Source organism: Spermophilus citellus (assembly GCF_964194105.1).
Source record: "Spermophilus citellus genome assembly, chromosome: 9".
NCBI lineage: Eukaryota > Metazoa > Chordata > Mammalia > Rodentia > Sciuridae > Spermophilus > Spermophilus citellus.
Window position 1 is genome coordinate 67,704,464 of NC_138191.1, and position 144,179 is coordinate 67,848,642.

General features: G+C 35.7%; 4 protein-coding genes across 4 annotated transcripts; 2 read left to right on the plus strand and 2 right to left on the minus strand.

The window, feature by feature from the left end:
• The first annotated feature begins 17,246 nt into the window (after positions 1 to 17,246).
• Positions 17,247 to 32,517, plus strand: CTBS (chitobiase). Its single transcript, XM_081305668.1, has 7 exons — positions 17,247 to 17,677; positions 21,216 to 21,354; positions 22,197 to 22,405; positions 26,396 to 26,567; positions 28,118 to 28,215; positions 28,493 to 28,654; positions 31,439 to 32,517. Exons 1-7 carry the CDS (start codon positions 17,504 to 17,506, stop codon positions 31,628 to 31,630), a joined length of 1,146 nt encoding a protein of 381 aa, XP_081161794.1. The 5' UTR covers positions 17,247 to 17,503; the 3' UTR covers positions 31,631 to 32,517.
• SPATA1 (spermatogenesis associated 1) lies at positions 26,413 to 66,253 on the minus strand. The gene is made up of 14 exons (XM_081305667.1): positions 66,095 to 66,253; positions 61,721 to 61,827; positions 60,074 to 60,191; positions 55,958 to 56,011; positions 55,639 to 55,870; positions 53,080 to 53,188; positions 52,142 to 52,199; positions 41,325 to 41,436; positions 40,631 to 40,756; positions 37,444 to 37,622; positions 35,783 to 35,881; positions 33,368 to 33,455; positions 30,760 to 30,830; positions 26,413 to 26,547 (listed from the first exon to the last, which is right to left on the minus strand). Exons 1-13 carry the CDS (start codon positions 66,182 to 66,184, stop codon positions 30,808 to 30,810), a joined length of 1,395 nt encoding a protein of 464 aa, XP_081161793.1. The 5' UTR covers positions 66,185 to 66,253; the 3' UTR covers positions 26,413 to 26,547; positions 30,760 to 30,807.
• A 4,577-nt stretch (positions 66,254 to 70,830) lies between these two features.
• On the plus strand, positions 70,831 to 79,207 carry GNG5 (G protein subunit gamma 5). Its single transcript, XM_081307475.1, has 3 exons — positions 70,831 to 71,770; positions 75,307 to 75,453; positions 78,990 to 79,207. The coding sequence occupies exons 1-2, from the start codon at positions 71,690 to 71,692 to the stop codon at positions 75,430 to 75,432; spliced, it is 207 nt and encodes a 68-aa protein (XP_081163601.1). The 5' UTR covers positions 70,831 to 71,689; the 3' UTR covers positions 75,433 to 75,453; positions 78,990 to 79,207.
• A 647-nt stretch (positions 79,208 to 79,854) lies between these two features.
• On the minus strand, positions 79,855 to 94,365 carry RPF1 (ribosome production factor 1 homolog). The gene is made up of 9 exons (XM_081307474.1): positions 94,122 to 94,365; positions 92,698 to 92,754; positions 90,793 to 90,873; positions 86,415 to 86,510; positions 85,728 to 85,881; positions 82,022 to 82,104; positions 80,973 to 81,154; positions 80,592 to 80,718; positions 79,855 to 80,156 (listed from the first exon to the last, which is right to left on the minus strand). The coding sequence occupies exons 1-9, from the start codon at positions 94,347 to 94,349 to the stop codon at positions 80,115 to 80,117; spliced, it is 1,050 nt and encodes a 349-aa protein (XP_081163600.1). The 5' UTR covers positions 94,350 to 94,365; the 3' UTR covers positions 79,855 to 80,114.
• Positions 94,366 to 144,179: the final 49,814 nt, after the last annotated feature.

A 144,179-nucleotide genomic window follows, 5' to 3' on the forward strand; every position in this document is an offset into this window, starting at 1 on the left:
AACTGGGGTATGTAGGGTGTGGCAGGAAGAAGTTGGTCATTGGGGGCATATCTTTTGGGTTGAGCATATTTTGTCCCTAGTGATCAGAGTTCCCTTTATCTGCTTCCTGATATTCATGTTCTAAGGTGTTTCCCTCCACCATGCCCTCTGCTGTGTGACCAAAAGACCTGACAAGAACAACTTTAGAGGAATAGAAGTTTACTTGGGTCTCACAGTTTCAGAGGTCTCTCCATGATGTTCTGCCTCACCTTGGGCCCAGAGCTGTGGAGTCTGCTGACCATGGACTGAACCTCTGAAACCATGAGCCAAAATAAACGTTTCCTCCTTAAGTTGTTTTTGTCAGGTCTTTGGTCACAGTGATGAAAAAGCTAATAAAACACCATTGAACCTCCTAAATTGAGAGGTAAATAAACATCTTTTCTTCATAAAAATCTTAGCTCAGATATTTTGTTGTAGTAACACAAAACAGACTAATTCATTTACTCCAAGCTATCAGCTTCAGAAGTACTCATTTAGGCAAATAATCCATGGATCCATAATCTTGAGTAGCATTTTCTATCTTTCCTCCTTTTACAAATGAAGTTAAGTGAATTCCCTAGGGTCATATAACTGGTAAAGATATAAACCTCAATGTAGAATTCAGGTGTTTTGATTCTGTCTAAAATAAAAAATACTGAAAGACTAGCATTATACCAATAAAATCATAGGAATGGATAGGATCAATATACTAAGAACTGAAGGTGTTAGTAGGAAACGTTAGCTTTTTGTAAAATTAAGTCTGATTAGTTGATCTGATCCCTGATTTATAAGGATTCATGTTTCTGGCAGTGGAAACAGGCTGATGGTTCCTTTAGGCCACCATTATATTATCTTGTGCACAGAACTGAAATGCAATTTTTCTTAATAAAATTGCCACTACCATTTCTGTCCTCACCATGGTCAGTATCACCATCAACTTTACAATCTCCATAGTCTATATGGCCATTAAGAAAAATTTCTTATATTTTAAACCAGAATGCAGGAGATGCTCTGCATCTTGAGTCCTATGGAAGAAATTGGCATTTCAAGGTAGATGGCTCAGGAATATTGTTATGGGTTGAACTGTGTCATTCTCCCAAGTCGATATGTTGAATTCCTAATATCTGAGACTGTGACCTTATTTGGAGAGAGAATCTTTACCAAGTTTAAATGAAGTCATGAGAGTGGTCTCTATTGCAATAGGACATATATAAAAAAGGAAAAATATGGAGAAAGACTCATTTATATAAACACGAAGAAACCATGTGACAGTGAAGATCATTTACATGCTAAAGAAAGGATCTGGAACAGGTCCTTCTCTTACAGCCCTCAGAAGGAACCAACACTTCCAACCCCTTGGTTTTGGACCTTCTGCCTCCAGAACTCTGAGATGACACATTTCAGTTGTTTAGGCTACTGAGCTTGTGGCACCTGGTTACAGCAGCCTTACCAAACTAACACAGGCACCAAATGCAATATGAACGCCTTGCTAGTGTGTGAAGCCATACAGCTACACCTCGGCTATGAAAAGAAGGCCTTGCCTGCCTCTCAGTTCAGCCAATCTTGGCAGGGAGACTTGACCACCAGGACAGTCTCACTCTCTCTTGATTTTTATTGTTTGGTAGCTGGTAAATGGAACCCTTTTTTGTGGTTGTTCATGCCAACAAAAGCCATTTAAAGTTATTATATTTATAGATTGTCAGCTTGTTTTTAAACTTCTCTAAGCAGAGTCCTTGAAGACACATTGTCTTTTAGTCCTCACATGCAGGATAGACTGGCCCAAATAATATATGACTTTAAGGGATGAAAATAAAGTCTTTTTTTAGTTAAACGAGTCTATTGTAATTGTATGGGTAAAATGTTAATAAGATCTGGTTGAACAACATTTCCTGTCAAATAGACATAGCTAGGGGTCTTAATTGATCATGAATCTATTATAAACCAATGGGGGTATCTCTGCCCAGAAAGCTAAGAAATCAGTAAAGCCCAGAATGCATCAAGCTCATTAGCTCACAGGATTAACAACTCTGCTTAAGGCTGCACTGACCGGATCAGGCCTGACCACTTCCTTAGAGCTCAACCAAAAGGAGTGTGGGTAGAATGGTGAAAACTAGGTTATATCAGGAATGGTCGATGGAAATGTACTTATTTGGTCTAGTCTTATGGTTTAGGTACGAAGTGTCTCCTAAAAGCTCACAGCGAGATAAAGCAAGAAAGTTTAGAGCTGAAATGATGGGATTATGAGAACCTTGACCTAATCAGTGCATTGATTCACTGATTGGGATTAACTAGTTGGTAACTGTAGACAGGGAGCAGGTGGCTGGAGGAGGTAGGTCACTGGGGACATGCCTTGGGTTTATATTTTGTCTGTGGTGAGGAGAGCAGTCTCTCTCTGCTTCCTGGTACCGTGTCCTGAGCCACTTTTCTCCACCAGACTCTTCTGCCATGATGTTCTGCCTCACTTCTTAGAGCAATGGAGTCAACTGTCTATGGATCGAGACCTCTGAAACTGTGGGATCCAAGTAAACTTTTCTTCCTCTAAAGTTGTTCTTGTCAGGCTTTTGGTCAAAGCAGCAAAAGAGGCTAGCTAAAACACCTAGAAAGGTAAAGATTTGGGAAGCATGGAAAAAGGAAATATTGTTTTTCATCTTCAAATATGTGATGAATGCTTTGGATAAAAGAGACTGTGGTTGTCCTGGGAGTCCCAAAGGGAAAGAACCCTTAATGTTAAACATTTTTCAACTCAAAGTTAAGGAGTTATTTATAGTTATTAGCTTCCTTAAACAGTCTGGGATACTTAGTGCGATGGTAGGCTTGTTATTCTGGAAGATTGATGCAAAAGCTGAAAACCACTTTTTATGGGAGGGAAAGATAGACATAAGGTAGGACTTCAGGATCTGCTGTTCAAAGGTGTGGTAAGGACAGCTCATGCTACTGGACTCTATGGCAATCAAATGGCCATCCTGACAATGACTCTGTTTTCTCCATTCCAGTAAAATAGACTATAGGCTTGTTAAACAACTTCAATCACCATCTACCAAAATAGAGTTGCTATGGTTATTGAAAATGGCCCTGGGATGCTATTCACCTCCATCTGAGTAGACCAATTATGTGCTCAAAGGTGACAAGAGTTGGGACTAACACAGGCACTCCACCAGCTGTGCTATAAAAATGCAGATTGTATAGCATATTTGTTAAGATCATGGACTTTGGAGCTACACTATTCAAGTTCAAATATGTGCTCCACGCCTCACTATCCAGTGAAACTATCTTTAACTTCTGGTGCTTCTTTATAAATTAGAAATGTTTAATAATAGAATCTGACTCATGGGTTGTTGTGATAATTAAATGAATAAAAGGATATTATATACTTGGAACACAGTGCAATGCTACACATTTTATAATACTTTTAACCTCTCTGTCTCCAGCTGACACCTGCTTTAGAATGTTTACTCCAACCAGTCTCTAAAATGATCTCAGTACATGGAGAGTCTATCTAGCTCCAAACCCAAAGAGTCCCCTCACCCAGTTATAATCAACTCTTGAAGCAGAAATCATACATCTTTATAGGGAACCCCACCTAAATATTCAAGTTCCAATCAAAAGTATCTACTGAGATAAACCCCGTGAGGAGTTGCATAGCAGTGATTCTCAAAGTGTGGTCCCTAGATAAGCTGTATCTGCATCACCTGGGGACCTTTTTAGAAATACAAAATTTTGACCCTACCCTGGACTTCCTAAATCAGAGACACTAAAAGTGGGTCCAGTCATCTGTGGTTTAGCAAGTCCTCTAGGTGACCCTGCATGATCAATTTGAGAGTGTTCTTGATGCAATAGATTTGGGATACAGTCCAAAGTGTAGGTTGCCTGGGTGATGTGATATTTCGGGTTGGGGATAAGACTTTGAGAACCACTGCTCTCTAGGTTCTGAGCCTCTACTGAGGAACTAAACTGACAGCCGGACACAAGTAGAGATCAGTTAAGTCACTTATATTATGTGGTGGTGACTGAGTGCAGCAGGAGAAAAAAGAAAGCAGAGGTGACTGAACTAGGAGGCTGAATGGAGAGGGAGCTTCATCAGGAGCAGCACAAGTCAGGAGACCACCTGGCTGGAGAGCAGGGAAAACATGGAGGAAAGATCCACTAGTCCAGATCAGGCCAGATTATAGGGAAAGGGTGATCAGACAGAAGAATCTGGACTTGATTCAGGATTCCTGCTGGTTCTGGAGCAGGAATATGACAGGTGGACTCAGGGTCCTAGAAAGGGCAGACTAGGTACCTATAAAAGGTTTAAGGGACTAGAATGGAGACTTGCTGAGGAGTCGGCCTATGAGCCTCAGCTTCATTATCTGTGAAATGGGGATAAGCACCATCCCTGCCCTACATGGCCACTACTGTGGGAAGCCATTCTGGCATGTGATTTGAGTTACCTCCCTGGCTGGGTGTGAGGCGCTTAGACACACTGTGTCAGAGCCTTCTCCACCCTGTCTCAGGTTCGAGGGCTTGTCCGTGTGGGGGTGTGCCTGACCACTGACCTGAAGACCAATCACTGCCCCTGACCTTGGAATGCTGCCCCTCTCGACCTTCATTGGATGGAATTTTCCTTTTAATTTTTTGTTCCCCAATAAAAGCTCACTCCCTGACGTGTTTCCCTCTCTCTGGCTGGCCTCTCTTGTTAACCTCGCTACCGCATTAGGTGGCTGGAGGTGGGAGCTAGGAGGAGCCGTCTCTGAGCTGGGCATAAAAGGTAACTGATAGTCATGTCTCTTTAATTTAAACTCACTAGTTAATTTCTATGCTTCGAATCTCTATTATGAAGCTAGCGTGCTGGTTGCGTGGCTGACACTACTATGATCTAAGAGCATGAGCATGGGAGTAAGTAAAGGAGAGGGAAATGTTAACAGAATGAAACAGATAATGCTCTCAAAGTATTGAGCTTAGGAGAAAAAAAAATGGTGACACCAAGGACCACCCAGAGAACTTCAGGATGGGGAAAGCAAATCTGGTTTCCTATCAGAAACAGTATTTCAAATGAAGCTTTTCTATTTTATGAAGAGTAGAAGTGTATTATTTTATTCTTGTTTCTATATAGCTAAAGTATTATCTTCTCCTCAGAGAACTGGAGTGAGATCTTTGTTTTGATAATACTTTGGCTCTAGAAAGGGAATTTACATCATCTAAAATTTTATTAGTGTTTAGGGGGGTTAAAATAAATTTAAACTCATATGCAGTAATTAGTGTTTTAATTGTTATTATTTTATGAGGTTTGTGGTTTTCCATTTTTTTTATAGCCATGAAGAGAATGTTTAAACAAGAGAATCCCCAAAGACACAAGATAACTTCCAAAATGTTTTTTTTTTTTTCCTTCTAGGATGCACTAGTGTTTCTGAGCAGAGTAATCTAGACCACATGTCTCAGGATTTGGCAGAAATTGTAGATGCTCACATACCATGTTCCTACAGTGAAACAAATGTTCTACTTGAAGTTGTAATTCACATGCCAAGACCATTGAACTAAATTTAGTTTATCCTTATTTAAATTTGTTTGTCTTTAAATTTGTTTTTTACTTGAACATCACAGAACATTCTTGGCTAAATAGTTTATAATATGAAAATAATATCATCACATCTGTTTTACAGTTTCTAACATCCTGTTTTGAGACTTCAAAAAGTATGTCCTTAAGTGTGTCAAACCCAATCACATTTGAATTTTAAAAAGAAAATCCGAGTTCTTTGAAATTTACAAACAGTAAGCTTATTAAAAACTTACTATGTGCCAAGTGCTATCCTGAACTTGCTGGGATACTAAGCAAGTATTTATAAATCACCTCCAGGGTCTTTAGAGGCTCCTAGGATGTACAGATAACTGAGAGGGAAAAAGGCCACCTCTTTCTCCTCACCCCTTGGCCTCTAACCTAGCAGCTAGGGTTCCTAACTCTCACTTTTTAGGCTCAGCTCTGCCCTACTCAGTCCTTTTCGAGGCAGGGAGCCTCAGAAGGTCTTGATGTCCTGAGTACTTAGGCACAGAATTCAATAGTCTTGCTACTATATGAACACATCAGCACTGTGACTTTTTTCACTCTAACCTGATTGCTAGCATTTCTAGTGCTGTTTTCTACTCTCTAAGCCATCATTCCTGAAATTAATTTTTCTGACTTTTTCTCAGGATTTGGGCTTCCTGACCCTTAAACCAACTCTCTCAGGAGCCAAATCTTACACCTATTGTTTGAAGCCGCAGCCCTTTCCATCCTTAAAATTTTCCTTGGTAAGATTCCACTAACTTTCTGTCTTACTCCTATTAACACAGTCATCTGAGATGTTGATAAGGGCGTATTTAAAGGAATTGATTTTTATTTGTCTTATAGGGCTCATCCTTATACCACAGTTGCTGGGTTTCTGTTCTCGAGACTAAAAGGCTCAGGGGTCACTCCAGTTAAACTGGGCTAACTGGGCTGCACGAAATAACCACACAAGAGACACAAATACCTTTTTCTTTGGGGTCACTGTGACAGCTCCTCTGACCTTAAGGGTCCCCAGAAAGAGAGAGAGCGACAGCACGCACTGACCCCTTTTATTGAGGAGAAGCTATTCAAATGAGGCAAGAGGTCAGGTTTCAGGGGGCTGAGTCTATCTTCATGATGTCCACTATCAGCAGGTTGACTGACACCTGGGTAGGCCACACCCAAGGGCACAGTAAGAGAAGGGGACACACACAAGGCACTTCCATGGAAGATTCTATCCTAAACAGGGCAAGGGGTTAGATTACGAAGGAACAGGTGAGCGTAGCTTCACCCATGGGGCTGTAGCAAGACACACCCATGCACAAGACACTGACCCTGGAACCCAAGAAGGGTGCCACATTTCTGTGACTGAGAGCTTCAGCACCCAGCCGGGGAGTGTAACTCAGTCACGTGTAAGTTGGCCTCCCACACACAGTGAGGTCTCTGCCTCCTGGACTCATGTCTTCATGTATGTTGGTGAGTTTTTCCATTACTGTAACAAAATACTTGAGACAGTCAACTTATAAAAAAAAAGAAACTTATTGTTTGGACCCAAAATGTCCCCCAAGGATTTATGTGTTGAAGGTTTGGTCCCCAATGCAGCACTGTTCAGAGGTGGGGCTTTTGAGAAATGATTGGATTGTAAGGGCTCTGACTTCATCAGTGAATTAATCCATGGATGTATTAATAATTTGATGACATAAGTGTGGGTGGTGAAACTTTAGGAGGTGGAGCCCAGTTGGAGGAAATAGGTTACTGGGGACGTGCCCTAGAATGGCATTTCTTGTCCCTGGCCTCATTATCTGGCTCATTATCTTCTTCCTACCTGATATGAAGTAAACAGCTTTGATCTGCCACACTTTTCTGTCATGATGTTCTGCCTTAACTCAAACCCAAAGCCATAGAGCCAGCCAATTATGGACTGAAACCTCTGAAACCGTGAGCCAAAATAAATCTTTCCTACTTTTAAGTTGTTCCAGCCAGGTATTTTGCTAATAGTGATAAAAAGTTGACCAACACAATTAATTTTGGCTCATGCTTTTGAAGATTTCAGTCTATGGTGGGTAGGCCCCATTCCTTCTGGGCCTGTGATGAGGCAGCACATCATGGTGGGAAACATGTGATGATGCAGATGGCTCTAGATGGCTCTCCTCATGTGTGGGAAACATGTGATGATGCAGATGGCTCTAGATGGCTCTCCTCATGTGTGGGAAACATGTGATGATGCAGATGGCTCTCCTCATGTGGGAAGTAAAAGAGAAAGAGGAAGAGGCTGGGGCCCACTGTCCTCTCAAGGACACACTCCCAATGACAAAAAGACCTTCCAATAGGCCCTACCACCTCCCAATAATGCCGAGTTGGAGACCAAACCTTTAACACATGGGTCTTTGGAGGACATTCCAGATTCTTACCATAACATCACAATTCAATTCCATTCAGCAGGATGTGTGATCCTCTTAATGCCAGGTAGTACTGTAATGTACTAAGGATCGAACAGCGCACCACAGATCACCTCTGACTTCAAGGAGCATCAATTCCATAGACAGGCAACACATAGTCAGTCTTACTGCTTCTTTTCCCTCCAGTCCCCTATCTTACATCAGTGAGTCTTTCCAGATCTACTCAGCCTGTATGTTCACATTTGAGCCACCTTGAACTTCTATGGGATTACTGGGAAATAAGCAAAATCTTTAACCATGGATAATGGCACCAACCAATTAGAACTGCATCCAGTCAACAGATGCTGGTTATAAAGAACCCAGACAACAGCTTAATACTTGCCAGGTGACCATCAGCCTTGCTCCTGGACATCAATAGTTGATTTACTTTGCAAGCCCCTTTCTAATCCATCTTCCATACTCCAGTCAGAATAATCTTTTAAAATATAAATCAAATCAGGCTACTTCTATGCTTAAAACATTTCAAAGGTTTTCTTCTCATCCACCGTAGACTAAAACCCCAAACCATGGCAACAAGACTTTGTGTGACAGACCCCTGGTCTCCTCTTCAATTCTCTATCCCTTTTTCATTGTGCTTCAGGTACATAATGAGCCTCTTTCTGCCCCTGGGGCAAGCTATGCTTGTTCTCAGTCTCAACACCTCTGTGTCACTGCATGATTAGCTTCTTCTAATTTTTTGCTACCCATCCTTTCTAGAGCAACCACAACCCCCTCAAATCCTATCACAGTATTAATTACTACCTGAAAACATTGCATTTCTGAACTAATATGATTATAAACTGCACAGGGACATCTTGGCTTTCTGGTTGACTCCAAGCACTTAGAACAATACAGCAGATTAAACGGTCCTCAAAATTTTTTGTTTAACTCATATAAATAGACAATTACAATATGGTATAATAAGCACATGATAAAGAGGTGATGAGAAAACAGAGAAGTCCACCTAACTCAGTTTGGGAGAGCTCTACACACTTCAGAGAAAGGTATTTGAGTTCAGTGATGAACATTTATTGTTATGATCACCAATTTTTAAGTGGAATTGATGCACCCAGAAGTGATATTAAGCACTTTTTATTCATTTTTCTTATGCAGTCATCACAACACTTGTATAAGAAATTACCATTTTAGATTGCAGATGAGAAAACTGAGATTTAAGAGAATGAATGTTGTCAGGACCTCCAAAGCCCAAGCACCACAGCAAAGCAGAGGTGGGGAAGGGTGCTTCTAGAGAGAGGAAATAGCATGGGCAGAAGTATGAGGCCTGAAAGAGCAAAGTGCATTTGAGGAACTGTAAACAATTTCAGAATAGTATGTCCCCAATTGTACCACTATAATTAGAATTGCTCAGTTCTTTGAGACTTCCTGGATTCTTAATATTTTTGTTCCCAAATGTGGACCACAGCTACCGAACCTGGATTACAAAAGAATTTTTAGTCTTATATATTTATGTAATCAACATAACATGTTTGAATTGCTTTTTTTAAAATTGTCAATGGACCTTTATTTTATTTATTTGTATGTGGTGCTGAGAATCAAATTCAGTGCCTCACACATGCTAGGCTGAGAATCAAATTCAGTGCCTCACACGTGCTAGGCAAGTTCTCTACCACTGAGCTACAACCCCAGCTCCTGAACGGCTTTTTAATAGCACCCCCACCCTTGGATTCCTATTTATACTGGAGTATTTGGGAAACTTCTAGCATGAAAGGATCCAGAGGAAAGCTCTGATCATGGAAGAGGGCCTTTCCACCCCTTCAACCTTACTCATCTTTACAGATAATTCTATAACAAAACACCTAAGGCTGTGTAACTTATGAAGTAGAGAGGTTTATTTGGTTCACAATTCGGGTGGCTGGAGGGTCCAAACACCATGGTGCTATCATTCTGAAAAGGATCCCTCTGGATGCATCACAATGTGGTAGAGAAATGGAAAGGGAATCCACTTCATGCAGAAAGGTCCAGTCATATGGGGTGGCCTTGTTTTATAACAACCTGCTCTCCCAAGAATCAATTTGCTCCATGAGACACGCATTAATCCTTTCCATGGGTGGTGCCTCATGACCCAATTACCTTGAATAGTCCTCACTGCTTAAAGATCCACCTCCTTAACATTACAGTGCTGGGGACCAAGCTTCTCACATGTGAACCTCTGGTGGACAAACCATATTCCAGCTATGACAATTATTTCTGCCCAAGAAAGTGTAAAGGAATGCTAGCTAGGAATTCCTCCTGCTTCTCCAGCTGAGGAAATAAACTGAGCTACATGTCTCTTTTTCATACTTAAAATTTATAAAATGTTCAAGACATGAAAAACATCATAAATGTAAATTATGAAGGATAGCAATAGAGAAATCTCTATAAATTGAATGCTTAATTCATATAAATAAAGTACCAATAGCTTTAATTGCCCTCATGTGCATCTGCCTTCCACACAACTCCATCACCCTAACTCCCAACCCTCACCAAAAAATCACTGCCATTATTTTGTGTCTGTCATTCCCTTTATGGTTTCCCCCATATGTAAAGGTCTCTGATGTATGGTTTGAACTTTAATTTTATATAAATGGTATTGTATTGTTGGTATTCTTCGACAGCATGATTTTTCTAATCATATTTCTAAGATTCATTTATATTGATGCCTACAGCTTTAATTTACTCCTTTTCATTGCTGTATATCATTCCATTGTATGAATATATCACAGCATATCTATGCCCTGTCGATGGGCATTTGGGTTTTTTCAAGTTTTTTTTTTGCTACAACAAACAGAAGTGCTGTAAGGCAAAAGGGTATGACTCCCATTCTTGAGGCTTAGCAGTACAAATATGAGATAGGATTCATTAGGGGGAATTTTTTTTCCAATTAGAGATTTAGTATACCATGCATATTTCTCTAAGCTTTCATTGTACCACAATTTAGGTTGAGCACAGATGTCTGTACTTGCCATGATCAAAGTTCAAGTAGAAAGGTAATTTCCAACTCCACCGGCTGCATACTTAGGAAAATTACCCCATGTTGTAACAATGGAAGCTTTGTGAGCCCATCCCAAAGGAGCTTTGTTAAAAAGGGGAAGCTTCCAGAACTCATCAGCTGGAATCTGCTGACCTAATTCAGATCCGTTGAGCCAGTTTTCTTCCTAGTTAACAAAAGGAGAGGAAAAGCCTTTTGGGCCCATCCAGTTGTCTTCTCAGGACTATGAAGATACTTGTACCGAAGTTGCTGGGTCTACAGTACGTGACTCTTCAAGTTTGCGAGATAATGCCAACTTCTTTTCACAAATTATGTGAAGATCTTGATTTTATTATATTATCTGGAGCTCTTGTTTTAAATTCATATTCCTGGATCCCAAACAGAACTAGTGAATGAGAATCTCTAGGCATAGGACCCACACTCAGATTTAAGAAGCTTTGCAGAGTTTTCTTGTCATTTAGTTGAAATATGGAAAAATATCTTTTGTGTTTTCTTGTCATTTAGCTGAAATATGGAAAAATATCTTTTGTATAATAAGCAGAAAAAAAACATTACACCTACATAATAATAATTAAGTGTAATTATATTAATAACTTGATTTTCAGTTATTAATATATAGTCATAAATTATAGTCATTATAGTCATATATACACACATATAGTCATTATAGTCATATATACATACATATCATTATTAAGTATATTTTTCAAGATTAAGGAAAATTTGTTGGGTTGGCTATAACTTTAAAATATTTAGAGTTTATTTATGTGAATTTCCACTTGTGCCCTTGTCTGAAGTCTGCAAATGCTAGGGGAGGCTGTGGCAGTGCTTGAGAGCCTGTAGCTGTTGACAAACATGTTTTCACTATAAGGGAAAAGCCTGACGAATGAAAGCCAATTCAGAGAAAAACAGAGCCAAGATGTGAAAGATGATACCAAGAGCTAGTGATATCATTAGAGTCTCTGGATCCTAAAGAGCTATTCATAAACTTTTAGTTCCTTGAATGAACAAATTCCCTCCTTTTTGCTCCACTCAGTCTGAGTTTTTGTATTTGTATCAATTGTTATTACTTTCTGGAATCCCTGTTTGGTGGTCCAGAATCTGTGAGCCTTTTGCACGGAGAGTTAGCAGTGGGAGGGGACAAGGTGTCAATCAGGAGGAGAATGGCAAGGAGAAGCAACTGGTAAGTTCTGGACAAGGGAGGCATGAGTAAATTGTTGGTAAAGGAAATATTATGCCACTTGAGGAGTGGAATAATCACTTCTTGGTCTTATTCCTAAGATTAAGTGCCCTAGTGCTCTGTAGATAAACTTAAGAATTATTCATAAAATTGGCTAGAACGTGCATCTGCACTTTGAGGGGGCAGGAGAGGGAGAAGGGAGGGAGGGAAAGAGGGAGAGAGAGAGATAGAGAGATATCATAAATTTTCAAAAAACTCCCCAAATGGTTGTGAAACACTGCCATATTAAATAGGGAACTGTTTTGGAAAAGGTAGTGAAATAACAGAAATGTACTTTAGGAAAATTATAAAAACATTAATTAGAATAGTGCCTCTCAAATGATATGCCACAACCCACCTGCATCACAATCATCTGAGACTCTTGTTTTAAATTCACATTCTTGGGTCCCAAACAAGACTAGTGAATGAGAATCTCTACATATTGGACCCACATTGAGTTTTAAGAAGTTTTGCAGAGGTTTCTTATCAAAACTGCAGTTTAAAAACCTTAGAATTGTTGGATGGGTCAGAGGATGGAAAGTCTAAAGTCTAGGAAACAAAAAGACGACTACAAGAGGCTATTTGAAATAATCTGAGCTAATTACTGGTACACACATAATCTGAATGTGATTTTTATATAACTATTGATAACTAGGTTGTTTACAGGGTCAAGGCTATTTCACGTGAAGTATTCAGGTCCCCCCAGGGACACCTGCACTATTATATACAATAAAAGATGCTAAGAATACACAGTTTGGGGCTATGTCTGACTTTAGCTATAAACTACAGGGATACTGGGAATGGAACCCATAGGCATTGAGCCACATATCCAGATCTTTTTAAAAATATGGACTTTTGGGGCTGGGGTTGTGTCTCCTTGGTAGAGCGCTCGCCTAGCACGTTCAAGGCCCTGGGTTCGATCCTTAACACCACATAAAAATAAATAAATAAAATAAAGGTATTGTGTCCAATTACAACTAAAAAAATTTTTTTTTTTTAAATATTGGCTTTTGAGACAGGGTCCTCGCTAAGTTGCTGAGGCTGACCTGGAAACTTGCAGTTCTCCTGCCTCAGCCTCCCGAATCACTGGGATTTCATGCGTGAGCCACTAGGTATGGCCAGATAATTCTGTTTGTACCTTTGGAGGAGGTTTCATTCTAGGAAAAAGCTTGGGGCAAATGAGAATATTTTGTTCTACTTACATCTAGAGGAGAAAAAGGACAAAAGGTAAATTAGTTAAAGATATTTAACATACAGTTAATTAAATCTTGCTCTCATGATATGAGATTCAAAAGAACAAAAGAGTAAATAATGTCTCCTTCATCCCATTTTTCCCCAGACACCTATTTTTTTTTCCCCTCTCTAGAGGCAAACACTGTTCTAACTTTCTCATGCATCCTTTTGGAAAGTCTTTATACATATGAGCATATATAGATGTTTATGCATACACACATTTACAGGAATTCCTCATTTGGGTAGCTTGCTGGGAGTTACTGGAGGCCCAAGACTGCTGGATTTGGGATAGTTTCTAGCGTCTTCTGAGTCTCTGATGAGCTTCCATGGTAGACAACAGTTCACAACTTTTGTCACTTTGATGCTAGAGTAGTTACGCATTTGTGTTACTCCATGGGTCTCTTACAAACTTCATTTTATGTGACTTTCTTCTTTGCTGATTTTTCTTTGTATCCTTCTGGTATATTAAATCTTAGCCATAAATACAACTAAGTCCTGTGAGTTCATCTAGTGCATCACTAAATCTGAGGATGATCTTGGGGACGCCCAACATAGGTAGATCATGTGTTTCCGTCTGTATTACAGACTATATTCTCACGCCATGGGAACGACATGCTGGTTAAATGTCCTTGTGGGTTAAAAGACGATCAGATTCAGAGAAATCATTTGTATTAAGAGCACTTTATTGGTTTTATCTATCAGTCTTAGCCCTTTACTAACATTATTCTGTACCTCATCAATAAAAAGATGTTTTTGTGCCTGGGTGTGTGGTGGTGCACATCTTTAAACCCAGATACTCAGGAGGCTGAGGCAGAATTGCAAGTTTGAGGTTAGCCTCAGCAACTTAAAGAGACCCTCTCAAAACAAAATTTTTTAAAAGGGGCCAGGGTATAGCTCAGTGGTAGAGTGTCTCTGGGTTCAATCTCCTGTATCAGAAAAGAAAGGAAAAAAATATTTTGTGTACTTTCATCATGACTGTTTACCCTGAAGAGAAGGTGGCAACTGATATGTAACCTTCTAAGGCATTATAATTTCTTCTCCACAATCTTATCTGGGCTAGAGCCATGTGATGCTCAAATTGTCATGCAATTCATCATCTTTGGGGGAGGATTTCAACTTTCCTACTTTATTTTTTTAATTAATTAACTTCTTTTAATTAGGTATATATGACAGCAGAATGCATTTTGATTCATTGCACACAATTGCCACACAACTTTCATTTCTCTATTTCTCAAGCAGCCTTAAGAATTACTAATTTCTTCCTGTTTGTTCTACTCTTCCAATTTTCTTTTTTTCTCTGTCATTTCTCAATGTTACCAATTGTTGATTTTTTTTCCACTTATGCTATTTTCTTTCTTATTTCCTAAGCATTCTTATTTCCCCCATTGCATCCTGTTGTGGCTTCATCTTCTCCTGGCTTTCTTTGGATATTATGAATTTCTAAAGTGTTCTCGCTGCAATTTCTGGGGTTTTTGTTTAAAATTTTTTTAAAATTCTAATTTGTTACATATGACAGCAGAATGCATTACAATTCATATTACACATACAGAACATGATTTCTCATGTCTCTGTATGCAAAGTATATTCACACCATTCATGTCTTTATACATGTAAGGGTAATGATGTCCATCTCATTCCACCATCTTTTTTTATCCCCATGCCCCCTCCCTTCCCCTCCCACCCTTTTGCCTATCTAGAATTTGTCTAATCCTCCCATACTCCCCCTCCAACCTCATTATGAATCAGCCTCCTTATATCAGAGAAAACATTCAGCATCTGTTTTTTTTTTGGGGGGGGGATTGGCTAACTTCACTTAGCATTATTTTCTTCAATGCCATCCATTTACCTGCAAATGCCATGATTTTATTCTCTTTTATTGCTGAGTAATATTCCATTGTGTATATACACCACATTTTCTTTCATCCATTCATCTACTGAAGGGCATTTAGGTTGGTTCACAGTTTTTAACTCTATTGGTAAAGTGCTTGCCTTGCATGCACAAGGTCCTGGATACAATCCCCAGTGCCACCAAAAAAAAAAAAAAAAAAAAAATCTCTGCAATTTCTATTTCCTCCATATTCCTTTTTCTGATTCTTAGGATTTTTCTATTAGATTTTCTTGGTTGTGGACTATGATAAAGTAAAACATGAGTAAAAAGAGGAATCTTTGAATGGCCCTTGCTTTTGACTTTGAATTTCACTATAGGGTGATCTGGTGTATGATACCAACCTCATTGTTGGTATATTTGGTCAACCTCTTGGATTAGTCAGATTTTGGTCAGCATGGGGAGAGATACAGATGAGGGGTCTTTCTTTTCAGTGGCACAAAGTTTTGCTTATTTACTCCCATTTCAGGTATAGCACTGAAACACTCACCAGGGAAGCTCCCCTCTCCAGAGAATTAAACCTCCCAACTTCAATACAGGTGGGAGCAGGATAGATGACCAGGGACCTGAAACTGGAGAAAGGATCTGGCGATTTAATTCTTACTGAGAAAAACTTAAACCCTCTAGCTTCATTTGCTCTGAATTGACTTATAAATCACTAATTTTGGAGGTCACATAGCTCGGCAATACAATAGTTGTTTCCTGCTAGTCTTATTGTAGATAACACCTGTGACAAGTGAGTTATGATGATAAGAGTTGCCTAGGTTACTTTTCAGGTACCTGAAGGCTTCTTTTGCTGAAAACAATAACTCTTCACTTGTGCCTATGGTTGTACCGTGCGTGACTAGAATCAGATGAAAAGGCTTGGCATCTGTTGTGGTTTGGATGTGAAGTATTCCCCAAAAGATCATGTGTGAGGCAATACAAAATGGTCTGGAGGGAAACCGATTGGGTTGCAGCCTTAATCCAATCAGGAATCAACCCCTGATGGGATTAACTGAATGGTAACTGGAAGCAGGTGGAGTGTGGCTGGAGGAAATAGAGCATTAGGGGCGTGGCTATGGGGTATATATGTTGTATCTGAAGAGTGGAGCTTCTTGGCTTTTTGATCATCATGTGAGTCATGCTCTTCTGCCATGATGTTCTGCCTCACTTTCAGGGCAGAGGAATGAAGTCAGCCTTTGATGAACTAAGACTGCTGAAACCAAGAACCCGCAAATAAACTTTTCCTCCTCTAAAATTGTTCTGGTAGGGTCATTTAGTTCCTGCAGGGAAATAGATGATAAAAGAGCATCTCTCTTTTCATACGGTGTCTGTCTCCTTTATTGCCTTAACTTTTGAGTCAGATTCTACTCAGCTCTGCACATATACTTGTTTAACATTTGAGAAATGTTTTGTCCAAAACTATGAAATAGGGTTAACTTGACCTAGACTTGCCTTGTTTCCCCTGTTCCCAAGGGTAAAGACATCTACCATCCACCATGACCGGAAACACCAGGCCATGAAAGGAGTGAAAATGGCCCTGGGTACCTGAAAGATCTCCACTTATTCCCAGAAAACATATTCCTCTCCTTTGCTAGCCTATCCTTCTCATTATTCCTATCCTGTAAACTCCTCAAGCCCCTGGAACTGAGAAGTCCATCTGCAAACCGCTGTCCCTTTTCTCCATTTGTAGCCACTGAATCTGGGTTCACTAACATAAATGCTTTTCAATCAGCCTTCATATATTTCTTTGCTTTCTCATACTAATGCTTTCCAGCTTCCGGCATTTTGTTGCTGTCATCTTGTGTCCTGGTGGGTCTGGGTTTTTCCTGAGTCTGAACACGGAGGAAGTTGTATTTCAGCCTCCATCCTAACTCAGCACTTACCCCAACCACAGCAATCTTTCTGGCCACTGCATCTATATTGCTGCGTCATCAGCTTCAAAGAAACCCTACTTCTCCATTTTGGGGTCTTTCTCTGTCCTTAGACTCCACAAGGAGTACCAAACAACCGCGACACAGATCCGCGTGCCACTCGCTGGAACGAGCCTCGGAGCGGGTATTTATCCGGCTCAGCCACCAGCGCGCTAGGCGTGCCTACTGGACGCCGGCAGGCTGCGGGGACGTTCCCGGCCCCGCGCCAGCGCGCATTCATAGGGCCGCGGCCGGGCACCGTCCCAACGCCGGTAGTCGAGCGCCGACCCCGCTCCGCGCCTGGCGGGCCGCGCTCCCCAGCTGGTATGTCGTGGCCCCAGCTCCGGCGCCCGCGCCTCCTCGCTCGCGCGCCCCGCGGCGACCGGAGGCTTGCTCTGCTGCTCTTGTTGGCGCTGGCGCCGCTGCTCGCGGCGGGGACCCACTGCCCGTGCTCGGAGCCCGAGCTCTGCAGCCCGATCCAACACCGCCCGGACTTTGAGGTCAGCGTCGCTTTTCTGCGCTTCCGGGTCTGGCCCTCAAAGCCCGGAGAGAAGTTAGAGTGGGACGGAGCCCTACGTAGAGGTGGTGGTGGTGCTGACACCTACTTTGACCACTCGCCGAAGGCTGTCCTGTTTACGGATTGCTTACATGGATGAGGAAACTTGGGCGCAGACAGGTTGAGGAACTGCTTCCAAGTCTCACAGGCTAAGCGGCTGCCTGGGTGGGCAAGTGTTCAGATCCTCAGCTGGCCCACTCCTTTCATCATCCTGCTCTGCTTCCTGGGGCAGCACCGGGGTGTATACACAAGGAGAGTAGGGTGATAAGATGATCCATTTCTTGGTTTCCAAGAGAAAGAGGATTTAGTATGGAGAATTTTAGCACTCCAACAGTACATTGGAAGGCAGGATGTTCTCCTCCTTACCTTTATTTTTTATACTTATTAGCCCTTTATAAAAGCACCCCCACACCACCAAGAAATTTATTTTATAGCACACCAGCCTGTTTATTTTTTTGGTACTGGGGATTGAACCCAGGGGCGTTTAACCATTGTGTCACATCCCCAGGCCTTTTAAATATTTTATTTAGAGACAGGGCCTAGCTGAGTTGCTTCAGGCCTCCCTAAATTGTTACCGCTGGCTTTGAGCTCATGATCCTCCTGCCTCAGCCTCCTCAACTGCTGGGATTACAGTCCTGTGACACCCCGCCCGGCCAAATCTAACAGTTTATAAGGCTTCTGGCAAACACCCTTTCCGAAGCAATATGAAAACCATTCGGAGTTTGATGACTGGCAGGAATTGGAGGCAAGGAGATCAAAAAATTTAGTCCAAAGAATCCTTGTTTGTAGAAATAGAAACAATTCCTGTCTCTTAAATTAGTTTATTAATTTTGAGGCAGGGGCATTTAAATGCCAATTTTAAAAAGTACATATACATACTTTAGGAAAAGAAATAGAATTGGTGAAAGTATTTTGGAGAGCCTACCTAGTGTGGAAACTTAACATCTTCCTGAAACAAAAATTTTAGACCAATTAAATAGCAAAGAACAATTCATGATTCTTGGTAGCACTCAAACCACAAAAAGCTCAAGAGAGGTCCAAAGTGTAAGGCTGGCTATTATCTGCTTAACATGGAAACAAAGTAATTACTTGAGTGGCTCTGGGTAGGTATTTGTCTATATGGGTATGATCTGGTGGAAAGTCCCTGCTTAGAGGTTAGTTGGTTACTGATTGGTTAAGTTTATTTCCTTTTACTGTTTACACTGTTTTGCACTTTGCTTAAGTGGGAATTTGAGGCACTGGAGCTGTTTCAGCTGAATGACGAGCCAATTAAGCGGTTTTTGTTTAACAGTCCGATTTTTTTTTGTAGCTTACAATACTTGGGCCATGTAGTGTTTGTGGGTATTTTAAGAAATCAGTTTTATAAAGAAGCAAAATTATGTATTATTTGTATGTTCATAGTAAATGGATCCTTTATTGGCTTTTTTTTTTTGTATTCAAGTAGGAAGTCTAGATTATGTGGCTTCCTCCCACAATTGATTATATATAATAAATTATATGTAACTGGGGGGAGTTGAGGGCTGGGAATTGAATGCAAGGCCTGTGCATACTAAGCATTCACTCCTAGCCTAAATCCCACTCCTGTGGCTTTCCCATATTTTCCATTGGTTCATCCAATTATTAATTTTTAAGAATTTCTATTATATCACAGGCTCTCAATAGTTTCTTTAAATATTTATTTTTTTAGTTATAGGAGGACACAATATTTTTTTTATGTGGTGCTGAGTATTGAACCCAGTGCCTCATGCATGCTAGGTGAGCACTTTACTTCTGAGCCACAACCCCAGCCCCTCAAGAGATTTTTCCCCCAATAGATTGAACTTATGTTAACTTATTTTTTCTCAATAGTTTTTTTAAAAAACAAATTCAGCCTTAACTATCAGAATTGGGATGTTTTGATAGAAATGAGTCCAAAGACAATGAGCCATTCAGTTGCACATTTTGTAATTTTTATTATTTCATTGTGCTGTTGCTTAGCAGAAAAATGAGTTGTACAAAGATACTTCTGAAAAGTTAAAAAAAGGGGGGGGTTGAGAAAATTAAGAGATTTCTAACTTTTATAGTTGATGTTCCCCTGGGCCTCTCCCACATCCATTCTCACAATAGCTTCCATCGTCAATCTCTTTTTAGAGCAAATCTTATGCCCCTCCTCTGCTTCAAACTAATGGATTCCCATCTGTCCTAGGTTATAATCCAAAATTCTGTGATCTAAAAACTACATGATCTTGCCAAATATCCCAGTTGTGATTCCACATAAAGTGAAGGTTTCTGTGTTCTACATGATTATCTCACTTTCAGAGTCTCAAAATCCTTCTGAAGTGTAGGGACTTTGGATTTCTTGTTCCCTCATCTGAGAATGCTTTTTTTTTTTTTTTTTTTTTTGTCCATTAGAACATTCCTCCCTTGTCATTCCACAGATTTTAGTCCTCCTCATCTGGGAATTTTCCTGCCCCACCTGACGAGTGGGTCCCCTTTAATATAGTGTTATGACTTCGTGTATTTGTTTAAGGGCAGGAGTATTATTGTAACTGATTAACTCCCAATGGACCTGGTATGTCTTGTTAACCACAATATCCCTAGTGCCTTGCAAATACCACCCTCCCATTGTATTGAAATTCAGTAAATATTTGCTGAATCAGTACCTTGGGATAAAACAAACATGATTAGTAAAACTTCAGAGCTTCTACAATTAGATGGGAGGGAAATACTGGAGAAACACAGCATCAGCTCTTAGGATTGAACTGTAATAGTATTCTAAGAAGTCACCCTCATCAAAAAAAATATAGTAACAAATGCAGTAACTATGGCTTCATCAGTAGCAGCCAGAAACCTGAGTATTATCAAACTCCTTTCCCTTGCCTTGCTCATTCCATTAGTCACAAAGCCCTGTTAATTAGCCGCCTCTAATTCTCCCAGATCTGTTCAATTACCTCACTCATCTCCAGTGCTCCATCCACATCATCTCTTGCATAGATTCATGCAAGAGCTTCTCTATTATGCCTCCAGCTTTGGCCCCTCTTTAATCCATTTCCCACTTCAGCTCAAGGGATTTTTCTAAAGTGAGTACTTTCTCATTTTAAAAACTTACTATTCTCTTCCTTTTACTCACAGTAAGTACCAACTTTTCCACATGACTTACAAGTCTCTTCATGACTGAACCCCTACCTACTGCACTCTGGTTCTTTTCTATGTTCTCTTTCTAAACTCTAGGCATGGCCACACTAAATAGTTACCCAACCATTATGCTCTTTCTGCCTCCAGACCTTGTCACATGCACTATTTCTTCCTGGCCTGTCCTCCACTTTCCAGACCTGGCTAATTACTCTGCCACCAATTACACTGGGACCCTTATATCTTTTTCACTCTTGGACCCTCAGTGCCTGATATAATGCTTGGTATACTATGATATTTAATATTATTTTGGGTGGTTATCATGATATTCTTGATTTAAATGATGGTGCTTATCCCTGTTTTTCTGGCAGGTATTTGTATTTGATGTTGGAGGGAAAACTTGGAAATCTTATGACTGGTCACAGATTACAACTGTGGCAGTTTTTGGAAAATATGACTCAGAACTTTTGTGTTATGCTCATTCAAAAGGAGCCAGAGTAGTTCTGAAAGGTATGTGTTTTGTGTTTTTTTTTTAACCAGATATAAGTGTTTAGCCAGTTAGTAAATTTACCTATCATTTGTTATAGTTCTTACTAGGAAAAAAAAAAATATATATATATATATATACATACATATATACATATATATGTATACCCGACTGAAAAAAAGGGGATATATATATATTATATATATAATTTTTTTTTCAGTTGGGTACATACCTGTAATCCCAGCTACTTGGGAGACTGAGGCAGGAGGATCACAAGTTCAGGCCAGCCTCAGCAATTTAGTAAGACCCTACCTTAAAAAATAAAAAGGGGTAGAGATGTAACTCTATGATAGGGTACCCCTGGGTTTAATTCATAGTATTTTAAAAAATTCCTTTTTTCTGTTTATCTATTTTTTTCAAACTTTAAAATTAATCTTACATACTACTAACTCCATTTCACAAATACAGATGTTTTTAAAGAATTAAATAAACTACTTCATGGTTTTGAGTAAAGCATGACTGCCAAATTAGCATGTTGACTTTTAGTTAGTAATACGCCAAAATTTCTGCTTCTAGTTTGGGAATTTTATTTGTAATAGTTATTTTGGATATTAGCGAGCAATAGCTTTATGTCATTTTAGTACATGATTTCTCCATTTGGAAAACTTAGATTAGGGCTTAGTATTCCAAAATAATGAGATGTTTTAAAGAAACTTTGATTTCTTTGAAAATGGGTTTGTGAAATAAATAGCACTGAACTGTGAAACACACACACATGCGCGCGCGCGCGCACACACACACACACACACACACACACACACACATATATATATATATACACAAAAGATGTCTATTTCTTTCACAGGAGATGTATCCATAAAGGATATCATTGACCCTACTTTCAGAACATCCTGGATAGCTCAAAAACTGGATTTGGCCAAAACACAATATATGGATGGAATTAATATAGATATAGAGCAAGAAGTTACTTGTTTATCACCTGAATATGATGCATTAACAGCATTAGTCAAAGAAACCACAAACTCTTTCCATCGTGAAATTGAGGGATCACAGGTAAACTTTCATTTATTTTTTGGAAACTCCATACTTTCCTCTAAAAATGAAGGTATGACTAATATAATGTTTATAGTGATGGAATGGGAAAGAATTTTGAATTTTGTCACCTATTTTCTAAAAAAAAAATTTTTTTTTTTTGGTACTAGGGATTGAACTTAGGGGCACTCGACCACTGAGCCACATCCCCAGCCCTATTTTGTATTTTATTTAGAGACAGGGTCTCACTGAGTTGCTTGGCACCTCACTTTTGCTGAGGCTAGCTTTGAACTTGCAATCCTCCTGTCTCCCAAGCCACTGGGATTACAGGCATATACCACCACACCCAGCATGGAAGTATTAATTTTATTATTTAAGGAATTTTACAGTACTAAGTGGTCTCTATTCAAACCAAAATACAACATTGGGATTACTCTACCTGCTTGCCTTGCAGTGGGGGTATGGATATTGGATAGGCAATGGGCAATAAGAATCAGGGAGGTTCTACCTGGCTTTAACCAGTGCAGGATAGAAACAGCTGGTGCCTAAGGGTTGAGGTAGTTCTGGGAAAATGTCTCCCTTGCTCCATAGTCTGATTTACTTGTGAAGTAGTCAAGGTACAATAAAGCTCAAAGGACTTATTCCATAGAACTCATAGGAGCTATGACAATAGGCAGTATACATCCCCATTTCCATAATGAGCATGATTAGAGCAGATCATAGCACAGGCATTTTGCCAGGCAATGTGTAGTAACAAGATAATGTGGCTCCAGATCACCGATTCTCAATCCTGGCCACATATCAACATAACCAGGGGTCTTAAAAAAGAATAAACACTTGGATGTGCATACACATATATACTGGAGACTCACTCCCAAAACTTACTATTCAGAAGGTTTTGGGTAAGTCCAAAATCTATAATTTTAAAAAAAGTTTCATAGGTGATTATAATTAAGAACTACTAGGTTAGACAAAGAAACTTTGATTTCTTTGAAAATGGGTTTGTGAAATAAATAGCACTGAACTGTGAAACACACACACACAGGATACCCTGTGAATACTAAAATCTGCAGATGCTCAAGTCCCATACATAAAATGGTATATTTGAATAAAACCCATGTACAAACTTCTGCATACTTTAAATCATCTCTACATTATTTATAATACCTAATACAATGTAAATGCTACATACATAGATTTTATTACTCTATTACTTAGGGAATGAGGACAAGAAAAAGTCTATACATGTATGTACAGACTTGTATATAATTTAAAAAATATTTTTAATCTGTGCTTGGCAGAATCCACAGCTGCAGAACTAATTCATGTATGTTTATTCCATGACAGAACATTGTAAATTCTATGTTCCTAAACTGGTCTCAAAATCAACTGTAAGTGCTTGTTTAAAATTTCCTGAGATTAGGTGGGCAGGGTGATACATGCCTGTAATTCCAGCAACTTGGGAGACTGAGGGTAGGACGATCACAAGTATTAGGCCAGCCTCAGCAGTTAACTGAGGCCCTAAACAACTTAGTGAGACTCTGTCTCAAAAAATAATAAATAGTAAATAGTAGTAAATTTCCTGAGATTGATTCAATAGTTCTTGTCTTGGGGAATTGCATTTTTACCAAGTGCCCTAGGTGATTCTGGTGTAGTTTATCATCAAGAATTTGAGAATCACTGGAAAATAATAAATGATATGGGTACTGACAGCTCTATGATTTTATAAAAGTAGGGCATATTTGGAATTTAGCTTTTCAGATGAGTACAATCAACAATATGCCTGGCATATAGGGCACTATACCTTTTGTTCCTCATAAGTTTTGGTCTCAGAAAAGTTTTCTTATTTCTCTAAATAGTTGTTACTAATAGGTTAGAATTGGTAACCACCTATTTGCCATTTCTGATTAAGCTGTAGTGAAAAGGCAAGATCAAAGAGGTTGAGCAAAGACTTTACATAGGAAAATCTATTTCCATGTTTGAGGGGTAAGTAAAACAATTTGGACTGCTATGTCAAGTTTATACTAGGTGAATTAGTTGGAGGTACAGTTGAAAAGGTAGTCCATATTATGAAGATCCAGAATATTAGACTGAAGAATGTGCATTTTATTCTGTATGGAAAAGGTTATATGGGTAGAAGTGTGTTTGGGGAGATTATTCTATAATAGTATATAAAACTAGAGGAGAAGGAAGACTAGATAAGTACTGTTACAATTATCTAGGAACTTGAAGTTTACATTTTGGATTGGGATGAGAGATCACTAACATTCTGCAAATATTCAATAAATTTTTGTTGAGTTAATTAAGAACAAGGAAGGGCAGAACAACTGTGAGAGGCCACTCAAATAATATGATATTAGATTTGGGGTATGAAGGAAGGAAAAGAGTCAGAAGATGGCTCAAAAGTTCTTAAACCAAGTTGGGTGTGGTTGCGCATGCCTGTAATCCCAGTGGCTCAGGAGGCTGGGGCAGGATGATCACGAGTTCAAAGTCAGCCTCAGCAAAAGTGAGGTGCTAAGCAACTCAGTTGAGACCCTGTCTCTAAATAAAATACAAAACAGGGCTGGGCATGTGGCTCAGTGCCTCTGAGTTCAATCTCCAGTATCTTCCACTGCCAAAAAAAGGTTCTTAAACTGATGATAAGAAAAGAAAAGAAAAGAAAAAAAGATCAAAATAGAATCTGGAGTGGGAAATAAGTTTGGAGGAAAGATTGATGATTTAAGTTCACAATATCGTTGTCATGGAATGAAGAGCTAGAAATGCCTTTGAAGAGTTTTTATGCCCTAATTTTTATAGGTGAGAAAACAAACTCAGATATCTTAAGTGACTTAGCAGTGGCAAAGACCAAATTATAACAGGACCAAGACTGTATAGAACCCAAGTCTTTTGATTTCTTGTCTAATATGTTAATACTACTTCCTCAAAAATAGAAGGTTAATTGTAACAGGAAATTCAGGTGAATATACTTAGTATTCAGAAGATTTTTATCTGCTTAGAGGTAGTCATTTATTTTATCTGTTTTACTATCAGTTTTTGTTTTGAAATAGGAGGTAGTAAAACAGTAGGGTCCAGTATGTACAAATTTCACTTCATAAGCTATTTTGTGGTAGAACTATTGGGGAAAGCTTATACTTGTAAAGCACAGCCTTCTTTAATGTGAATTAAAGCTTTGAGAAGACTTAGAGCTTTAAGAAAGTCTTGAAATGAGTTAGCCAAAGCATAAAAAATACCTAAAGTATTTCAATTTTTTAAGTTAATCAATAAGTGTTTACTGAATGCCTAATTAAGAAAAAACAATTTTTAGTGATAATACTGAACATTTATACACATTAACATAAAATTAATACTTGGTTAAAGTAATAAACAGATATTTTAAAGAGACATCCTTATTGAATGCTGGCTCACTATTCAAAATGAAAGATAATATATCACTCATTTTATTTTGAATATTTCCATAAAATAAGACCATTTAAATTCTTTGTTCAACATTTTGAGTTGATTAATTTATACTTGTGTGACAAACCATTCACTAATTTCTAAATGTAATAATAATGGGTCTAACCTACCATATAAGGTAATTGTGACTCATGGGCTCAAATGCAGTTAGGCTATGCTAACAACTTTTGTATCTAAATTTTTTTAGTGTGCTTTTACTCTCTAATTGTTCAGTAGTCCTACCACACCCTATTGCCATTAAACCTGCTTCTTTCAATCACTTGTATTAGCCCAGCTTCTGAAGACATTTGGATTTAAATCTCCTTATCTATACAGTGCACCAGTTCTGATCATTGTATATCCAAATACATGTCTAGACCAATCCAGTGTAGTAAAAAGGACATATTTTGTAGAACTCTTCTATTTCTATGAGTGTCAAATCCTATATTCATATATGATAAAAGCAGTTCTTTTTTCTTGGGTAGCATGAGACAGGAGAATAATTAAAAAAAAACATCTGGTGTAATGTGCATGTTTGATCATGGTACATAAAATGACATATGTGTTTTTCCACAGGTAACCTTTGATGTAGCTTGGTCTCCAAAAAACATAGACAGAAGGTGTTATAATTACACTGGAATTGCAGATGCTTGTGACTTTCTGTTCGTGATGTCTTATGATGAACAAAGTCAGATCTGGTCAGAATGTATTGCAGCAGCCAATGCTCCCTATAATCAGACAGTAAACGGTAAGAATCCATGACATGGTCATTTATTAGTAACATTAATTCCAGAACTTTGTGCTTTATATACCTATATTTCAGAAATTCTTAGTTATTTATGTACCCTTTCTATTTGTAAAGCTTGCTTGAAACATATAAAGATCATTTAATCCAGAGAGATTTAGTCTTTACAAAAAGTTTCAAAGTTTCAAAGTTTTCACTTAAGTCTTCTAAGAATTGTCCTAACCTTGTGAGATAGATATATTACCATTAACCCTCCATTATAGATGAGATGAAAGGAGTTAGTTCTAATGGTCTCACAACTATTAAGAATTCTACAGTTGTGATTTAAAAGTCCAATAAGCTTGTCATGAAACCACATGAAGAAGATTATCTAGAATATGACAGGATACTTTTGTTAAAATAATTGTTAAGTAATTTAACATCAAAGACAGTTATAATATGGGTACATACCATTTATAATTAATAGGATTGATTTATCTTATTATTATAATACATAAAAATTATATTCCTGAAAGAATTAAGAGTACTTCTGAACTGTTGTTCACATGATATTGTCTTTGAATTATCCTTTACAAAGTTGGATTGGTTTGTATTCCATCAATCAGTAGAATAAAAGAAAGCTATCTTTTGTACTCAACTGAAATTGCTAGGATAGTTGGTATTGAGATTTAGTTGTTAATTTATAAGTAATTTTTTTTTCTTTTCATACAGAGGTCAAAATCTTAGAAGCCAGCCTGATTTTAATGTAATCTAATTTGAATAGAATAGTCTGATCATAAGCATATACTATTTAAATTTGAAAAATAACCCCTTTTTCTGTTAAAATTACAAAGTAATCTGGGATTCTCAAACAATGTTTCATGGAAGTGATTAATTTTAATCACTATACTGCTCTTTTTCAAGTGTTTGGGAAATGAAACATATCCTACCCTTCTTTGGGATTTAAGGACAGAGTAAATATTAAAGGCTCTGAAAAGCAATAAATTTATGTAGCTCAACATTCTAGACAGTCTGGAAGTATCTCTATAGCATCAGGCAAGAAAATGATTGATGCACTAGAATTTGTTCATTATTTTTCTTTTTGCTTCCTACAAGTACAGATTATTTACTATAGAATAAGAAACATTTCTTTACCCAGGCTATTGCTAGGATACTTAAAGGATATTGTAAACATGGAATGCTTGTGCTTTTTATAAGAAATTCTGAGCGCATTACTGCCAGAAAGCTTAAGATTTATAGAAATTTTATGAAACTTTAGAATCTATAACATCAAACTTATCATATCTTAGCAGTGAACAGATAACATCAGCATATTTTCCTGTAGTGAATCATTCTTTCTGCAGTTAGATTTTGTGAAGTTTGCCTTCTTTGATTAAAAAAGAAATGGGTATAAAGCAAGATATGGATTTATAATTCTTAAGGGATTAATTTTATAATATTAGAGAAACACTATTAGTATTTTGCATAAATGTTTTTATGAACTTAGATTGTGGGTGGTTGCATGGCTTCTATGAACATATTAATAGATATTTTTTCTCTCTCTCCTTGACTAGGGTATAGAGACTATATCAAGATGGGCATTAACCCTAAGAAACTTGTGATGGGTATTCCTTGGTATGGTTATGATTATACCTGCCTGAATCTTTCTGAGGTAAGAACAAGTCATTTGTTATTCATTTTTTCCAATTATATATTTAGAGCCTCTTTTGTTTCATTAAGAATATATTGAAAATATATTGAAAACTTAAAAATTTATTTTAAATTATTTAATCACATGGAAGCTTCTGAATGTCATACATTTTCATCTCATAACGAAATTTCTTTAACTTTTATTCTGTATGGTCCATTTTCTTTTTGTTGCATATGTTTTATTTATAATAAATAGCTTTGTTTGATAATCTATAACATGAATATTTTTTCATTTCTAGGATCATGTTTGTACCATTGCAAAAGTCCCTTTCCGGGGCGCTCCTTGTAGTGATGCTGCAGGATATCAGGTGCCCTATAAAACGATCATGAAGCAAATAAATAGTTCTATTTCTGGAAGCCAATGGAATAAAGAACAGATGGCTCCTTATTATAACTACAAAGTAAGACTTTTTACAAGTTTTGAACATTTATTCTGTTAATTTTCATATAACTATATACATATTTCTAAATTCTTTAAGTTTGTAGATGGACACAATACCTTTAGTTTATTTATTTATATGTGGTGCTGAGGATCAAACCCAGTGCCTCATATGTGCTAGGCAAGCTCTCTACCACTGAGTTGTAACCCCAGCCCCTCTGTATAACTATATATTTTTATAATTAGACATTTGGTGTAAGAATTTCCATCAGTTTTATAGTACAACATAAAGACTACTGTTTACATGTAAACTTGACTTTGAATCTGTGTAATCAGGAACTTTAGTTTTCTGGCAGAGCAGTACTCTGCTTTGCCACTCAATTTAGATGATGCTATAAAAACATGCATCTTACAAATACGACTTCTTAACAGTTGACAATAATGTTACAAAATTTGCTTTTGAAAGGGCTTTGGGCCAAAATAGGTTACTAAACTGTGGAAGCCTACATTTTCAATGTAACCTAAAGATTCTGATGAGACTCTTTGTTTGGATCCTTTGAACTCATCTCTTTTAGATCTCCACACATTATATAATAGGTTACTGTGATCTATAGTCATCTTTCTATGCTGCAGAGCACCAGAATTTATTCCTTAATTCTGTGTTTTGGTACCCATTTTCCAAATAGAACACATTTTTGAAGTTATAGAATTCAGAAAACGTTTTGATGACCCTTGAAGGCCATTTAATTGTATTTAAGAAAACAATCCAGTTATAATTGTTTTGTTCCTCTTTTTTATTATAAAATTCTGTAATCAAAGTCAAGTTTCTGTTGTGTGAAAAGAATTCATTCTGCTTTCTTCTGCTGTTTCAGCCCTAGCAGCTTCATTTGGACTCAATATTCTGGAAGGACTTTATGCTTTAACCAGGCCTAAATCAATCAATTTGCCCTTCCTTCCTTCACTATTTTGAGACATTTGAAATTTCTCATTAACTATCAAAATAGCTCAAAGTACTAAGTAGGATGGCTGCAAATTCAAAATTATATCTTTGGGTTTATCCCTGAATCTTCAAAGATTTTTCATATTTAGGTGCAGGTTTTGCAAGCTGTCCTTTGATGGTGAATAACAACTGTTACTACAGCATGTATGGCTTTGTTTAGAACCTAAAAATATTAAAGGATAGGTACAAGATTTAGGATGCAATATGCTTGTATGTAATGAATCTACTATACTTATTAATTTACCAAGTTATCAATAACCTTCAAATTAGTCATCTTAGGAGAACATTCTAACTCCAGAAGTACTACCATAGATAAAAATTGGTTGGCATTTATTCACAATTGCAGTTTCCCAGAGGAATATAAATATTAGTAAGTTACTATTAGTCCCAGGTCTATTTTTACCTCATATCTTTTTTCTCCTTTCTTTACTCTTTTGCCTAGGTCTGCTCCTTTCCTTTTTCCTCTATCTTTTTTTTTTTTTTTTTGAGGTGGGTACCAGGGATTGAACTCAGGGGTGCTTGACCACTGAGCCCTATCCCCAGTCCTATTTTGAATTTTTATTTAGAGACAGGCTCTCACTGAGTTGCTTAGCTACCTCGCTTTTTGCTAAGGCTGGCTTTGAACTCGCAACCCTCCTGCCTCAGCCCCCTGAGCCAGTGGGATTAGTGTGTGCCACTGCCCCTGGCATCCTCTATCTCTTATCCAGTAGCTTATGTGCTTCCTGAGAGAGAACTATACAGAGTAGAACTCGAGAGTATAAGATCAGGCTGGGCACAGTGGCGCATGCCTATAATCCTGGCAGTTTGGAAGTCTGAGGCAGGAAGATTGTGAGTTCAAAGCCAGCCTCAGCAACTTAGTGAGGCCCTAAGAAACTAGTGAAACCCTCTTTCTTAAATAAAATATAAAAAGGGCTGGGGATGTGGCTCAGTGGTTGATTGAACCCCTAGGTTCAATCCCCAGTACCAAAGAGAGAGAGGGAGAGAGTGTGAGTATAAGATCAGAATCTAATTAGTGATTCTTATTTGGGCCTGTGTTAAATTACCTATTAAGTCATGCCTAACAGTCTCTTAGAATCCATTCTGTACAACCAGGAGAAGTGGGTACTTTCCTCCTCCATCGTCATTACCTTTTGATTTGGCTGATTCATCTTTTAAAAAACCCATCTGGTAAGCTCCTAGCTAGGCACACTTCCAGGAACTGTAGGGAATACAAAAATGTATGTAAGCTTGTTTTAAAGGACCAGAGCAGTAGTTACCCCTAACTTCAGCTGCATATCATAATACCTAATGAACATACACAAAACAAACAAATATACATTTCAGCACCATTGCTGGAGGATTTTGATTCAATAGATTTCTCATGGTATGGGGCCCAGAAATCTGGGGTTTTGTAGAGGTGGGGATTGAATGCAGGGCTTTGCACATGCTAGGCAAGTGCTCTATCACTGGCCCATACCCACAGCCCCATGATCTATATTTTTAAAACCTTTACAATGATTCAGATATACATCTTGGTTGACAATCATTGCATCAGATCAAGGAGAGAATCTTAGAACATGAGAAGGACCTTAAATAGTCTACATTAGGAGACTCATTTATATAATCTTTGTTGTTAAAAGTGCCATAAACAATAATCTCTAGGAAATAGCAGATATAGAACCATGGAATAATAAAGCAGGAAAGTATTGTGCTGTGAAGTTTTCATGTTTCTTTTTTGAATAATTTGCTTTTTGAATAATTTAAGAAACCTTTTTCCCTTTTACTGTACTAAATACCTTAAGTTTCCATTTTAATTTATTTGTGTAGGATCCTGCTGGATATTTTCATCAAGTGTGGTATGATAACCCTCAGAGCATTTCTCTGAAGGCAGCATATATACAAAACTATGGTTTACTGGGCATTGGCATGTGGAATGCAAACTGTCTTGACTACTCAAAAGATGCTGTAGCCAAACAGCAAACTGAAGAAATGTGGAAAGTCTTAAAGCCAAAGCTGTGACAGAGAAAAACATCTTGTTAAACTCTGAAGATTTAAAAATTATCTGTATAAATAGATCTGTTTCCTGAAGAGATTAAAAAAATACATGCATTTTTGTTATGTTGCTATATATTTAGTTACTAATATACTGAAAAAAAAACAGATAAAGAATAAAGAAATGGTTTGATGGAATTTGAAAGAAAGAAAGAAAAATCTTAAATACCCAGAAACCTAAAGGCATGAAACAAATCAAACTCACATGTTAAATCTTCCTCTTTAGTGTGTTTCAACATTATAACTAGGAAAAATTGCTTTCAAAATTTTATTATGCTAATTTTACCCCAATATTAAAAATATGAGTCAATGCTAGTTTTAAAAATATGTGTAACTTGAAGTAGGAATTGTTTGCTTAGAATAGAGTTTTAAAAACATAGCCTTTGAGAAGCAGTTTGTTTTGTACTTTTTTTCCAATAAATTTTAAACATGGAATTCAGTGTCTTCTGTTTAGGTTCATCAAAATGATGAACATAATTTTTCTGTTTTCTGATTCGATATAGTACATACTCATATTCTCTGAGGTATCTGAAATAATGTCAACTTCCTGACAGTGAATAAAGAAAAAAAAGAAATACTAAGAATTAAATGTACTCACAAAATACAAAACAGAAGATAACAGTAATATTGTGAATTAGTAAATTAGAGCTACTTAATATTTTCCAAACCAATTATTTTTATGAGGCTTATGTGCAGAATGTTTTTACAGTAGGAATAATGGTATTGAACTTGACTCTAGTCACTATTATTTGCACTTCCAATTATTCAGATACCTTAATTTATGAACATGTAGCATTTATTTCTTGGCTAGTTTTCAAGGTTAAAAATTTCTTTTTCTGCATCTGCATTTTACTTTTAATTATCCAAAGATGTTGAGTTCTCAACTAGTTCCTTTTTCTAAAAGATTAATTTTATGCAGAGGACTTTCCTAAACATAAAGAAATCCGTTTTCTTTCATAAGGTAATTAAGAACTACATTGTGCTGCACTGGTTCCTGTGAATAGAGATTAGAATTTTGCATCCTGTAACTCTAGATTTATATTAATCCTGTCTTTCCAGCACAAATCATCCCTTCCAAATTGAAATAAATGATGACTCAACCATCTTTTACAATATTACTTTTCCTTCCTATAAGTTGTTTATTACAGAATAAAATTAACCTATTATGTATTAAATTACTTCATGTTTCTAAAAGAATCTCTACATTTCTAAATTATTTTAAATTTATATTTTAAAATGAGTTAATAAAAATTCTTAGATATTAATTTCTATCACTTTTCTGATACAATTGCTTTTAGTCAAGATTTAATGAGCAAATTTAATCTTTCTATGTAAATACATAGTATTTATTAAAATGTATTTTCTTTGAAATTAGATTTTAGTTATATTAGCTCTTAAATTTGATCATTAACAACAAAAAGTAATTTTAAATTTATAAAATATAGTATTGCAAAATAATAGGTAATAGACTTGAAATCTTCAAAAGTAAACATCAACTGTTTAGCTTTATGCTACATCTAGTATTTCCTGAAACACTTTGTAACACCCACATGAAAAGTAAAGAGAGATAAATCTTAGGATTTTTTAAAAATTTATTTTTAAACTGATATATTAATATTTATATAATGTACTACAAGGAGAACAAGGTTTAATCTGTTCAAATAAATATTGAAAGTTTTCAACAAATAAGTTAAATTAACATACCTGATTGAGATTGTAAAGATGTATTGGTTTTCTTCTGTGCCATTTCAGCTTTCAGTGTTCGTAAGTCTGAAGCTGCTTGTTTTCTCATCTATAAAAATAATTACCTCTCAAAACTCAACTTCATTGTACCCTTCTAGGAGTAGATCAGAATTGTCAATTTTGTAACTGTTTTGACTGCCTTTTCTCATTTGCCTTCCATGCCTTTATTCCCTCTGGATTACTACAGCAAATTCATAGGTCATAAATCCTGTTTAATAACTATGCTATAACTAGATATACTATGAGATAATTTCATTTATTAGTATATACAGATAATACAACTGAACTGTCCTAAATAAGGTGAGAAGGAATTTTATTTTTTTCTTAAGCTTCAAAAATCTGTTGCTATTAATGGGTAAAGAAAATAGTAGAAAAACAAAAACTCAGAAATACAAAAAACCCTTAATTCCTAGTCCTTAGGAACTAAACAGATATTTAAGAAATTTAATAAAAGTTTTTACTCTGTGCTAAGCACTCTACTAAATGTACTAATCCTTTGATTTTTTTCAAATTTTTCTTGAGGCACATACTATTATTTATTATAAAATGAAATAAACTCAAACTTGAGACTCAAGGAAACTAAGTATCTTGCTCAAGGTATAAAGTTAAAAAGTGGCACAGCCACCTGGGACCAGAGGCCTTGCTATTCCAGGTACTGTTGGTGGACAAACACCATTAGCATTATCTGCAAGCTTGTTAGGGATGAAGAATCTCAGGCTTCTCTCAGTCCTAGAGAGCCAGATGCTTCATTTTAAAACGACCTTTCCAGGTGATAGCACATTAAACTTCAAGAAACACTACTTATGCTATACTATCTTGAATAAATATGGTTGCAACAGACTTAGGCTAGATTTCTGTCCCTTAGTTCTGAATGTTATAGGTAGGGATGTTTTGGGTAGTTCATTCAGAAATCAGTAAATATTATAGTATCTGTTAACGTGCCAATCAGGCACTATGGTTAAATAGGAAATATTTTATAGTCTGTAAGCTGAAAACTTTGTTCTCTAGGAATTAAGGGGTTTTTGTATTTTGGAGTTTTTGTTTATTTTTCTTCTTCATTTGTCTTTATTAATTTTATATTATTTACATGCAAAGCATATGTGATGTTTATAGGGTTAACATGTTCAAAGAAGGTAGGATCTAAGCATGCTTTCCAGAAGAAAAGAACATTGGGGAGTCATAACTGAAGGCTCTGGGGGCATTTTAATTATCCTTTCTACTCACCCAACTATCTTTCAGTGTACAAATTTCCATCTTGGCTTTCTCTCTCATATACTGAGTAAACACACGGTTTTCCTTCACTGTTTTTGAGTCTAGGTTGTATATGAATGTTTACTTCATAGTTTGTTAAAAATTGTCCTTTGATCTTTTTTTTCTTCTCTTTTTTAACTTTTAAGCTTCTTAGTGCTGAACCAGGACTTAAACTCAAGAGTGCCTCTAAGTAAAAAGAATCTAGAAGTACACTATCCAGTGTAGTAGATAGGTGTCATTTGTAGCTATTTAAATCAACTAAAGTTTAATAAAATTTAAAATTCAGTTCCTCTGTCACACAAACATTTCAAGGCTCAATATCCTAAGTGGCTAGTGGCTACCATATTGGATGGTGAGATACAGAATATCTCTATCACCACAGAAAGTTCTGTTGGACAGTCATAAATCTAGAAGGGGTCATTATTCTGTGTTATAAAGCTTTCTGATAAAGAGTGAATGGAAGGCATTCCTATAATTATCATTCTTATTTTCCTGTTCTGTGGATTATAACTTGTTTGAATGTGTATGAAATTCTCTGTTTTGTGTTCAACAAAAGAGCTTTTAAAGACATCTATATTCTGAAATTATTCCTATGATGTGATAATCACAGTTTTTATCACAATCCTTTATTAAATATCTACTATATACAATGTCCTATGGAAGAAACAAAATGAATGAAGGCACAGTCCTGAAAGAACTTATCGTCTAGTTTTACTAAGATTCATAGTAAAAACAAATAAAAAATATATATGAAAATAACGAGAGAATGAGATAATTCCCCAAGTAGAGGGGAAGAAATTGAATGGGGTTTCAGAGGAGAGGTCAGAAGTTTGTCAAGACTTATTTATGAATGACTCTAATATAGGAAAACTATCTTTAATATATTTTTTTGAGACTAAACTGACTATAGTAAAATTTTATTATATTTTCCTTTGGCCTTGCTATAACCTACATCTTTTAAAAAAACATAGATTTTCATTCATGCTATTTATTGTTAAATAATAAAACTTTAAAAAAGTAAATTCTGACTATTCTTTTACTATCAACACAAAGTTAAAACACCAAAATATTTTAGTGTTATTTCAAGATGGATGTTATAATATGATTAAGAGATATATAAATTACCTTAACTTCTATGATGAGTTTCATTTTATCAGTATCCAATTTTCTTTTAAGTTGGTCAATTGCATGCTGTACTTCAGTGATCTGGATTATAAGGTTATTCTGTGTGAGAGATAGAAAGACGCATTTATTTAGCATAGCATCTGTATATTTTAATACAAGGCATTTTATACTGTGAACTGGTAAGTAACAAAAGAAAAAATCATCATAATAAAGTATTTCCATAAAATAAACTTATTGTTTTAGAATAAATTACTTGTTACTTTTTATTTATTTCTTGCACTTTAGGAACTACGTTCTCTTCTATCATTGTTGTATCATTTGCTATTTAAAAAACAGATATTTACAAAAATTACCATTAAATTAGCACCATAGAAACTGATAACTATTACTAAGTAATGAATAAGCTAGATTGAAGATACTAGCATGAATTTAGAAATTGACAATAATGCCTTTGTTAGCTGAATCAGATTGGAATTATTTAAAAATATTTAATAAATGGGACACATGTTTTATATAAAAACATTTTAATACAAAAAAATCTAGTTAAAATAAGACTTTTTGGTCACTTTGTCCAAAAAGTTTGTGAGGTACAGTGATCTTCACTAATGAAATTATTTAAGAATTTAAACATGTTGAACTTGATAAAATTGTAAGATAAAGTATCAGCTGTGCTTAAAAAAAAGTCTACTAATATGGCCAAATAATTATTTAAGCCTATTTTGGATGTTATATTAAATTTATCAAAATAGTAAACTTTTAATATTTTATCATCCCTGAAGTTAAATTCTTACTCTTAATCATAATTAACATATTTTAAAATCATTTGGGTAAATATGATCAATCTAACAAAAATAAATTGTTAAATGACCTGGAATTTTTTGTCCTTTAGTTAATTATATGGTAGAATTACTCAATAATAAATTTCATGTCTGCTCTAAGTAAGATTCAAGACTATTTCAAGAAAAATGAATTGGTCAAAATTTCATTAAAGTATTTTTAAAGTCCAAGAAAAAGCAGTATAGTAAATACTGTTTTTTTCTTTACCCTACTTTATCAGGTAATTATCTCTTTGCCATGGAATCAAGAAACATGGCCCTATTAGTCTAAGGCAATGCATAGTACTCCTTGACAATTATTATTGAACCACAGTTAGGCTTGTTTGTTTCAAGGTTTATATATTCTGTGGTTCAGAATTCTCTCCTGTTCTGAAGATAGATAGCTCTACTTGTCATTGGCAACACTATTGCTACTATTAGAAAAAGCAGTCTAATGATGAAGCCAACACTAAAAGTAATAGGGAGGAAATATCAGAAGCATGTAGACTCTTTAAAAACATTTTTAATATGCTGACTATATCTCCATAGCAGCTCTCCTCCTATTACATGAGGTCATGAATTTTTTAAAAAATTTTTAAATATTTATTTATTTATTTTTTAGTTTTCGGCAGACACAATATCTTTGTTTGTATGTGGTGCTTAGGATCGAACCCGGTGCACACGTGCCAGGCGAGCGCGCTACCGCTTGAGCCACATCCCCAGCCCATGAATTTTGTTACAGAGAAAATTTAAGTTAAAGTTTTGTTACCTGTAGCCCACAGCATCCTAAATACAATAATATGAGCAATCATAAATGTAATTGTGGAAGTGGGACACATTTAGTACCTTAGAGTCTGTGATATTTGCCAAATTCTTTGGTCTCATCTTGATCTCCCTGGCTTCAAGTTGCATGAGCAGTTTTTTATAATAGAGTTCCAAATCATCTCGAAGTTTTGTTAAAACCTCTTCCAGTGATGCTGTGACTTTTTTTGTTTCCAAGTATTTTTTCTTCCAAGCATCAAAAGCTACAAAAAACAAACAAAAAACACACAAAGACTGAGTATGATTAAAGGGTAAAACTTTTCAATGTAGAAAGAACCCTAGCGTTAATGTCAATTTAAATTATTTTCCTCCTCTTCTTCTCCATCTCTGATATGCTTAGTACGTTAGAGCTAAGGGAGAAATGTTTGTTGGATAATAGAAGAAAGTACCTATAAGTACAATAAAATAATGACAGATCTAGAAACTACAAACAAGTTCTCCTTTAAACATTGTTTCTTAAAAATACTATATTCATTTCTATACCAAAAAATATAAATTTATTTTAATTATTTGTTTCCATAATCTTATTTGAAATGTTATTTATATAATTAAAACAATAAAATAAAGGACATATTTAAAAATTTAAAAAAAAAATTTTCAGCCCCCACAATGACTTACGTTTTGTGTAAATAGCTGATTTGGATTTTTTATTTATTAAAATTATTCCAAATATTTGTCTAAAATTCTATAGGACAGAGAGAAAATCAGAAACTAAACACTACCAGCTTAGAAAATCACCTTGATACCAATGTGAGACTAACTACAAACTTAAGAAGATCACAACCAGTATACTAGTGTACCAGAATATTCATATGCTTGTTTCTTTTATATGAGCGTCAAAATGAAAATTCCAAATTAAAAAGTTCTACATTATAAGGCAATTTGATGACAGTTATATAGATGTTTGAAACTTTGCCTCTAGATTTTAGCTATTTTTCTCCATGCCCTGTTATCCAATTTGTCAGCAAGTTCTACTGGCACTACTGCCAAAATATTTCCAACATCTGGGATATTCCACATTCTTCAATGCTACATCTCTACTCAAAACTCTATCTTTTGTCAAGAAAGCTGCATTGTCTTCCTAATTGGGTATTTCTTTTCTGTCTCTTTCATTCTTGCCCCTCTAAAGGCTTTATTATATAGCAGTCATTTTATTTATTTTTTGCAGTGCTAAGTCTTGAACCCATGGTCTTGCTTTCTACCATTGAGCTAGATCTTTAGCCCCTAAAATATATATTTTTAAATCATGTAAATCCCTAGCTTAAAATTCACCAATGGTTTCCCACATTACTTGGAATAAATTCCAAACTCTGAATTGGCCTGTCTTCTCATTGCTGAACTTTCTGATTTTTCTTTCCCTCTACATTCTTCCTTATTTATCATGCTACACCCACACTGGCCTTATTTCAGAACCTTGATATCATGAGGTTATTCTTATCCCTGGACCTTGATATTCAGTGTTCATTCAATTCATCTTGTTTTCCTCCTATTTCTTTATATGCCTGCCTATTTATTACTCAAATACTAATGATATCTCCTCAGAGATGCCCTCCCTGAAAATGTAACTAAAACATCTTTCCCATGCCACATCACTCTTTACTATGCTCTTTTTAATTGACTTTTCAAGTCTGACCAGTAACTGATATTATCTTAATTATTTGCTTATTGTCTTATTCCTACCATTTGGAATCAAGTTCCTTAAGAGCAGGGCCATGTCTGTTTTGTTCACTGTTATATCTTCAATGTTTAAGCCAATGTCAGGCACACAGTAGGTTCACTGAGTATTTGATGGTTTATACACCCTTTTATCTTGAAACATTACTCTTGAAGAAGAAGCTAACTGATCTTCCCATTTTATAGAAAGAATGAGAGGCACAAAGAGGAGAAATAATTTGCCTAAGTGAAAGATTGATCTTATATTAGAATTCAGGTCCTGTGATTTCTAGTCCGTTGTTCAAACCTGTCTGATAAAATCACTCTTAACAACAGTACAAGACTGAGTCACTGCCACCACTTCCAGGATAACAACTTAACATTATGAGGCAGTTCGGAAATATCTCCTGACATTGTCAATAATCTTTAGCTAGTTCTGGTATTGAAACAACAATTTTGCTGTAAATTGAGAATCTTAAAACCAGTTGTTTCATATATGACTTTTATTCTAATAATTCTCAAAACAACTAAGAATGCAGGCCTCTCAAATGATTTCACATCTCTCAAACCATTATTCTAAACATTCTTCACTTGGGCACATTTTTTCCATTTCTACTGGTCCCAAGGACACTGTTTCTAATTCTTCTGCAAGAAATCTACTTATATTTCCCAACTGCTCTCATTCATTTACTCTAGCAAGGCAGAGTGGCTCACATACCCCCAAATTAAGCACCTAGATAAGTTCAAAGGACTCAATATGGCTCAGAGAGTAAGCGACATCTAAGTTGATATTGAATAATTAATAAGAAATACCCAGAAGAACTGGGAAGAAGACAGTAGGAGGAAAAGGTAGGGAAAAAAAAGAAGAAGTGAATGGCAGAGGAAAAAGTATGCCTGAAGGCCTGGAGCTAAGAAACACTTCAGATCCTAACATCCCTAGAAGTTCTCGGAAGCCTCTATTGATTTCTTCCATCTGATTTAGGTGTTCTTTCTTTGTATTTCTATCTACAGAACTTCGTAATTCATTTATCAGGAATGTATAATCAATGTTTAACTTATCATTCCCCACTGGATCATGAGACACAAAATGGTAGGGACAAGATAGTATGTGCCTATTAGTGTCTCCACAGTCCCTAGAACAGTGGCTAGACTCAGTGGGCACTTAATAAATACTTATTTAATAAATGAATGGAAGAATGAATAAATAAATGAACTTCAGTTATAAAAAATTTACAAAGCTCTATAAATCATTTTGTATAAGTTAAATAATTTTGTTTTCTATATTGAAAGCATCTCAGATGTACCACTTTAAACTATATCAGCAAAACAGTAAATTTTCTTCTTTTTAAAAAATTTATTAGTTCATTTTAATATTATTATGTATTATAGTTGATTTTGACATAATTATACAAGCATGTAATAGAAGTTGCTCTAATTCAGTCCCCAGGACTTCCCTTCCCTAAAACAGTAAATATTAACTCTATTATTTATCCTGAAAGTATTAATTCTTTAAGGCTTGTTTTCTTAATAGTGACAAAATCTAAATAATAAACTTTACCATGATATCGTTTCCCTTTGCTTTGATCAAACAGCTTTTCAACTTTTTTTATTAGTTCATCTCTAATTCTTTCCAGATATCTTCTTTCTTCCTTTACTTGTTTCATTTGCTCAATAATCTTCTCTCCTAAAGAAATGTAATCCATAGTCATCAATGCCAAAAAGCTAAGATGGTTCATGTCATAAAATATGGAGTCTAAAACTCTTTTGTTTATCTTGCTGCCATTTACCATTCTGGAGAGTGTAAAAAATCTTTTTGATTTCTAAGAGTGGATTTATAAAACAGTGGCTCTCTTTTGCATTTATATGCATGTATTTGTAGAAATTAGGTAAAGCTCAAATAGTTATATTTTTTGGTCTAATTCTTTTGGTAAATTTATCTTGGACCCAAAGTTATTTTATGTGGAAAAATATATTTTAGAGTTAATTAGTGACTAAAATACAAAATTTATATAATTTCACATTTATTGTAGTAAAAATTACTTAATAAAATTTACTATTTGAACCATTTTAGGTGTTCATATCAGTGACATTAAGTACATGTATCCCCACTGTTGTGCAACCATCACCATTGTCCATCTCCAGAACTCTTAACCTTCACAAACTGAAACTCTGTACCCATGAAACAACTCTTTACTAACATATTTAACTTTACTTCACAGAATCATCTATACTTGTGATGTCACAGTACTTACTCTCGATCTTTAATAGAGGTATATCAGATATTCCTGAAGAAAGAACAGGTTGACAAGGAAATGAAGGAAAATCAGTAAGGTCTGGTAGGGTGATTCGATCCTTTTCACCTGTCTGTAAGCAAACATGAAAGTCAATAAAATCTTGTAGGGTATACATTCTTTTTCCATTTGTCTATAAGTACTATGTAATGCATACTAGCAATACTTTTTTATTATTAGTTGTTCAAAACATTACAAAGCTCTTGACATATCATATTTCATACATTTGATTCAAGTGGGTTATGAACTCCCATTTTTACCCCGTAAACAGATTGCAGAATCACATCGGTTATACATCCACGTTTTTACATACTGCCATACTAGTGTCTGTTGTATTCTGCTGCCTTTCAATACCTTTTTTTTTTATACAGTGATGAAGTCCCAGATTTTCACTCAGGCTCCAGTCTCTCCATTCCATTATTATACAAACATTATGTACAGACATTCAAACAAAAAAAATATATTTTTAAAAAGAATCCATTATTTTTCTTTCCAAACATGACTTCTTTCCAAGATTTCTGGCCTCAGTTACTTGACATAACTTAAGTTTTGTGAGGTGGCTATTGATTTTTTTCATCTTGAGTCAATTTTGGTATTTGCTTAGAAAAATTAGTGATTCTTCACATTTTTAAATGTTAGCATAGAATTTTACATTTTATTCTCATATACTTATCTCTTTTGTGTTTGTACTTATATTGATTTCATCTTTCCTAATTTTTGTGATTCTACTCTTTTTAATAAGCTGCCTCAAGCTATTCCATATTGACGTTTCTCCCACTACTGCTTTATAGATCTTGATTTTTTTTCAATTTTGCTAGATTTTTAATTTTTTAAAATTAAAAATTTTAAAAATTTGTTTCTATTTTTAACTTCAAGATCTAACTCCTTTTTGTTTTATACTTTTTCTAGATTATTTTATTAAGTTATAGAATATAGTTCCCATAGGATAAAGGAAACTACCTAAATTAGAATTTCTCTATACATATTTCCAACTACCCTAAGGAAAGCAAATGAAACCACCCACAACTTATGCCTACAGCATGGAATACAGAATCCTTCAATTTACACGTACTTGGGGAAATAGGACCCTAAACTAGAGTGTGGGCAGGAGCTCACAGATGAGCAGAGTCAGATGTAGATTTTCTATAGGAAGTACTACACATAGAAAACATAGGAAATATCAGGAAGGAAAGACCCCACTGGAGCGGAGAAGTACTAAGAACAAGGAGATGACCTATATAGATCACAGTACTTTCTATGAGGGCCCAAAAGAAAGGGCCTAAAAAATATAGGAGACCAGAGGTAATAATCATGGGAAGACAGTTTCTGAGAGAGAGGAAAATGCTTTGGATGGGAGAGGTGTCTCTTAAGGGGTTAGTAGATAAGAGAAAATAAGAAAATGTCCAAGATAAACTCTCCATTGATAAGCTAGTATGAAAGAATAAAAAACAATAACAAAAATCAAAACCAGACCCCTTCCTCAAAAGGCATTATTTACAAAAAGGAAAGAATTGCATTTCACTATAACAACAGAAGAGGGTGCTCCTGATCTAAGAAACTAAATAGATCATAACTTCCTAAGAATACCTGTTAGTATTCTAACAGAAAAATCAAGTAAATCAATAAACATGAGCCATCCACAAAATAATCTAGGATCCAGAGAGTTACTTATGAAGGAAACCTAAAAATTGAGGGTTGAAATAAAAACAAAAACAACCTGGAAGAAGAGAAAAAACTGACATTACCAATGTATATTAAATATAATTAATCAAGCATTTGCAGATATCAGTAAACACCATAAATTTTTTTTAAAGAGGGGCTGTGCAATTCAGTGGTAGAGTGCTTGCCTGGTGTGTGTGAGGCACTGGGTTTGATCCTCAGCACCACATAAAAATAAATAAGATAAAGGTATTGTGTGTGTCTACAACTAAAAAAAAATGTTTTTAAATTTTAAAGAGAATGAAAACAACAGGAGAGGTGAGGAGATTAGACTGTAAGGATAGTACAAAATATCACATTCTTAAAGTGGAAACAACACAACTAAAAATAAATACAAAGGAAGGAAAAAAGGTAAAAGTGGAGCAAGTCTTTTGATTACCCCAAATATAGTAAGCAGGAGTCAGAACATAATTTTAGAGGTAATAAGTCAAAATAAAAAGCATACATTTTTAAAAAGAAAAAATGAAATACCAAGAATGCCAGTATAAAGGTAAACACTACAGTAAAAATTCAAAACTTCCTAAATGCCAGAAGGAAAAATAAAAAAGCAAACATGACACAATAACTATAATCTAAAACAAAATGACATATCTAAGACCAAACACATCAGTCCTATTAATAACTTAAATGGATATAACTCATCTAAATAAAGATTTTTAGATGGTTCACAAAATAAAATCCAACTTTATATACAGGAGAGACACACAAAACAAAGTGACTCAGAAAGGCTGAAATAAAGAGGAGGGTGAGGAATGAGAATATAGCAAATAAATGCAAAAAGAAAGCAGAGTATTCAATATTCAATAAATAATAATTCAGGCCAAAACCACATTACTGATATATTATTTTATTTCATAATTAAAAGTAATAATACATACAAATATATTTTTAGAAATCACAAGAAATGCAAGGATATTTAGTCGTGGTACTTAAAGGAGAATCTAATATATTGTTCTCAGTCTAAGAAATAGAATGTGGAAAAAATAAGTAAGAATGTCACATATCAGCAAAGTAGAACACAGACAAGCCACAAAGTAGGAGAGGAGATATTTACAAAACAGGTAAGTAGCAAAGGACTATCTTTTAGAGTATATTTAAAACTCCTACAGTATATTTAAAACTGCCTGTCTCCTAAATAGCCGAGAACCCAATAGAAATACTTGATAGCTCATTAAATTAAAGTTATCAAAATGGGGTAAGTAAAATACAAAAAGATGATCAAATTCATAGATAACCAGAGAAATGTAAACCACAGTGAAATAGAATTAAGTGCCCACCAGATTCCCTGTAATTTTAAAGTGTAAAGACAGCATGTGTTATTGAAGATGTAGAGAAACAGAAAATCTCTTGGATTCCCAGTCAGAGTGTAAATTTGTACAATTTTGGAACAAAATTTGGCATGATTTAATTGCTATAGATAGGCTTTTCCCAAAATTCTAGACATATATATATATATATATATATATATATATATATATATATATTCCTCTCTTGTGTGTACTGTTGGTAATAGGTTCAAGTTGGAAACAATGCAAACATTCATCAGCAATAGAATTATTAACTGATGGCATGCCTTTGCTCCAAAATCCAAGGGATCTGAGCTGTGATTGTCCTACTGGGATTTGTACAGACATTTTTCTGTGTATCTATCTAGTATTATTGAATTGAACATTAAAACACAAGTAGCAACATTGCTTGCAGGGTCTCTTGGATCACCATGCAAGTTTTTGTCTTGTTTGAGTACTACTCAGTTTGCTACTACTCAGTCCTATTCAGTCTTCAAAATTAGAGGAGGAGGAGGAGGACAAGGGGGAGAGGAAGGGGAGGGGAGGGGGAGGGGGAGAGAGGGGCAAGGGGAGGGATTAGAGCAGCATATCTGAATGCTCCAAATTTCTCTCCAAATTCTGAAAGTGATTATCAAGTGTTTTGTCTCATTGTCAGTGGTACCTGGGACAAAGTACAAAAACCTGCTTTCACTTTAAAGGAGATAGGTCAACAAGTCTCTACTCATGGACATCCAGAAACTTCAAAAAATTGGTAAGATCATGAATTTTTTTTTCCACATTTTTTATTGGTGTATTATAGTTGTATCTAATGGTGGGATTTTTTGTTACATATTCACACATGTACACAATATAACAATGTAATCTGGCCAATTCCATTCTCCAGTATTTGTCCTTTCCCTGGTCTCCTCCCTCTCCCTGGTCCCTCTATTATCTCCTTTACTGATCTTCTTTCAATTTTCATGAGATTCTCCCCCACCACCTTTCTTTTCCTTTTTCCTCTCTAACTTCCACAGATTAAAGAAAACATAGGACCCTTGATCTTCTGATTTTGGATTATTTAACTTAACATAATGGTCTTATGTTCTCCATTTTCCTGCAAATGATATTATTTTATTCTTCTTATGGGTGAATAAAACTCCAGTGATATATATCACATTTTCTTTATCTATTCATACATTGATGGATGATACCTAGGCTGGTTCCATAGTTTGGCTATTGTGAATTATGCTGCTATAAACATGAGTATGCATGTATCCCTATAGTATGATGACTTTTAATTCTTTAGAATAAATACCATATGGTGGTTCCATGCCTAATCTTTTGAGGAAACTTCATACTGATTTCCATAGTGGTTGTACTAATTTACAGTTCCACCAACAATGTAAAGTGTTCCTCTTTCTCCATTTCCTCGCTAGCATTTATACTTTTTGTATTTTTTATGGCTGCCATTCCTACTGGAGGGAGATAAAATCATAATGTAATATTGATTTGCATTTTCCCAATTGATAATGACATTGAACATTTTTTCATATATTTGTTGGCCATTTGTATTTGTTTTTTGGAGAAATGTCTGTTTAACTCACTTGCCCATTTATTTATTGGGTTATTTGTTTTGTTGATGTTAAGTTTTTGGAGTTCTTTATATATTCTGAATATTAATCCTCAGAGTCAAAAGAGTAACTAGCAAAGATTTTCCCCATTCTGTAGGTTCTCTATTCACATTCTTTTGCTGTGAAGAAGCTTTTTAGTTTGATGCTATCCCATTTATTAACTCTTGCCAATATTTCCTGAGTTTTAGGGATCTTATTGAAAAAGTTGTTCCTATGCCTATATGTTGGAATGTTGACCCTATATTTTCTTCTAGAAGTTGCAGAGTTTCTTTTATAATTCCTAGGTCTTTGATCTATTTTCAATTGATTTTTGTGCCAAGTGAGAGATAAGGGTCTGGTCTCATTCTTCCACATATGGATAACCAGTTCTCCCGGTACCATTTGTTTAAAAAGGTCTCTTTTCTCCAATGTATGATTTTGGCATCTTTGTCAAGGACTGTAGATGTGTGGTATGTTTGTGTCTTCTATCCTATACCATTGCTCTCTGTATCTGTTTTATGCCAGTGCCATTTAGTTTTTGTTACTATAGCTCTGTAGTATAATATGAGGTCAAGTATTGTGATGCCTTCAGCATTACCTTTTTAGGTTATAATTGCTTTGGTTATTCTGGGTCTTTTATTCTTCCAAATGAATTTTAGGACTGTTTTTTTTCCTAGTTCTGTGAGGGATGTCATTGATATCTTGATGGGGATTGTACTGAATCTGTATATTGCTTTTGGTAATATAGCCATGAATATATTCTGCCTATCCATGAATATATTCTGTCTTTCCATCTTGTGTATTCTGTAGTCTTCAGTTTCATTTTCAATGTTCAATAGTTTTCATTGTAGAGATCTTTACCTCCTTGGTTAGGTTAATTTCTAGGTTTTTTTTTTTTTTTTTTTTTTTTTTGTGTGTGTGTGTGTGTGTGTGTGTGTGTGTGTTGAGGCTATTGTGAGTGGGATTGTTTTCCTGATTTCTGTGTCAGCAGACTCATTATTGGTATATAGGAAAGCTACTGATTTTTGTATGTCAATTTTGTAACATGCTACTTTGCTGAATGTGTTTACTAGCTCTAGCAGTCTTTTGGTGGTGCCTTTGGGATCTTTTAAGTATAGGATCATATCATTTCCAAACAGTAATAATATGAGTTCTTCCTTTCCTATTTTTATCCCTTTTATTTCCTTCTCTTGCATAATTGTTCTGGTTAGAATTTCTAGTACTATATTAAATAGGAGTGGTGAGAATGAACTTGTTCCAGGTTTTGAAGCAAATACTTTCAGTTTTTTCCTATTCACTATGATGTTGGCTTTGTGCTTTTCATATATAGCCTTTATGATATTGAGATAGGTTCCTTCTATCCCTAGTTTCTTTAGCGTTTTTATTATGAAGTGGTGCTGAATTTTGTCAAAAGCTTTCTCTGCATCTATGAGATAACTAAATGATTTTTGTCCTTAATTCTATTTATGTGATGAATTACACTTACTGATTTGCGTATGTATGTTCAACCATCTTTGTATTTCTGGGATAAAATTAACTTAGTTCTTATGTACAATCTTCTTAATAAAGTGCTTAATTCATTTAAGGTCATAAGGGATATTGGTCTATAGTTTTCTTTCCTTTATGTGTCCTTACCTGATTTTGTTATCAGTGTGATACTTGCTTCATAGAATGAATTTGAAAGTGTTTCATCCCTTTCTATTTCATGGAATAATTTGAGAAGCACTGTCTTCTTTAAAGTTCTGGTAGACTTCAGCTGAGAATCCATCTGGTCCTGGGTTTTTCTTTTTTGGAAGATAGTGCTTCTGTTTCATTGCTAGTTATTGGTATGTTTACATTTTTTCTATTTCCTCTTGATTCAATTTTGGTAGGTCATATGTGTTTAAAAATGTATCCATTTCGTCTAGGTTTTCCAATTTACTGGAGTATAAGTTTTCAAAATAGTCCATAATGATCCTCTGGATTTCTGTGATGTCTGTGACAATTTCTCAATCATCCTGGCTATGATCTTATAGGCTTGACAACAACAAGCTGTAGCATGACCTCCTCAAAATGGTTCCTGCCTTAGCTCTCCACTGGCTAGCTGAGAAATATAGAGCACTTTTCAGACACCAGTTTGTTGTGCAGTCTGGATCAGCTAAATTTAGGCTGCTTTTCTGATCTATAGGTTTCTGTGCCAATTTTTTCTGTTACGTTTTTCTCAGTGTGTTATCTCTTCATTCTGTGGTAAACTAGCACCACCACCACTGCATTTTTGTTGTTGTTGTTGTTGTTGTTGTTCAACGCACCTGAATTTACCAGTCTCTAAGAAACTCTTGACTGTTCGGTATTGAATTTTAGTGAAATCCCTCTTTCACTCACCTCTCTGAGAATTCTCCCATTGCTTGAATCCTGAGCTACAGAGCAACTGGAAATGTAACCTTCCTCTAATCTGCTATCTTTTGTCCTTCAAGCTCCCGAATTTTCTAGAGGCTTATATCCACCCTCTAATAAACATTGTCTCACCTAAGATATATAGAGTATTTTTTGTTATTTCCTGCTTACCAGGTCCAAAGGAGATCAATTCCTTATGAACTAGATTGAAAGACAGCCTTAGGCAAAATAATGAAGGTCTCCTTCTGTTTTTACTTGTTGAAAGAAAATTACTTTTGGTTTTCTCTCTTAATTGGGATGGAGAAGAAAGTATCTTCCAGATCCAGAGTGGCATAACAGGAGCATGAGACTGTGGTAATTTGTTATAGTAAAAAGTAGTAGCTACAACTTCACCTTCTGATGGCTAAGACCCATCAATCATCTACACATAGTAATGAGGTGAGCTGAACGTGGCTATGGTAAGAATTACCCTCTCTACTATTTTCAAGTTTTCTTTTTTTGGGGGGTGGTGGGTAATGGGATTGAACTCAAGGGCAGTCAACCACTGAGCCACATCCCCAGCCCTATTTTGTATTTTATTTAGAGACAGGGTCTCACTGAGTTGCTTAGCACCTCACTTTTGCTGAGGTTGGCTTTGAACTTGAAATCCTCCTACCTAGCCTCCCAAACCACTGGGATTATAGGTGTGTGCCACCACACTTGGTTATTTTCAGGTTTTGATTATGGCACAAGATTCTACAGTTCCTCTGGAAGTCTGATAGTGCTTTGTTATTTTGATAGGGAAAAGGCAGTTCCATCACATTTTACTTGGCCCTGTCTTATGGGGATCCTGTCAGTTGCTAACTCCTTTTAAAGTGTGCATTTGGAATCCAGTAAACAACTATAAGGATTTTCAAACCCTTTTGGCACACCATAAGGTAGATTTAGCTAAAACTTTATTTATTATCTGATCCCTTTATGCATCCATGCTATTGGTGGAACACCAAGGTTCCAGAGATTTTAGTCAAGTTAAAACCATTGTTCACTAATCCAAAAAGTATGGGTACTTAATTTTCTCCAATGAAGTTACCCTAGTAACAGCCTCTAATCTCTTTAAGTCAGATAAAAGAGAAAATTTATAGTCCATTTTTACTTGTGGCTGGGCAATAGGGTCTTTCCTGAAGAATACCTGGCCTCTCTTTCACTCAAGGGATTTTAAGTATGTAAACTAGTTGAAGAATGGTAAATCAATAAGGGGATATGGTTATTCCAGGTAGATCTCCATTTGCTAAAACAAAATAAGTTTTGGTTACACAGATAAAGAACTTACTGATGCACTTGCCCATTGAATTCTGAGGAACACCATGATCAATTAGTATTAAGGATACCTTGCATCTTTATTGTTAAGGATTTCTCAAACATCCTTATAATCATTTTGGTACAGCTTTTTATTGTAAAGTAAAATGGTATAAATTAGCCACTCAAATCCTGTGATCTCTAAGGAAACCAAGGAATACATTCCTGTCTTCATTTCAGTCTACATAAAACTGTCACTATAGGGTTTTGTTAAGAATGCTGGGCTTGCCATTCCAATATATTCCTTACCATTTGATTAAATGGATGAAGGGGTCTATGAAAATCAGTTGCTATCTCCTGACATCTTTGCATTTCTTGCTCTCATTTTTCCAAGAAATTTCTAGCATTCTAAATTTATTTAGCATAGTTATCATATAGTCCAGGTTCCTGTCAACCTATTTGTCAATTTAGCAAAATAGTTTTTACCACTCACAACTGTTTAAGCTAGCACATTAAATTCAGAATCGCTAATGAGTATACCCATACTTTTAAAATTGCATCAATCAATAGTTATAGTCCTTCATTTCTGGTCTTAATCTATTCCCAGTAATATTCTAAATTTCTACTAGCACAAATTAGCAAAATTTTGTAATTATTTTGTAATAACAAGTTTGAGATTCTTATTTTCAAAAGTTTGTTTCTCATATTTTACTTTCTATATCAAATACTGAATCAGTTCAGCACAAGTATAAGCAGGAAGGAATTTTATAAAGGAAATTAAGTGCAACAGAAAGACTAAGGAGAAGGTTCTAGGTTTGCTCCCCTTGAATGACTTTTCCATTACTGAAATTACTATCTTTGAGGCCATCACTAGAACTAGGCAGAAAGCAAGAAGCCAATTCATATGGAAGTCTTATGCTATATGATAACAAAAAACTACTATAAAGCCTCTGTAATGAAGGTGGTGTAATACTGGTGTAAGACAGAAAAAAGATCACTGAACAGAAAAGGAAACCAGAAATTGTCTAAGACCTTATTTATGGTCAGTTGCTTTTTGAGTAACACAAAAAGAAAAAGAAAATATCAACAAATCATGGAGAACTGGATATCTGAGGAAAAACTGAACCTCAACTCCAGCTTCACTCTGTACATTGAGATGTTGTGGTTCTCTTCAAATTGCTCCTATTTTTGCAAGGACAAATTATCACAGATTGCAAAAGAAAGGAGGTATTGATGGTTTGAAGAGAAGTACGATATATGATTACACTGACTCTGAACCATGCACAGCCAGAGGAATGAGAAGTTGTGCTCCATTTGTGTACTATGTGTCAAAATACATTCTACTGTAAAATTAATTAATTTAAAGAAATTTTAAAAAGAGAGAAGATATGGCAGAGTTGTTTAGAAGAGTAGCAATGGATCAGGAATACATAGTGTATGGCAGAATTAAAGACTCATTTGAGGTTTGTTGTTTTGTAAACTAGTGTTGGAGTTTTACTGAATGAGTCGGAAAGACTTGTAACCATGGAAAAGTTAATGTAATCTGTAATTTAGTTTGTTGCTCTGAAAGGTAGATAATAGAACCTTCTCAAAAAGTTGTTCAATTAAATGGACTAACATATGAAAAGCATTTAGAACAGTGGTTAGCTCAATAAATGTTATATAATTAGTTGTTATTAGATTGTTATTATTATTTAGTTATTATAAAAAGATGAATTCTAGAGCCAGCCTAGACCCTGACACCTCTAATCCCCTTTCCAATATTTACTAGCTGTACTTATGATTTGAGCAAGCCACTGAATCTCTCTGTGCCTCAGTTTCCTCATCTGTAAAATGGAGATGATAATCATGACCTGGCTCATAGGGTGTTTTGGGGGATTAAATGAATCAAAATGTGTAAAACACTTAGTGACAGTTAGTTGGGACTCATTGTTAGCTATTATTAAAACTAGTATTTTTAGCAATTAAATTAATCCTACAAATATTTTCAAAATTCTCCCGTTTCTCCATTTCTAGAGAATGAGCTGGTGATGTGGAACAGTGTTTGTTAACTCCTTTAAACTATTACTATTCAAATTAGATAACATATCCAAGGCCATAGAGCTAGTGACTGGTACTAACCACCTACTGCTGTACTTCCTAGAAACACACTAGAGAAATCTGTTCTAAAGAGCTGAATTAATCAAAGACAGGTATCAACATATTAAATTACAATTTAGCTACTGAAGTTGCCAGTTAAGTAAAAGTCAGTGTACCTTAAAAGTAGTAATAACATTTGAGATGAAAATCCAAAAAGTCTTTGGTGGATAACCTAATTTATCCTCTCTCTCATTCAGGCATATTATTTCTTTACTTATAAAAGCAAAAGCAAAAGATGGACTACCAGTGACAGTATTGATATTAGAAAAATAGACGTTTTCTGGTATCACAATCAGAATACTTAAATTTTATCTTAATCTTCAGTATAATTTCAATTTCTATATGTATAAATATTATGATATAATGCTGAAGTTAAACAAAAATTTTAAAATCATACCTGACTGTCCTGTCTTCTACTGTTGGTTGTATCTTCTTCATTTTTCCAAAGAAACTGACTTAAAAGGACAGATTTGAAAGTCATATTAAAATATAATTCCATAAATATTAACTTTCATATTCACATATGAATATTTTACATATTTTATTTGGTGTATATAAACCCAAATATAACATTAAAAATTTTAAATCAGCCTGAAAACTGGATGGGAGGTGTGCTTCTGTAGTCCCAGTTACTTGGGAGATTGAGGTAGGAGGATCACTTAAGCCCAGGAGTTTAGTACCAGCCGGGGAAACATATTGAAATTCCATCACTTTAAAACAACAAAGCCTGGAGTTATTATCATATTTTCTCTCAAACTCTTAATTATTAACATAAAATACATTTAGTATGAGTTAATAAAATCATATTTCATTATTCCATAGCTAAATTCAAATCATAGTCCAATGTCTCTGACAAAGTAAAGTAACTGGAAATTTTAGAAATATATTTTTATAGTTTGTGAATAAAACCCTCATCAAAATTTCAAAAGACTATAAGCAAAACTGTTATCTAAGACTCTAATTTTTAATGAAATGATGGCAACGTAAAACTCAAATATACTGATTAGTTTATCTGTAGCCAAGAATTTAAGAGAGGTAGAAGAATTAGTCCTAAACAAAGGCAAAACAAAGAGAAATTTTTTCTGTCATCAATTGTCCCTGATGACAAAAAGACCACAACATCAATAAACTTAATAAATCATCCCTCATTATATTGGAGAGGAACATTCATATATAACAATAAATATGATAATCAAGGTAATTATAATTAAAGATCAATAATTTCAATCATATCTTTGTTCCAATTAAAAGTTTTTATATCAGTAGTCTGGACATCACATTCTTTTTCTTATAGTTTAGATTATAACATGTGAAATCAGCATCTGTACTAATCACCTTTTTTTGTTGGTAAAATAATCATTTGAATTTTCCAATGATCCTGGTAACTCAGAATTTCCAATGTGTTTTACAATCTGGCTTTCTTTAGGAGTGGCTATTTCCTCAGCTGATGTTGATGTGCATGCATGATAAAAAAAAGTTCAGAATATTCAGAAAATACTAAAATAAAATTTTCTATGTATATATTACAATCATGTCCTATATTTCATATCCCTCATGAACTTTACTATATAGATAAAAGGTAACAATTTACAAAGTGTTTTTCATGAAACATTAATTTATGTGAAAAGAAAATTCTTTGGTCAGCTCAGTTTGGGAGACAATGAATTAAACAACACTAAACAGGCACACAACTCCCTTATACACACACACAAGCAACTGTATTGCAGAAGTTTTCTATGAGCAACATGACTCTGAGAGAGGAAGTAAAGTGGACTCTACCCAAACTTTGTCTTCAAGATACTTTTAACCATTTGTATTTCTAGAGAAATGCAAATTAAAACTACGCTAAGATTCCATCTCACTCCAGTCAGAATGGCAATTATCACGAACACAAGTAACAATAAATGATGGTAAGGATGTGAGGGAAAAGATTCACTCATAAATTGCTAGTAGGACTGCAAATTGGTGCAACCACTGTGGAAAGCAACATGGAGATTCCTCAGAAAACTTGGAATGGAACCACCATTTATCCCACTCTTCAGCCTATACTGAAAGGACTTAAAATAAGCATACTACAGGGATGCAGCTACATCAATGTTTACAGCACCTCAATTCACAATAGCAAAGCTATGGAACCAGCCTTATTGCCCTTCAACAGATGAATATATAAAGAAAATGTGATATACATATACAATGGGATATTATTCAACCATAAAGAAGAATGAAATAGTGGCATTTGCCTGTAATTGGATGGAACTGGAGACCATCATGCTAAGTGAAATAAGCCAATCCCAAAAAAACCAAAGGCCAAATGTTCTCTCTAGTATGTGGATGATAACCCACAACAAGGGAAGGTAGGGAGGGGAAGAATATAAGTTCACTGTATTAGACAAAGGGGAATGAAGGGAAGGAAGAGTGGATGGGAATAGGAATGACAGTAGAATGAACTGGTTATAAGTTTCCTTTGTTCATATGTGAATACATGACCAGTATAACTCCACATTATGTATACCCACAAGAATGGGACCCTAACTGGAATAGGTTGTACTCCATGTATGTATAATAGGTCAAAATACACTCTACTGTCATGTATTTCTTAAAAAAAAAAAAAAGGACACCTTTTACCAAAAGCATCTTTTGAAATAGTCTTCTGAGGAACTCTTTTCCTGGAAAATGTTTGTATAAATAAAGAGCATAAAATATCACATAAATTTTCATTTATAGAATCTCCCTTCATTTCAATAGCATTTTCCATTTGAGTTGTTTTTAAATCATTAACATTAATGTACCACATGATCTATACATTAACATAAGATCCATGAACTTAGCAGCATTCATGTAGATTTCCACCCCCCAGAAATAAATTTTTTAATTTAGAAAAAAATGTCAAATTAATATTTGAGAAGTCATTTTGCAAAGGTTGTCAAACTATTTTGCAACCTGAAGCCCACATTCGTTTAATTCAGTTTGGCCACTATCATTTATTTCCTAGCAGGCATTGCCAAATTATTTAGTCTAATGAACAGAATTTTTTCTAAAAGATTTATTCAATGCTAAATAAATAAAAAATGGATATACCTACCACTCCCTCTCCATGCCCCATCAAAATAAACAATGATACAAAACTCAATAGATATCAAGGTACATTTTGTAAGAGTATAGGACATGTATCTGTTGATCTTTGTAACAGTAAAAGCATAATGCAGAGAACCCCAATCAAGATTTGAATAAAATTAAAGTAAATATATATATATATATATATATATATATATATATATATATTATCATACTGCTGAAAATCAAAGTAAAATCTTAAAGAAAGCAGATGAAAAAAAATAAATGAAAATAAAAATACAGTAGACCTATCATCTGAAATTATGCAAGCCAGAAGATAATATAGAAATATTTTTAAATACCTAAAAAACAGTAAACAAATCTAAAGAAATTATTCAGAATGTGGAGCACAGAAACAAGGAGATATAAAATATCTGATATAATGGCAAGATTATGGTTCAATAGGAAGTTTAGGACTTGATGATGTTTCAAACTTGGCACTTTCTTTAATCTTAGGCACACTAATATTTACTGTTTATTGATGCCAGTGAGATGCTCAGTGAGAATCTTTACCTTCTTCTTTGTCTGGACATGTCATTTAAAGGCTCAAGAAAATGATATCTGGGAAACAAATATCCAAAGTAGAATCCCAGTATTCCTGAACAGAGTATAAGGTCAAGTGGCTATTGAAGTGGGCAATTACTCTCCATAAAGCTTTGAGTGGTATTTTAATTTACACTGTGGTCCTGAATTATGTACTAAGATACTGAGTACAACCACTTTGGAAAACACATGGACTTAAAATAACCTCTTTATTGTTCCCATTTTAATTGAAATCACCTTCTTCCTGATTCGTGTTAATAAGGTCTTTCAAAGTGTTTTCTAAGAAATTGGGATCCTTTCCAAGTTCTTCCTTTGACAAAGTTGCACTAACTGGTCTATGGATCGTTCCATCAATTTCAGCAATATCACTATTAGTCTGCTGCCCATCTAAAGTAACTGATGATGCTGCTGAATAAACATTTCCTAAATGGTCCATTACAGGAAGCAAATATAATTCTGGTTGAAGAGCCTAAAACATATAGGAAAATTTAAAAATTAGTTTATAATTAAAAAAACAATTAAAATTAGCATCAATTTAAAATGTCACATTACATACGTATGGAGGAGCAAATGATTTGAGTTTCAGTTCTGGTTCTTGCTTTTCTTTCACCTAGAAACAAATAGATGAGAAAAAAATAAGAGCTTTTGTGAAATTTTCCAATTATTTTTACCTCCACTTTTTTTGTAAAAGGCATATATCTGTATGATATAAATCAAATTTAAAAACTAATAGCTATGGCTATATTTTAGAAAAATGTAGAATTTAATCCTCCTTCTACTCACTGCACACCCAACATAATAGGAATTCTATGTCACTTAATAATAATAATTATGGCTATCTTACATGGAGTCACTTTGTGCCGGGCACTGTTTTATGTTATTACATATGTTAGCTCAGTTAATCCTCAACAATTTCATGTGATAGGCACTAACATTACTTATAGTTAACAGAGGAGACTGAAGCAAAAAGAAATTAAGTAACTTGCCCAAGATTTTACAAATAAAAGTTTCCAAGTTAGGATTCAAAACCTGGTAATCACTCCAGAGTCCAATTTTGTAGACTTATTTCCCATATAGTCTACCCCTAGAGTTTGCTTTCAATTCATTTATTTTAGCAGATATTGAAGATATACCATATGTCAGGTGTTCTACTTGGTGAGGATACAATGATAAATAAGACAAAGTCACTGCTCTCATAGACCTCACATTCTACTTGTGAAAGCAGATATTAAATTAAAAAAACAATTTAGGATTGTGATATGTGACTCATGAGAATAAAACAGAGTGATGTAATAAAGAGTAAGTTGGAGAAAAAAAGTTCTAAAAACTGGATGGTCAAGAAAAGTCCTTTTGAAAAGATTATGTATTTGAGCTCGAATGAATTACAAAGAGCAGCCAGAAATCAACAAATGGGACTTACTCAAACTAAAAAGTTTTTTCTCAGCAAAAGAAACAATAAGAGAGGTAAATAGGGAGCCTACATCCTGGGAACAAATCTTTACTCCTCACACTTCAGATAGAGCCCTAATATCCAGAGTATATAAAGAACTCAAAAAATTAGACAATAAGATAACAAATAACCCAATCAACAAATGGGCCAAGGACCTGAACAGACACTTCTCAGAGGAGGACATACAATCAATCAACAAGTACATGGAAAAATGCTCACCATCTCTAGCAGTCAGAGAAATGCAAATCAAAACCACCCTAAGATACCATCTCACCCCAGTAAGATTGGCAGCCATTAGGAAGTCAAACAACAACAAGTGCTGGCGAGGATGTGGGGAAAAGGGTACACTTGTACATTGTTGGTGGGACTGCAAATTGGTGCAGCCAATTTGGAAAGCAGTATGGAGATTTCTTGGAAAGCTGGGAATGGAACCACCATTTGACTCAGCTATTCCCCTTCTCGGTCTATTCCCTAAAGACCTAAAAAGAGCATGCTACAGGGACATTGCTACATCGACGTTCATAGCAGCACAATTCACAATAGCAAGACTGTGGAACCAACCTAGATGCCCTTCAATAGACGAATGGATAAAAAAAAAATGTGGCATTTATACACAATGGAGTATTACTCTGCACTAAAAAATGACAAAATCATAGAATTTAGAGGGAAATGGATGGCATTAGAGCAGATTATGCTAAGTGAAGCTAGCCAAGCCCTAAAAAACAAATGCCAAATGTCTTCTTTGATATAAGGAGAGTAACTAAGAACAGAGTAGGGAGGAAGAGCACGAGAAGAAGACCAACATTAAACAAGGATGAGAGGTGGGAGGGAAAGGGAGAGAGAAGGGAAATTGCATGGAAATGGAAGGAGACCCTCAGGGTTATTCAAAATTACATACAAGAGGAAGTGAGGGGAAAGGGAAAAATAATACAAGGGGGAGGAATGAATTACAGTAGAGGGGGTAGAGAGAGAAGAGGGGAGGGGAGTGGAGGGGAGGGGGGATAGTAGAGGATAGGAAAGGCAGCAGAATACAACAGACATGAGTATGTCAATATGTAAATCAATGGAAGCGTAACTGATATGATTCTGCAATCTGTATACGGGGTAAAAATGGGAGTTCATAACCCACTTGAATCAAAGTGTCAAATATGATATATCAAGAACTATGTAATGTTTTGAACAACCAACAATAAAAAAAAAAAAAGAGCAGCCAGCTATCAAAACTCAGGGAAAGTGATTGCAAGATAAGTGCAAGGACCGTAAATCAGAGATGTCTGTTATATGTAAGGACCAAAGTAAGATGTTTGGAACTGAAGTATAGAGAACCAAGGAGAAGATGGTAGTAGATGAAATCTGAGTTTTTCCTTATCTCTTGCCTGAACCACTGTAAAAGCCTTCTTGCTAGAATCCTTGTCTCTAGTCTCTTGTTACTTCTCAGTGAGACCCAATTATTGTACTGAAAGCTCTCATCATGTCACTCTATTTTTTAAAAGCATTCTGTTAGTTGTAGGTAGACATAATGTCTTTATTTTTATTTATTTATTTTTATGTGATGGTGAGGATCGAACCCAGTGCCTCACCTGTGCTAGGTGAGCACTCTACCCCTGAGCCACAACCCCAGCCCTCATGTAACTCTATTGATGAAAAACTCAAGATTTAAGAAAAAAAATTCAAACTATTAGTCTGGCATTCAAGATATTGAACAAAGTACTTCATAACTTTTCTCACTGCACACTCAACATAATAGGAATTCTATGTCACTTAATAATAATAATTATGGCTATCTTACATGGAGTCACTTTGTGCCGGGCTCTGTTCCCTTTCCCACAGTTAATGTTTAATGAAATGAATCAATTCTTTCTTAGTTGCCTGCTTTCCTACTTCCATGCTCATCTTATTTTCTCTGCTCAGAAAGCCATTCACACACTTCATTTTTACAAGACCAAATATTTCTTTCAAAATCCAAATTTACATATTGCTTCTTCCTCAAATTTCTCTACTCTGCTTTCCTCTGCTGAAAAAAATCTCTCTTTTTTTTTCTTTTTTGTGACTATAGATAATATTTTACCTTCACCACTTATTTTACCATTACACTGAACATACTTTAAGGGAAGAATTCATATCCATTTTTTGGCTTTCTAGAAAATAAAATATCAATAAATATTTGTTTAAAATAAAATATTAGAAGGATTTTAGAAGTTGATCTAAGTTATGCTTATATTCCCAGCTTGGGATTCTGTGGTTGATATTTTATAAATTTACATATAATTAAAAAAAGAACAAAAAATTATGTTCCCTTTCTTCTCTGAGGAGAACTAATTTAACAATCAGTAAATTAATATTATGGCATACTAAATAGAACCCCAATAACAAAAATATCTTTAAATTTAGCTACTGATCTAAGAATCTTACATTGCAAATTATAATAGTACTTCGGGTGGGAGAGACTTATTATCCATTATCATTCATTACTTAATTTGTTTGATAAAGATTTAAACCTTTGTTAGGCACTGGTTATAAATACAATGGTAAATAAAGTCCCTGCTCACAAAGGACTAAAATCTAATGATAAGAGTTAAATATTAAATAATCACATCAATGAACACTTGGCAATGACATAATATGTTAACTTAAGTGGCATACGAATATACTACATTTTGAAGTTTAAATGTTGACAATCTTGATTAAAGAAATAAACCTTATATATAGACAGGATAAATCAGAAACTTTGATGTCTAATGGCTTGAGAGATTGGAAATTTTAGCTAAAAATGTCCTCCCTTAGAATATCCTGCCATCAGATTACAGAAACTATCAATAGAAGTGTTCAGTAGGTAATAGCTGACACCAAAAAAAAATATATTTGGGCCATTATCATTTAAAAACAATAAGGCTAGTTGTGACCCAAATAAAAAAGAACCCGGTTTTCGCTACAACACAAGTACTTTTTAAAAACATTTTGTTTAAAAACAATATATATTATTGATATTATTAGTTAACTTTGTCTTCCTTTTCAAGGAAATTGACACATCCCACCATTTTAGTACCTGGTAACATGCCAAAGAGATCCATTTTTCATGATCTATGTGCTTAGTGATATTTTATGATTAAGATTACATGTCTTACAGTATGTTAAGAAGCTGAGTTCACAAGCATTTAAGATACATAATTTGATAATGAATTATTTTCTTTAATCAGAAGGAAAAAAAATAAGAACTCTTACCACAGCTAAATTATTTCCAATGCATTTCAGGAATAAAAATTTTTCTGCAACAGCATCTTCACCAAGGAACTCACCAAGTCGCAACCTCAGGGCTTGTAAAGTAAGTTGAGGAGATACTCTGAAATGTAATAAAATTGCCTTATATGAGGTAGAAAGAAATAAAGAGTTTGGATATATTAATGGTTTAATAATGTTAGTTATCTCAAACATAAATGTTGATTTAATTATCAGACAGAGCTTACTATATTACATTTCTACATTGCTTAGCAGTTTATAATCTTAAGCAAATATTTTTCAAAGTAAACGATTAAGTCTATCTTCTAAAATTATGCAAACGAATACTATTTATAAAAGCCATTTTAATACTGAAAAGGAAAATGATTGTCTACTTTGCTATTCCACTTCCAAATTTTATGACTAAAACAAAATTTCCGTGTAATTTATATGCTTTTACATATATATTAAAGAATGACTTAGGCATAGATATTTATTTTGGAAGTTTAACAGGAGTAGCTAGTGCTTAAAATGTGTTTAATGATCAAATGCTGTCAGATTCTACTACATTTGCCCATTAGGGATCCTTTTCTTAATGTCTAAAATTTAAAGACAATATTATGTCATTGTTCTAAGTACTTGTTTTTTAAAAAATATATTATGGGAAATATTAAGAGAATTCATTCAGTGAACAATTGTTTGATCAACAAATATTTGTTGTGCACCTATTATGTGTCACATTGTTCCAAAGGATGGAAGAACAGCAATCAACAAAAATAACAAAAATATATGCCCTCATAGCTTTTATAATCTAGTGGTGGGAAAGAAAAATAGCAAAATACATAGTAAAAAACATAATTGATAAGATGCTAAGTAAGTAAAGCAGGGAAAAGGAAAAGAGACTGTAGCTTATTTAAAATACAATGATCAAAGAATATATACACAAACAAGTCATATTTGGGTACAGACCTGAATGAGATAAGAGGGTAAGGGCAGAAAATGTATTCTAGACAAAAGGAACAGAAAGTACAAGAGTCTTAAGGTAGGGCCATTTCTGATGTGCTCTAGAACAGAAAGGAAACTAATAGGATTGGAAAAGTGATGAGGAAATAAAGAAGAAAGGCACTCAACTAGACAACGTTAACAATAGGAGGTCAGATCATGTGTCATGGTTCTGTGAATTTGAAAATACACATATACACATATAAATATAGATATATATGTACATTTAATTATGTTCTTTGTTTATATTTTTATTTTTTGCCATGCTAGGGATTGAACTCAGAGTCTTGCATATGCAAGTCTTTTGCATATATTTTTAAAGAATTCTAAGAAAATAACAGTGGATATATTGCTGTAACCATTATTCACAGCTCTTCATCAGATTTTTAATTTTAGATAATTTGTTCCTTAATTCTTATACATTATACACTATTCTCTGGGTGGCATATTATGGTCAAATGACATTTATTCCTACAGCTATGTTTGATTTAACTACTACATAGTACTGTTTGTCAATATTCATTAAATTAGGAATGGGTCCATGACATGGGCAAAATATTTTTCATTTACAATTTTTAAATTTCTAGGAAATATTTTTCTCTGCAGAAAAAATATTTTTTAGGTATTTTGTTACATGTACAAAATACTTGCCTTATAAATCCAGCAGAAATAAATTTGTTAATAACTTCTATTGAAATAGTATTTAACTTATAGTTCCACGATCCTTCAGGGACATAAAAAACATGAAGTTCCACCAACTGAATGAGAAGAATATCAGTTAAAATGTTTGTAAAATTGAAAAAAAACCCAATTGATCTTCTATAGAATTTTAAGTTTAATAAACACAACTGAAATAAACATGGAATAATGTATCCCTCTGAACATACAGACAAAACAAAATAAAACAAAACAAAAACAACCCACAAACAAAATGAAGAACCCCAAAATATTCGTTTGGAGTACATTTCTTTCCTTTTTTAAATTTATATTTAAGTCCCATAGTAGATACCAGTCACAGTGCTAGGAGCTCAAAGCAGACAGATAATATTGTATAATTGGGTCATTATGGGTTTTTAATATGTTTTTTTAAGCTGTAGATGGACATGATACCTTTATTTTATCTATTTATTTTTATGTAATGCTGAGGATCAAATCTAGAGCTTCATACATGCCAGGCAAGCACTCTACCACTAAGCCACAACCCCAGCTGGAGTACATTTCCTTTGGAAACACTGTCATAGATGTGGCTTGGCTTCTAAGAGTACCTCAATATCCTTGATGAATGGTGTTTTTGTCTGTGGCCTGTAGTAAGAATACTATATGGTAAAAATCAATTTTCTGATCACCAATCTTTATCTCTCCCTGACTTCTCTCTTATCAGTTCCACTAGAGTGACCTTGTACAATCCTTTGCTTTTAGCACCTACAAAAGAGTTCATACTGTGGTTTGTCAGGAACATATTTGCTTCCCAGAGTTCCAGGAAGAATCTATTCTTGATGTAGGGGATGACTGTAAGCTTGTCTGTGCTTGTATAAAACTAATTCTCTGTTAATGTTTTGTTATGGCTCTAATTAAAAATCTTCTGTTTAGAATAGTTAGATGGCTAGAACAGAAACAATTACTGCAGTCTCAATTTTTTTAGTCTAAGGAAGGTTGATACTCACTGCATATTAAACGTGAAAGCCTTGAAATCATTTTACTTTATCTGCAATATTAAATATCTGAGAAAACTTTAAAAGTTTTAATATGACCTATTATTATTAATATTAGTAATTTTTATTAGACATAAAATGGTCCTTGAACTAAAGGTTTTGCTCAAGTTTTACCAAGTAAATTACTTCTATATTTTTGATATATGAAAAATAAACCAACAATTCAAATGTTTGCATAGATCAGATAATAAAATTTGCCACATTTTGCATTTTGAACTGCAGAGTATGTGAAAGATTATTCCCTAGCTATACTATTAAGTATCTGCAAAAACTTAACAAGTTTGAAGTAAATATGATTTTATTTTTATATAAATGTTTTAATATGTCACAGGAGAGAAATATTTCTGGAACTAAACATTTATATATATATATATATATATATATATATTTCTAAATAATAATTCAATGAGTTTACTATAACAATAACATTATAGCAATATTATAGTAATTATAACATTATATTATAATAACATTATAGCAATATTATAAGAGTGCTATATTTCTATAACAAGAAAGTAGTTGAAAAATACTGCAAGTTTTAAAAGTTTATATATTTTAAGGTTAAATATTTTGTTTATACCAAAACCATAATTTATCATAATTTTATGTTCTGGCTTTCTGGAAGCAACTCATCAATAATATTTTTATTAAAATCATTAACTACTTAAGTAATTAGAAGGCATATATATGTGTAGGGTACATTTTTTTTTTAATTTTAGACTTCAAAGTTGCTATGCATAGTACTGTTAGATTGTGTCTATTTAAAATATCAATATCTTGTTCACCACGAATTTTTTTGAAATAAATTTAACTTAAAAAATATTGTATTAAAATATTTATCTTGATTTACTGAATTTTTGATGCCCCCTTAAATTTTGCACCCACAGCAAGTATTTAATTTGCCTCAGACTAGTCCTGGTTCTGTGAGGGATATAGACAATAATCAATAAATACAAAGCACTAATAGGTTATATACTGTATAAGAGAGGGGTAATTACTAGGAAAAAAGAATAAGCAAGGTAAGGAAAATTGAGAGGATAAGGGATAGAGAAGCCTTCAGTTTTACAAAGAATATTTATAGTAGATTTCAGGGAAAAGGTGGGAACTGAGTAAAGATTTAAGGGAAAGAATGAATTAGTCAAGGGAAGAAATAGAGTTCCAGGAAGGGCTAAACCAAAGGCTTTAAGGTGACCATTATGAGTACCAGTATAAATGAAGAAGAGAGTGTGGGAAAAGAATAGTAGGAGATAAAAGTCAGATAAAAAAAGGAGGTAAGGGAAGAAATTAAGTAGGGCCTCTGAGCCATTTAAAGGTCTTTACCTTACAAGATAGGAAGTCAATGCAGGGTTTTAATAGAAGCATGGCAAGACCTGACATATTTTATAAATTTTTATGAAAAATTTGATGCATATATTTTATATACATAAGTAAAACTATTAAGAATTTTCAAATAATCTAAATATGATTTAGATTCAAAAGTTAACATTTTTCTTGTTAATTCTTTTTTTCTCTCTCAATAAAATATTTAAAGTAAATTAGACATATTCATACGTTGGTATCCATCTTCTAAAAGTAAGGACTTCTTCAATACAGTCACAATACCATTTTCACATAAAGAAAATTAACTATTCCTTAATGTAGACTAATATCAAATCTATAATTTCTCCAATTGTCCAATGTTTTTTCAACCTAGAATTCAATTGAGGATAACATATTGCATTTAGTTGTTATGTTTTTAAAAATCTCAATTGATTCTTCAAAATATTGAGATTGTTTTTCTGTTTTTCTTGTTTTTTTTTTGTGTGTGTGTGTGTGTGTGTGTGTGTGGTGCTGATGGTGGAATCCAGAGCTTTGCACATGCTAGGCAAATATAAGATCCCCAGCCCTGTTACATTAAGTTTTTTAAAGCGAAAGAGCCAATTATCTTATAGAATGAATTTACCTCATTGTCTTTAAGGTGGCATTTATTTCTCTAACCCCTTTAACTCCTGTAAATAGTCAATGGTACAGCCTTCTAATGACACAAGTTATCCATCCGAGGCAAGAGTATTTTACAAATGGTGACTTATATTTCATATTGCATTACACCATGAGACACAAATTACTGTAAAGTATTTCTACATTTGATAACAGGTTAAAGCAATAATAGCCAAAATAGACTGTAAGGGGCAAAAAAAAAAGGAACTTATTAGGAAACTATTGGAGTAACTAAAGTGTAAGATGATGGTGACACAGACTAATATGCTAGCAGTAGAGGTGAGTAGTCAAATTTTGTGTATATGTACAGTTTGGGAGAAAAGACTCAAGTAGGAGTCACGTATGCAAGAAGAATCAAGTGTGACTCCAAGGCATTTGGGCACAAATAATGAAATAATAGATTTGCAATCACCTGAGATGGGAATAGCCACAGGTAGTGCAAGTTTCCAGGAGAAGGGAAAGATTCCCTATCAGATATGTTATATTTGAAATGTCTATTGATCATCCAAAGAGAGATGTCAAGTAGTCAGTTGAATATATGTAGACATGAATCTGGAGTTTAGGAAAGAGGACTGGGATGATGATAAAAATGTATAAATCCTTACCATAAAGTTGGTATTTAAATCTACTAGATTGGATGAGACCACCATGTAATGAGTGCAGAGAGAACAAAGAGCTGAATCCTGAGATAATCCAATTTTAAGAGGTTAGATTTAGTAATGAAGAGGTGACTTTAGCAAGAAAAGTTTTGTGAAAGGTGAAAGATTGATTGGAATTGGTTTAAGAGAGAATGGAGAAAAGGTATTAGAGATTTGAGAAGGTATGAAACACTTGTGTTGAAGAGAAGAGTGAATGAATAAGTGACAAAGGGTATGAATGCCTAAAAGCAAAAGATTCTACTGGTCATGAATTTAAAGTGGGAATAGTCCTTATACTGGTCTATTTTTATACATTCATGTTTAGTTACTAAAGAATAGGTGCAGAATAGGTAGAGAAATGAATTAACTAGGTTGTTATTTTGCAACGGAGTAGAATAGAACAAGAGAGGGGCAAGGAGTCAAAGTGTGAGCCAAGAATGACCAAGACTGTGTATGAAATTCAAGCCTATGGAGGGCATCATAGGTGGGTAATAGTGGAGGAAAAAAGGTGATAGAATCACTTCATTGTAGGTCTCAACTTAGAATACTAGAGAAAGTGAGTTAAAGATGAAATAGTAATATCAGTTAATAGGATACATGAAGTTGGGACTCTGGTGCAATCAATTTCTAATACTTTATATAATTCATTTTTTGCTTTATCAACTTTTCAAAAACAATGATAGGCGTTATTTTCTTACCTCTGATGAGGAAGGCTGACTTGGATTGTGAGACATACTCACCAATGTCTGAACAGCTGGATTTTTTCTTGTCTTTTTCTCTCTCTTCATTTAAGTAGTATTAAATTAATTTTATAATACACTTTTGGCTTATTTTAAAATAGCATTCCACGTATTTCTGGTCTCTGATTTGTTCAAAAAGTGAAAAGAAAAATATAAAACCTTTAAAGTAGACTCCAAAAGAAAACTTGGAATATATACAATCTTATTATTCCAATTTTAAAAAATCACTAATGAACAGACTGGTAATTGCAATGAAATGACCGTATAGTCTATGGATGGTCCTCCAACTTACAACAATGCAAAAGCAATTCTGTACCTCAAATTTAGAATCTTGATCTTTTCCTGGGCTAGCAATACATGGTTTGATATTTTCTTGCAATGCTAGGCAGGATCAATAAGCTATAGTTCCCAGTCAGTCACAAGATTATAAAGATAAATAGCTGATACTTGACAATGTACTGTGTTGCTAAGTCACAATATTCAGTAGGTTAAGTGTATTAAGTGTATTCTATTTTCAACTTTTATCAGGATGTAACCCCATCCTAAGTTGAGGATGATTAAGGAAACTGGTAAGTTACGTTGTAATGAACTTTTGGCAAAAACATATTTTACTATTCTAAATAATTCATTTTCTCTGGAGTCAAAAGCTAAGGTTGAATGTGAAAATGCATTCTATTGTCATGTATAACTAGAACAAATTATTAAAAATTTGACTGTCTAACCTTGTATATTAAATGTATTTTACATAACATAGAAATATACTTTTGGAGTGAAAAGATTAAATACAAATGGCTGTATGCAACAATCAGTCCAGATGAAAATACCTGTCTTTTATATATTGAGCATCATTTGTGTATTATTTTCTGTTTTGTCCTCAGAGTATTTATTGCAGTTTAAAATAATGAATTATAAAATTTAAAACACATAAATATATAATAAAAATTGAAAAATAAAGTAGCTAAATTATCTTAAAAAGGAATTATCAAAGTGGTTCCATCCTTAAGAATGTACTAATCATACCAACATCATATCTGAAGCTTTTTTTAAGATTCCAAAGTATGGCTTCATTGGCTTATATTAAAATAGTAATATAAATCGAACAAAACTTAAAACTCCTTTGATTTGGTACTGATTACAGCCCTTTGAAATCCTACTAGATACCATTTTTTTTAAAATTTTGTCTTCTAGTAATGGGAATTGAACCCAGGTGTTCTAATACTGAGTGACATCCCTACCCCTTTTGTTATTATTTTTTAAATTTATTTATTTTAATCAGGTATAAATGACAGCAGAATGCATTTTGATTCATTGTACACAACTGCAGTACAACTTTTCATTTCTCTGATTGTACATGATGTAGTGGGACACCATATGTGCAACTCTAAAGTTCTTTTGCCTAGTTGATTGCTCAAAGAATGTCAAAAGTGAGAGGGATAGTTCTACTGCGAAAAAAGAGAAATCAGAATATAGTTAACCTCAGGTCAGATGATGGGAGTCCTTATTGACATAATTTTTGATTTTTAAATCATCAAGGGTCAGGTCTATCTGCTCAGGATAAATTCATATTATATCTATGTTCTTAGAGTTTTACATTGTCTAGGTCATAGTTAACCTGTAAACATCTAATGCTAATTTAACTTTATTTAAAAGTTCTAATTCATTTAAAGGGTAAATAGATTTTAGGTAAATAGATTAAAATGCCCGAGAGCCCTCTAGAGCCTATATACATTTAGGTTCCTTAGCCTTGGTAGGAACAATTGAGGAATTAGTCTATTTTCCATACAGATCCTAGTATAGACAAAATTACACACTTTTCTTGATTTGGGATTTCCCCCAAGATTTATAAGGGCATTTTAGAAGAAAGAGGGTTTGATAGAAATTAACAGAATGATGTTAGAATTAGAATGTTTGAAAAGGAATTATGGAATGTTTCCTCCACATAGCTCTTCAAGGCCTTTTGAGCAAGTTTAATTTTCATAATCATAAAATAGCAACAGGACATTTTCAGCAAATTTGTTTACCCAACTTAAAAAACAACTTAAGTTTTTAAAAGAATAGAGCATCTTCTTGCCCGGTGTAAAACTTGATTATGCTTCTCTTTTGAATACCTAGCTACAGAGTATCTCCAAGTTTATACTCTAAAAATAGAAAAAGTTTAAGACTGAAAATAATTCAGCTTCAAATATAAAGCAGAATACAGAAAAGTCTTGTCTTATTCTTCCTGAAGGTCATAGTTAACATAGTGTTAGTGCACAAAAGAAGCATAAGCATGGATTTATGAGAAGTAGAAAGAATAAATTTCCCTCTGTTTATGAAGGAATACAGTATTTTTGAATCTTATATAAGTCCATTGATGAAAAACTGTTCTTTCGCTTCTCCATGTACCTTTTGGGAAGTCTTTCAAAAGGATCAACAGAGATAAAATAAATCTATCATTTTTAAAATTAGAATTATAACTACTTAACTGTCAGCTAATACTATCACAAAATACTTGAGATTATCAACTAATTAAAAAGAAATTTTATTTTGGCTCATAGTTTCAGCCCATGATCACTTAGCCCTGTCACTTTGGGCCTCTGGCACAGTATTTCAAGGCAGGATCACATAATGTAAGTATTTATCTCATGGTGGCTGGGAAGTCAGAGAGGAAGGGGTAGAGTCCCAAGAGTCCCAATATCCCTTTCAAGGACATATCCCTAATTATCTAACTTCCTTCCATTAGGTTCACCTCCCCAGTGTTCCACTTTAAGAATAATGCCACAGACCGCTACCAAGCCATTAGCACATAGGCCTTTGTAGGATGCTTAAAAGCACAAGGTGAAGGTAATAAGGTAAAAAAATAAAAAATAAATTTTAAAAATAAAGGGTATTTAATTGTACTTCATTTACTGAAAATGGGCTTTACTCTCCATACAAGCTGAGCCAAAAATACAATGGAGTCTTATGACCACACTATTACTAGGTATCTTAAGCCTTTTTGCTGTTTCTTATAACTAAATTTCCTTATACTTCAATATAAAAAATAATTATTATTCCAATATATGAGCAACTCCATAAAAAGAAATACATTACTTATATATACAGTGTAAACATCAGGAGACCCAAGTTCTTTTCTTTGCCATAAACCAGCAGTATGGCCATAAGCAAGTCATTCATTCTTTCCCAAACTCAATTTCCTTAGCCACCATGAAAACAGACTAATATAAGCTCATTCTTTGAGAAAGGAGTCAGAATTGTGAAATCTACCCTTATCTGGCTTTTAGTTAAACTACAAAGTAAGGTGCATGAACCTTAAAAGCATTTTATTTATTCAAATACTGAACTTGGAGCTAATGAACTAAAGAACTTAGGGTACTAATTAAATAAGGTGAAGATCCCAGGTAAATTTAAACTTACAATGCTCTCCTGACAAAACAAAAGATTTCTTGCTATATGGTGTTGTAAGGAATCTCTCGGTGTCAAATTGCTTCACAACAGTCTGTTCCAAACAATCTAATATGTAAACTCCTATGTTTGATGGATGGTAAAGACCCTTGAAATATTTTAGATCATTTTGGAAGGTCAAAGAACAATTCTTTGATTTGTAGTTCATGAACTATATTTAATGCTAATCACTTCAAATGCAAATGAACTTGAAGTGGACTTTTTTCTTCTTCTTCTTTCTTAATCCAAATCAAATCCTAATAGATGGGCTAGGGTTGTGGCTCAGTAATAGAGCCCTTGCCTAGCTTGCCTTTAAAAATAAACAAACAAATAAATAAATGTATTGTGTCCATCTATAACTAAAAAATAAAAAACAAAAACAAATAGACTACCTGGTGTTCTGCGACAGCAATCCACTCTGCTTTTCCAATGAAGTAAAAAAAAAAAAAAAAAAAAAGGAAACATTTTCTGAGACTAAACCTAAAATACAACATAGGTTTTGCTTATTCCTCAGCACTCTTTCTCACTCTCACAGAAGGGAGTGGGCCACATATTACTTGAAAACCTTTCCAGCACATTTCTTAACTAAGTTTTGAAGTATAGTGTATTATTGAAAAATAGAACTTTCTTTGAGGAAAGTTTTGTGTTTTATCTTACACATCTATTAAGTAATTTAAAATACTAGTAGGGAAAAACAATATTTATTTATTTTTCATATTCTTTACCTATGTAATTTAATTTCATTCTTAGAAGCAACTCCAGAAAACTTTTTTTATTTCATTTCAAAATGAGGAAACAGAGGCTCAGTGAAGCGTAAACGGCTTGCTCAAGGATCCCACAGTAAGTAGCAAAATCAGAATTCAAAAACTGGTTCCTAGCCCCAGTTATTACATCTAAGAATTAAATAAAATGCTAAACTTACACTATACATTTTTGAGGACGGATATTCTATTTAGTAAATAAATCCGGTTTTGTTGACCCAGAGAAAATTATACATGATATTCCCACTATACAAAAAAATTGAAATGCATTCATGTTGAAATTATTCATGTTTACAGAAAACATCAGTGTATTCGAAGATGGTTTACTTTAACAGAAATAGAAAACAACTGTTTTAAGTGTCATGACACAATACACGTTTCCAAGATGACAGATGCATTGGCCGGGCCTATTTTGTTAAATCCTCTCTCTCTCCTAAAAACTCCTTGGGGGTTCAATTTCAAGCATGAAGTAATTAAAATTTAAATATAAAAAAGAGCAAACTTTCCCGAAGCACAAAAACGTTTTATTTTAAAAAGTACAGTAAGAATTCTTCCAACGGGATGGTTTAGAAGATAGCTGTAATCTTCGGCCAGCACCCTGGCTTCTTCACAGCCTTTTCTAGAAAACCGATTTGAGAGTTTAAGAGGCGACAAAAATCAAAAAATCCCGAGATCTTCTTTTCTCCAACGCCTATTTCCCCGCCCGCCCGGTCCCGTAGGCGGGTCACAGGGGGCTCCGCGCCCCTTTCAGTCTCCGGGTCCGCGGGTGGGAAGCGGGCGGAGGACGCCGTTGGACAAAGGGTCACTTCGGGACACGACTTACGCGGGTGGGCGGGCGACTCGCGCGGGGCAGTCTGGCTCCTGCGCCTCCGCTGGGCTATCCCCTTCTCTCCCTCAACTCCTGCCGCAAACTCCCTGAGGACAACTGGGGCCTCCCGGTTCCTCAGTCACTAGAGCTTTAGAGACTTTCAAACGTCTGACTTCCCTCACCGGTCCTCTTCAATGTCCCCTCTGGTCTAGGCGGCTAACCACAGCTCCTTCCTTACCTCTCCCAAGTCAGCCTACTTGGAGTGGGAACAAGGAGTGCGGCATCCGGCCAGACTCTCGGAGCCTCCACACCACGCCCAGGGACCGCTCCGCCCCTTCTTCTCGGGCTCCCTCAAGCTCGAGCTCCTGCAGGGCGAGTAGTTAGAACCAAAGGCGCAGCGCGCATGCGCACCGAAGGTTGTGTCGCCCAGCTCAGAACCGGAAACTTGGAGACAAAGTTCGGAGCCCCGCCCCCGCTGCGCGCTGCCCAGTCGTCTGGCCCAGCCGACCCGCGACTTGCCGACCCTCTGACCCACGAGTCGGCCCTGACCTCGAATTCGCCATGTCTGGTTCCTCCAGCGTCGCCGCTATGAAGAAGGTGGTTCAGCAGCTCCGGCTGGAGGCTGGGCTCAACCGCGTGAAGGTGAGCGGGGGCCGCGGCAGAACCGGGTAGCGGGAGGCGGCGGCGGGCGAGTCAGTTGGGGCGGGCGGGTTCGCGGTGACTCTCCTAGGAGGACGCGCATTCGGGCGACGATCGCGGAGCTGCCAGCTTTAGGAAAGTTGCCGCGCGGATTCCCGCGGTGGTTGGTAGGGCCCCCTTAGTCCGCCCTTCCGCCCCAGGACTTTCCAAGGCGGGCCGGCCTCCGGGCTAAAGAGCGGCCCGCATTCCGGTCTCCCTCCCTCGCTCCCTCCCTCCCTCCCTCCGCTGTGACTCCTCGGCAGGCCTTGCCAGCTGCTGCTGGTCCGCGCCCTTCCCTTCCCGCCCATCTTTACCAGCCTCCACCGATTTTGGGGTATTTTGACTTTTGATTCATGGCCGACTTATTAACTTTTTTTTTCATTTCAAATCTTTACCAGACCTACTCCAATTAGTACTAGGTTCTTAACCTCCAAATTCTCCAAACCACTGAACACATAGTTGAAAACGAATTTTCTTGCATAACTGTTTTCGAAACTTATTCCTGAGTCTTACTACCTTTGTCCCTTACAACCTCGCACAAAGCGTGCATTTCAGATCTGGGCAATTTGCTTGGATCCCACCTTAAGTGTATCTACTGGTCCACATGCTAAGAAAGTGATTAGGGTGGGCCAGAATTGGTCTTACTTACTTTGATGTCTTGATAGCATTGGCTTTATCTTGGGATATTTACTTTGGGGGAAAAAGCTTTTGTTGGTGTTGGTATTGACAACCTGACATGGAAGTGCTGTAGCAAGTGTTTATTATTTTTAAAATCCTAAACAGATTGGCTTCTTTCTAGTGCAATATATAGGTTACATGTAAAACACTTGTGATTGAAAAAAAGAAACACAGGAATTATAAATCACTACCCTGCTAGAAACAGCCAGGTTCCAAGATGATTTGATTTTACACTCTTACACTCATCAGGCAAGTCAGTATTTCTTCCTGAAATGTTTTGTGGAGTGAGGGCTCCTATTTAGAAATGTCATAGACCTAGCTTACTTGGTCGATGTAACCTCAGGAGGGAAGGGAAACTCCAATGGTCTTATTGTGGAATCTCCCTCACTAATGTGTAAACTGCATAGTTGTTCATTTCTCTAATCCCCAAATTCTCACTTCATCCCAGTGATTTATCGTCACTGTTTTGGCTGGATTGAGATCTTAAGTTTGAAGTCATCCATTTCTTAACTATTATCATTCATGTGTGCCTCTATCACAGATTGAAGTGTACCAGGAAAGAGAACATGAAGGATCAGAGAGACAAAAGAAAAAAAAATGACACAGTAAATCAGTGCTGCTTTGCCGTTGTCACCAAAGAAAATGAGTAAAATACTCCAAGACCTTTACCTTGAAAATCCTAGTAGCTGCTGCCTTTCCAACTCCCAGCTTGACCCTGGCCTCATACACCCAATTTTTCTGTAGATTTTTGATAGGAATCATTAAAACAACCACAAATGATTCAGTTTTGCAATTTTCAGTTTCTGCCTGATGTTAGGGCTTTAGCAAGGAGGGGAGGGCATCCCACTTTGGGATTTTAAATGAGTCTTCTCATATGCATTGCAAACTGTGTCTAGGTTCCATTTCATATTGTGTACCTATTTTATCAGTGCCTCTGTGGTAGATGATTTATTTTTCTGTTATTTTAAAACTAGCACAAACTTACTTTAAACCTTTATATGAGTACAGCTGAAAAAATTATTACAAGTACTTAACAAACTTTCTTACAGGTAGGTCAGCAGAGTGAAAAGGGACTCTTAATAGTTATGTCAATTTAGTATTTCAATTTTCTGGAGGGTGATTATTGTGCCTTGAAGGGTAACAGCTTGTCCAGTGTCCAGTTTTAGTTTGAGGTTTCCCCACTGCTTGGGATGCTGATTTTCACTGATCCCTTGTTTTGGGTTTGATCTGTTATTGAAATCTCAGCTTAAATGTCACATCATCTCAGTGTAATATTTGGTACCCAGTCGTTTTTTAACAGATATCTCTTTTTACTGCAGAGAACCTTGTCTTTTTCCCACAACTGTCAGCACTGAAACAGCAGGGATCTTGATGTTCTTTACTATTCTCAGTGCCTAGAAGTAGAGCTGGCATATAACCATGCTTTAGTAGTTTATGAAAAGGAGTTAAGTTGGACCCTACCTACATTTGAAACAGAAATAAACAGGCACTGCACTGTCTTCTTACTGGGTCAATTTGAATGAAACCAAATCCTCTAACATTGTGGAAGTTGATTAATGCTCATTCCCCTACTTTTAACACTTTTTTGGGGAAGTGGAGTGAGGCAGGGACACAGCCATTTGTGAAAGTACTTGTTACAAGGATTTTAAAAGTGCAGATACTTCTTACTCATGGGAGTTAATAAACATGGAACTCATTATTGTGGACTGTTGGATAAGCCAAATACAAATAAGATTGGAGAAGAGTTTAGATTCTCAGAATGATGGATTCTTTTACTAGGTCTGGGATACAGCTTGGAATGTACAGGGGTTTTTGGTAGAGGGGACATTGGTAATGGTATTAACTCTTTCAAAGGGTACATAGCCATAGCAATGGACATTTGCTATGTGTCCTTAGGAATAACTAAGACAGAATGAAACAGATGATTATTTTTTTTTCTGTCTTCCTAAATCTCAATTCAAGATTGAGGATATTGGGACATAATAGTCATCCAAGTTCTATATTCGAACCATTCAACTTATTGTTTTGCTATTATTGTACCATCAACTGTTAATGTTACAAAATTATATGCAGTGACAGCTTTCTGCCCTTTGTCATGCGGCTTTAAAGGCTAATAACAAATCCCAGTTCTAACAATCTTTCTGAGCAGGCTGCCTTTAGAAACTGTATTTGTCTCAATTGTCTTTCATGTGTATGCAGTGCTCCTCAACTAAGATTTAAGGCACATTTATGGTTTTATGCTTATTTTGTTAATACATCATCTTACCAGAATATACAAATAGTAGATAACTATGTGAATGAAGGCAGGCCTCTCTTAGTTTTAAATGCAAAGGAGTATAACATAAATTTGAAGACCGATGTACCATGCTAGTTATTCCACATTATATTCATTCACAGTAGCATTTTTTTTTTTCCCCCACTGACACTGCTTTCAGGACAAAGTAATAATTTGCTAGAATGTTAAGACTGTTGTTGTTTATTCCAAAAATACCATGTACTGCTTTTAATTTAAAAAAGATGTTAAGTACTTGAACAGCCTATTACTAATAAACAAGAAGTGCTATGCTTTGTAGATAAACTTTAATAGTAGTTTCTAATAAATCATTTGAACTTTTAATAAGCAGGCAAAAGAACATACTATAGTTTTGTTTACAAGGAATGTTTAAGAGACAGTATATGATTGTTACTTTTCATTTCGTATATTCTTTCTTTTTCTAAGGCAAGAGAAGTGCTGTTCAGTACAAGTATTTTCAAAGATTTGAGAAAAATCATTAAAACTTTACCAACTGGTATCTCCCCACCCCTTCTTTTGTTGTGTATAGGTTTCCCAGGCAGCTGCAGACTTGAAACAATTCTGTCTGCAGAATGCTCAACATGATCCCCTGCTGACTGGAGTATCTTCAAGTACAAATCCCTTCAGACCTCAGAAAGTCTGTTCCTTTTTGTAGTCAAATGAATCTTACTCTGAGGTAAGTTTCCTTAAGTAAAACAAAACAAATTCCCTTTTTAAAATTTGCAGCACTTACAGGATCATTCCATGCATTTTGTTTGGCAGTCCCAATTTTCCAGTCGTTGTCTATTTTGTGAAAAACTGAGGATCTATGAAACTTAATTTAGTAGTCATGAACTGTCATTTCTGTTTCATCACAAAGAAGGTTAAATACAGTACTTAATAACCATAAGAGGTTTAGGAGAGTTACTATAAAACTCCATTTGCTGTGATAGCCATGTGTTACTTTTTATAGCACAGGTTTAATGACATGCATATTTTGGGGTCCTTAAATAGTAGATTAATTTTATTTTCCTGAACCAAGCAAATATTTAGATAGTTTTTTAAAATCTACAGTGTCCATGGGGAATGACTTATAAAGTACTACCAATTGATTTGGATGAATCCTCATGTTTCTGTAATAGAACCCAACTATAGGGTAGTGGAGCAAACAATTGGGAATTAGGAGAAAGTCAATGGGGTACTTGCATAAGCAGATGTGGAGCTGGTTCTTGGGAGTGAGGAATAGCAGGTTATACTTTTTCTTATTAGTTGTGGAAAAAACCTAACAGAAATGAGGTATTTTTTGTGGTGGTAGACAGTGGATTAGATTTCTAAGGATTAAGAAACCAATTCCTGAATTGTTATAAAAAGAATGTTTCTATGTGTTAGTTGGTCTCTTCCAGGTCAGATGTCATTGTGTAATAATGTATGTTTGTCCAAAAGAGATGTGACTCCCCTTGCAACCCCCACCTACCCCCCACCCCCAAAAATGTTCTCTGGTAATTTAGAATATGAATCCAAGTATGCTATCTTTTGCCATGGTGGGGATTGAACCTAGGGCCTCACATATGCTGGCAAGCACTACCACTGAACTACATAGCTGCATTCCCAGCCCTTTTTATTTTGAGATGGTCATGCTAAGATTGTCCTGGCTGGTCTTGAATTTGTGATCAGTGCTCTGGCCTCCCACTTCAGGCTTTCAAGTTGTGTGTGCAACCATGCCTGGCTAAGGATACTATCTTCTTAAATCCTTAGTATCTAAATTAGGGCATGTACCCATAGTTCAATACTTTGACCATCAAACTTTAATAGTGCTTTGAAAAAAAGATTTTGTATATAGTACACATCCTTTTACTTTCTCATTTGAAAAGATCAGGAACCTGCTTCCTAAAAACCTTGTTTAATAGATGTGCCCTCCCTAATTAAGCTTTGTAGACATTGGGAGTATCCAGGAAATCTGTGTGTAAGTACAGCATGTTTCCAGTAAATATAGTCATTGGTTAGGATGGCTAAGTTTTTTGAAACCTGGGGGTAGTGGTGGTGGTGGGCACAACCAAAAAACCCTTTATAAGTAACAGAGTTTTCTCATAAAGTAATCTTTTAACAGTTTAGCACCTTCATATTTAATAGTCTATTTCCTTGCTTATGGCAATGTTAATTTCATTATTCATCAGAATTTCAGGATGTTTCATATTTTTTTTTATTGGTCCTTTTTAAAACTTATGGGTTCTGTTGTATTCACTTTACAAAGTGGTTTATTTTCATTTAACATAAAGTACTGTTAAGAAAACTGGGCAGGCTGTTAATAATTTTATAAATATATTAAAAAATATAGATATTTTTATATAAAATATATAAAAAATATATAGATAAGTGTTAAAATGACTTGCTCAAGTTGATGAAGGTGATTAGAATAAGAACCCAGATTTCAAAGTAAAATAATGTCTGTTAAACCCCAGCAGACTAAGAAAAGAACATTGTGGATTATTATAAATCAAAGCTATTTTGGATAAGGAAGAAATTTGGGAATAAAAAGATTGTTTCTCAAAAACTTGAATATATGTACAGATCACCTTATTCAGATGTATATTATATATAATTCAGGAGTTCTTGAGGTGAGGTTCTAGAACTTGCATTTCTTATAAGCTCTCATTTTATATACTGATGGTGCTAGTTTATGCTAAATGACATGGATATAAAACTACATAGTAGTGTTTACACTTAAAAATGTAGCTTTTAAAAACTGTATGGCTATCATTTTTTAAAAAATATGGTAAGTTAACACAGACATATAAGAAAGAAATCACCATATAAGAAAAAAAATCAGAGTTGTTTCATAAAGTAATCTTTTAACAGTTTAGCACCTTCATATTTAATAGTCTTATTTCCTTGCTTATGGCAATGTTAATTTCATTATTCATGAGAATTTCTCCTGAAATAACCATTGTTACAGGCATATTTCCTTTTAAGAGCAAAATAGTTTATTTTTTAAAAATCATAATATTGCAGTTTTATATTCTACTCTATCCAGTGTCTCATGCATGCTAGGCAAGTGCTCTGCCACTGAGCCACAGCAGCAGCACCTATATTCTCTACCTTTTAAAAATACTTAATGAATTTCCCTATTCCATTATTCTTCATAATTAAAAAGATTTTCAGTGGTTGTATGTACCATAACTTAAATGTACTTCATTTAATGTTGAAGTTTCTGAATTTGAAGCTATAGTGAAGCAGGCATCTTGGTGTCTATATGTCTACTTTGCCTCCAATTATTAAGATAAATTTTTGGAAGGAAAATTAGGAAACAAGAAATAAAAATTTGAAGTTTTAATTATACTTGATGATAACCACTACTATAGTATAGTACTTCACCAGTATAGTATTTCACCAGGAGCATGTTTTTCATATACTTACTGCTCTTCCAAATACTCTTTATTGAGTTTCTAGGAGTGTTCAGAGTTTTCTTGATTTGAGAACTTATATATACTTTATAATGATAGAGTGTATTTCAGCAGTAATCTTAGCAAGTTAATCTGTAAGTCTATTTATAAACAGTCAGTACTAATACTGAGAATAGTTATGAAAATTAAGAGAAAGTTGGAAGTTTACTGCCCACAACATCAGTCTTTTCCCATCCTGTTTTTATATTCTTTCTTAAAAATCCTGCAATGTATCTGCTTTAAAAAAAAAAAAGATAAGTTTTCCAACAGGTTTCATTCAGGTGAAAGCTCTTTATAAACTGACATTTGAATGAAACCTTTAAAGGTAATACAGATACTCCTAAACATGTGATAGTGTTATATCACAACAAACCCATCCTAAGTCAAACATGTATTTAGTATACCTAACAAAACAGGATATCTTAATGACATAGTTTCACTGTGGATTATCAGTTATTTATCCTTGTGATCATGTAGCAGACTGGGAGCTATGCTCACTGCTGTCTAGCACTGACAGAGGATCATACTGAATATCCCAATCCCCAAAAAGCTCAAAATTCAAAACCTGAAAGTATTGTGTCTTGAATACTTATTGTTTTTACACCATCGTAAAGTCAAAAAAAATTGGGGACCATCTATATAAGAAGTATTGTTAAAGGAAAAAATTGGCAAAAGACATGAGCAATTTAAAAATATTAAATAAACAATGGTAACTGTTATGTATTCTTGGAAAAAATGTGAAAAACTATCCATGATACTTTACTCTAATTCACCTTTCCCCACTTCCTTTCAGGTTTCCCAAACCACTGCTCAAGAACCAGTGAATATTCAAGAGAGCTAAATTTGAAGCCTGTACAAAAAGCTTCCCTATAACATGTGCCATAATATAATCTTCTACTTTTGTCAGTCCTTAACATCTACCTCTCTGAATTTTCATGAGTTTCTATTTCACAAGTGTAATTATTTTATATACACTGGCAGCAACATACAATAAAATACTTAGTATAAACATTTTTTGCTTTATTATTATATGAAAAACATTGTTTTAAGCTGTTTTGACACTTGAAGGGGTTAAGTTTTTAGTTCTAACTTTTCATTGTTTCACCAATTCTTCTCATATTATTTTGTGTCTTACCAAGTATAAATTGCAAATCTTTATTCTTTTAAAGTTGGGGTAAAGTGCTGTTTCTGTCCTTGAGTTATTTACATAATTTTATTTTAATAATATTTACAATATCCTCCTTTCTAGGGGTATTACCAGTTATACTTAAGTAGCCAGTTACTTCAATGGTTTTAGTTTAATCAGAATAGTAGTAGAGAGAAGAGATTGGCAATGAAAGTTCCATTAGTAGTAGTAAGGAAAAACTTCAGGATTTGAGACAGTACCTACTATGTAATACCATAGTACCATGTAATGAAGTTAGAAAGGAGTAAGATAAAGGGAACCAAAGATTAACTTCAGTAATTTGCAAATTTGGTTCAAGTTCTGATAAATCATTTTGAAATATCCTAGAAATCTGGCTTCTAAATTAAAGTTAAAACTATGTGCACCAGACATGGGGATCCAAAATTAATCTGGTAATAAATCAGGAGTTACATGGTATCCATCAACCATTCTGTTTATCTCCAGCCCACATGTTATTTGGGAATGTAGATAAGAAAGTTAATCTGAGTCTTTATTTCAGTTCGAATCATTCACAATTACCCCAATGTAAGCAAATTAATTGTTAGGAAACCTGAATTATAACTTCTAAATCCTCACCCAAATTACTTTTATTTTGATTTGCTATGTAGAGTAGCAATTCATGGCACTTGGTCAACTGTTCAGACATGAAGATTTATGCTATTTTGAAAAAGGTGTTCTTTTCACAAATAAATTACCAAGTTCAGCAAAATCCAATACTATTTCCTTAGGACTTTATAAATGGAATTTTCTTCGACTTGTATCCATTTCCCGGGGCTGAAAATTAGAGGGGAAAAATATATTATGAAAACCATTTAGGTAAAGATAGTAAAAATTGATCTTTAGGTCTAGGAAATACTAGCAGCAGTTCTCAAGAAACATGCAGTAGAATCACATAACACAGGCCTAAAACAATGCTATCCTTCACCCCCAGCCGTAACTGATCCAGTATATCAGGGTTCCAAGAATTTTCATTGCTAAAGTGACACTGCCAGTTTTACTTTGAGAATCATTCTCTCTTACACTACTTCAAATAAGTCACAGTTAAGCCTCAGACCCAGATACCATATCAGATTGGTTCTTTCTAGCCCATAGGGGACAAAATTCAGAACCACAGTTTAAGGTATAAATACCCAAAGTTGAAAGCACAAGGTTTTCTTTTCATCACATTTAAAATGATTTAAATGGATTTTTCAGATAGTAAGCACTTACCTTATGTACCCATTCGTATTCCCCATATTTAGAATCAAAGGTTCCTTTCTGAAGTGACCTTAATTTTAAGGTAAAACGTGGTCCAAGTTCCTGAATTCCCACTTTCTTTTCACTCTTGAATATATATCTTCAAAGACAAAAAAGTTAATGCTAAAGGAATAATAGTTGGGCTCATTCAGACTAATTTCCTATGACACAACTTAAAAGATTTGCCATAATATATTAGAAAACAGATTCATGTTAAAGGGTTTGGGATGTGGCCCAGTGGTAGAGCACTTGCCTGGAATGTGTAAGGCCTCAGGTTTGATCCCTAGTACCACACCCCCAAAATAAACAAAATAGGTTCATGTTGAAAATGTAAGTCCAGAATACGTGTCTCACCTGTGAAACCTGAAGAAGATATAATCACGCTGATTGTGGAATGTGGCAACCTGCCTTCCAATAAATTGAGGATCATGGGGAAAGAGTGAAGCAAACATACGTCCAATTGAATGACCCAGTCGTGTTGTAAAATTATTCAGAATTATTTCAGGTACGTGTTCTGTGGGGTCTTTGCCTCTCCTCTAGAAAAATTGTGAAAAATCACAATAACAAATTAAGCTAAATTGTCAAAACAATACTTCTCAGTGCAATTTCATGTCTTGGAACTTGGAGGTCAAATGAGAGTTATTGTTTTGTTTTTTAAATGGCAGACTACCATGGATAGTTTATTAAGCCAATGAAGTAAGATGTAGAGTACACCAAAAAAGTCAGAAATTCAGCAATTTCTTACTAATAAGTGCTATTTCCTGTCTGCCATAAATCATCACAATAACAGAAGACAACTGTTGAAGGAAGCCATCTGTGAAAGGCACAAGGACCCTTTTCATTTTTTAGCATCACATACAGTGAGGGGATAGATCTGGCACTGGGAACTTCTCATGGCAGTCCCACCAGGGTAGATTGCCCGACTCAAGTGAATCCCCCCTCAGTTCTGCTAGAAAGGTCCCATGAAGCACTGGAGATGGGCGTAACCCACTAGAATTGAGCAGCCTACCTGCCCCCACCTCTATCCTGTTTTGGTAAAGAATTTTCTATTGAAAGCCTTTGATGTTTTCCAATACAAATAAAACAAACAGAGGCTCTCTTGGCTAGCAGCTGGATCCCTCTGGTCAGCTTTGCCCATCTCTGCCCCCTCTTTGAAACTACTTTCTGTGTTCTGTAGTCACTTCATGGTTCTACTTTTCTTAGCTTTAATTTCTCAGCCAGCCCATCCCACTGAAGGGAAACCCATTCCCTCACTTGCACGGGATATGGGCAAGAAACTGTTAGGTGAAATATTGCTGTAATCAGAACAAATGTCATTAAAATGAATTTGATCTGTAAGATAAAATAATCTATTATTCAAATAATATGAAATCAATACCAATCAAGGATTGCATAAAACTTACCTTAATTTCTTTACGAAGACGAACACTGCTCATTTTAAAGTGAGCAGTTGGGCCATTTGGCAAGTGACTCAATATAAGCCCATCTGTTCATAGATGTTAAGAAACACATTATTTTAAATTGTTTAAAATAACTAGTGTCATGGCTTACATGTGAGTTGTCCCCCAAAAGCTCATGTGTGAGACAATGTAAGGTTTCGAGAAGAAATGACTGGGTTATGAGTCTTAACACAATCAGTGAATTAATCCCCTGGTGGGATTAACTGAGTGGTAATTGAAGATGGGTAGGGTGTAACTGAAGGAGGTGGGCCTCTGGGGGTGTGCCTTTGGGGTATTTTGTATTGGGTGAATGCTTCCCTACATCACACCCTTCCTTCCTCCATGTTCAGCCTCACCTTATTTCCCAAGAAATGGAGCCTGCTGGCTGTGAACTGGGCAATTTAGTAGACCTGTCTTAAAAGTTTTTTAAAAGGGATGGTATGTGGCTCAGTGGTGTAGTGCCCCTGGGTTCAATCCCCCCAAAACCTGCAAAAACAAAAACAAAAACAAAAAAAAAAAACAAAGCAAAACTCTTAACACAGTGTGGGATATGCTTCACCATCCATCCAGTATGTGGTGAGACCTCTGAAACCATGAGACACTAAATAAACTTTTCCTCCTTTACACTTGTTCTGGTCAAGTCTTTTAGTCACAGCAGCCAAAATGCTAACTAAAACAAGTAGTCTCCTACATGTCCAAACGGCCTTAAAATCTGAAATGATCACTAATTAGAACAAACTTTTAAAACTCAAAACACATCAGTCAACCTAAATCTTTTCAAGAAAACAATCTAGAGTAGATCTTTTCTTAAAAAAAAAAAAAAACAAACCTTACTGTCTACCATAAACAGAATTATGCCAGACACTCTTAAACTACAAATGAAATATATGTACATATAATCAGCAAGGTTAGCAGTCCAAGGATTAAAAGTCCCAACTACAAAAAACTTAAGATTATTATCCATCCAACAGTCCTCAGGTCTCTAGCACAACTTGACTTGAACCTCTCCTTTACTTTTCCATGAATTTATTTTGGCTACTGTCCATTTATACTTTAAGCAGGAAGAACTAACAGCTATGGCCTGGGCTTACAATTTATAGTGTGCTTTTTGAGTTTAAGAAAAATTTCAAACATGATTTCATCTGACTCAGAAATTGAATCTTAAGGGGCTGGGATTGTGGTTTGGCAGTAGAGCACTGGCCTTGCACGTGTGAGGCACTGGGTTCAATCCTCAGTCCCACAGAAAAATAAATAAAGGTATTGTGTCCATCTATAATTAAAGGTATTTTTAAAAAATTGAACCTTAAATGTAGGTCAGAATCAAGACTATTTCAATCCTTATGTGTATACAACATGAAATTTATAAAATACATGAAATTTATAAAATGCTATTCCCCCATCCCAAATCTTTTTTTTTTTTTTTTAAGAGAAGAGTGAGAGAGAGGGGGGGAGAGAGAATTTTTTAATATTTATTTTTTAGTTCTCGGCGGACACATCTTTTGTTTGTATGTGGTGCTGAGGATCGAACCCGGGCCGCACGCATGCCAGGCGAGCGCGCTACCGCCTGAGCCACATCCCCAGCCCTACATCCCAAATCTTAATCCTTCACCTTCACAAGTTCTCATTTCTACTCCTGCCTCTTTACCCTGTATTGTCACAGTTGAGATTCTTGAGATTTTCCATGTACATCATTGAAAACAGTATTATGGTTAGTTCTATTCTTTCCATGTCAAGTACATTCTAATACAGACTATAAATCAAGTCTGGATTTAGGCTTTGGTTCTCTTAAATAATAAGCTATGTGACTCTGCAGTGTCGTTTCATTTGCACCATAGTTTCTCCTGTGCAAAGTGAAAACTAGATACCTTCACAGTCTTGCTAGCTGTACCTAATTTCACATTCTGTTGTTACTGACTCAAAGACATCAATATGGCACTTGTAAAGTGGCTACAAACTGCCTTTCTTATTTCCCCTTTTTCTCTCCCCAAATATTTTCTGACTGGTAGGCACCCACACAATCTTATATTCTTATATTTCATGTTAATCTTATCAGTGCATTTTTTTTGGCTGTTATTTTGAATATTTGCAGCACTTTACTCTCCCTAAGATCCACTGCAAGTCCCACCTTTTTATAGTCAGAACTCTGCTCTAAATCCTTGCTATCATTGTTATTTACCATAGCACTTGTCACTTTCTCCCAACTATCTGTTAACTCTGGAAAATAGGTCTTTTTCTTTTGGACGTTAGTGACTACCACATCACACATTACAGCAAACATTTCTTTCTTTTTAAAATATTCACCACAGGTGCAACTTCATGAAGTATAGGAAGTGTTTCTGTATCATTTGCACATTGAGAAAATCATCAACTATTAAGGGGGCTAGGAAATGTAAAGGTCATTTCTTCTAACCCCAATCAAGGCTTCAAATCCTTCCTAGAACATTCCCACTAAGTTGTGGTTTATGTCAAAAGCAAAGTACAAAAATTCAAACTCATCAGTTCCTAAAAAACTTTCCTGGTACCTATACTATACAAAAAGCTTTATGTTATTGTTAATACCTGACACAACTCATGCAAACAAAACAAGGAGTCATGGCTATTTCATTCAGTAATGAGGAAAAGAGGCTGACAGCTTACCCTACAAAGTATCCAATATGGTAATCAGAAAATAATATATTTTAGGTAAAAAAGAATACAATTTTATAAAGAAAAGGCAATGTAATTTTTCTGAAGGTCACAGATGGTGATAATCTGTGCAATCTGTGTCTTCATGAAATACCTCAGTAAAAGAATAGAAAATTTACTGAATTATATGTCTGCTTCTTTGTTAAAAGAGTTATGGTAATCTTGAAATGACTGTGGTTTAACTGACAAAAATAAAGAGGAAAACAGACCTTGGCACTTTATTTGGGGGGGCAATTAAAATAAGCAGCATGTGCCTTAGAAATGGATCTTTTCTGGAATAGTTAAGTGTTCAAAAGGTTTTAATGTGGTACATTAGTCTGGTTAAGCCAAATTATAATATGGCCAACAAAGCACCACATTACAATACTATTTTTGCTTCTGGAAAACTACTAGTATAAATGAATAAAGAAATATATTTCAGTTATATTTAAAATAATAAAACCAATAAAAATTACTTATGTTTTAAAAAACAGTCTTTTAAAACATTTATATAAAATAATATTCACTGATATAAAAAGAATATTGTTCCATGACTGAATTCCCTGAAGGCTGATGTCTCTTTATCACTGCATCTTTTATCTAAGGATTAAAACAATGTCTTGGGTATATATGTTCCTGATAAATGTTTTTTTTTTTTTTTTTTAAAGAGAGAGTGAGAGAGAGATTTTTTAATATTTATTTATTTTTTTTAGTTCTCGGCGGACACAACATCTTTGTTGGTATGTGGTGCTGAGGATCGAACCCGGGCCGCACGCATTCCAGGCGAGCGCGCTACCGCTTGAGCCACATCCCCAGCCCCCTGATAAATGTTTGCTGAATAAAAAGGAAAAAAAAAATCTGTTTGTAGAATCTTGGATAAAGATATTAATTTTGGGGGAAAAAATTATGTTCTGGAAGTTATAGGGAAATTTCCTATTATCTTAAATATATTTTTAAAACAAAATGAGAGGACAGGAAAACTTCCTTTTATTTTTAAAAAGGATACTTGGTGTTTTACGATCTTCATTAATCACAATCAGATCTGTGAAATCCCTTGAGATGCACTGTGGAATAATTTTTTTCAGAGCCAGTCCTCTTCTATAATAAACATGTGAGTCTGGTATAACTGTAGAGAGCTGTTCACAAAGTCGTACTGTTCTCTATAAACAAAATAGCAAATATTCTCAAAAGGGCAAAAGAATGTTATGTGTTATATACTCACAAGAAAAGGAAAAATGATTATTATAGTATTATTAATAGACAACAAGACTGGGAAAAGAATGAAATCAGAACAATGTTTCATTTTTTATCAAAGGCTAATCATCCTAAAGCATCAGTTCTCAACAAGGAGTGATTCTGCTCCACCAAAAGACATTTGGCAATGTCTAGACATTTTTATGGTTGGCTACTGGCATGGAATGGACAAAGACTAGGGATACTGCTAAACATCCTATGATGAACAGGATAGTTCACTCTAACAAAGAAGTACCCAGCCCAAAATGTTAATAGTATTAAGGTTGAGAAAACGTATGAAGAATCATGCTTAGTAACTCATATCCTATCACCAGTTATTTTTAAATAACTTATTCACCAGCATTATCTAAGACAATTAATTCTTCTGAATAGAGTACTTTAAATAGTAGTAATAAAAGTAGATTAATAATTCAAGAATTATACTAATGGATGTGTTTACCCCATGAGGTCTATCTGATGTTGTGATGAGTATCTTGGGAGAAGTCTGTCTGTTGAAGTAAGAAGCAAATTCATCTGTAGCTTCATCATAAGCAACCTGCAAACAAGGAAGATAATTTTACATAAAACAAGTATGCTCTACTGGTAAAGCACTGTCATTAATCACCTATTTGACACAATTTAAAGAAGACATACGAGGAACTGATGTTAATGGCAACATGAAGAGGGTGGATGATTTTGTGTCTGTAGAAAACAAGTATAAAACTAGATAAAATTGTCAAAATTTATTTCAAGACACAGAGTGTTATGGTTTAGATAAGAGGTGTTACCCCAAAGCTCATGAGACAATGCAAGAAAGTTTAGGGGTGAGAGGATTGGGCTATGACGGCATTAATTTTACCAGTGCATCAAACCACTTGAATGCATTAACTGGGTGAGAAATGTAGACAGATAAGGTGTGGCTTCAGGAAGTGGGTCACTGGGGGTGTGCTTTTGAGCTCTGTATTGTATCTGGTAAGCAGAGCCTTAGTCTCTCTGCTTCCTCGTGGTCATGTCCTGAGAAGCTTTCCTCTACCACACTCTTTTACCATGATGTTCTGCCTCAACTTGCGCCCAGAACAATGGGGTTGACCATTTAGAGACTGAGACCCCTGAAACTGTGAATGTCAAATAAACTTTTCCTCTTTTGAAGTTGTTCTTTTTTTTTCCTTCTATAAGCTATTTATTATTTTATGAATGATATCAATATCCAGATACAGGTTAGAACTGATTAATTCAAACTGAGTAGCAAGCACAAACTTAAATGTTTAATAAGAGAACTCTGAAATTGTTCTTGTCAAGTCTTGGTCACAGCAGCAGAAGAGCTGACTAAAACACTGAGAGGTACATTTGTTCTTGAAAAATAGCTAGAGAAATGTGCAAGAATATCAGGAATCTTGCCTAGAGCTATTCCATTTCTCTCATTGGTGAAAACAGTAACAACTTCAAGGGTGATGGCAGGTAAGAACTAGCAGTCTTGGATTCAGAGGTGGTGGACTAGACCAAGACAGGAATAGAGCTTTGTGAGATGAAGGTGAAAACCTGCACAGCTTTGCCAATCCAGGGTAGTAGACCCAGATCAAGGTGGGTATGAACTGGCCAGAAATTTAAAGGGGTGCTATGGAAATGAAAGAGTCATACAGTGGTCAAGATTACTGCTCCATAATTCTTGGCTGACAGCTAACCTCACATATGTATTGGGGGAGATTTGAGAATCCACCTAATGTGAAAGACAAGGGAGACTTGAGAACTGATTGCAACCTTGAAGGCATTCCTCAACCCACATGCAGCTCGGAGCAAAAAGTATGTATGTCTTAAGGTCCTGAGGTGTCTCAACACCCAGGTGCCTAATCACTCACAGACCATTAAGCCACATAAACACAGGAGCAATTCCTCAGGAGAAAGTTTAAAAATAATTTTAAAAAACTGAGCAGAGATATTGTGCTACTATTGAGGAGACAGATTCCATGTTGTAAGGCCAGGAAAATTAATAAAACAATAACCATTCCTTATATTGGAATTCAGACATGCTACAATATTTGGTCTAAAATGTCCAGTTTTCAACCAAAAGAATTATTGAGTATATAAGAAACAAGAAAGTATGACCCATAATCAGGAAAGTAGTCAATACTTAGTAAGTGGGTTTGGATATTGAATTCAGCAGACTTCAAAGCAGTCCTATTTAATATACTATAGAATTAAAAGGAAAACACAGTCTTAATAGCAGATCTGACAATGGAGAAGAATCAATGAACGTAAAAATTGACAAATATATAGTCTGAAGAACAGAGAAAACAATCACAGAAAGTAGAGCAAAGCTGGGAGAACTTGTAGGATAATGTCAAATATTTCAGTAGTATGTTAAGGAAGTTCCCCTTAGACCAAAGAGGAAGGGCAGGAAAAAAAAAATTGAATAATGGCTGATAACACCACAAATTTAATGAAAAATACTAACTTACAGATCCAAGAAGCTCAAAAAATTCCAATAGAAAAAAAAAAGAATGATACCTAAACACATGAAAATCAAACTGCTAAAAGCCAACACCAGGAAATTTTGAGTGAAATAAAAGAAAGCACAGGGAAGTGATGATTAGTGGAAATAAGGAAGGCTAAAGTGCAGTAGACGGATATGTGGAGGGATATGTTCAAAGTATTAAAAGAAAAAAGCAAGAATTTTATATTCTTCAAAATTATCTTAAAAATGAAAGCAATATGCAAATTTCTAGGTAAAAGTTGAAAAAATTGGCTTTATTAAATCTGCTATAAAAACAGACTAACAGGGGCTGGGGATATGGCTCAGGCGGTAGCGCGCTCGCCTGGCATGCACAGGGCACTGGGTTCGATCCTCAGCACCACATAAAAATAAAATAAAGATGTGGTATCCACCGAAAACTAAAAAAATAAACATTAAAAAATTCTCTCTCTCTTAAAAAACAAACAACAAAAAAACCTGACTAACAGAAATTCTACAAGCTAAAAAGAAAATGACATTAGATGGTAACTCAGATATAGAGAGTGAAAAGAAGAGTAATGTGAATAGTAAAAATGCAGTCCATTAAAGACTATATATATGTGCATACTCTTGATCTCCTTGAAAAGCACGAAATTTTTTAAAGAAGTAATTACGACTGTACTAGTACGGTACTTGTTAAATTTTACCAGAATTGTATCATCTTTATTAAAGATGCATGTTGTAATTCTTTTCTATTTTTTTGTGTTGGGGATTGAACACAGGGACTGCACATACTAAATAAGCAGCACTCTACCACTGAGGTACACTTCCAACCCCAAGTTTCACTTTAAAAGTCCTAAACAGAGAAGTCATAATATTTGAGATGGAAACGATTTAATCATTATGCATTGTATATATGTAACAAATTATCATAGTATACCCTATAAAATGACAATTAAAAATTTAAAACCAAAGAAAAAACTAACAAAATTACAAGAAATCAACAAAGCTGTCATTATAGGAGATACTCAGACTTAATAATGAAAGTAGCACATTTTAAAAGTTGTGGGAAATACCAAGAGTAGTATTTGGAGTTTTGTGGCCTTAACTGCTCACATCAGAAATTATAAAAAATGTTTAAACCAATAAAACAAAACAGAATAAATGCAAAGATGAGAGAAGGAAATAAAAAGATAAAAGTGAATTAGAATTTAGTAGAGAAGATCAAAGAAAAAAGTTCTTTGGTTATATCTCTTGTAAATAATTGTCTAAAATGCCCAAATAAATAAAATTAGGAATGAAAAAGGTCATTTCTACAATCTTGCTTATGAACACTGACACATATTAATTCAATCAAAGTACTAACAACACCAAGCAAGATTTTAGAAAAAGATAAAATACGATAACCAAAATGGGTTTATCCCCAAAATGCAAGTATTTAATATTAGAAAATCAATAAGATGTCATTTGCTAGGAGAAAAACCGTATGATCATCACAATATTTGCAGAAAAAGAATCCAATAACAATCTATATTCATTTGGGATAAAACAAGTATAAATGGAATTTCTTTAACCTATAAGGAGAATCTACATTGATGACATAAACATTAATGATGATACACCAGCAGTATTCTCTTTCAAATCAGAAGCATGGCAAAAATACCGTTATTGCTTTGCTATTTATCTGACACTATGCTAAAAATTCTAGTGAACACAAAGTGGGGAAAAAATAAAGCATTAATGGATTTAAACAAAACTGTCATTTGAAGAAGTGATTATACATAAAAATGAAAACGGTACTTAGACAAATGATTAGAAATGAGCGCAGGTAAGCTATTTGCTTAGAGGACCATTATCCAAAATTCAACTGCATTCTAATAAATCAGTGAACAAAACAATTTTCAAAAAGAAGCAATTTACACTAAAAAAAAAAATATGTTCAGGAATATCTCTAACAAGATTTAAGATAATCTTCCAGTTTGCATGTTATTTCTTTAGACAGTCTGCAAGAGTTTTATGAGTATGCAAAAAAGTACCATCAAATGTTATTCTTAGATACCAAAATGTCCAACAAACCCTACAAATATCTACAGTATAGAGACCCTTAAAATATTCAATATGCTACTCAGAGATTAAATGACAAATTTAAAATTTTACCTACTCATAAAATTCAAAGCATTTGTAAAAAAAATAAATATTTATTGAAATTTTCTATAGCAGTACTGGGAAAAAACAATTATAAAATAACTTGTACCAAAAAAGACAACATGCCATCATTATAGCTGGATCAGTATATTATATAACTTAGCCAGCCAGCAAAATATTAACATATCAACATACAATTTATCAAGGATGATCATTCAAATTCATTTAAGGCTTCTAATATTACCTCTTCATCATTAGGGTCTACTACAGTTTCATCATAGACTCGTTGGTTGTCAATGGTCTTGGGTATAGGCTTTGGTGGAGCCTAAATAAAAGAGAAAGGATAGGTTTACAAATAAGCATTTTACATTATATTACAGTTGCAAAAGAAATTCATAAATACATTAAAAACATAATCTGTTCTCATTTCAACCCACTGCTACACATGCCGTATAGCTACATCAATCCTGATAACAAAACTAAAAAATACTGCTTTTTAACCATCTGAGCAGAGACATATACATAACAGAAAAATAATTACTGTTGAATTATATGGCTTAAAAACTAGGCCAAAGTAGCAAAGAGAAGTAGCATTAACAATAATTATCCACTACTGAAAACAACAAAAGCAAATAAACAAAAAGATGGAAAAAAATTACAGAAATATATATATATATATATTAAAAATGTGTGGTTTTGTCTATCCACAGACCATGTAATTCTATTTTGGGAAATTTACAGGAAGCAATAAAAGGAGAGGGGGTGGAGGTATCTACAAAGAAACATCACTACGGATAGTATCACTATTTCTAATAGAAATAAAAAATAAATACAACAAATATCCAATATGAGGGTAATTACTACACATATTACCCGTACATTAACATGATGGGATACTGCTAAAATCATGCACACTCAGAGGAACAAATTATATAAATGACTGTCAAAGATCAGGAACAGAACTATACAAATACTATATAAAATGATTGTCTTTGGAGGGAAAAGCCATCAGGAAGAAGCAAAAATAATCAAAAGTACATGTACACAAGCAGAGATATGAAGAAAATGTGAACTAATAAACCAGTCATGATTTTATTTTTTGTTACTCTGAAACAAATGCTGTAGGAAGTTTTAAGTTATCTTTAAAGGAGCCAATTCTAGGAAGTCATCTTTCAGCACAAAAAAATGAAAATGTTTTCAAGTGATGATTAAGACATTAATTTGCTATAATTGATTATTGAAGAGTTTCAAAGATACTAACATTGCTTGATTCATAGAATTTTGCTGGTCAAAATAGTCTAACAGTGACAATTTCATATGATTTAACCTAATACTATAAAGAGAATGCATGAAAAAGTATTTAATTTATATAAAGTCTTAATATTCCTCTTCTTCCTCAGAAAACCTTATTCTTATTGTTACCTTATTTTACAAGAAATCACAGTGGACAGAATTGAATGTTTTTAAAAGTTTGCAAGTATAAATAATAACCTAGAAATATGTATAAACAAAATGAAACTAAATGAAAATAAAACTTAGCTGTGCAACAATGTGGGAGTATTTTTAAATAGTGCTTTAAAAAAATTTCAATGAAATATTTCATTTATTATTACCACAAAAGTCACCAAATCCCCTTGTAATACATATTTTGCTCTTTTCTTTGCCATAATCCATCCAGGTCTCACCCTGCTCCCATTCTATACAGGTTCATAATCTTCTTTATCAGCTCTCATTCTTACATGAACTCCACTCTACTATAGAAAAGACTCCATCTGGTCTTTCCACGGTCTTGCCTGATAAAAAGCCTTTTTTGCTTCAAGTCACAAAAGCTAAAGACCAAAATGTCTTGAGGAGTCTTTCCATTCCCAAACATATAAAAAAGACATCCAAAACACCATCATTATGCTTACTATTTAGGTACACATATATATTAATGGCATAAGAAGTGCATGGAAAAAATAAACAATTTCATATAATAATTCTCTTTGGAAGGAAAAGCCATCAGGAAGAAGCAGGCAGGAGCAAGGACAGAAAAGTGTTTGCTATGTTATTTTTGCATCTTTCTATAAATATAAAATATTTCATAAAAATTTAGAAGTTATCAATGTAATAGCCAAGATAGAAAACAGATGACTAAAAATTTATTTACCTTATCACCAAGAGCCTCTCTCTCTTTTTTCAGTTTTTTCTTGGCTGCTAACTTTTCCTAAAGGGATAAAAACAAAAGAACAATATTAAGAAACTACAGGTTATATCACAAATACATACTGAAACTACAAATTGCTAATGCTATGAATATAACACTTGTAATCCATTAAAATAACCATCCAGATATAGATTTTTATATCTAAATTACTATAAGCCAATCAATAGGATTTGTTTAACAAAGATCTTGCTTTTTCAAAAAAAGTGTAAACTGGCAAGTTTGAGCATTTAAAATTTCACCACCTCTTTTGCTACTCAAAAAATTAAATTTATGAAAATGCAAAATATGTATCTAAACAATTTAACAAGTTTGTTTTACATAAATGATTACATCCTAAAGATCATAGTTATGATAGTTGAATTTGTTAGGAAGCACTAAAAATAGAAGTGGGATATGAGTTTCAAGTTGCTTCCAATAAAATTATCCCTAGTTATCCTCATATTTTATAATTAAAATATTCTTTTAAAATTAAAAATGTGCAAAGTCGGGTAGGATTATTTGTTATAAATCCGTATGGTTTGATTTCTAGACAGAATGCTTAACACACAACAGAACATACTTTCCCCCCCAATGCCAATTGACCCTCAATTCATTGTTTCTGAAGTCACTGTCCCAAGAAACTCCTAGGATTTCCCATCCTGATACTTGCATACCAGAATAGGTTAGATGTCCTTTGAATGTACTCCAGTGGCACAATGGCACTTATGTAAGAATCAATCCCTGGCCTCAAAAAGTCTAATAAGAGGAGACAGGCAAATAAAAAGAATACTACGTGTGAATTTCTATGATATGCAAAAACAAGCATATGCTTTTCTCCAACAGCGATTTAATCACAGATAAGCACTAGGACCTTGGGGGAGTCATTTGTTTCAGTTTGTTTACCTCTCAGAGCACAAAGCTTTAAAGAACACATACAATTACTAGAAACTTAAAACTTCAATAAGAGGTGCTGCAGGAATCAGAAACAATATTTTAAACTTGTTATGTATCGCCCGGATCACAAATGCTAAAAATTAACCAAAGTTGGGTAAAACAGGGATTGAGACTCTCGCCTTCCAGGCAATGAGGGAATAATTCTCATCAGGAAAACAGGACTGCGGATTTTCCTTCTAAGTGGAGAACCCTCGGAATGAGCCCTCCGCCCAGATGATAGGGAACTTTCCACCCACACGATCAGGCAAAAGGCTGTACACAAGTCTCCAAAGCAGAGCGCGGGAGCCAGGGCACGCGAGCCACTAGCATCACCCTTTGGGATCAAACACTGCGCGCTCACCGGCTTTCAAAGTACAAGCTAGATTTCGTGAGCCCCCGAATCCTCCACGCGACGCACACCACGCATGCGCCCGGCAACCTCCGCCCCTCCATACCTTCCGCTGCTGCTGCTTCCACCGCGTGAACATCAAGTGTCGCCGCTGTTTGTTCTTAATCTCCGAAATGCTGAAGCCTGGGGGAAAGGCAGCGGCTTTCGGGGGTTGGGCCCCCCTTTCCGTCGCTCCATCCTCAGCAACTGCAGCCTCTTGAGGTTCTTTGGTAGCGGCTTTCCTTTTTAGGCTTTTTTTCCCGCTGCTGCCATTCTTTTCGCCGGCCTTCGCCATGTTGTTTGCTCCTTTTGCTCCCTACGGAAACGGAAGTGGCCCTGTTCTCTGACCCGTGTTGTGGGCTTTTACTTCCGTTGTCGTGTGGGTCTATAAAAAAAAAAAAGAGGGCTTTGGGAGCTTCAGACTTTTTAAGAAGGTGCCCAGATTGATTGTAGATAGTTTACCCAGATGTATGAACAGTAAAAGGATGAATTCCTGGACTCCTTCGTTTGAACGTTTGTTAATCCTGCCAAACCCTTAATATAATGGGACAAATCAACCTTTGCTCTATTTTGTTACATTTTACTAAAAAGAAACAAAATGATCCTCCAAGTTGTGTGGTGAGCTATAAATACAAGGTATAGGAAAAAGTAGAACAGGATAAAAGATGAGCGGGTAAGGAGGCATGTTGCAACTTTAAATGGAATTCTCAGAGTAGGCTTATTTGAAAATGTTACACTGAGCCAAAAGTTTAAAGAAGGCAATGGAGTAAACTAAGCAGTTATCTGGGAGGAAAGCTGTTGTTCTGAAAAAAGCTGGTAATGTGGGAGTAAAGCTGCCCAGGAAAAGGAAACAGCCAACTCTGTGACTCCTAGTCAATACCAAATTTGGCCCGTTCAAGAAGCACCTCAGAGGTTAGAAGTCATGTGAAGATAGAAGAGATGAAGGAGTGGGGAGAGGAATTGAGATTGCACAGACCATAGAGTTTCCTAAGGAGTTTGAGTTTTATAAGATGCAGGTTTCTTGAAGTGTTTAGAGAAAAAATAATGATATGATCATTTATTTTTTATTTCATTCTACTTTTTGCAGTGCCGGGGATCAGACCCAGGGCCTTGAGCACGCTAGTCAGGTGAGGGATTATTGAACAACAATAATTGAACAATTATTGCCTGGTTTTGTTAAAAATAACTTGAATTATAGAAGCATCACTCACATTCTTCTTTTAAAGGGAGACTTAGTATGTTATGGATCTTAAATGGACCCCAAAATCTCTTGTGTAGAAGCCTTGATCTTCAGTGCGACACATTGAGAGGTGGGACCTTTTGGAGGTGATTGGATCATGAAATCCATGACCTTATAATCCATTTATGGTTTCATAACTTAATGGGTTTGGCAGGGAGGGGATTTGCTGTAAAAGCAAACTTTATTTTTACACTCCTATCTTCAGGAAGTGAGCAGCTTTGTTCAGCCATGCACTCCCCTCCATGATGTTTTGCCTCACTAAAGTCCAAAAGCATGGCCTTCACTAGCACCACAGACTGAAGCTTCTGTAGCTATGAGCCAAAATATCTTTCCTCCATGTGAATTATTTATCTCAGGTATTTTATCACAGTGATATAAAGCTGACTAACAGGTAGATGGAGGTGGGGATGATAGTGGGGATGTGGAGAAGTGATCAGCTTCTTCTCAAAGATACAGTTTCTGATTATTGAGTGGACATTTTAAAAAGGGAAGAGTCAAGTATAAATCCTAAGACTTCTGACCTAAGCAACCAGAAGAATGGAGATATCACTAATTTACATGGGAAAGATTTCAGGTGGAATGAATTTGAGATCAAGATTTCAATTTTTGGAAGTGTTAAAGTTCAAGACATCTCTCATTTTTTAAAAAAAAATATTTTTTAAATGTAGTTGGACACAATACCTTTATTTATTTATTTATTTTTATGTGGTGCTGAGGATCGAACCCAGCATCTCAAACATACTAGGCAAGTGCTCTACCCCTGAGCCACAACCCCAGCCCCTCAAGACATCACTTAGTGATTCAATTGGCATTGTTGGGCTTCATGATTTTGCAACAGGAGAGAGAGGTGGGTTAGAGATAAAAATTGGGGAGTCATTAGCTTGTAGATATTATTTTAAAATATTAGAGAATGTAGAGAACTGAAAAAGAGATGAAGACCAAGGACAACCCTTGGAGCTGCCCCACCCACTTGAAGAGCTGGAGGATCCTGCAAAAGAGAATGAGAAAAGAAAATCAAGAGAGTCAAATGCTGTGGAAATCAATTGAATAAAATATGTCCCCTATGGTTAAGTTTGCTATATTCCTCATTTTAATTTTATGAAAATGCCCACACTCCCTGCTGCCACACAGTAACAAAAGACTCCTTGTCAGTTTCCTGTTAGAAGTCAACTTTCCAGAAACTGCCTTCATTTCAAATGTTACATTCCAATGTCTACATTAAATGGTTTGGTAATCAATAATTTTGTGTCTATACTTCATTTTTCACCCATTCAAGTTATTGTTTAACAAAACCAGGATATTGAAAGCCTCAAACTTGTGTCTTCTAGAATACAAGTCCTATCTTTACCTACCATTAGGCCTCAAGTCCAAAATTGTGATTAAAAAGCTAAAACCTCCATGTTTACTTTCAGAATTGGTTAGTATTATACAATATGATAAAAAGGAAAATATAGTGTTGACATTAAAAGTCACTGACGTGAGTTATCTGCAATCAAGTCAAACATTTTCTTGTATAGTTTCTTTAAAGAGTGATAATCAGGCAAAAAATAAAGATGAGGAAGCGTAGAAGAAAATAAAAGGAAGAGACAAACCATCATATGAAATGTATAGACTGAAAAAATATATTTTGAAAATCCCCTGTAGCCTGTTGAATGTATTGTTTCTTAACATCTAAGTAACTTAATTAAGTTATGACTATAGTTCTGATTCACTGTTTTCATACATCCACTCACTTTATGCACTTAATGAGTAGTGTGTTTTAGTCCGCTTTCTGACACTATAACCAATACTTGAGGTAATCAACTTAAAAAGAAAAAAGGTTTATTTGGGCTCAGCTCCTGTGGGTTCAGTCCCTAGTACCAAAAAACAAACAAAAAACACCCAATTTTGAAGAAGTTACAAAAACATTGATCAGTTCAGCAAGTATGTATTTAATATTACTTGCTGTAGTTTGGGTTTGTAATGATCCCCAAAGGCTCATGTGTTAAATGTTTGGTCCCCAGAGCATGGTGTTAATGGAAGATAGTGGAGCCATTTAAAGATAGTGCCTAACGGGGAGGTCTTTAGGTCATAGTCTTGGGATAATAGGATTCTAGAGTCTCTTTATTATTTCCTGGCCATAGGTCAGAGCAGTTTTACTGTCTCATGCACTCCTTCTTGTTGATAGCTGGTGTCCCCACCAGAAGCCTAAGTGCAATAGATGCACCTGATCATGATTGGAGCCTCTAAAACTGTAAATTGAAATCTACCTTTTCATTTTATAGCTTGATTATCTCAAGTGTCAGTTACAGTGTTAGAAAGCTGACTGACATACTACTCAATAAGTGCATAGAGTGGGTGGATATGATGGAAATAGTGAATCACAACTCTGGTCAGATCTTGACTCAGTTACTTAGCTGCTATAAAATCTCAGATATATCACATAATCTCTGTGAGCTTCCATTTCTTCATCTATAAATGGGCCAATTGTACTACTATGTAGGTCGTATAGAGCAGTGTAGGGAAAATGTTTATTAAAGAATGAGACACACCCAATAAGTACTAACTAGCTGTTTTTGTTATTTCACAGACTATGCTAAACAGTACAGAAAAAAAAGACATCATGTTTACCCTTAAATAGGGTTTAATATAGAAGACGATGAAACATAAGTCTAATGTGCTAAATGTTGAGTACAGATTGGAATAGATATTTAATTAGGCCTAGTTCAGCATTTGAGTTTTTCACGAATTGTTCATTGTTTATCATTTTCAAGACCTATTCCTAATAGTGTTAATTTTAAAATGAAATACTTACTTTTAATGTTTAATAAATATTTTTTGGTTATTTGGTTTCTTTTTCTGACATTTTTCGAATACTGGGATGCAACTCTTAGATCTATCAGATGAGTTAGTTACATGATCCAAATTAAGATTGTGTCAGAAAATTTGATGTGTGTACACTTTTATTTATTTGTTTATTTTGTAGATGAAATGTTTTCTATTAGAAGATAATTCCAATGTTATATGAACAACCTCTGCTGACAGGTGAGGAATGGACAGATTATTTGCCATGATGACAATCCAAAGAAAATTCAAAAAAAGTCAATTATAGGGTAATATCCCACACAAAAATAAATTCAAAATTATAAAATAAAATTTCAAATCAAATGCACTAACATATTGAATTTGTATCTTAACTAAGACAGTTTGTCTCAAATATGTACGAGTGGCTAATATTTCAAAATCTTTACACAGAATATGATATTTGAAGTTAAATTCATTATGTTAATGACATAAATATCATAAAACACTAGTCAATTATTTAAACAGTACAGTTATCTATTCATGCTAAATATACTGCCATATTCCAGGAACTGAAAAGTGAATTAAGAAACAAATATAGGGCTGGGGATGTGGCTCAAGCGGTAGCGCACTCGCCTGGCATGCGTGCGGCCCGGGTTCGATCCTCAGCACCACATAACAACAAAGATGTTGTGTCTGCCAAAAACTAAAAAATAAATATTAAAAAATTCTCTCTCTCTCTCTCTCTCTCTCTCTCTCTCTCTCTCTTTAAAAAAAAATCAAACTAGCTATAAACCTAAAACTACTCTTAAGAAAAACTTTAAAAAAAAAAGAAACAAATATATTGTTTTAAAATATGACAAACTGTTTACATCAACAAAAAGCATCCTAAAATTACAAAATAAGAATTTAATGTATGAGAATAAGAAATAGCAAGTTTGGAAGTTGGCAGATTTAAATTTAGAATGTGGCAAAGCCCTTTGTTAAACATAAGTAAATCAATGTGTCTTGAGCTTGAATTATGCCACACAGTCTGTTGGTAAAAACAATGGAACTATTATAGAATTAATCTCTCATCCATTGTTGTTTCACTAGTACCCAAGAGCTGTTATTGGCATCTAAAATACTTACTCTAAGGAATTTGTGAGTTCTCTCTCTTTTTTAAATTCCATACCTTATTTTAGCTTCTGTCAACAGGATTCTCACAAGTTAGCTTTCCTTTGAAACAGAAACAGACCAATGGAACAGAGTGAAGAACCCCAAAATAGACCTACACATATAGGGTTAATTTTTCTCTACAAATAAGTATGAAGAATCCACGATGTGTAAAAGGTAGACTGTTCAATAAATGCTATTGAGGAAACTGGCTATCCACAGGTAAAAGAATGAAATTAGTCCTTAGCTTGCACTATACACAAAATCAATTCAAATTTGATTAAAGCCTTAAATGTAAAATCTGAAATTTATACTTCTAAGAAGAAAATATAGGCAAAAATCTCCTTGATACTAATACTGGCAATGTTTTTTTGGCATAGGAAAATAAAAGCATAGGTAACTGTGTGACCACATCAAACTACAAACTCTGCACAGAAAAAGGGAAAAAATCAAAATGAAAAGGCAAAATAATGAGCAAAAATATTTACAAATCATCTATCTGATAAGGGGTTAATATCCAAAAACACAAGGAACTAATATTACTCAATAGAAAGAAAAGAAAGAGAGAAGCCCACTGGTTAGGATAACTATTATTTCAACAAAGGAAACCAAGTATTGGAAAGGATGTAGAGAAAAGGATAACCTGGTACACAACTAATAAGAATGAAAATTGGAATAGCCATTATGGAAAACAATGCAATAGAACTGCTGTACAACTCAACAATTCCACTTATGGGTATTTATCCAAAAGGACTGAAATCAAGATCTCAAAAAGATGCCTGCATTCTCATGTTCATTATAGCATTATTTACAATAGTCAAAATATTAAAAAAATATATAAATTTCCATTGATGGATGATGTATAAACAAAATGTGCTATTTGCTTACAGCATATTTTGTTTGTTTATTTATTTATTTATTTATTTATTTATCCATTCATTCTAATTTGTTACATATGACAACAGAATGCATTTCAAAGTACACGTATAGAGCATGATTTATCATGTCTCTGATTGTACACAAAGTAGAGTCACACCATTCATGCCTTCATATATGTACTTAGGGTAATGATGTTCATCTCATTCCACCATCTTTCCTACCCCCATACTTCATCCACCCCGCTTTGCCCTATCTAAAGTTCTTCCATTCCTCCCATGCTCACCCCCCATCCTCATATGGATCAACAGCCACATATCAGAGAAAACATTTGGAATTTGTTTTTTTTTTTGGGGGGGATTGGCTTGCTTAACTTAGCATAATCTTCTCCAACTTCATCCATTTACCTGAAAATGCCATGATTTTATTCTCTTCTAATGCTGAGTAATATTCCATTGTGTATATTACCACATTTTCTTTATCCATTTATCTACTGAAGGGTATTTAGGTTGGTTTCACAGTTTAAGTATTGTGAATTGTGCTGCTATAAACATTGATGTGGTTGTGTCACTGTAGTATGGTGTTTTTAAGTTCTTTGGGTCTAAACCGAGGAGTGGAATAGTTAGGTGAAATAGTAGTTCCATTCCAAGTTTTCCAAAGAATCTCCATACTGCTTTCCATATTGGTTACACCAATTTGCAGTCCCACCAGTAATGTATAAGTGTGCCCTTTTCCCACATCCTCACCAACACTTATTGTTGTTTATATTAATGAGTTCTATAGTTTCTTTGTTTAGCTTTTGTTTGGAAGATCTATCCAGTGGTGAAAGAGGTGTGTTAAAGTCATCCAGAATTATTGTCTTTTGGTGTATATAATTCTTGAACTTGAGAAGAGTTTTTTTGATGAACGTAAATGTTCCATTATTTGCAATATATATTTATAATTGTTATGTCTGGTTGATGTATGGTTCCCTTAAACAGTATGAAATGTCCTTTTTTATCCCTTTTGATTAACTTTGGCATGAAGTTTACTTTATTTGATATGAGGATGAAAACCCCTGCTTTTTTCTGTAGTCCAAGTGAGTGATATGATTTTTCCCCAACATTTCACCTTCAGTCTGTGGATGGCTTTTCCTATCAAATGAGTCTCTTGAAGGCAGCATATTGTTGTGTCTTTCTTTTAAAATCCAATCTGCCAGTCTATGTCTTTTGATTGGTAAGTTTAGGCCATTAACATTTAGGGTTATTATTAAGACGTGATTTGTATTCCCAGTCATTTTTATTTATTTTTGGTATTTAATTTGACTTGGTTTCTCCTTTGATTAGTTTTTCCTCTAGTGTAATACCTCCCTTTGCTTATTTTCATTGTTGTTTTTCATTTTCTCCTCATGGAATATTTTGCTGAGGATATTCTGTGGTGCAGGCTTTCTAGTTGTAAATTCTTTTAACTTTTGTTTATCGTGGAAGATTTTTATTTTGTCTTCAAATATAAAGCTTAATTCTGCTGGATATAAGATTCTTGGTTGGTATCCATTTTCTTTCAGACCTTGCTATATGTTGTTCCAGGATATTCTAGCTTTCAGGGTCTGGGTTGAAAAATCTGAAGATATCATAATTGGTTTCCCCCATATGTAACATGATTCCTTTCTCTTATGGCTTTTAATATTCTCTCCTTATTATGTATGTTAGCATTTTCATTATAATGTGCCTTGGTGTGGCTCTGTTGTGATTTTGTACATTTGTCATTGTGTAAGCCTCTTATATTTGACTTTCCAATTCATTCTTCATGTTTGGAAATTTTTCAGATATTATTTCATTAAATAGATTGTTGATTCCTTTGATTTGTAACTCTATGCCTTCCTCTATTCCAATCATTCTTAAATTTGGTCTTTCTTTGTTATCCCATGATTCTTAAATGTTCTGCTTATGGTTTCTTACCATCTTCACTGTGTGGTCAACATTTTTTTCAAGTTATATATTTTGTCTTCATTGTCTGAGGTCCTGTCTTCCAAGTGATCTAATCTCTTGGTGGTGCTTTCTATTGAGTTTTTAATTTGGCTTATTGTTTCTTTCATTTAACAGATTTCTGGTTTTTTTCAGAACCTTTACCTTTTTATTGAAGTAATCTTTTCTCCCTGTATTTGCTTATGTATCTCTTTAGTGAAATGATCTTTTGCTGCCTGTGTTTGCTTTCTCATATCATCCTTTAATTCACAGAACATTTTAATTATGTATATCCTGAACTCCTTCTCTGTCATTTCTTCTGTTGTGCTGGCCATTGATTCTAATAATGTTGTATCTTGGTTTGTTTGGGGCACTTTCTTCCCTTGTTTTCTTACATGTTTTTCATGTGTCTTCCCTTCTAGCACTGCGGATCCGAGACATTACAGTTTTTACCCTATAGGCTTATTGTGTCCCTACAGGGTTATAATACTTCTTCTTGATATTGCCTCTAAGTCCCAGCCAGTGTTTCATGCTGGGACTCGCCCCAACTCAAGATGGCGACAAAGGTGTCCCAAGATGGAGGCGATTGCTTTCAGCAATGGGGTGTTGGGTTGGGTGGTGCCAGGCAGTGGTGTTGGCCCATGTGTTCAGAGATGTAGTTCTGTGGCGTGCAGTGTTGTGGCTGGTGGCTGTCTCCAGACCCTGTGTGATGTTTCCAGGTGCAGGCTACCACGTGTAGTGGACTATGGCAGTGGTTGCAGCAACCCAATATGGAGGTGACCCGAGGAGCCCCAAGATGGTAGATGGGAGTGCAAGGAGTGGTGGTTGGATTCCTGTATGTGGGCAGTGGCTGGGTAGCCTGTGTGGCAGTGGCTGCTGGGATTACTGTATGGGTGGGTGGCCAGGAGTCCTGTGTGGGTGCTGATGCTTTTGGTCCTGCTCAGGAATGGCAGCTAGTGATCCCGCATGGGAAAGTAGCCAGGATTCCTGAGCTGACTCTGAGGCCTAGAGACATGTGCAGGTACCATGGCCGTGATTCCTGCACAGGAGCAGCTGTCAGGGGTCTTCTAATAACTCACAAAGAAATGGTATTCCCACTACTTGAATCCCAGGTCATAGAGCAACAGAGAATGCAGCCTCCCTCTAGCCCACCATATTGGATCTTTTACAGCAGAATATTATTTAGCCTTGAAAAAGAAGAAAATCTGCCATTTATGACAAGAATGGGTCTGAAGGACATTATGCTAAGAAAGATAAGTCAGACACAGAAAAATAAATACTGATAATCTCACTTATACATGAAATCTAAAATAATCAAACTCACAGAAATAAATGTAAAATGGTAGTACCAGATAGGGAGAATGGAAAAATGTTGGTCAGGAGGTATGTTATAGGTTTCTGTTACAGTACCATAATACCTGAGATAATCAACTTAAAAATAGGAAAGTTTTATTTAACTCACAGTTTCAGAGGTTCTAGTCCATGGTCAATTGGCCCTGCTGCTTTGGCCTTGTGGTGAGGCAGCACATCATAGCAGAGATTCCATAGTGGAGCAACCTCTTTATATACCTTAAATCTATAAGATATAGATACTGAAAATCAAAGAAAGAGAGGAAAGATTGGGATTCGAATATTCCCCTCAAGGACACACCTCCAGTGACTTAACTTCCTCTTATGAAGCCCTACACCTTAAAGATTCTACCACCTGCCAATAGCACCAGAGGGCAATGACCAAGTCTTTAACAAATGGGTCTTTGGGGGAACTTATCCAAACCACAGCAGGGTACAGAGTCTTGGTCATACAGGTGAATAAGTTCTGGAGATCTATTGTATAGCATAGTAGCTACAGCTAACATACTGTACTGTATACTTGAAATTTGTTCACAAAGTAAATCCTAGGATTTCTCACCTTGCACTAGTTACCTGTTGTGAAGTGATAAATGTGTTAATTAGTCTGATAATGCTGATCATTTCACAATATGTATGTATATCAAATCATCAAGTTAAGTCTTAAAATATATATAATTTTTAAAAATAAATTGAAATCAACAGGAGTAGAATTAATGTCATTTAATGAAGAGACATTAGACACACACCCTGTCACATACCAAACCAAATTAAAGTCACTCAAATATGAAAACTTTTCAGACATTGAAGATTTGAGTAGTAATTACATGCTGAATGCTGTCATCCCTGTGTACTTTACACTGTGAAATAATCATAATACACGTGATGAACTTTTCAAAAGCCAAAATTATATTAGGAAACATTATCAATAGGTCTTCAGATTGTGTCTTTGAAATAATGTATCATCATTTCCTTCATGTATTTTTTTTCTCAACACACTCTAAATGCCATGGTGATTTAGGACACAATGACAGTTCTCAATGTGTTTTCCAAATAGCTGATCCCTACCAATAAGATAAGCTGGTTAGATAAACAGAAATTTTTATGCATGTCACTATTTCCAGAAAGTATACAATTCCCACATGTGTCTTCTAAGGTGATCCAAATTTCTGACCAGGGAAAGCAGCACCATAAGAAAATTGCAGTTTCATTAAAATATCATCTCTTAAAAGAACTTCTGGATGCATTCAATTATCAAAAGAGCTTTTATTTACATCTTTGGAATGTATCTTGGTCCTGTGGTTAGTATTTCTGAAGATGGGGCAACCATCAATGTAGTTGTGCTACAGTTGCACCTTCATATGTGTGGGTTCCACATGTGCAGATTCAACCAACCACAGATGAAAAATACTTGAAAAAAATTGCATTTTTACTGAATATGCACACACCATTTTTCTTGTCATGATTCCATAAAAATACAGTTTAACAACTATTTGCATAACATTTGTACTGTATTGGGTATACGTAATGTATCTATATATATTAGCACATGTCATCTAGAGATGATTTAAAGTATACAGGAGAATGTGCATAGGCTATATGCAAATATCACATCATTTTACATAAGAAACTTAAACATTTGCAGATTTTGGTTCATTTGGAGAGTTCTGGTATCAATCCCTTTGTGGATACAAAGGGAGAGACAACAGTATCAGTCTGAATGATTTTTCTGTATCTAAATATTTATTCTGTTGATGCATTCATTCAACAAATATTTAAGTCATACTTCTTGTTAAGTCTGTAGATACAGCCATCAAAACAAGCCACATCCTGCCCCCAAGGAAATTCAGTGGAGAGAGACCAACAAGTATAGTATGTCAGCAAATACAAAAATTGTAAGAGGTTCTGGGACTGCTATCTTGTTTTATATTCAAGACTAAATTGAGAACTACACCCTCTAGTGTTTTCTTCAAAGAACCAGAGCTGATACACAGTCACATGCCACATTCACAGTTTCTGTCAATGATGGTCTGCATATATGATGGTGGGCTTGTAAGACTATAACGGAGCTGAAAAATTCCCATTGCCTAGGGATGTCTTATCTGCTGTTATGTCTTAGCACAACACAGCACTCGTGTGTTTGTGGTAATGCTGTTGTAAACAAACCTACTGAAATGCTATTTTATAAAAATATAACACATTCAATCACAGACAATACATATTTGTTGAAAATAATAACAAACCACTATGTTACTGGTGTATTTGTTTACCATACTATCTTTTTTACCATTAGAGTATACTCCATCTATTTATATTAAAATGCTTGCTATAAAACAGCAGGCCATGTTGCATCAGCAGCAGTCTTGTGCATATTGTGTTTATCTTATGCCCTGTTGAGTGATTATCTATGTTATCTAGATTTGTGTAAGTGCACAAAGATAGTCCAACAGTGGGAAATTGCCAAACAACACATTTCTCAGAGTGTAGCTCCATGTTAAATGACTAATGACTATATGTGGATGTCCCTGGTTGCAGTTCTGAATTCATTTTCTGTAGAAATTTACCCATGTGTTTACTGTAGAAATTTATTTTCTGTAGAAATTTACCCATCACTTAGATCAGAGACACAAATATGTAAAACAAGGTAATAAAACATTACCTGTCCATTCTTAAAAATTATTAAAAACACTTAAAAATTGTTGAGGACCCCCAAAGAGCATTTATTTATGTGGTTTGTATCTATCAATATTTACCATATAGAAATTAAATTTGAAAAAATATTTTATTTATTTAAATTTATATAATAAAACTATTATGTGATAGTTTACAAACTTCATGAATATGACTATATTTTCCAAACAAACAAATAAGAAGAGTGCATTATTTTATATCTTTAGATATCTTTTATGGAAGACAACTGGATTTATAACTGCTTCTGTTGTGATATGTCATTTTAGTTGAAGTATATGAAGAAAATCTGGCTTCAACCAACTGTATGTTTGAGGTACTTAAGAGCTTTCTCAGATAGATTTGGGTTATAGCCTAATCTGAGAAGTAGAAAAACTACCTCAAAATTTGAGAAATTGTTTCTTAAAGGTTACTTGCAAATGTGGAAACTGAATCCCATCAATGAACTTTTCATATTATATTACATTAAAATCTATTTATCTACATTGTATTGTGGATCTTTTACACATGCATCATTTAGTAACAGTATGAATTTATTGGTCATTTGGAAAATATTGGTTCACTGAATTATATGTGCCTTTTAAAAATTGATACATTTCATTATATAATATTGAAAAATAATATTAAAAAAAAACACTGCTAATCTCATCAGCAACATTTTGGAGTACTGTCAAGCTGTCAAGTTCACAGTGGTGGTTAAAAGTTTTCCCAGATTTTAATTTTTGCTTGAGCAGTGGCTTCCTTGGATCTGGGTCAGGAGGGTTGTACTCTCCAAGCTGTGGAGGGAAGGGGCTTAGGGGAAGAAGTAGTCCTGAGCAGTGAGGGCCTCTTGTGGATTGTAAACTTTCCAGTGCTATTGCTCGGGCTGTTTCCCTGTTGCCTTCTCTCATTGGTAGACCCCTGGAGATTGGCTTGCTTTGCATTGCCTCCACTAATTAATGAACAAGAGCAATGTAATCATAAAGCCTTAATATGTTCTGGAAGTCTGCTTGTGAAGGCAATCTGAGGGGGTTCTTTGTATGGTTACTTCCACCTTCCTCAGTCCTGTGTATGCAAGACACTCACTCCTACCATACGATAAATCCTAAGGGAGAGCTGAAGTCTATACCATATGTTGCTTCTGAGTAAGGATTTTCTTCTCTCCTATCCACCGTAGAAAAGAATGTGTATTTACAATCTCTGATTTTATCCTTCAGACAATCAATAAACATTTTTAAAAAATTTTTTTCTGGAGCTTTTCCCCCTGTAGCAAACAAATGAAATATAGATTTAAAAAATCTCTTTATCTTTTAACCCTTAACATTCTAATAGAGATGATAGGTCTCATATAATAATGTTGGTTTGGCTTCACAAAACATTTAACGTTAAGCTTCATTTAGGGAGAAAAATGAAATTCAGTAGCTTTTCTGGAATTTCTACCACAAAAGCCTGCAGGGCCTCTCTAAGAGAGAGAAAGATGAAGAGACAGAAGACCATTCTGAGGAACTGAAAATGTGTTTATGAGATAAACATAACAGTAGTAATATGAGGAGAATGTAGAATTGGATTACTCTTATCTTCCCCATTTTTCCTATGTCACTACTACTTAGAGACTGAAGGAGTAGAGATTAAGGACAAAGAATCTTTCAGTAAATGATCAGGTTTCAGAAGTTTCCACCATGTTCCAGTATACTCCAGGAAGATTTTGTTGATTTAGTTTTCCTAAACGTAATCCCTTCCTGAGGCTGGGGTTGTGGCTCAGTGATACACCTGTCTTGCACGTGTGAGGCACTGGGTTCAGTACTCAGCACCACATAAAAATAAATAAATAAAGATATTGTGTCCATCTACAACTTAAAAAAATAAAGTAATCCTTTTTTTTTTTTATTCTAAAGATCACTGTATCCAAACTCTGCCTTAGTCAGTGGTGCTAAATAGTGCACATGACTGAAACATGCTAGGAAGTTCCAGTGTCTTTCAGGGATCATTGGATGCTGCATTCCTCCAGACAAAAACACTCAGGGTTCCTCCAGGGGAACTGGGCTGCGCGAAGTAACCACACAAGAGACAGAGATATCTTTTTGTGGGGGGGTCCTGTGATGGCTCCTCTGACCTTAAAGGTCCACAGAAAGAGAGCCAACACGTGCTGATCCTTTTATTGAGGAGAAGCCATTCAAATGAGGCAAGAGGTCAGGTTTCAGAGGGTTGAGTCTAGCTTCGTGATGTCTGCTGTCAGCAAGTTGACTGACATCTAGGAAAGCCACATCCCAAAGGCAGAGCAAGAGAAGGAGTCACACAAAGGGCATTTCCACGGAGCTTTCTATCCCAAACAGAGCAAAGGGGTAATATCACAAAGGGGCTGCAGGAAGGCACGCCTACACATGAAGACACATTCTGCTACTTCGAGGATTGGGGCAGCATCTAGGGCCACTACAAAAGTGACCAGATCGCTACAAAACGCTACAAAAGTGACGGACAGAGCCTCTACCAATCACGGGAAGGAAAATGCTAGTCATTCAGTGCCACGGCCTCCCACAATTGGATACTAAATATCTTGTACTAGCCAAAACCTTACAAAAGGCCTGTAAAACTACTTGAAGTATAAGTCAGGGAGCAACTTCTGGAAGCTTAGTAGAATACAGAATTTTGAGGCTCACTCCCACACCATCTGAAAGACCCCAGGTGGTTTATAGATACATTTAAGTGTGAGAAGCACTGTGGAAGAAGATGTGTGTTATAAACCTCACACTGAATTAATTTTTAATCATCAGAGAACTTGTTTCATCTGAAAAATATTATAAGTGATTTTAAATAATAGTTATTTTGTTGATTAAAAAACAACATTTTATCATTTAAAAAGTGATAGCATACTCTACTGTCATGTATAACTAAAAAGAACAAATAAAAAATTTTAAAAAGTGATAGCATTGCCCTAAAGTAAGAGAGGCTAATAAAAACTATTGCAGGAATTCACAAGAGCCAACTTATGGAACCAGCCTAAGTGCCCAGCAACAGATGAATGCCTGAAGAAAATGTGGTATATACACACAATGGGGTATTATTCAGCCATAAAGAGGAATGAAATTATTGCATCTGCCAGTAAATGGATGGAACTGGAGGCCATCATGCTAAGTGAAATAAATCAGACCCAGAAAATCAAAATTCAAATATTTTCTCTGATATGAAGAAGCTATTTCAAAATAAGGTGTGTGGGGGAGGAAAAGTGGAGGGAGTCCATTAAAATAGAAGAAAGATCAGTGAGAAAAGGGAATTGAGAAGAAGGGAGGATGGATGGGATAAGGGATGAACAGTGGAATCTGACTTAACTTTCCTACATACATATATGAATATACCACAGTGAAGCTTACTTTCATGTATATCCACAAGGCAATAAAAACAAAAACAAAAAACCCAATCCTATAAGTAAATAGCAGAAAGATTAGTAGAATAGAGGGAAGGGAACAGGGAGAGGGAGGAAGAGAGGGAAAGAGAAAGTATTGGGAACTGAAACAGAGCAAAATATATTCCATGCTTTTATAATTATGTCAAAACGAATCCTAATGATAATGGTTATACCTGTCAGAAAAAAAGTCTTTTCTCATTTTCTAATAAAGCATTCATGGAGGTAACTTAGGGAAGACCCAGAACAGTGATTCTCAGAGTCTAGTCCCCAGATCAGCAGAGTCCACATCACCTGGGGAACTTGATATAAGTGCAGATGTCTGGATCTCTTTCAACTAGAGGCTCTGGGGGTGGAACTCAGAAGTCTATTTTAGGTGATCCTGATGCACAACCAAATTAGAGACCTACAGCTCTTGATCTATTATTTTCTTCTGACACTTAGAAGCAGCAGATCATTAGGACTCTGTTTCTTCAGTGTCCACGATTATCTTCCTTGACTGGCAAATCAGCTTCTCCCCATGTCTAGGTGTTCATACTAGGTAACACCAAAAGAATTATTATAGCAAGATGTTATTATCTATATATAGTTTTAAAAGTTTAGTAATTATGGTAAAACATGATATAATCAGCACCTTTAGGTAAATAAAATGTTTATGAATGGCTACAAAACCTTGTGTACTTTTCCTTAAAGTTAGTTAGAATCTTGACTATCTTATGGTGTGTCCAGGTAACTCTTGGACACCCAATTCATTATTACTGTTCACATTAATATGTAACATTGATTAGCTGGCTGATTACGAGTTGCTTATTTTTTAATCTTAATAGTAAGACATGAAAGTCTCTTCTTGCTAAATGCAATGCGGTATCCCATATTGAATCCTAGAGCAGAAAAATAATCATCGGTGGAACATGGATGAAATCTGAATAGAGTCTAAAGTTTATTTACTACTAATGTACCAAGGTGGGTTCTGAGTTCTGAAAAATTTACTATGGCAAAGTAAGATGTTAACACTAATGAAAACTTGGGGAGAGTATACAGGAGCTGTCTGCATTATTTTTGTAATTTTTTGTAAATTTATTCCAAAATTATTCCCCCCAATTTTAAAAGAATTTAAAAGTGATTTTAAGAAACATGTCTCCCTGACCCTTTGCAAAATCCTTGAGGTAGTGCCAGGTAAAAGAAATTGAAGAGCTGCTGTGTATCAACTCAGGGTGCCTGTTTGTGGGTAGACCAACAGTTCAATTTGTTTTGTTGAGATACCCACAAAGCTACTGTCAGCCACAAAACACAATTGCTAAATATACAGGATAGACAATTACTCTCCATTCCTTGAACTTTTATATATAGAGTTTCTACACAAGTACTTTTCACTTGGTGATATATTGTTTTAATAATAATCCTTAAATCATTCCATGGGTGACTGTTCCCATCCACCCCCGCCCTCCTCCAGAGCACTTAATGCCTTGTGCTGTAGGAAGCAGGCATTCACGGAGCTCAGATCTCTGACTAACTGACTGACTCAATGTGCTACCTGTAATTATATTTTAAATTTTAATCAGGGCAGTTCTAGGAACTCAAGGGGATAAAGTCAAAATCAACTATTCAAGTTAGGTTTGCATAAATTGTCTAGAGTGAATAGACTTCATCAAAACTTGTCAAGATGCAGAATCTGTCACTGGAAACCAGAATATCAAAAATTCAAATCATCCTATGAAATATACTCAAGACTGAAGGTGAATAGTTCATAGTGAAGTTAACAGAATAAATTTTGGGCTGAACGCAAAGTTACCATTTTACTTTTCTCATACTGTTTGTTTTACTTTATTTTGTTTTTTTTCCCCCCACAGTTTTTATTGGGGCATTATAGTTGTACATAATGATGGGTATTTCGTTTTTTTAATGTAATCAAGAAGCAAAAATATTATCCTGCTGTGTCTGTTGTGTCTTGAGAAATTCTGAAAAAGACCTGAAATAGAACCATTTATCTTTCTGATTCTCTTTAGTAATATCAATGTGAACTGAAGCCAAAACTGTTTAAAGATACCAAGAACTATGATATATCTAACATTAGAGATTTTCAAAATGTTTCTAATATATCCTCAGTCCTTCTAAAATTCCTATAAATTATATTTAAGGCAGGAATCATATTCATTTCCCACTGGGAAAATGGAAATGCAAAGAGATGAATACCAGCACCCAGTTTAAACTACAAATTGTAATTCTTATGCCATTGCTTATTGCTCTTTCAACTAATCATGTGGCTTGTCCTGAGGTCCATGTTACTTAGAGTAAATTATCAGATGAACACAACACCATACATCTGCGTGTAACTCATTTTCTTTTCTTGACTCTGCAGTGTATTTTCAGAAACAAAGCACTTGATGAAGTGTAATTTGGATCCTTCAAATGAGGCAGATGTGTGAAGTTTGGGACAGTGAATGCAACAGCAATATTTGTTTTTCACTTAACTGTTTCAACCCATGTATTCTATTGTAGCTATGGTAGAGTCTGATGCAATTTTGGTAAAATTAATTTAAGAAAAAATTATCTATTTTATAATCATTTCCCATTTCTGTAATTAAGTGAGGGAGACTTATCTCAGGCATTCCCAATTACAGAAAAGTGGAAAAGAATTATCTTTAAGATTTTGAGAGGTGAAGAAATAAATTGAAAATTATTTGGTTAATATAATTACAAAATTATTGGTAAGAGCAGGAGAATTACTGATTTTTCTTCCAGATTTTCTTCTCAGGAATAAGATAATTTTCAAACTAAACTACATTTTACATTTAAATAATTCATGGAGAGGCTTAAGATATGAGCTGATAAAAGTAGGTTTACCTTTTGAACTGCTAGAAAATTGTAACTTCTCATCTTCTATAAAGATATACCATAACATACTTATATATCTGATAAAAGATACCATCTATTCCATATTTTACCTGATATCTCATTTGAACAGTTAGTTCTTCCTTTGTTGTGAAACTAGCATTTAATGTAGAAATTTCATGAGGTTTGGTGCTCGAGATAAGGAGATACAGTGTGTAATGTTTTCCTAAGACACTCTATTATCATATCCCACATTTAAATGGGGGGCATGGTATCGATTCACAGACATCTCCATTCAAACAATGGAAATCTCAGTAAACCTGGAATGGTGTTCAATGAAGACAGTACATATCATCCATATAAACTATCAAGTAAGATTATCCCAGTACTCATTTAATCAATCATTCTAAAAATATTTTTGAGCACTCACAACCAGACATGGACCTTGAATCAGAAGACAAAACAAACCTTCTCTCTGCCAAGAACTTCAAATCTAATTTAGAACCAAAACATATGACCATGAAATCTTGGTTCTATCTTAATCCAGGTATTAAATAACACTGGAAAAGAACAGCACTCCGGGAGTCAGGGAATTGTTTTACCAATAAGCATAATGCATCATAAAGGTTAAGAGCATAGGTTTTCAAGTCACCAGATTTGGGTTCCATTTTCAATTAATCTCATTTAGCTGTGCAATCTTGAACAGGTCTCTTAACTTCTCTAGGAACCTGTTTCCTTCTTCTATAAGAAAGTAGCATCTAGATCATGATGATGTTGTGGTGATTAGGTGAGATCAACAATGCATGGAACAACTCTCAGCTCTATCTGTCTAGCACTCAGTATGCTCTCCATAAATAACTGCTATTAGTAGTAGTTAATTATTATAACCAGAAGGTTTTCCAGAGAAGACAAGAACCAAGGCAGTCCTGCCCAGTATTCAAGCTAAGCCTTACTTCATTTGTTATCTACTGAGGAAAAGAGATCAGCACTGCCTTACTTGGAGATCTTCTCAATGACTTTGGGTAAAAACATGTAAATCCATTCATTTATTCATTCACTTATTCATTTAATATTTCTTGGGTGCCTTCTCATTTCTGGCAGTACCAGGAATTCAAAGTACCAGGAATTCCTAAGTATTAGGTATGCAAAGGTAAGTAAAAACACTCAGGATCTTCTTTAAGACCAATGGAGAAGACAGACATTTAACAAATGATCACATAAATGTATATAATTATTATAATGGGTTTTATGAAGGCATATGGTGTGCCCTGACAGTGTATAACAAGGGGATACCTGCCTAGTTTGGGGAAGACTTTCCTGAGGAAGTGAATTATGAGCTAGAATCTAACAGACTTGGAAGTGGGAAAGGGTATGTAGGAGATGGGAAAGAATATGTGAAAACTGAACTTGGTGTGCCTGAGGCCTGAGAAACCAGTGTAGATGGAGGGCAAAGAAGGGAGCAGAGTGTATGAGGGCTTTGGGGGCAGTGGTAAGACTCGAGATCTTTATCCTAGGTATAATAATGCTAAAGTCACTAAGGAGAGTGAGTAGGGGCATTATGTGATCAGATGCGTGTTTAAAGAGGCCACTGTGGCTGCTGTGTGGCAAGAGCTAAAAGTTTTAGAATTAGAGCAGTATTTTTATAATTGATTGGGATTATAGAGAAGATTAAAAGGATTAAATTCAGTGGGGTTATAAACATGAAAAGATTCTACTTATTTTTTTGACCAGTGTCTTCAAGTGTGCTGATAAAATTTCCTTTCAAATTCCTTAGTATTTCCAGCAGATAGAGTGTTCAGATGACTTTCCATTATTAAAAAGTCCAGTCTGGTCTTTTCCAATTTTATACCCCGTTTGAACTTCTCTCCTCTGGATCCCCCAAGCCCTCTTAGTCCCATCATTTTTCAAGGACTGAGAGATATCCCTGGAAGCAGGTTTAGCAGATGGTCTATTTTCTCACTCTTGTCTTTTATAACGTTTCCTTTGTCCCATGGCTTGTGGGGCCTGAGAACTGGGAAGAAGTCACAAATGTCTCCTACACAATTGTAATTGCTGTGCTCTGATAGGCATCCCAGTGCTGCCTCTATCTGATGAGGCACTCTTCAGGAAGCCATGCAAGTACCTCTGCACAGTTCTGCCATGAAGGAGAGGCCATGTCCTCTCAGGTCTTCTTTGCTCCTAGTGTAGGGGTCTTCTTACTCGATGAGCAGCACTCTTGGCCAGGGACCAGCAATTCACCCCGAGCTTGGCTTTATTCTCTGGTGGCTTCTGAAATCTAAGCATCTTGCCACTGCTATAACTTCTTTTTGTTCTGTTTTTTTTTTCCTCCTGCTTAGATTAGTGCAGAGAGCAGATCAGTAGTTCACCACCTACATAGAAATCTGACCCAGCCATGAGACACTCACATAAGAGGGCATTTCTTGTCTTTACAAGTAATTTGATCAGATTCCTTAACTTGACTTGAGGGAGAAGAACCAAATTATCTGCTCCCAGGAACTCCTTCATGACCCTCTAGTCTATAAATAATGTAAACATAGATACAAACAATGCAGAGGAGAGAAGGAGAGGATGGGAGACTGATTCAGCTTTTCTCAACTAGACAGCGGGTGGATGGTGCCACAGGGAAAAGTCAAGAGTACCAGGTTATTTGGATGAAGAGGAAGCCCAGGGTTTGATTTTGGGCATTTCAGATATGAGATGTCTCTGAACTTCTAACTGGAGTTACAAGCTTCTGATATGTGACTGACTAGTAAACTTGGTAACTCTGATCCCATAGAATAAGTTTGACTGAAAATATAAAATATTGATTCATGAATTAACTGGATTCATCAATGAGTTCTAATTCCCTAAGTTGGTGGGGTAAATTTTTGTTTTCCACAAAGTTTAAGATTTTTTTTCACTGTTGGCTTCCTCCAGAATTAAACAGCAAGTTTTTTGGTCTAAACCACTTTCAATTAGGTAACCTTTCCTTAAGCATCATTCTCTGTTGAAGTGGTATTGAATTGTTTCTTATGTCCTGAAAATTATTTTACCAAAGATTGTGGATCCTACTATGATGGAAACAAACTCTTGTTTATATACGTTCTGTTATTATACTTCTCATTTATTGTATTATTGTAATGACCAAAAATATTGTAGCAATATAGTATGGAATACATTTTATTGCAATAATAATAGCAGCTAACATTTAGCACTTTTATATGCCAAACAATGTTCTATGTGCTTTACATCTATGACTCATTTAATCCTCTCCAGAATCCCATGCTTGGGTACGATTATGAACCTCGTTTTTATAGAGTAGGTATCTGAGACAGGGAGAGGTTAAATACCTTGCCCAGAGTCACCTCACCAGAACCAGGGTCCACACCCAAGCAATCTGGCTCCTGAGATTACTTCTTAGGGGCTATGCTATAAAATGATTCATCATGCAAAACTAAGCATCTCAGTAATTAAACACGATAATATTTTGGAGTATAAATTTCATCATTCTAGAACTGAAAAGAAGATAAATAAAAATTTGCAAAAGAAAAATTAGCAAATAAAGTAGAAAAAATGGCACATTATGCTTGCAAATGAACATGGAGATTAAGGAGAGTGAATATTTGGTGATTCTAATGTACACCTGTGTCCTACCTAGACCCTTTGTCCCTCCCCACTGATGGTCCGCATGTCCCTACTAATACTGCATATGCCAAGCACAGCAGGCCTTTGGAGAATGTTGGTCTCTGATTGTAAAGTTTATTTACTCATTTAATAACTAATTTTTCAGAGCTTTCCTCCAAAAGCTCACAGATCTATAGAGGAGATAAACATATACATAAAAAATTATAACTCAATAAAGTAAATTTAAAAATAGAGGCATGTACCAGATGTACAGTGGGGTTACTGAGATGAAGGAAAGTGACAGAGAATAGCTATTAGGGAAAAGAAGACACCTGAGAAGCATCTTTAAAGAGGAGATGCTTGAAATGGGTAAATTCTCCAGGCAGACAAGGAGTAGGGCAGGTCATTCCAAGCAGAGGTAGTGGCATTTGTATAGACTCATGAATATGGAAGAGGATAATGTGTTCAAGTTACTGCAAATCCTGTAACATGAGGACATAGGTGGAAGGAAAGAATGAAGGAACAAAGGAAGGGAGGGAGGGGATAGAACTGACAATAAAACTGGATGAGTAGGCAGAAACTAGAAGAATATGAAGGAATTTGGAGCTTTATTGGAGGGAATGGTGAACCAATGAATAGTTGTGAGCAAGGAAATTACACAATGAATTTAGGGTTTGGGCAATTTTAACTTTAACTTCTTTAGATTAATTATCACATATGAGCAATGTATTAAAAAGTAATGAAGCTTCGAGCATATCTAAAAAGAATAACAACATAACAAAGTGATGAAGCATATGAGATTTTTTTTTTTTTATATCAAGTGGCTATCCGTAGTGACCACTGATTTTTTTATGCTTGCCTAGTACCCACTCCCCTGGCTCACTGCCCCATTTGTAATGACATCTGATTTTTACCTTTGGAGGATTACCCTATACCCAATGCTGGCAGTCTATTACAACTATCAAACAAGTCTTACTCCCCTTGCCTGAAGGAATATTGGGCAAGAGATCTGAGCAAGACTCCTCCCCCCCCCCTTCCTGAAGTTTAATTTTGTGAGGAGTGATTCAAGGATAGGAAAAGATTGGACTTGATCCAACTGGTATTAGCACCCTGAAGGGACAGTTTTGTGCTTCCTGTTACCCAGATTATCAAAGTTACCTCTGCCCTCCCACTTCTAAAGCTAGGTGTCCCCAGATTGCCTTTGATCCCCATAACCTAGCAGTAAATTCCACTGTTGCTTGAGGTAACAAATTCTGCTCAAACCAGGTGCAGTTTGCTTTCAAACTAAGAACCTTAAATTATATGTCACCTGGAGGGGATGATTTGCTTACTTTTACCTGATGAAATTAACTGGGGATTTTTGTGCAAAGGTCGTTGTACCTCTGCTTACCTAGACACAGCATGCAGCCCTTTCCACCCTGGATCTTGTGCTGGCAAGAAATGAGTTTAGGTTTGCTTTGCTTTCCTCATTCTCTTCTTCCCTCAGCCACCAGCCCAGAAGAGGAAGAACCTCTATTTGTGAAAGTTTTTTTTTTTTTTAATTACTTTACATCAGGCCAAGACAATTTTTCTGTTTGGCACAGAAACTCACACCCTTCATCAAAACACCTATGTCCTCCTAAGACCTTGGTGGGATAAAAAAAAAAAAAAGACTTGTAGGCCTCTTCTGCTTTCCATCTTGCCCCAAAGCAACTCAGAGGCCATATAAACATAATTTTGTGCTTAAATTGGGAGGCAGGGTGCAGATAGAAAAATGTTTAGGCACGAAGAAGTAAAAGCAAACAAGTTAATGGTTCAAAAAGTTCCAGTATTTTAATAATAAAATAATTGTGCCTGAATTATCATTTATTATTTTTATAACTGTTTTCTGTTTGTATGCCTTTTTTTATTTTACTAACAGATGGAGAGTCTAAATTTTTATTAGATGTAAAGTCAGGCACCAGTGATCAAAAGGAGGTAGATTAACCAAACAAGGCTTTATTGAGATTCACTCCCCAGCGAGACCCTCCAGTCCAATAGAGTGTGTGGGCTTGGCGGGGGGGGGGGGGGGGGGGGGGGGGGGGGGCTTACACCCAGGCTCAGCCAGATTGGGATTGTAATTTTATCGGGTTTAGGGTAGGAAGAGAGGGCTTGGGACAGAAAAGGGAGGTTTTTAGAGTCCCTTGTCCTCCTGGGGATGGTAGGGGATCTTACTGAGCTCTAGGTCCTTCCAGGATCAGTCAGGAGACCCTGCGGATTGACAGATGGTTATCACTGCGTGTCTATTGGCACCTGATGGGTTATTGGCTGGTGCTTTGTTCCCTTAGCCACCTCAACCCACCTAACACTAGATGTGTTGGGTTCTTTTCCTAGGTATATAGCACTCTTTAGTTACTATAATGCTAGCAATGATTACACTTGTGTCTGAAGATGAACAGTTTTCATGCATTTCCCAAATTATCTGAAAGAACTGACAGAAGCTGCACTTCCTGTCAGAATGTTTGGGATGCAGCCTGTCTGTGTGCAACACTGGTGTTTGGATTGCTGGTCAGATATTACCATTTAGTCATATTAGTCATATTTTTCACCCCTACCTTGACTTCTGGCATGCAAAGCTACCTGCATACTTTTATGTAATATCAAATCCAGATGGTAGAATGTTTGGGGGGGAGGGGCTGTGCAATAAATGACTGTGAGTCCTTCAACATGTATCTTGGCTAGAATTTATGGTGAGGTTTTCTTCCTAAGTCTCCAGCCTTGCCATATTCTACAGTGATTTTCACCCGGTTAAGAAGATTCTGATAGAACCAAGGCTTAAAGGAGATGAAATGGTGATTCTTGTAATCAACAAAGTGGTTCCTTCTCATTCTTCCGTCTTACATCATTTCTTTCTTTTCTACAGAAATAATACACAGAAGAGTGAGATGAAAAGAAAGAAAAAAAAGGCACAAAAAGGGGGGGGGGGAAGCCAGTTAAGGAAGCTAAAGTCTGAAAACTCAAATATGAAGGAGGAATTGATGCCCATAAAATATTTTCAAAGTATTCAAAATTGAAGGATTAGATTTAGTTCACAAAAAGTATTAAAAATGGGCTGGAGATGTGGCTCAGGCGGTAGCATGCTCGCCTAGCATGTGTGCGGCCTGGGTTCGATCCTCAGCACCACATACAAACAAGGATGTTGTGTCCGCCAAAATATCACATATGCCTGCTGCCCTCCTACTGCCCACCCTGCTCCACTCCTTCCCCAAGTTTTTCTGGTCCAGGATGTTTTAGCTGCCTATGTTGTCTTAGAGGCCATGTCACAAAAGCCACAATGTTTTTGATTATATCCTTTTGATATATGTCTTAGAGCAATTGCTCCTTGTTACTAGGGTTCCTCTAATTAAACAGACTGCTGCTTCTTGCTGCTCTATTATGGCTATGTGGTGAAGTTATCCCTCCTCCAAGGGACTGCCTGACAGGATGATTGGAGATGGGAATCAAGGTTTGAGTTCGCTTCTTCCTACAATCCTCAGAATGGAGGTCACTTGCATTCTGAACACACCCTAGAACTGCTTTTTAATCTTGTTCCTATTTATATTTTATTTTCCTATTAGTTCTTTTTATCTGTATATCCTAGCTAATAAATGAAAACGTATTTGTCTAAAAATGTAGCTGATAGTACTAGAAATGGTAGTTTGTCAAGGGTGATGGCCAAGAAAGCCTAGGTAGTTCCTCTTATTACAGGTTTTCCTCCTAAGAGGAGTTTTCAATGAGATGAGGGCAGCATCCTTTATGTTAGAAAATGCTGTGCTTCCTGGTCTGTCTGTCCATCCATCACTCCCTTCCTTCTCTTCTTCCTTCCTTCTTTTCCTCCTTTTGGATACAATAATAAATCCCTTTCTTAGGGATAATAAATCTGGCTTAGAAGGGAAGCATGAAAGGTGGCTTCATCCAATGATGGCCTTTCCTTCTTTGGAGACTTGCTTTCATAATTACCTAGGCTTTGATGTTTATGTTTCCATATTTGCTGCCATTCCTTGCTGCTGTCGTTGATTTTCCTCATAAGCTCTTCCCCTCGTAACTTTACTTCCCAGAGGCAAAGAACATGCTCTGTACCTGACTGGATTACGAAACACCTGGGTTTGCCTGACCCACCCCTCCACAGTCTGCAACACCCAGGACACTATGAAGATGAAGTTGCCATGACTAGAGGTCAGCAGTATTCTTCTGGGGCCCAGTGAACTTAAACCAACATGGCACCCCCAAGGCCAGGCTCTAGAGGGTCATCCTTATACCTCCTTAAAGTAAGTTTTCAGCCAGGTTGTTAATTATTTTGGTGTTGGTTTTTGAGATGCCACTTCATTGGGCCTTTAAATATTTTGATGCTTGGCATAGAAAAACGAGTTCTGTACAAGCAGGACTTCATGGAACGAGGGTGATTGTTAGCAGACTATTCTTTCTTTTCTCTTTGGAAGGGTCTCTTTCTCTTTCGTTATTTTACACTTTGTGTCTTGGGAGAAATACTTGAAAAGGGGACTTGAAGAGAAAGGAGGTGAAATTCAAGATTTAATGAATAACATATACATTTTGGTTTTGTTTTATATGACTTACATTCATTTTTATAATATAATTTCTCTGAGTCCCACAGGTTATATTGAATATTATTTACTATTTATTCACACATTTATTAAAGTCAGCACTTTGAAAATAAAGAGGGAGAGACTTTGATCAAAATGTAAACTGAATTAATATATTATTTTTGTCTATTCTATTCACTGCTATAACCCTAGCACTCAAAACCGAGCCTGCAACAAGAGGTGACACCCAATAAATATTTGTTGATGACTGACTGACTGAATGAATGAATAAATGTTACTGTGGTTTAACAAAAAATTCGTTTTAAAATAAGAGGTATGTATACTGAATATGGAATTATAAATACAGTAAAGCCCATTGTTTAGAAAAGTCCCCTAGGAAGACTTGCAGCACCCAAGCATTGGAGGAAATATGTTCATTTGTATTCAAAGGTAAGAAGCTCTTTTATGTTCCAGATTGTTTTTGCCTCAAAGGAGGTTTGTGGTTCATTTAATCTTTTTCAGTTTTACTTTTTTTTTAAAGAAAGTAAAAAGACTTATCTATAAAAGCAATGCATTAGATCTATTTATTATTTTCTTCTGTGCTCACTAGTGCCCATCTCTAATGAACCCCTAGGTACTGGTAGTCATATTCAACCCCACAGGTTAGTCTGGAGATTGTACTTCTGTCCAGACTGTGGGCAGTGCCAAGCAGACTCTTATTGGAACTTCCATTTTTGATTTTGTATTTGCTATTCATCTATTTTTGCATCCTTCGAAGGCCAGCAGTACAAAGAAGGGGAGTAAAAGACGGGGATCTGAGATGTTGGTGGGAGTCTTAGCTGGTACTTTTTATCACCCACCTTCTGTCTACCTAGCTCAGAACATCTTTTTTTCTGCTTTTCTTCTTCAGAGTGGACCCCAAATTCAGACTTGGCTGAGTGCTCTCCCTAGATGGGGAGGGCACCATTGCCATCTTGGTGTAGTTGCAGGAGTCTCAACTTTAGAATGACTTTTTAGAGGCTACGAGGTGTCCGTGACAGTGAGACCAGAAGCTGTGTCTGAGGCTTTAGCCATTAAGTAATGTGCTATAAAAAGCACATAACTCAGTCTAATACTTTTATGTTGCAGTTGAAGTATGACATGATTTCATATTATAAAAACTTAAATTCAACACATAAATCTCTCAGGTCAGCTAGGCTTTGTATTTTTTGTCTTATAACTCCCTCTGAGTTCATCCACGGCAAACATTTCCAAACTAGCCATTAAGAAGAGACACTCTTGTGTAGTGGGGAAATCGTAAGATTGAGAATCAGGACTCAGGTCTATATTGGACTTTGTTGGTAACCACTTTTTTTATCCAGAATGAGTCAAGACTCTGTGTCTCGTTTTCTTGGTTTATAAATAAAGGAAATTTCATAAAATAAACACTGCTTTCGGCTCTAGTGTTCCATTTAGGTACAAGATTTTGGTACTTCCTTCTTCCTTTTTGAATAATGGAAAATAAAGTATTGGAAAGAACTCTAGCATCAGTTCAATAAATGGTAGTTAAGATTGAGTTAAATAGAATCTGGAAAACCCACTTGGTTTATAGAAGAGGGAATTAAGTGAGCAAAAAAAAATTCAAGGGACTTACCTAAGTCATATCACTAATAAATGGAAGAAACCTGATATTTTACCATCAATCATGTGTTCTTTTTTTTTCTATCAGAAAAACAAATCCTTTTATTACCTTTTGATGATGGTGATGGGTGCCGAGGAAGCAGAAGTTTCCACAAAAATGTGGAACTCTTTTTTTCTGCTAAGGTGGCCTTAGTTATTAAGATAGTCCCAATATACATCTTGTGGCCAAATGTTGGTGGCTGTCATGTAGAGACGTGTTGGTTTCTTTAGCCTTAGACATAGACCAGAAAAGCCTGGAGAAAACAGCTACTCACTTCTTTAGGAAACGAATAACTTTCTTTAACTTTTCCCTCTGACTATACTTCTAAAATCATGCTGCTTGTTCAGATAGTAAAGGAGGTCAAAAATATCTGTTTAAGCAAGCAAGAACCAGGAATTCCAGTAGGCATTCCACGTGGGTTTTGGGGAACCTGATGGACAAGTGACATACACTAATGTAGCTCTGGGCTCCTTGCACAGCTTCCCTGTTTAGTACTGAGCATTGTCTAGATATGAACTCATCTTCCTCCTGGAGGCCTCCTGAGTTCCCTGTTCCTTTGAACAGTGTCACTACTGCCCAAGTTACTTAAACTCAAACTTCAGTCATCTTTGAGTGCTCCCTCATCTTTGATACATTGAAACATGGATTCCTCCTTTGCCATAAGTCTGAGATTTTCACCTGTGTCACATAAAGTCATGTTTTGTAAGTAGTTTTGGGCTTAGGCAGAGCTGGGTTTGAGTCAAAGCTCTGCCACTTACTACTGGTGCATTACTGCTTAATCTCTCTGACTCTGAGTTACCTCATGTGTAACATGAAAATAATAATTGTATTGGCCCCAAAGAATTGTGAGAATTAAATGAAACAACACATGCAAAATACTCAGTAGAGTTCCTAGCATATATGAGTTCAACACAAAATCATAATTATTTCTTCTCCTAGTCCATCCTACTTCCTGCTAGCAGGTGAATCCCCCTATAACTTGATTCTGACACTTCTTCAACTCCAAAGAGAACAATCAGTCAGTATTGTCAAGAGTCTGTCTCTACAGCTCAATTGCTAGGGGTTGGCATTTGCTAGCTGTGTGATCTTGAGAAGTTGCTTAACTTCTCTTTGTCTTAGTTTTCCTATCTGTAGGATAAAAATGTTATTATCTACCTCAAAGGGTTATTATGAGGTTCATATAATTAAATATTAATAGCTAGTATTTTGAAGCATTTAGAGTAGTGCCTGGCATATACAATAAATCAATATTAGTGTTTGATAAATGAATAAAAACCTACACTAGATTCTTTTTTTTTTTTTTGCTGTTTTATAGATATGCTTGGTCAAAATATGCTTGTTATTTTTCTGCAATTATTTCTTTGGACTTGCTGTTTCTTCCACCTGGAATGCTGGGTGGTTTGGTGGAAAGAGTCCTTTTTGTCCAGGGGGAGTAATGGGTTTTACTTATATGTCAGCTTTGATTTATTAGTGGTAGCAACCTAGAGAGTTCTATTGCCAAAAATTCTGAGGCTTTATTTGGTTTCAGTGAGAAGAATTGAAGAAGAAGCCCTTGTTTGCTGATCTGGCTAGTTGCATTTCCCATGGGCCCTGGAAGGAGAAGCAGAGACACATCCTTATATTTCACCACAATTAAGAAGTAGTCACTCCAAATTATATTGTTATATTGTGTGCATGTACAAATACGTAACAACAGATTCCACCATCATGTACAACTATAACATACCAACAAAATAATGTGGAAAAAGCAGTAGTCACAATGTTTTCATAATAAAACTAATACAGTTTTCAAGGACAAGATACATTTTCTTGATACTGAGGGCTAAAGAAAAGAATTCTTCATGGGTCTTTGTAAATCATAAACAGCATTCTTCCAGTTGCTTTATATAGTTGGAATTAATTTATTCCTCATAGTGGTCTCTGATGTAGGTACTTGTCCTCATTTACAAATGAGGAAGCAAAGCACAAAGAGGTAAAGTAACTTGAATAATAAATGGCAAAGCTTGGATTTGAAGCTTGGGTGAGCTACCTCCAAAATCCACATTTTTGGCAAATACACTAATATGATTCTAGGTAGTACATGTCCTTGGGTTACTTCTTCAGCAAGTTTAATTTCATTTTAAAATAAGGGAACTTAATTCAATTTAAGTAAATTTGATTTAGTTCTGTCAGAGAATTAATTCTACAAGGGCACAAATCACTCTTCAAACGTGTATCTCTGGTTGTTTGGCTTAACACAGCAATAAAATTAAGAATGTCCTGAGCAATGGATTTAAACCACTTCCTGCAGAGCTCAGGGTTGGACAGAGATGTCTCTGGGGTGCCAGGGATAATGTGGTGAATGCAAAAGGGGCTCTGAACCTCCAGTTCCACTTGAACCAGAACAGTCTTGCTTTATCTAATTAAATAATAGAATTCTAACTAGAATTTATCTTGAAGAGATATCTGTCTTTTCAAAGTGTTTTACAAAAATCACTGACCTAGAGAAGTAAATGGACAGCATATGTTGGGGGAAACTCTTATTAAATATTATTTCTGGTCAGTGATCTGTTAACATGAGTTTGGCAGCACAGTATGAAAAATTACACTTCTGGCAAATATCTGGCATGCAACAGGACCATAATGTTGCTGTTATGGTTAGGTATACAATCACTGACAATGGAACAGAGAGCAGTAATATTCTCTAACAAAAGCTGTGGTACCCAACCTAGACTCACATAATAGTTACTAGGTAGTTCAATGGCTCATTCCTTTGACTTATAGAAACTTACATGTTGAAACAAAAATAGCAGGTCTAATTGTAAGCCCTTGTTTGCTGGTCTGTCATTAGTCAAGAGCACATGGTTTAGGCATCTTATTCATAGATAATAGAGAAAAGTATGGTTTCCATGGCTTTTGTAGTATCTTGAGTTTTCAATTTTTTTAAAAAGATACTGTTTTTTTAATAGGAGAGCATGTTCCAGTAATCCTGATATCTGTAAAGTATCCTAGAATCTATTACTCATTAAATTGAATCACATGTCAGCACTAATTTGGCATAGAAGGTGAGAAAGATTCTTTGCATGGCTAAATTTTAGCCAGACTTCTGAATATTCTGCTAGGCCCATCTGTGTACTTACAAAATCCAGTAGGAGCAAAGAGCCCTGCTAAGTCAGGTTAGCAAGAACTCCCCATCTTCAATATCTGACCATAGTTGGTATTTTGTCAAGTTCCTCATTTTCCACCATCCCCCTCCTATCTGATCACCTTAATAGTGAGAATTATATTAGAGCTGGGTGAGGTGGTGCATGCCTGTAATTTTAGCTACCCTTAATACTGAGGCAGGAGAAATTGCAAGTTTGAGGCCAGCCTTTGCAACTTGGTGAGACCCTATATCAAAATAAAAGTAAAATTAAAAAGAAAAAGGGCTGGGAGTATATCTCAGTGATAATAACACCACTGGGTTCATTTAGTACTGAAAAAAAATCCTATTAGGTTAGTTTAGCCAGCATTCACCTAAACACTGATGTCTTCCCTTGGTAATTTTCCATCCACTGATCCCCACCTTACTCCATGGCATTATATTCCACTTGCCCATGCTATATTTGGAGTTGGATTCTCTCTCCCCCTCTGCAAGATCCTCTTGTATGATCCATATACTGTCCTGAGGATACTAACACGCATCATTGAATGATTTTTTTCTTTAGCAAGGCACAACTGAAAAGAAAGTGACATATAACAAGAAGAAGAATGCTCCTTGGATTTACTTCTAGGAATCCAGGCAGGGCTCTATCCATCCCAAGTTTTTACTGAATTAACTTGTGAAAACGCAGGGTATTGATTGACTTGGTCTCCTTGGTTAGGCTTTAGGAGTATGTCTAAAAAAATCATTTGTCTTCAAAAACAGTGCAATTCTATTTATAATCAGTTTTTGGTATCACAGGAAGTAGGACTGTGGTGTTAATTATTCAAAACTCTGAGCTTTGAACCAGTAGATTGTTTGGCCTCGGGCGCCTTGCATGATTGGCTTAGAGCAGACTCGCCCTTCTAATTATGATTTGTTTTATGCATGTGGCATTTAAAATGTCTTTACATTCAGGAGCACCCGCCCCCTGGGAGTAGAGTGGGTTTGAGAGAATGTTGATAGCAAGACAAAGCCAGCCTAGTATTAACATTTCGAGTGGGAAATCTATCCAGTAGTAATCCACATGGGCAATAATTGAAAGTTGGTTTTGTAAGCAAAACTCATTACTCCAGTTGATTTGTGACTTTGTGGAGCTGAGACTGTAATCTCCACGGCATACCTCTTCAGTGCCCTTATCTCTGAGAGTTAATAAGATATTGATAGAGTAGGAGAAAGGAAATCCTCTGTCCTCACCATGGGCACTGCTGTGAAGTTCTGGGCATCTGCAGACTCCATTTAAATGAAATGAAGACTTGAATCCCTGCTGAAATAAGTTTAACATTTCAAAAGTAGTAGAATTTAAATGGTGATAGGAAACCAGCTGCTTTTTGTATGCTTACACTTACCTTTACTTAAGCTTTCTTGAAAGAAAATCTTAAGGAAATTCCCAAGGAAGAATAAATCCTGACCTGAAATATTCTCAGTGAATATTCAAACAGAACACCTTCCAGTGGGTTTATAAATGCATGGGGACTGGAGATTGTGTTTCTCCAATTGCCATCTTTTGCCCCAGGAATAATAGTATTGGGGAAGATGGGCCAGTAGTCATATGAAAATTATGCTGTTTCTTTATGTAGTGATTTTGGGTGTATAAAGTGACTCATATCTGACTTAGCTAAGAAAGTAGAATTTTTAGTTTTTCTGCTCTATACTGCCTCCTTGTGTAATGAAATTTATATTCTAATTAATGGATCTGTATATACATATTCATCGGAATATAATGGTTTCAACAACCCAAACCAGTTAGGTTACCTTGTTGAAGAAAATCCCTTTTTTTGATAATTTGATAATTTCCATTCATCTATTTATAATTTCTCACTGTCTTCCCCAGCCCTGCCCCCGCCCGGGACTATTTCCCCAACTAGACATTATCTATGTTTTCTTTTCTTTTCTTTCTTTCTTTCTTTCTTTCTTTCTTTCTTTCTTTCTTTCTTTCTTTCTTTCTTTCTTTCTTTTTTTTTTTTTTGCTTATACTCCTTATCTCTCTCATATGCCTTTAAATTGGTGGAAAGGAACAAGAAAATGGATGAAAATTAAAGCACTGCTTTTGTTACTTAATATATCGTCCTTGAAAGTTTCCGTGGGATGGAAGATAGAGCGCTCTGGATAGGTGAAAAAATTCCACTAATCAAAAGATTCTATTTATACAGCTGTTCTAATTTTATCAAAAGCAGTTGGTTCAAAGTAGTAAAGCTCAATGAATTTTTTTTTTTGCCTTCTTCCTGTTTATTCTTGATTTAGTAAACTGGTACTATTTGTCTTCATTTAATTCATTCAACCAATAGTTATGTGCAAGGGTTAGGTGCCACAAACTCTTTTAAGGATTGAAGATAAGCACCACAGGAAACAAAACAGAGACATTTCTGCCCTCATGGATCTTATTCTCTTCGTGGGGGGATAGAAAAGAAAGAAACTAAAATAACATGTAGATAAGGTTAGATGGTGAGAAATGCTAAGGAGAAAAATTGAAACAGGGAAAGGGGATAGGGAATATTCCGAGTGGAAACAAACAGCACAATGCCAGACAAGACAGAAGGACCTTATGGAGGAAGTAAAATATTTCACTGAAGTGGTGAAGGGGCAGAGAAAGCAAAGCTCCAGGGTAAACGGAGGAAGAATGTTCCAGGTACAGGTAATAGCAAGTGCAAAGATCCTGGCCAAAAGAAGTTGGCTAGGAAATGGGTGCCTGGTTTATTAGAGCAACAGCAAGGTCATCATGGCTGGAGCAGAATCACAGAGGACGAGGCCAGACAGAATCTTAGTGATTTTGTAGGGATTTGGTATTTTAGTACTATGTAGATTTGAGCAGAGGAATGAAACATTCTTTTTTTTTAATAGTTTTAGTGATAAGAATAGAATGTAAGAGGTAAGCTAGAAGGCTAAAATTCAATTTTATAGTCACTCCATCATTCACTTTGTAATATACATGCCCTCATGAGCTGAGAATTTGTTACTAATATGCAGGGGTATTTGTCATGATCAAGACTTGTAATTGATAATGAGTTCCCATGTAGTAAAAAAGTTGAACACAAGCAGGGAATAATTTTTAGAACATTAAACAGTTGGCTCTACAGTAGTCAAAAAGATTTTTCTATGTAAAAAACAAATGATCAAGGGCTGGGGATAGAGCTCAGTTGGTAGAGTGCTTACCTCACATGCACAAGGCCCTGGGTTCAATTCCCAGGATATCTCTCTCTCTCTCTCTCTCTCTCTCTCTCTCTCTCTCTCTCTCTCTCACACACACACACACACACACACACACATCAGATTTGGAAATAGAAATGCAGATAAGATTTTAATTAATATTTTGTGTTGGAAGAGATATCCCATCTTACAAAATTGGAACCTACACAGAAAGAAATTTGGGGTATTTAGGAATGGCTTGTGCTGTAAGAGAACAGCCCTCCCTCACTGTGTTAATATAGGTTCACGAGATTTCAACTAGGAAGAGCTCTTTGTATATTATAAAAACTTGCTTTCTTTTATGTAGAGAAACATAGCTTTCACACTCAGCCCTGCTTTACAGCAAAGTCTTCTATATTGCTCTGTTTGTATTTTGCTAAAATGACATTAAATGCACTGCATTACTATCGTATTGAACTTATTTTATTTTTGCAATTAATGCTTGAAAAACATTATTATTTCAGAAGCTAGTTGTGAGAGCACACTGTGATTGCTATGTACACTGCTAGTAAGGGGCTTAGCATGGTTTTGGATGTGCAGAGATCCCTTACAGAACCCTTCCACAAAGAAATCATTGATTTGATTATTAAAGGCTACAGTAGTGTTGAGAATGTTCCATTAACACTGATGGGAGCTCTGGAGAATCCATCCCATACTTTCCTGAAGAACAGCCTTCAGTGAGCCCATGGCATAATACTCAAAAAAGTGCTTCATTATTTGTTTATTAAACATAAATTTGTTGAAAACCTATTATGAGCAAGCTGCTATGGGAGGGCAGAAATATTCAAGGATCAAAAGAAAGAGTTAGTGAATGCATGAATTATCTTCAGTATGTCTTTCTACTAATTACAATTTCATCTCAGTCCTTAGGAATTATTATTTATAAACATAAAATGAGTCCTAGCTGTATAAAATATTATAAATATATAATGCCACCTTTCCATTTGGACCATTGATTTGAATATCACTGTCTTCTTTTCATTTTAAGTATAGAAGAAACAAGGATCTATTTTCACTTATCCTTCCCGTTTGTTCTTTAACATTTATTTTATACTGTTTGATTAGAGATGCTGATTCCCTGCGATTAGCCAAGGCTTGTTTGACACAAACCCAGTTTTCAAGACCTTGTGGAATATTTCCATCAGTTCTAGGAAGGATTATCACCAGTGTCCCCTTAATTATGTCTCCTTGGATACCAGAAATAATTCAAGCTTTTTCCCTAAGCTGGCTTTTGGGCCAGTTTTAGCTACTGTGGACTTTTCCTAAGTGCTCCACACCCTTGTTCAAGATGCTTTTCTCTTGCAGGCCCCCAGCGACTCTACACTGCCTCCTGAGCTCCTTGTGGTCCCTTCAGAATTATTTCATGGGCACTTTCCTTCCCAGAGCACTCTGGGCTTTCCCCCAGCCACTTTTCTTCCTTTCATCCTCCATCTAGAATCATATAGGATAGAATTTTTGAACAGATCTTTATGGGTCTCCTTGAACCAAAGCAAATTTAGCAACCACCTTTAGGGAAGCTACTTCATGGAATTATACTCATAGCATATTTTTAGAATCAGAAAGAAACTTGGAGCTTACCCATTTTAATCAGTATGAATTTTGCTTAAAAGAAATCTTATCTGGAAACACTGTTTATAAAACAAGTAAGAATAGAACTATGTAAGTTGGAGGGCCAAGGGGTCCCCCAAGGCTCTCCAACTTGTCACCCCTGTGTTCCCAGATGGCCCCGAGACACCATAGAAGTCTTACTCCACAAAAGTCCTCTAAAAACTGCCTGACTTGCTAGATAAAGATTGTCAAAGAGTTTCACTTTGTACTTCCTCCTTTCCCTTAGAGGTCTGAACTCTGTTCTCATGAACTTGAGACTATTAACTACCAGATCTACTTGCCAGGGAGCCAGTCCCCTTGCACTCACAGGTTTAGCAACACTTTGCAGCAGTGAGTGTCATGAGGCTAGGTTTGATTGACAATGGTCCTGGAAAAATATTCCAGGGGCCTAGACACAAGCGTTAAGTTTTCTCTTATTGCAACATGACACTCTTAAAAAATATTTAGCAAAAATAGACCCTTGTGAAAATGTTCTCCTTTCCAATGACTGTGGTGAGAAAGCACTTCCCTGTGAGTTTGCAAAGGCACAACACAGTTCTCATTCTCACTTCAGCTTTCGACCAACAAAATCCAGCTGAATTTCCTTTCATAGCAATTGTCTCTGTCCTCAGAGGAACCTAAACTCATTTTACTTACTTTAATGCCAGTGGAAGGAGGATTGGCATGAATATGGAGTTATGATAGTTTTTGGAAAGGAGCATGTTAGAAAAGAACAGATTCTTTTATTTACCTGTCCCACGTGACAATTTAGGGCAGATAGAAGATAACTGGGAAGGCTTGATGTAGGACACAATTTAGCTTAGGCTCTGATTTAAAAATAAAACAGTGTGGAATAGAGGGGGAGAAGAAAGGAAAAGTTGGAGGGCTCCTTTATATTTTACAGCTGGAAATTAGATTTTGTCATCTAATTAGACCACACCCGCTGGGGAGATAGTAGGGTACAGAGGAAAGCATGTCGGCTTTCCAGGTCTTTCCTTCTCCTCTTTCCCTCTTTCCTTCCTTCCTTCCTTCTTCTTTGTTTCTTGGTCAATAGCTTATACTTTCTTTTCCTTCTTTTTCTCCTTTCATCCTTGGCAATTTTTCTGAGCTCCTAAAATGTGCTTGGCATTGTTAATTGTGGTCACAACACTGAAGTACACAGTATGGAGCTTCAGCTAGGGGTGTTCTTACATGCCACCGTTATCAGTAGTTGAGGGACCTTTAGGGTGGCTACTTCATAGAATTATAGTCATATAATTGTGACTATAAATCTCTTATATGACTATAAATTAATATCTCTGAGCTTTAATTTCATATTCTGTAAAATGGGAGTAATACTAATTTCTCACAGGGTGGCACCAAGTAAATGAGAATCAGGTGAGATACCATGTGTAAATCACTCCCCAGAGTGCCAGGTACCTAGTAGAGCCTACTGCCTTTGATATGTGCCCTGAATCCCTGAATCCATCCACTCCTCACCACCTCCTCTGTTCCCACCCTGGGCCATGCACCTGTTCTCTGGTTCCCTTCAGCTGGTTTTCCAACAGCTTCCAATTTCCATTCTTGTCTCCCTAGCAGGCGATTGCCTACATTGCAACAGAGTGATCCTTCAAGAGTGTACTAAGACATGTCCCAATGTCTCTATTGGGAGGTGGGAAGGGAAGGGGGGAAGTGCTGGGGAGTGATGTTAACCAAATTATATTGCTATATTGTATGCATACTGTACAAACATGTAACCACAAATCCCATCATTAGGTACAACTATAATGCACTAATAAAAATGTGGAAAAATAAAAATAAAAATGGGAGCTTAGTATGGATTCCCATCCTTATAAGAATTCTAATCTCATCATTAGGTTCATCCTCACAAATTCTGGGAGGGGTTTGGATTCTGGCTTTTAGCTTTACCCTGCTTCAGAGAAAGCATCCTGAACATTCAGCAAACTGTAGTCCAAGAATTTTTCCATTCCAGACACACTGAATTCCCCCAATCCTGTCTAGAATCTAGCTTCTGACTTTAAACCCTCCACCCCTCCTTTCTCTGTGTCAACTCGTTTCCTGTCAGGAGCCTCCTGCACACCACCACCATTCACTGTTATAATCCCACTAGAACATTTCTTTATCACCCATTTCCATGGCCACCACAATCTCTGAATTCACCTATCTGCTTTTTTTTTTTTCCTTCTCATGCCTTCTGTTTACCTGTTGCTGCAGGAGAAAACCACCCTCCAGGGCCACTGCTTATCTTCTGCATTGTATTTCCAATCTTACTATCTCCTCAATACTCCCTTGAGAGGCTTTCAAAACTTTTTAGTTGGCTTGATTTTTCTTTCTTCTTATAGCATGAAACCTCCACCAATCTCCTTGACCCGTCCTCAGTGTTGACCTTTGAAGATCACTGCCACATCTTATACTCATTTGTGCGTGCTTTTCCAGCTGTCCTAAGATTTTACCTGTGCTCTTGGTCGTTTCCTCCCTTCCAACTTCTTCTGAACTTGGCTGGACCAATTATATCTCCTCTCGTAGTTCCTATTTATTGGCTCTTCCTCATTAGCCTTCAAAGATGTTTAAGTCAGTTGATCTTAGGAAAATTTCTTCTGCCCTCATTGCCCCTCTGAGTGCCACCCAGTGTCTCTCTTTTATGTCACTGTGAAATTCTTGATAGTGTTATTTATCCTTATTAATTTTACTTTCTCATTTACCATTTGAAATACCACTAAAGTTGGACTTTTACCCTCAATACTAGACCAAAATTCTCTTGGGGTCACTAGGAACCCCCTACATAACAAATCAAATGCTTTATGTTTTTATGCTTCTTGACTTCTCTTTGGTATTTGACACTGTTGACTTCTTCTTTGTCTTCTGATGATTCTCTTCATTTTCTTCCAAAATCTCTGAGCATTCTGTCTCAGTTTCCAATAGCAGTTCCTATTTAAAAATATTGGCATTGTTCCCAAGTTTCCATGTTTAGCCTTTTCATTTTCTATATATTTTTTTAGAAGATCTTCACATTGAAAAACCAGCCTCTACCTCAGAGCAAAGCCTGTCCAAGGAAGGGACATGACCTTAGTCCTTGGAAAAACCCACAGAGCACTCCTAAGCACATTCCCACCCTGCTAAGTTGTTTATCTACAAATAACAGGAGAGATCTGCTGCACCAGCTGTCCCTGACTCAGTCAGGGTAGGTGGGGATCCATAGCAGCCCCCTAGAAGCCACCAATCAGCATGAGACAGGGAAATACCTGGGATGCCAGATGACCCTCCCAGTAGTTTATGGTGGTTGATAACATGTTGGGAAACCATGTAGTTCAGCAAGTACACCCCTCTTGGCTCAAACCAATCAGTTCAAACGAATATCCCTTTTGTACTGACCAATCACCCCTACCCAACTTGTTCCCGCCAGTGAATGTGCTAATCATGTTTTAGTTATTTGATTTTCCCGCGGTGTGTGATGATTTGCTAAGGGATGCTATGATGTATGTGAAGTCCCTGCCCTCTCCAAAAAATGTATAAAACTGCTGCAAACCCTGGGCTCGGGGCCTCTCAGGGTCACCAGTTGCTGTGTGTGTGCGCGCAGGCGGAGGACCGAGCTAGCTCACAATAAACACCTCTTTGCTGCTTACATTGATCTTGGGTCTCTGGTGGTCTTTGGGGGTCCCGAATTGACGCATAACAACATAGCCATGACTCCATCTCTAACATTTAGGTTGATGGTTTTTACATCTATAACACTGTTCTGAACTCTCCTTCCTCTGGCAATAGCTACCTGGATAGGTTGCAGCACCTCACAGTCAGGGACACTCTCTTGTGCCTCCTCAATCTAACCAGGCCACCTCTACCACCTCTCAGCTTTAATACTATATGCATATATTAATTCCCTTGGGGAAAGAAGCCAAGACCTCCATGGGGTTTTCTCTTTTAACATGAGTAACTAGTGATTAGCCCAATTCATCACTTAATATTATAAGCACTTTCCAACCCTTGGTCTTTTAAAAAATTAAAATGGTACCCAAAGCAGTAAAATTTGTGAGGTGAAAAAAGGTCTTAACCGCTAAGTTCACTCTGAGCTGAAAGAGAGTGAATAAATAAATAGTTCCAAGCAGTGAGAGAATTGGCACGGGTGAAAATCTGCTTATGTCTTAACACAAGGAGCAGGAAAGGAAATTTCTGGTGTCATCTATATAAATTTCTAGTGTTCTTTGAATCTATTTTTGCAGGTAAAGTCCAAAGTTGTTTACTAAAGACATCTGATTGCCTATTTGTTTTTGTTTTGTTGATACAAAGCAAAACAAAAGGGAAAAAAAGGAGCTTTTCGGTCAGCAGGGGGAGCACTATTACTTTTCTCTGGAAAGATTTTCACCAAGGCAACACTGTCTTTTAATATAGACCACATCCTAGCAACCAGGAGGAAAAAATAATGATACAATCGATACACTTGCTCCCTGGTGGTTGCGATTTTTAAAAATAGCTTTTTTCGCCTTTGTAATTGAAAAGTGTTTGCTTAGGAAGGGGTCTTTGGCTCAGTCACTTTCTAATTAGAGAGAGAGGTGCTTAATCCAGGATGTAGGGTTTGAAATAGGTCACAGAGCTAGGGTTCCCACACCTGGTCAGTATTTAGTATCTACTGGACATTGAAACAAAGAGACTAATTTGCTCATTTAACTTAGACTGGTCAATATAGTGAGAGAAATCAGTCAACCTGAATTTGTCTGAAACGACCTTTTGTTTGAGTGAATTGATTCAAGGAGATCTAAATGAGGACATGATGTCCTTCTCAGACTCAGCTGGAATGAAGACTATCAAATCCTGGTGGTAGCACTGTGTAAAGGAAGAATAAGGAGACCAAGGTCTCATCTGGATTCTACTCTGATCTTGAACAAACATTTAACTTAACTCTTTGCACCATCATTTATTTTCTTATAAGCATCACGTGTTTTTGTGAAGAGGAGATGATAAAAAGGAATTTAAAAACACCTTGAGATTAGAAAATATCTCTATAGTAAGGCATGTACAGTGTATACATACCCTGTATGTGTATATGTACATACATATGTATGCACAGCTAAGTAGATATATTTGTATCTATTTAAGAAATGTGTATATATAAATAAAATAAATCAATACACATACAGGAGGTATACAAATGATGACAATTCTCTCCAAAGTATCATCCTGTTTATAATGATTATTCTGTTCACTCACTGAGAATAATAATAGCTCATAGTTAGAAATAATAAAGAATCCAAATAAACAAATTATGGAACCAGTCTAGGTGTCCATGAGTGGGTGAATGGATAAAAAAATGTAATGTGTATACACAATGGAGTTTTATTAAGCCATAAAGGAGAATGAAATTATCTCATTTTCAGGAAAACGGAGGGAACTGAAGAACATCATATTAAGCAAAATAAGCCAAACTCAGAAGACCAAGGGTCCTATGTTTTCTCTCATATGTGAAAGCTACAGAGTAAAAAAGGGAAAGAAAGTTGGGTGGATCTCATGTAAATTGAAGGGAGATCAGTAGAGGAAAGGGAAAAGGGGAGGGAGGATGGTAAGGAAAGAGGAAATAGTGGGGAATGGTAATGGCTGAATTATATCGCTATATATTGCATGAATTAACATGTAACAATAGATTCCACAATTATGTGTAATTATAATGTACTAATAAAAATGTGGGAAAAATAGTGAAGAATCCAATACTTTTTGGAAATTTTTTAATTTCCTCAAATACTTATTTGGTGAGGAGAAGCTTATATTACTTATTTCCCAAACACATTTTTATAAGGAAAGAATCAGAGATGATGCTATAACTGTATCTTATAGTACACACCCATCCTTATCTAATAATATGCTTGTTTAAATGCTCTGCCAGTTTGCTTTTCCCTTATTTCATTTGTACTCTGAATGGAAGCATAGCATAAAAATATTTAATAAGCATTTTAAGAGAAAGAAATGAATAAGGGAAAATCTAGTTTGGCACCGAAAAATAATTCATTCCCTTAATTTCTAAAATAGCTGATTTTTTTCAGTTAATCTCTCTCTCTCTTTCCAAATGATAACAAATTAATTAATATATGACATTAGTGTTTATATTTTCTTAAAGTAATGAATTTTAGAGAAGACAAATAGAATAGCTTTTGCTTTTACCAATAGAGTCTTCCATTATAAAGTCCAATTTGATCTATTTGATCTGTGGCTAGTTAACTTAGACGTACAGAGTGAGGTGCCGATGAAGTCAAAGTAATAAGTTTAATTCCTGTGAGCTTCAGGTTTACTTTCTCTATGGCCATAGACACATTCCTAATTCTGAGTAATCATTTATCATTTTTATTATGATTCATATCCGAGACCAGGAAATGAAATGTCATCCAAATAAGACGAGGCAGTCTCCATTAAAAAGAGGCAACCAAGTCCCTTACCCTCCTGTTTTTTTTATCATTTTGGGATGGCTCATTCATAATTATAGTTTATATTTATGTAGTACTTAGGAAAGAATATAAGTTGGAGAATTCCAGGTAGTTTAATTAAATCTAACAAGAAACCAATACCATACCAGACAAAACTGAAATCTATTGAAAAATATTCTGGACTGGGAACTATACACACTTCCGTAAGAAACCCAACACTTCCATTTACCAGATTTGAGCATTTAAAACCTTTCCCAGGGCTGGGCACCGTGGTGCACACCTGCAAACCCAGCAGCTGGGGAGGCTGAGACAGGAGGATCACGAGTTCAAAGACAGCCTCAGCAATGGCGAGGTGCTAAGTAACTCAAAATACAAAATAGGGCTAGGGATGTGGCTCAGTGGTTAAGTGCCCCTGAGTTCGATTCCTGGTACCAAAAAATGAAATAAAATAAACTTACCTAGCCTTGATTTTTTCATGGGAGTATGGAGAGAAATATTTATCTCTCTGTTTCACCATAGATACTAAAATAGTTAATATATATAAAGTACTTAGCACATAGTAAGTACTCAGTACATAGTAAAACTGTCTTTATCATTCTCATTATTATTATAACTCCTGTGTAAGGGTATTGTAAGAATTAAATGAAAGCTGAGTATGGCCCACAATCTTTCTTGAAGGTATTTTATATATAATTAAGCATTAAATTTATTAAAGAAAAAATGGTCTTTGGACAGTACATCAGGATCAGGGCTTCATGGCCTGGGTTGTGAGTGATGGTAAATCCTCTAGAGTTCCAGGACAGTGGTGGTGGGGAAAATTAGAAGAGCTGGGTCACCAAATTCAAAATACTGAAAAGGAACCAAGGAACAGAGGCTAAAAGTTCAGGAATCCAGGAGAACTAATGTGTAAAGGTAGAGATTAAAGGCATTTCTGGACCCAAAGTAGAAGGTAGACTGAAGAAGGAATACTTGAGAGGTATTAAGGAGGCAGAATCAAGAGTGTTTGTTTGGATGAGTGAATGAAGAAAAGGGAAGCATCTTTGTATCTATAGAGCTAGGTTATTGGATGAGTGGCTCCCAGTGGTTCCTCCTAAAGATGGGCAGGTCTGATGGTCAGAAAGCAGGCATTGCTATGACTCAGTTCCACCCAGGTGGAGATGTTCACAGTACGGTTTGACAAACTCACATGTTTGTGTGTGCATACTCACCTAAGTGAGAACTTCTCAGAAATATACATATAGTACCATTGAAGCAATAATGGATAAGATCTTCCAGGGAGAATATTTCAAGAACAGAACCCTGAGAATGATTAATATTTAGGGTTCAGATAGAAGAAAGAAAAACAAGGGACTTAGTCAAATGTGCAAAACATACAATTAAAGGTTTTTTTTTTTTTTTTTTTTAAAAAAACGTTGAAAATTAGCAAGAGATTTGTTGGGAAGTGGCCACAAGATTGAGAGCTTTTCCTAAATATCTGATTGTTAATGGAAGGAGAAGCATAAGTCAATGTTGGGGCATGGGGGAGGAGATGTAGGAACCAGGCAGGTTTGTGGTTGTTGTTGTTTATTTTAACATGTTTACATGCCTAAAAGAAAGAACTAGTAGAGACCAAGTGAATGAAGATGTGGGCAGGAGAAAAATAGTGGTATCAGGTCCTAGAAGGGGTAAGAAGTTATGGCATCTAGCTTAACCAGTGGTGGCATTTGATTACAAAATACATATGCTGCGTGCATGTAAGTGTGTATGTGAACATATAATATGAATATATATATATATATATATATATATATATATATATATATATCTCAGAAAGATTATGTAAATAAAAGCTATTCTTGCTGAATGAGATTTTTAATATTGCAATATGGACTATGTCTAATATTTTAAGTGAGAGTACCATGAACAGCCAACATAATGTAACCTAAATTTAATGCCAATTTAAAATTTTTACTTTGGAAAATGATTTTTCCAAAATGTTTTACATAGTACTTTGCCTTCTTAAACAAAATGTTCTGAACACAGTCTGACCTTTTCTTGATGACTCACTTTGGACATCAATCATTTTCAATGGTATAATCTAGCCATGGCCTTAGGGGCGTCTGAGGTCCACAGGGCTGTAGGCTCATGCTAAATGGCTCCAGACAGCTACGCTTTTAGAATTCTTCTGTTTTTTTTTTTTTTCACCCTGTCATTTGTTATTGCTCTTCTGTTGTCAGTGTGCCTTGACTTCCTGCTTCTTATGTGTCACCTTCACTTTGTACACACATGCCGGGTGAGAGGCCCAGAGTGTCTCCAGATGTCCCGAAGGTGCAGACACAGACACAGGGGCAGCTTGCTCAGCCACTCAGGTCCTTTTTTGCAGAACCCTAACTCAGGGGAACTCAGGTCTTCCTGGTTCCTCGACCCCCAGCTTGTCCCACAAGCTGCAAGTCTGACTTCTTGGATATAGGGACAAAACTGGCAATCTCTAAAGCTCGGATCATCCTGTCCTTGGTCAGCAGGCGCACCTCCTCCTCACAGAGGTGGAGGCGTGTAGACCTGAGTCATCCGGGGCTCTGATTAAAACTTGATCTTCAGATGGTCCTGAGCTACTGGGCACTGCAATAAATGAGTCATAAAATACAGTGTTTTGCTTTTATTTTTCTGACGTCGGAGCCCCAATTTATTCTATCCCTAGCAAAACTGGCTGGCTTTTTATAGCTTCTTTTCCTGCTCTCTAAGAACAAGCTACCATAGTTAGAATCTTTGTCTAATTCCCTCAGGAGGACATATTACCTTTATTGGCTGAACAGCCACCGGCACGCACATGCATACCTACCCACAGGAGTAGATTTAAGGGTCAGATGTGAGGATGCTGCTTCCCTTGCATCCAGCCTTTAGGCTGCCATCCATTGTAAACGCCAGGGCTTATCTTGACTTTATGTCTTCTGGCTCCTTCCTTATGAGTGAGGCCTTAAATAGGTAAGAGGAGGCTGGATCTTAGAAATCTAAAATGACAAATCCCCCAAAATAAGGCTGGAAGAAGTGGTCAGAGTGTTCTGTTGCCCCTCTCCTTCAAAGTGTCGGGCAAAGGTCCAGGTGCAGAGGATTGTGTATCAGGTAGAAAAATGCAGATGAAATCACAGCTTCAGAGGCAGATGTGACGTAGCCAAGGGTATCAGTAGGAGCTGCCAACGAATCTCTCAGCAATCAGTTGCCATTAAATTACCCATGGCAAAGATTACAATATGATGTTTATATAGCAAGACCTGCCTATTAAGTATGTAATGGTTGTTAAATTGTCAATAATGAGATCTCAGAGGCTGTAAAAGTCAAAGTAGCTTCCTGTTTCTTTCCAAAAGCAATTTTCCCACTTGGGTTTTATGAAATAAGCTTTATGGGGGCAGTTGGTTCGGTAGTAAAATTGACTTTTAGGTGAGAGAAAAAAAAAACTGAAATAGACAAAAATCAGTTGCATTTAATACAAAATGATACCAAGGCTGGGTTTGTGGCTTAGTGTTAGAGCGCTTGCCTAGCACATGTGAAGCACTGGGTTCGATCCCCAGCACCACATTAAAAAACAAACAAACAAACAGACAACAAAAAAACACAACTAAACAAAAATGATACCATTTTCTGTACAAATGCATGAATATATGTATATAAAGATGTATATGGAAATATTTGAAAAAATACATGCAAATGCATTAATAGTAATTTTGTTTGGATGACAATGGAAGTATTTTTAAAAATAATTAGTTGACTTCATAGAGGTGTAATTTCCATACAATAAAATAAACCCATTTAAAAATAAATTTCAACAATGTGTACATATTTGTAGCCACCATCAAAATCAACACATTAAACATTTGTGTGTTTCTCAAAAAAATTTTTTTTAAATGCCTTTAAAAATCAATTTCACCTGCCCTAATTTTCAGCCCCAACCACTGATCTGCTTTTATGAATCACTTTGAATTGTCTTTCTTTGGCTTAGTGCATATTATAATATTACCCAATGAACATATATTTATTTTTAATAAATAAATAAAAATATTTAACAATTTCAAAATACTTATAAGAGTATTAAAATAGGAAAAACGTAAAATTAATTTGAGAGAGCTTTACAAAATTAATTTATCTATTTCCCACCATATTCCACCAATGGGGTGGAATTCCCATTTGTCTGCATTTCTCTCTGTAATGACCAACACATACTAGTATTTGGCAGAACATTACTGCCTCCAAAGTCAGCAGCTCCCTACATCCTTCAGGAATCAGTTGCCTCCAAAAATGATTACGATTTTCTCACCCAAACAAGAAAAAAAAAAGGAAACAGATCCTCTTTTCAGAAGGTTGTAGATATACAATATTGATATCAATTTATTAAGACAGTCATTTGTATAACTCCTCTTCCTTTAATTCTGTTTTAAATATCTTACACGGTGACAATTGAACCTAGTGAAAGCTTAACATAGTCCAAATTATCCAACAGATTGCCTTCTGCACAGACCTCTCCTGCCAAACCATGAAAACCTCCTGGTTCTACAGGAAATGAAGAAAAACAGTGGTGAATGAAAGAGATAGGATCTTGGGATTAGATTAGGATGCTGCAGAACAAGCAAACCAGGGGCTTCCCTATCTACAAAAGTTATGAAGAAGATCCTAGACTAGGTTTTGGGTACACAAAGAACTTCTATTAAAGCCAAAACAAATGATCAGATATTTGTTGAACACCTGCCTGCTGGCCTAATATCCAGATACAAAGTCCTCCTTTGTAGGCAAATACCACGTACGCTTCGGACAGGTGTAGTCTAGAAACCCTGATCAAAACACGCAATTTCATTCAGTTTACACTGCCTATGAAGGTAGGGATTCGATATACGTTGCCTGCTTATCTTGCATCAAAACCTTACATGTATTATTTTTCTTAAATTTCTCCATTTTACACATAAAGAGATCAAGACTTTGAGGGTTTAGGTAAATCATCTGAGGTAGTGTAGCTGGAAAGTGGCAGAACTGGAATTTAAGCCTTCAGAAACCTGCTCTCGTGGCCTCATGCCCGTTTGCTCTGCAAATAATTGCCACAGTGCCCTTTAGTCTGCTTGTTATTGCTGTATCAGGAACGTTTATACTGAAGGCATTTGAATCACGGATGCAATTGTTAGGTTTGTGTGTGGCTTAATCTTCTCTGGGAAATATGTCTTCCATTCATTTCCTCTTGATTCCTCAAGTGTGAGATAAAGTAAAAAGTGATTTGTTTTTATTTATTTATCTGTTATTGAGAAAACACTATCACCATGGAGAAAAGGAACAATTTAAACACCCTTGGCAAATCCTTTACTCTATTTACTGTTATAATGATTTCTTTTCTTTTCTTTTTTTTTATTGGTTGTTCACAACATTACAAAGCTCTTGACATATTGTATTTCATACATTAGATTCAAGTGGATTATGAACTCCCAATTTTTACCCCAAATGCAGATTGCAGAATCACGTCGGTTACACATCCACAATTTTACATAATGCCCTATTAGTAATTGTTGTATTCTGCTACCTTTCCTATCCCCTACTATCCCGCCTCCCCTCCCCTCCCATCTTCTCTCTCTACCCCATCTACTGTAATTCATTTCTCTCCTTGTTTATTTTCCCATTCCCCTCACAACCTCTTATATGTAATTTTGTATAGCAATGAGGGTCTCCCTTCATTTCCATGCAATTTCCCTTTTCTCTCCCTTTCCCTCCCATCTCATGTCTCTGTTTAACGTTAATCTTTTCTTCCTGCTCTTCCTCCCTGCTCTGTTCATAGTTGCTCTCATTATATCAAAGAAGACATTTGGTATTTGTTTTTTAGGGATTGGCTAGCTTCACTAAGCATAATCTGCTCTAATGCCATCCATTTCCCTGCAACTTCTATGATTTTATCGTTTTTTAGTGCTGCGTAGTACTCCATTGTGTATAGATGCCACATTTTTTAATCCATTCATCTATTGAAGGGCATCTGGGTTGGTTCCACAGTCTAGCTATTGTGAATTGTGCTGCTATGAACATTGATGTGGCAGTATCCCTGTAGTATGCTCTTTTAAGGTCTTCAGGGAATAGTCCGAGAAGGGCAATAGCAGGGTCAAATGGTGGTTCCATTCCCAGCTTTCCCAGGAATCTCCATACTGCTTTCCAAATTGGCCGCACCAATTTGCAGTCCCACTAGCAATGTACAAGTGTACCCTTTTCTCCACATCCTCACCAGCACTTGTTGTTGTTTGACTTCATAATGGCTGCCAATCTTACTGGAGTGAGATGGTATCTTAGGGTGGTTTTGATTTGCATTTCTCTGACTGCTAGAGATGGTGAGCATTTTTCCATGTACTTGTTGATTGATTGTATATCCTCCTCTGAGAAGTGTCTGTTCAGGTCCTTGGCCCATTTGTTGATTGGGTTATTTGTTATCTTATTGTCTAATTTTTGAGTTCTTTGTATACTCTGGATATTAGGGCTCTATCTGAAGTGTGAGGAGTAAAAATTTGTTCCCATGATGTAGGCTCCCTATTTACCTCTCTTATTGTTTCTCTTGCTGAGAAAAAACTTTTTAGTTTAAGTAAGTCCCATTTGTTGATTCTAGTTATTAACTCTTGTGCTATGGGTGTCCTATTAAGGAATTTGGAGCCCGACCCCACAATATGTAGATCGGAGCCAACTTTTTCTTCTATCAGACGCAGAGTCTCTGATTTGATATCAAGCTCCTTGATCCATTTTGAGTTAACTTTTGTGCATGGCGAGAGAAAGGGATTCAGTTTCATTTTGTTGCATATGGATTTCCAGTTTTCCCAACACCATTTGTTGAAGATGCTATCCTTCCTCCATTGCATGCTTTTAGCCCCTTTATCAAATATAAAATAGTTGTAACTTTGTGGATTAGTCTCTGTGTCCTCTATTCTATACCATTGGTCCACCCGCCTATTTTGGTACCAGTACCATGCTGTTTTTGTCACTATTGCTCTGTAATATAGTTTGAAATCTGGTATCGCTATACCGCCTGATTCACACTTCCTGCTTAGAATTGCTTTTGCTATTCTGGGTCTTTTATTTTTCCATATGAATTTCATGATTGCTTTATCTATTTCTACAAGAAATGCCATTGGGATATACAGAAATGCCTTTGATTTATGCGTGTTGATTTTATATCCTGCCACTTTGCTGAATTCATTTATTAGTTCTAGTAGTTTCTTTGTAGACCCTTTTGGGTCTTCTAGGTATAGAATCATGTCATCTGCAAATAGTGATAATTTAAGTTCTTCTTTTCCTATTTTTATGCCTTTAATTTCTTTCGTCTGTCTAATTGCTCTGGCCAGTGTTTCGAGAACTATATTGAATAGAAGTGGTGATAGAGGGCATCCCTGTCTTGTTCCAGATTTTAGAGGGAATGCCTTCAATTTTTCTCCATTCAGAATGATGCTAGCCTGAGGCTTAGCATAGATAGCTTTTACAATGTCGAGGTAAGTTCCTGTTATCCCTAGTTTTTCTAATGTTTTGAACATAAAGGGATGCTGTACTTTGTCGAATGCTTTCTCTGCGTCTATCGAGATGATCATATGGTTCTTATCTTTAAGTCTATTGATGTGGTGAATAACATTTATTGATTTCCGTATATTGAACCATCCTTGCATCCCAGGGATGAATCCTACTTGATCATGGTGCACAATTTTTTTGATGTGTTTTTGTATTCAATTCGCCAGAATTTTATTGAGGATTTTTGCATCTAGGTTCATT

Bases quoted from the DNA above. Each gene is read 5' to 3' on its own strand.
- GNG5 (XM_081307475.1), top strand. From the start codon at position 71,690: ATGTCTGGTTCCTCCAGCGTCGCCGCTATGAAGAAGGTGGTTCAGCAG. The intron at 71,771-75,306 runs GTGAGCGGGGGC...TGTTGTGTATAG, and splicing joins CTGGGCTCAACCGCGTGAAG to GTTTCCCAGGCAGCTGCAGA.
- CTBS (XM_081305668.1), top strand. From the start codon at position 17,504: ATGTCGTGGCCCCAGCTCCGGCGCCCGCGCCTCCTCGCTCGCGCGCCC. The intron at 21,355-22,196 runs GTATGTGTTTTG...TTTCTTTCACAG, and splicing joins AGCCAGAGTAGTTCTGAAAG to GAGATGTATCCATAAAGGAT. The intron at 26,568-28,117 runs GTAAGAATCCAT...CTCCTTGACTAG, and splicing joins CTATAATCAGACAGTAAACG to GGTATAGAGACTATATCAAG.
- RPF1 (XM_081307474.1), bottom strand. From the start codon at position 94,349: ATGGCGAAGGCCGGCGAAAAGAATGGCAGCAGCGGGAAAAAAAGCCTA. The intron at 86,511-90,792 runs GTAATATTAGAA...CCTTGTTTGCAG, and splicing joins TAGACCCTAATGATGAAGAG to GTTGCTTATGATGAAGCTAC. The intron at 80,719-80,972 runs GTGAGACACGTA...TTGTCTTTGAAG, and splicing joins ATCTTCTTCAGGTTTCACAG to ATATATATTCAAGAGTGAAA.
- SPATA1 (XM_081305667.1), bottom strand. From the start codon at position 66,184: ATGAAGAGAGAGAAAAAGACAAGAAAAAATCCAGCTGTTCAGACATTG. The intron at 55,871-55,957 runs GTATGTAATGTG...TATATGTTTTAG, and splicing joins AATCATTTGCTCCTCCATAC to GCTCTTCAACCAGAATTATA. The intron at 41,437-52,141 runs GTATGATTTTAA...GTTTGCTTACAG, and splicing joins GTAGAAGACAGGACAGTCAG to ACAGGTGAAAAGGATCGAAT.